We start from the raw sequence: 144,179 nt of genomic DNA on the forward strand, positions 1-144,179 counted from the left end.
GATCAGGAAAGGGCAATAAGAAATTCACAAAGAAAGGATTGCTTAGAGGTCTACTATGAAAGATAATCATTTACTGGGAAAAGATAACTAACAAGGAGCATCTCCTTTTACCAAGTGTTGTATATGTCTTATCCCCTTTAACCCTCAAAGGAACAGAATGAGGTAACTTTTGTTAACCTTAATTATCAAAAATAGAAACAATGGAACCTCTCCAAGATCATGCAGTTGGGAAGTGGTAGAGCCAAGATTTGAACCCAGGTTTATATGACTCCAAAATGTATGTTCTTGTGATGGTCAAATTCTATTTCCTAATAAGACAGCATAGCTAAAGATACATGAAATTCCCTTTTTTATGGATAGCCATGGGACAAATCTCTACCTGGTGTCCAGCCAAGAATAGCTTATTGAGAACCTCTTGAGCAACTGGTATGTTTTAATTTGTGGGCTCTTCTGAGCATGTCTTCTTATTCTAGCATTTCTCTTGCAGCACTCAGCATTACATTTCTGGCTCATCTCTTACAAGGCTAAGAATCTACTCAATGAATTTTTTTGTTCAGACCTCACCCCGCCTTCATATTAATTTTTCTTTCATTCTGTGCTTTGTCCCATTTTTATGTGCAATTATTTTAGTTTAGTTTACTGCATTGTCATGAAGTAATTGCTTTAAATCCTATCTACAACAAATCATGATATAAAGAATTAAATAAAAATCCAAATATAAGATCATTCATAATTAGAACATGAACTTTAAGAATGAGGCATTAACTTAAAATTAATAAACTCATAAACTATAGAAATATATGTAACAACATAATTATATGTACTAGTTTTTCATTGTTGCTGAGATTAACCAAAGCATTTACCTGTTATGTGTAAGAAAAGGGAGAACTGTGAACGAAGATTTTGCCAATAAAGAAATGGGTATTCATTTTTTTTGATAACCAGTCATATATGCAATTTGTCAGACATTACATAAGGCCTGTGGGTAAAAAGATGAGTAAGACATATTCCCTGTAACCCCAGATATTTGGGAGGCTGAAGCATGAGAATCACCTGAATATGGGAGGAGGAGGTGGTAGTGAGCTGAGATTGCACCACTGTGCTCCGGCCTGGGTGATAGAGCGATATTGTCTCTTAAAAAACCATATTTTCATACTCCATAAATATATATGTTTTTTATTTGTCAACTATACATTGCCACAAAACAAAAATTTTAAAAATTTTAAAGCTATTTTCCCTAATATTAGTTATAGATAATTACCATCAAATGTGACTTGTGCTATAAAGGAGACATAGAAGAGACATGCTGAAATTAAGGCAGTAAAATGACTGAAAGCTGGCTCTGGCGCTGTGGCTCACACCTGTAATCCCAGCACTTTGGGAACCTGAGGCAGGCGGATCTCTTGAGGTCAGGAGTTGAAGATCAGCCTGGCCACACTGAAACCGTATCTCTACTAAAAATACAAAAATTAACTGGGAATGGTGGTGTGCACCTGTAATCCAGCTACTTGGGAGGCTATGGCAGGAGAATTGCTTGAACCTGGGAGGTGGAGGTTGCAGTAAGCTGAGATTGCATCACTGCACTTCAGCCTGGGTGACAGAGTGAGACCTTGTCTCAGAAAAAAAGAAAAAAGACTGAAAGCTTAACTTGTAAAGTGAGGCAGACCTGGATTTGAAATAAATTCCTCACTGTATTATTTTCCTAGAGCTACTGTGACAAATTACCATACTGGGTGACTTAAAACAATAGAAATTTATTTTCTCGTAGTTCTGGAGGCCAGAAATTTGAAATGAAGTTGCCAGCATGGTTGGTTCCTTCTGGAGGTTCTGAGGGAGAATCTGTTTCATGCCTCTCTCCTAATTTCTGGCAACTTTTGCAGTCCTTGATGTTCCTTGACTTGTGGCCGCATCACTCCCATCTCTGCCTCCATTGTCATATGGCCCTCTTCCCTTTGTGTCTTTGTCTTCACATAACCTTCTTACAAGGACACCAGTCATTGGACTTAGGGCCCACTCTAATTCAGCATGATTTCAGTTTAACCAGTTACAATGGCAAAGACTCTATTTCCAAATAAGGTCATATTCTGAGGTTCTAACTTGACATGAATACAGGGGCACACTATTCAACCCAGTACTTTCTCATGCTAGCTATGTGAGTTTAAACAAGAACTTCACTTCTTTGTACCTTATCTATAAAATGGAGATGATAATAGTAGCTAACATATAAGTTTTGGGAATATTTAAGTAAAACATATGTCAAATACTCAGGGTACTGCTTGGCACAGAATAATTGCTGAATAAATACTCATTATAATTATAGTTTTGAGACTAATAGTCTTCCTTGTAACAATAATACTTTATTAACCAGTACCTGGGAAGTATTTCAGTTTTATTTTCTAAAGTTTATGGTATCTATCCAGATGAATAGCCTAGGTTAATTCTGAAACTTTGCAGTGGAAAAATGTGTAGGCTAGCAATAACTCTCTGAGGACTACTGAGATGCCAAGTATTTTACAATTATAAGGATTGGATATGTGAAAGTCATGCTCCAAAAATGTGTGCCCTTAGAAACTGACCACTTAAATTTCTTTACAAGGTGTACAACTATCTTCAACTTTTCTAGTGAACTTTAATTTACTTAAGTAGTGATTCTTTTGTTCAATGTGGTGAAGTTAATTCCCTGTCTTCATGGTTCTTGCATTCTAGTGGAGAAACTAGATAACCTATGAGTAAACCCATAATATCTGGTAGTAATATGTCATGGGGGAAAAAAAGCAGGGAAGGGAATGAATATGGAGGTAGATATGCTCTTTATATTGATTAATCAGAGAGGCCTTATTGGGGGAATGTGACATTTCAGGAGTGTCAAGAATGCAAAAAGACAACTAGCCATCCAAATGTCTAGAGAAGAGCATTTCAAGAGAAGGGAGGAACAAGATCAGACACTCTAAAATGAGAATGTACTTGGAATGTTGTAGAAACATTAAGGAGCTGGAATTGAGTTATTGTGGGAAGCGTGGGACAAACTGTAGGAAATTATATCAAAAGGGTGTCTTGTCATATATGGTCATGTCTTCCAATGTCGTGCTTAGTATGATGGGAAGTGATTGGAGAGTTAAGAACAATGGAGTGATTTCACTGGACATATATTATCCATGTATTGCATTTACATTGTCAAGGAAAAATCTATGACTCTAGTATAGTGCACTATTTATGCCATAATACAAATATTATAATAAGAAGTAAAAGACTGAAAATGTGGCCATAGGTTGAACGTGTCAAGTTAAAAAAAAAAAAAGAATCAAAACACAATAAACTAGAAGTTATTTTTTGAAGTATGAGGTTCAAGTAAAAAGGAAATAAGAATTGGAAATACACTGGGTTAGGTCCAATTGGTTAGATTTTGTCTTTAGTTATCATTTAATGAACACTCATTGTGAGTTTGACAGTATGTTCACATAGCAGATATATTTAGTAAAAGAAGAATTATTGGTCCTATTTACATATATAATTAATTTCTGTAATGAGGAAGTGTCATCAGCAATTTTAAAGATGATGAAACAGCCTCAGGAAGGTAAGGAACTTGCTTTGGGGTTACACAACTATTAAGTAGCAGAACCAATATTTTAATCAAGATTTATCTGATTCCAAAGTCCATGTTCAGGATTACTATGAGTCATCTTAAAAATTTGTCTTTCTGAAGCATCTTTTCCCCATGAAGTATGTGTGGAATGCCCTGAAGATGCCATTTATCTTTGTCCCACGTATCACACCCAAGGTTCTTATCTCCCTTATGCAATTACAGTGCCCAACACTTTTGCTGCACCTATCACAGGACTTTACTGCCTTCTTTTGTGGTCCTCTCTCAGGACAGGGAGTTCAGTATCTTCTCACCATCTCCTAAGCTCTTTGAGGAAAACTTGTGATGAGGAAAATAACACTGCAGAAGAAGCTTGTCTGTAGATGGTAATGTGGTTCTAAAATCAGCAGGGAATTATTTCAGGAAGACAGGCTGATCTGAAGATCAAGGGAAGGAAAGGGGCAGGGAGGGGAGAAGAGAAGAGGGGAGGGGAGGGCAGACCCAGTTACAAGACCCAGTTACAAAACCAAGGTTCTTTTTAGAACAATCCTTTCTCAGTTGTAGTCTACACATACTCTAGCCAGTCTCGATCATTTCCCTCCTGGCTATTACCTGTCAGTCCAGATTTTCATCATTGACTTATCTGTCAGACCCTTTTTTCACCAAGGATGTTGATGCTTTTTCCCCCCACCCTTCCTTTTCATAATTTTTCAATAACTCTAATTAATTTCTAGTTTATGACACATTCAATGCTCCAGGTCCATTTTCTTGATCTACTTTACAGTAATAACCTTCACCTCTAACCCACTCACATAGCCGTCCACACCTCTAATGTCTTCAACCCTGAGATTTCTCTCTTGAACTCTCCTCTCTTCCCACCTTTTCTACTCCCTCAATTTTAATGTTTGCTTTTTGCTTTTGTTGTGACCTTATCTATTCTCCAATTTATGTATTCTTAGCTTCAAGTACACTAGTCTTAGCATCATTTTCTGCTTTTCACACCCCTTTTCAACAAGCAGGTATGACCTTATGCATTGATGCTATAAGCATGCTCCAGGTCACTTGATTGACAGCATAAATCAATCTGCTTCACTTCTCCAAATTTCTGAATTTGCCATTCATTTTTCCCTTTTTTTTTTTTTTTTTTTTTGCATTTCACTAGTCTCAGGGCTTGACTCATAGCACTGAATTGATGGTTATAACCTTATTTTTTCTTTCTGGGTAATAGACTTAGTCTGTGTTATCTATAGACATCTGGATGAATATTTTTCCTGAAATTGTTCAGTCCTGAATGCTATCCTTGCTACAGCATTTATAGGTTAAGATAGTACTAATTCTACCCACACCCTGTATAACATCTAGATAGTTATCTACCCAGGCAGAATCCCAGGGCTCATGATGTCAAGTACATACTCACCAACTTACTTCCTTCTCTCAGTCTTTTGACTACTTAGTGGAAAGTATACGCCATGAATCCATAAATCTGATTTGCATTATTAAATCCCTATTGATTTGCATTCTCTAATCCCATTCCAAAATTTCAAAATACTATGAAAGAATATTGCATAATTATGTTGGTTGGAAGCCATTAAAAATATATGTTTTCCAGGCTCAATGAGATAAGCAACTCCTTTAATCATTCTTACTCAGTTTCTAACACATTCCTTTTAGTTGCAGTTAAAAAAATAAAGCAGACAAAAGACTTAATGGTTCTTCTCAAGCCCCCAATTCTCAAAAAAGAAATGACAACCTACTTTATATATAACCTACAATTTGTATGTCTTGTAAGAACACCCTCAATATCTGTTATTTCCAACATGTTATTCCTTCATCATCTTTCTCTCTTCTGTATTAAGCTTCTTTGGCAGGGGTGACAAAAATAAACTCTTCCCCCTTTGAAAAGTTAAATTTATCAGAAGGTAATTTATCAGAAGGTCATGGTATCAACAAGAAGCCTAGAGACGTGGACTTGAAAATGTGTGGGAAGTGAGGAAGCCCCAGAGGGGATTAGAAAATAGTCTCTTTGATGACAAAAACAGCTTGGTATTGCAGGCCTGATTTCTTTGATGAATACAGCTATTTCTAGTCTCTTGTCATTCTGCTTTCTGAAAACAGAGCATCTAAGTGACTTACGTTGTGTTACAGAAGTTGCTTCTCAGCTAAGTGGAAGCAGGGCCTCCAATTATTCATCAAGCTGTAACCGAAAGAGAGGCAATACTTCCCCAAAAGGTAATGAAGAAGGACAAATTAATATTATGAAATCAAAACACAACAAAATTCCACCATACTTCCTGTCTCTGAGAAAGAATTGGTTCTATTCTTTCTCAATTTTCACACAGGTTTCTTGGTTTATCCCTCGTAAGACTTTTTTATAACCTTCCTCTGCAGTATACTCCTTCTCATAGTGGATCTTCTTTTCATCAGGTTGAAAACTATAATATCTTTTCAGGTCTCCAAATTAGAAGCCTCAGGGTCATCGTTGACTCTTTAATCTATTATCCATAGCTATTTCATTGATTTTAAAGTTTTGTTGATATTATGCAAAAAAATGTCTCTTCAATTAAGTTCCTTTCTCTTTGTCTCAGTTCAAGCTGTCCTGAACAATTACAGTAACATCCTAGATGATTTTCTTTCCCTCAAACATTCCCAATTTTTTCCAGTTGTCAAAATAGCAAAAAGCAAACAATAATCTTATCAGGTTACTTACTTACTTGAAAAGACTGTATATGGGAAGTTGTGCATAGGTTATATGCAAATACTACATCATTTTATATGAGAGATTTTAGCATCTATGGATTTTGGTATATGCGGGGCTGGGTCCTAGAACCAATCCCCCACAGATCCTGAGGGACTACCATATATATGCACTATAAATTAACACACACACACACACACGAGTCTATATACTGTTCTTTTTCACTAGAGAACTCTGGCTAATGCATACTTCATTCATTTGTCATGTATTTATTGAATACTTTGTATGTACTAGGTTCTCTTACAGGCACTGGAAAAACCAGAAATAAGCAAATAGACAAAAATCCAAGCCCTCTTAGAATTTATATTCTAGAAGGCAACACAGAAATTGAACATGAACAAAAAAGTAGGATGTGGGAGATATAAAGCGTTGTGGAGATAAATAAATCTTGGAAAGGGTGATAAGGAATGCTGGTGAGAGGTTGCAATGTAAAATTGGTGTTCAGGGAAGGTCTCACTAAGAAGACAGAATTTTCAGCAAAGACTTAAAAGAAGTAGGAAAGCAGGTGGCAATCTGGGGGGAAAGTGAGGCAGGAGTGTAGTTATCATGTTCAATATCAGTGTGTCATTGAAGAACAAGTACACCAGTGTGAAGGAACAGGGAGAACAGAGGGAAAGAATGATAGGAGAGGGGAGCAAATTAAAAACGGGGGCCATGCCAGGCCCTGTATAAATAAACAAACAAATACATATATAGTTATATATATATTTATTTATTTATAAATCAAAAAATAAAAACAGGAGCCAGATTATACAGGACTTTGTAAGCCATTGACTCTGGATAAAGAATTTGGGCAGAGAACTGACAAGATCTGACTTATTTTGTTAAAGGTTCACTCTGGTTGCTGGGCTGAGCACAGACTTTGGGGGAACTCTTATTATACTATAGTTATTAGTTGTTTATTTATCTCTAGCATCTCTCCCTCTTTGAGCACAAATCCTGCATTTTGTTTATCTTAAAGTGTTTGTTACTTGCAGGTATTTGGGAGACTTACCAAGTAATCCTGTGTTTGCTGAATTAGTTCCATTTCTTCATCAGGCATAAAAGAAATATATGTATGAAATGCAATCAGAAAAGATTACACTAAGTTTGATTCCACAGACAAGCAAAACTAAATTGATAAAGACAGTAGACTGTAGAAGGGGAAAAAGAGAAGAAAGTTAAATGAACTCGTATATAGTTAGGTAAAGAATATAGTTTTAAAATAAAGAATGGAATACAATATTGTTCCTAGAGTTCAAAAATGAATTAGGACCTAAAAGGGTACAGAATTCTAGCATAATAACAGTATAAATTAAACAAATAAAATGATGCCAACTGTACTGTAATGCAATATGTCCCCACTAAAATTAAATATGCTGCAACTCTGAAAAATTGGCATTTTTCAAATGGCTGTGTCAAACAGCTGCGTATACAAATCACCAAGTAAGTATCCCACAGTTAAATAAATGAGTATCCTGAATCTAACTCAAATTATGTGTTTGGGTCTTGTATGTTACTCCAAATACAAATTTGAAACTTCATTGATTTTTCAGACAATTCATAGGTTTCACTGAACTTATTCTTTTGCACCAATTCTCTGGCATTTGAAAGGCTGTATTCATAAGTGTAGCTAGAAAATATTTATAAGCCCTATGGTGCCAGGCATTGGCAAATGTCCTCCCCTGGACATGTACTGAAGGGAACAGGCCACACAACTCCTTTCCCTCCCACATAATCCCTATGGTTCGTTGGAATTGGATGACCTTCCTGGGAACTCTTTACTGTGGCCTCTATGGGTGCCAAAAGCCCAAGAAAGCTTGCTGAGTTGTTCTCATTCAAATACTGTGCTTGCTGGGTTCTTATTCAGGTCTCTTTAGACACACTTCCTTCTTGCTCAGCAGAACTGTTAATTGGCACAGAAAATATCCTAGCTTTGTCCATTTTCTATAGAAGTGAAAAATGCTTCTACCTGACTGTGCTGACAGAATTATATTTTCAATGGTATGAATACCCCAGACATTTCAATGACAACTTTGGGAACAAAATAATACATATAATACAATTGGTTGGTCTTAGGCAGCCTCATGCCTCAGTATAAGTGACCACAAGCAAAAATCTTCCAAAATTAGGGGCTAAGACATGAGCGTTTGGGATATAATCATTTACATTTGACAAAGGCTGCACATAGTGCCTTTCTGTTTCTGTGATTTTTACCTTAATTGGTTCATTTTCACTATTACACATTTAATCTGTTTGCCTCTAGTAATAAATAAGCAGGGCTGTTGTAATTGGTTTCCAAGAATTATTTTTCCATCAGCTCAAGAAAGCATGTTGCAATGCCAGGAGTAAAGAAAACTCTCATTGTATTTGTCGCTGGTCAGGAGCCCATGTCTCATATATGTCTTGGTGAGGGTGCTGTGGGGAGACCCTTTAATTCATATTTTTAGGTCCTGCCTGCTTCTCACAGACTTGTGTAGAGGGAAAAAGGAGCTATAATTACTTGTGAGAGTACTTGGACCAGGTGACAAAATTATTGAAAACCTTTTAAACCATGATTAGCCATTTGAATGTTTACTTATGTCCACTTCCAAGAGCTACCTTAAATTATTTGCATATGTATGTATGTATGCAACTTCCTTGAATTTATGGAGATGTATAAAGGTTTTGTTGAGTCTTCAGAAGATAGAGGATAGTGATGCTCTTTAGCTGTGATATTTTATGTTGGTCAGATATATTGATACATACTGCATTCAGAAGTATCATTAAAAACAGGAGATTATTAATATCTTACCTTGTATTTTTAATTGCATATTGTTAGGTTTTGGGCTATTTACTGACAAGATTGTTAATTCATGACATCATTGTCCTTGTTTTTAAAAGGTCATGCCAACACAATGACTAACCAGGTAGATGGTTATATACAGAAAAATCCAGCCATTGGTATTCATTTCTGTACTCCATGTATAAGAAGTTCATTTATGCTGTCCTGTTTTCAGTGCTAGAAGTTATTTGATTCAGTGAAATTCTATGTGCTCACAATATGCCCGGAACTGTGGTATAAATACTTGAATGGACAAAAAAGAAGTCCCCTAGAGAACTTTTGTTTAGATCCTGTTTGAATTGTGATTCCTAATTCTTGCCAAGTTCTTTGTTGGAATTAACTTTTAAAGAATGCTTTCAAAGGGTAATAGTTTATTCTCTCCCCAACTTCCCCCAAATTAAAGACCCATTAATGTGTGAAGCAAAACTAAAAACAATTTTCAAGAACACAGTGAGTCAAATGGATGGGTGCTTGAGGAGGAAAAAAGTGCTAGATCAAACAGAATTGACAGTTCTAGAAATAAACCCAAAATACACATGGGAATTTAGTGTGTGGCAGATCTGTTATTTCAAGTCAGTGGGTAAAGATCAATTAGTTAACAGGCATTGTTGAGATAGCTGGCTAGTCAATTGGATGAAGAGGAAGCTGCATCTATATTTTAGAACCCAAATAAATCCCTGGTAAAGCAATGATTTGAAATAATAACAACAATAATAATAATAATAATGCTAAAATGAACCATAAAATTAGAAAAAATATTATTATAAAATGAGCAAGGTCTTTTAAAAAGATATATCACCTATAGGATATAGAAAAAAGAAATGGCACAGTTGACTACAAAAATATTTTAAAAATCCATACAGAAAAATTATACAAAATACAGCTGAAAAATGTCCATATAGCAAAAATTACCAGAAAAGTGTCAAAAGAAAAATCAGAAAATATTTGGTGAGCATATAATAAGCAAAAGCAATAATTTTCTAGACATATGAAAACACTCATAGACCTGTAAAAAGATAACAGCTGAAAGAAAAATTGGCAAAAATGTAAAACAAAGAGTTCACAGAAAAAGAAACATAGTCAATAACCATTGATTTTACAAATATAACCTGAAAACCTACATATCCCAGGACTATTGAAGGTGCTTAGCATATATCAGAGAAAAAAACAGAGAAATTTCTGTGCCTCGCTACAGTCTACTATAAAGGTGATGGTGGAGAAGACAATAAATGATGTACATAATAAGTAATTAATTACACAGTATGTTAGAATCATGGTTCCCAAACTGTGTGCCAAAGCACCCCGGGATGTTACAGCAAAATTATAGGTTCACTGCAGTTTATTTACAATTTTAAGGGAAACATAGTGCTATGGTCTTAATGTTGGTGTCATCCCAAAACGTATCTTGGAATTTAATCTGCAATGTGATAGTATTAACGGGTGCAGCCTTTTGGGAACTGATAAAGTCTTAAGTGTCCTGCCCTTAAGAATGGGATTAGTACCCTTATAAAAGCAGGTGAATGTGTTTGCCCTCTTCCCTATTTCTGCCATGTGAGGACAGAGTGAGAAGACATTGTCTACTAGCTATGGGCCTTTAACAGACATCAAATCTGCTGGCATGTTGATTTTTGACTTTCCAGCCTCTAGAACAATAAGCAATGGATTTATTTTGTTTACAAGTTACTCAGTCTAATGTATTTTGTTATAGCAGCATACTAAGTCACACAGCAGGATCTGTCAGAAAATACACAAATTACTAGCTGAGAAATCTCATATTTTCAACATTAGTTTATACTAAATTTCTTTTAGTGACATCATATCTTTTCAAAACCAGCTTTTTGGTGGTTGTGACAACAAGTAAGTAACTGCACAAAAAGCAATGTGCATTGGGAGATGAGGGTGGTGTTGACTCCAAGCATTGACGAGCCATTTAGTGTTCAATAGGCATACACATCCCATTAATGAGTAATTGTTGGTATTTTCAAACAGTGTATACATATCATTTTCTTTCAATTTATGTATATTATTTTTTCAAATGACTAGTAATTTTTTAGTACATAAATACTTATTGTTTGAACCTATTTAATAAATGAAATTATTAGATGTTTCTTGGACAGAGGTGCTATTTTTTTTTTGTATTTTTAACAGGGTTTCACCATGTTAGTCAGGATGGTCTCAATCTCCTGACCTCAGGATCCGTCTGCCTTGGCCTCCCAAAGTGTTGGAATTACAGGCGTGAGCCACCGCGCCTGGCCAGGGACTGCAATTCTTAGGCAAGTCCTTGTGCCGTGCTGGGCTCTAAACCAGTGGAAATAGGGGACACACGACCTAGTGAGACATCAGCTGGGTTGGCTAAGGGGATGTTTGTGCCACCCCTCCCTCAACCCCAGGCAGTGCAGCTCACAGCAACAAAAAGAAATTCCTTCCTTCTGCTTGAGGAGAGGAGAAAGAAGAGTAAAGAGGATTTTGTCTTGCATCTTGTAGCCACAGTAAGATAGGGTACCAGGCAACATCATCAGGCCCCCATTCCAGACCGTAGCTCTTGGACAACATTTCCAGACACACCTTAGGCCCTGTGGGAATCCACTGTCTTGAAGGAAAGAACTTATTCTTGGCAGATTTTATTACCTCCTGACTAAAGAGGCTTCAAGCCCTGAATAACCAGTGGTGGTACCCAGGTAGTACGCCGTGGGCCTTGGGTAAGGCTCGGCGATATATTGGCTTCAGGTGAGATCCAGCATGTTTGCTGGGGTGATGGCTATGGTGAGAGACTCCTTCTGCTTGAGAATAGCAGAGGGAAATGAAAAAGGGACTTTGTCTTGCACCTTAGGTGTGAGCTTGGTCACAGTGGGATAAAGCACCAAGTGGGCTCTTGGGGATCCAATTTCAAGCCTTGGCTTTTGGATGGCATTTCTAGACCCACTCTGGGCCAAAGGGGACCCCATGACCCTGAAAGATGAGTCTTAGGCCTGGCAGCATTCACCACAAGCTGGTGAAGAGCCCTTGGGACTTAAGTGAACACTGACAGTAGCCTGGCAGTACTTCCCTTGGACCTTTGGTGGTGGTGGCCATGGGAAGATGCTCCTCTGTCTGTGGAAAAGGGAGGAAAAAGTGGAAAGGACTCTGCCTTGTGATTTAAGTGCCAGCTTAGCTTCAGCAGTACAGAGCACCAAGTAGATTTCTAAAGTTTTTGACTCTAGTCCGTGGCTCCGGAACAGCATCTCTGGATCAACCTGGGGCCTCAGAAAACTCACTGGCCTGAAGGAAAAGACACAAACCTGGCTGGCTTCACTACCTGCTGACTGTAGAGTCCTACCACCTTGAACAAACATAGGCAGTAGCCAGATAGTGGTTACGGTGGACCTTGGGCAAGACCCAGTGTCGTGCTGGATTCAGGTATAACCCAGTACAGTCTCTGGTGGTGAACATTGAATTGCCTGTGTTGTCCCACCCACAGTTCCAGGTGGCACAGCACAGAGAGAGAGAGACTACATTTGTTCCAGAGAAAGTGAAGAGAGTGAGAGTTTCTGCCTGGTAATTCAGAGAATTCTTATAGATTTTATCCAAGACCACAAAGGCAGTATCTTTACAAGGCTGTAAGCACAATAGCATTACTGGGGTTAGGGTAATTAGGGGTGTCCCCTAATCCAGATGCATCTTAGATCACAACACCCAAGTCCCTTCGAATACCTGGAAAGCCTTCCCAAGAGAGGCAGGTACAAACAAGCCCATACTGTGAAGACTACAATAAATACCTGACTCTTGAATACAGAGACACCAACATATATCCACAAGTATCAAGACTATCTAGGAAAACATGTCCTCACCAAATGAACTAAGCAAGGCACCAGGGAAACGCAGATATGTGACCTTTCAGACAAGAATGCAAAACAGCTGTTTTGAGGAAACCTGAAAAAATTCTAGGTAACGCAGAGAAGGAATTTAGTAATCTGTCAGATAAATTTAACAAAGAGTTTTAAATAATTCGAAAGAATCAAGTAGAAATTCTGGCGCTAAAAAATGCAATTGACGGGTTTAAGTATGCATCAAAGTTTCTTAATAGCAGAACTAATCAATCAGAAGGAAGAATTAGTGAGCTGGAAGACAGGCTATTTGAAAATACACAGTCAGAGGAGACAAAATAAAAAAGAATGAGAGAGAAAGAGAGAGAGAGGTAGAAAGTTTATTCAAAGAGGTAATAACAGAGAACTTCCCAGACATACAGAAAGCTATTAATATCCAAGTACGAGAAGGGTACTGAATACCAACCAGGTTTAACCCAAAGAAGACTTCCTAAAGGCATTTAATAATTAAACTCTCAAAGGTCAAGGATAAAGAAAGGATCCTAAAAGCAACAAGAGAAAAGAAACAAATAACAAACAATGGGGCTCCAATCTGTCTGGCAGCAGACATTTTAGTGGAAACCTTACAGGCCAGGAGAAAGTGGCATGACATATTTAAACTGCTGAAAGAAGAAAAAAAAAAAAAACTCTTACACTAGAATAGTAGTTCAGGAAAAATATCCTTCACACATGAAAAAGAAATAAAGACTTTCCCAGACAAATAAGAGTCGAGGAATTTCATCAACACCAGATCTGTCTTATAAGAAATGCTAAAGAGAATTCTTCAGTCTGAAAGAAAAGGAAGTTAATGAGCAGTAAGAAATCATCTGAAGGTATAAAATTCACTGATAATAGTAATTACACAGACAAACACAGAATATTACAACACTAATTGTGGTGTATAAAATACTCATATCTTAAGTACAAAGACACAAAAATGAACCAATCAAAAATAATAACAACTTTTCAAGAAATAGAAAGCACAATAAGATATAGAGACAACAAAAGTTGTCAGAGCTCTGAGACGAAGTTAAAATGTAGATTTTTAGTAGTTTTTTTCTTGCTTGTTTATGCGATCAGTGTTAAACTGTCATCAATTTAAAATAATGGGTTGTAAGATATTATTCGCAAGCAACATATAACATCAAATCTAAAAACATACAGTGGATACCCAAAAAATAAAAAGGAAGAAATTAAATTATACCAACAGAGAAAATCACCTTCAACAAAAGGAAGACAGAAAGGAAGGAAAGAAGTAAGAGAAGATCAGAAAACAACAAAATGACAGGAGTAAGTTCTTACTTATCAATAATAACATAGAGTGTAAATGGACTAAACTCTCCAATAATAAAAAATAGAGTGACTAAATAGATTTAAAAAAATAGAGTGGCTGAATGGATAAAAAGAAAACAGACCAAATGATCTGTTTCCTATGATAAACACGCTCCACCTATAAAGATACATATTGACTGAAATTAAAGGGATGTAAGTAGATATTCCATGACAATGGAAACCGATAAAGGGCAGAAGAAGTAGCTATACTTACATCAGACAAAATGGATTTCAAGACAACAATGGTAAGAAAAGACAAAGAAGGTCATTATAGAATAATAAAGGGGGCAATCCATCAAAGGATATGACAGTTGTAAATACATATGCACACAATACTGGAGCACCCAGATATATAAAGCAAATATTATAAGAGCTAAAGAGAGAAATAGGCTCCAATACAATAATAGGTGGAGATTTCAACATCCCCCTTTCAGCCTTGGATAGAGCTCTGAGACAGAAAATCAAGAAAATGTTGGACTTAATCTGCACTATAGAACAAATAAACCTAATAGATACTTACAGAAAATCTTATCCAATAGCTGCGGAATACATATTTTTCTTAGCACACAGATCATTCTCAAAAATACACAATATGTTAGGTCACAAAATGAGTCTTAAAAGAGTTTAAAAATTGAAATAATACCAAGCATCTTCTCTGACCACACTGGAATAAAACTACAAATCAATAACAAGAGGAATTTTGGAAACTGTACAAGCACATGGAAATTAAACAATGTGCTCCTGAATGATCAGTGGGTCAATGAAGAAATTAAGAAGTAAATAAAAAAATTTCTTGAAGCAAACGATAAAGAAACACAACATACCAAATCCTATGGGATACAGCAAAAGCAGTAGTAAGAGGGAAGTTTATAGTTATAAGTCCTTACATCAAAAAAGAAGAAAACCTTCAAATAAATAATCTAAGAATGAATCTTAAAGAATTGGAAAAGAAGAGCAAACCAAACCCAAAATAAGTAGAAGAGGACAAATCATAAAAGTAGGAGCAGAAATAAATGAAATTGAAATATCAAAAGCAATACAAAAGATCATTGAAATGAAAAGTGGGTTTTTTTGAAAAGATAAACAAAACTGACAAGTCTTTAGCCAGATTAAAAAAAGAGAGAAGACCTAAATAAATAAAATAATAGATGAAAAAGGAGATATTACAACTGATATCACAGAAATTCAAAGGATCATTAATTGCTACTGTGAGCAACTATATGCCCAAAATTGACAAATCTAGAAGAAATGGGTAAATTTCCAGACACAGTCTACTAAGATTGAACCATAAACAAATCCAAAACATGAACAGGCCAATAACATGTAACAAGATTTAAACTGTAATAAAAAAATCTCCCAGCAAGAGAAGCCTGGGACCTAATGGCTTCACTGCTGAATTCTACCAAACATTTAAAGAAGAGCTAATACCAATCCGACTCAAACTATTTTGAAAAATAGAAGAGGAGGAAATAATTCAAAACTCATTCTACAAGGCTGGTACCACCCTTATACCAAAACTAAACAAAGGCACACACACAAAAGGAAAACCATATATAGAAGAATATCCCTGATGAATGATGATGCAAAAATCCTCAACAAAATCTTGCAAACTGAATTTATCAACATATTAAAAATATCATTCATCATGACCAAGTGGGATTTATCCCAGGCATGCAAGGATGGTTCAACATACACAAATCAATCAGTGTGACACATCATATCAACAGAATGAAGGATAAAAACCATATGATCATTTCAATTGATGCTGGGAAATGCATTTGCTAAGTCAACTTCCTTTCATAACAAAATCCTCAAAAAACTGGCCTTAAAAGGAGCATGCTTCAACATATGAAAAGCCATGTATGACAGACCCACAGCTAGTATTTTACTAAATGAGGAAAAACTGAAAGCATTTCTTCTAACATATAAAACACGACAAGGATGCCCACTATCACCACTGTTACCCAACAGTACTGGAAGTCCTAGCTTGAGCAATCAGACAAAAGATGGATATAAAAGGCATCCAAATTGGAAAAGAATAAGTCAAATTATCCTTGTTTGCTGATGATATGATCTTATATTTGGAAAATCCCAAAGACTCCACAAGATAACCATTAGAACTAATAAACGAAGTCAACAAAGTTGCAGGATACAAAGTCAACATCCCAAAATCAGTGGCATTTCTATAGGCCAACAGTGAACAATCTAAAAAAGAAATTAAGAAAGTAATCCTATTCAATCCTATTTAATCTGACAACAGATAAAAATAAAATACAAATTTTAGAAATTAACTAAAGAAGTGAAAGATCTCTACGATAAAATCTACAAGAAACATTGATTCAAGAAATTGAAGAAGACACACAAAAATAATAGAAAGACATTTCATATTATGTATTGGAAGAATTGCTATTGTTAAAATGTTCATACTACCTAAAGCAAGCTACAGAGTCAATGCAATCCCTATGAAAATACCAACGACATTCTCCACAGAAGTAGAAAAAAGAATCTTAAAACTTATAGGGAACCACAAAAGACCCAGAATAGCCAAAGCTGTCACAAACAAAAAGAACAAAACTGGAGTAATCACATTACCTGGCTTCAAATTAAACTACAGAGCTATAGTAACCAAACAGCATGATACTGGCATAAAAACAGACACAAAGACCAATGGAACAGAATACAGGGCCAAGAAACAAATCCATACATTTGTAGTAAACTCATTTTTCAACAAAGCAAGAACATACATTGAGGAAAAGACAATGTCTGTAAAGGTGCTGGGAAAATGACATCTATATGGAGAACACATAGATGAAACTAGACCCCTATCTCTCATAATATACAAAAATCAAATCAAAATGGATTAAAGACAAATCTAAGACCTCAAACCATGAACCTACTTGAAGAAAATATTGGAGAAACCTTCCAGGATATTGGAGTGGGTAAAGATTTCTTGAGTAATACTCCTTAAGCACAGGAAATTGAAGCAAAAATGAACAAGTGGGATCACATCAAGTTAAAAAACTTCTGCACAGGAAAAGAAACAAGCAATCAACAAAGTGAAGAGACAATCCACAGAGTGAGAGAAAATATTTGCAAACTACTTTTCTGACAAGGGATTAAAAAACAGAATATATAAGGCACTCAACAACTCAATGGGAAAACATTTAATAATTTGATTTAAAACTGGGAAAAATATATGAATGGACATTTCTCAAAAGAGGACATACAAATGGCAAACAGGCATATGAAAAGGTGCTCAACATCATTGATCATCAGAGAAATGCAAATCGAAACTACAGTGAGATATCTATCATCTCCTCCCAGTTAAAATGGCTTGTATCCAAAAGACAGGCAATTATAAATGCTGGCGAGGTTGTGGGGAAAAAGGAACCATTGTACACTGTTGGTGGGAATGTAAATTAATAACATATATGATCTAGAAATCCCACTGCTAGGTATGTACCCAAAAGAAAGCAAATCACTATATTGAAGAGATATATGTACTCCAATGTTTATTGCAGCACTATTTGCAATAGCCAAGATTTAATAATCCATTTTAGTGGATCCAGTTTTTTGGGGGACTCAAAACTGATACGTTTAGTGGGTTATTTAAGAAAAATAATATAGATATTATGAATATAGAGGTAGGTAGGAAAATAAATATTTTAAGAAGGAAAGGATATAATAAAAACTGTGAGTTATAAGAGGTTGACAAACACAAACTTTATGATAATTTTAAAAATAGTAGTTTGATTAGTTAACTGCCAGACATATACCTATAACAATTATTTTCCCTTTTGTGATTATATACATTTTTATCACTTCTTCGTATAGAAATAAGCAAATATGTTTTATAGAAATAATTTAGCATTCCTACCACAATCACACTACCATGATTGATATGATTGATCAATTTTATTTACTTATGTTTTTACTATCAGTAATGTAGAAGGTTTCTTTCATCTTTACGGCTCATTTTGACAATATCATGTAAATTTGTAGAACTGTCAAATTTGGGGAAAACTCTGTAAAGTTTTTTTCTTATACATGAGCTCTGTAAGATTTGAGGACATTTTACATTTTTCTTTTGTTGTGGTTAATTTTAAATGTTTTAAAAATTGATGACATTCATTAACCTGTTTATGTCTGATACCCTTGTTGTGAAGATGTATTGTGTTTTAAGTTATTTTCATCAATGTAGTATTTTATATTAAATCAGCAAAAAATTAAAATCATTTGCCATTGTGTTCCAGTGACCCACTTTCTTTATTAATTTGATTGTAAAGCAATCAAAGGGCTTATTTATAACTACTATTGGAAAGTTATCTTTCCCTGTTAACAAATTACTGCTTTTGATATGATACTTTTTATTATAGTTTGCTTCTCAAAGTTAGAATAATTTAAATTTATTTTCTCAATTATTTACATTGATTTTTGTTTCATATCAGTTTATTTTGTATTTAAATATTCTCTCAGTTCTTTAACAAAATAAATACAAAGATGTCAGACAGAGATCCTTTACATTCATTTCATATGTTTGAATCAGGAGCTCATAATTTCATATTTGTTTTTATAAAACATTTTAAAGCAACTTTTAAAATTGGAGTTAAATGTACATGAATTCCACCAACCTTTTACTTCTCATGTGTTGGAGCTTTTTAAGTCTTTAAAAATATAGTTCTCGTCTAGGTGACAATGAAACCCTGTCTCTAAAAAAATAAGAAATGAAGATTAAAAGATATTTTAGAAGTAATTAGAACATTGTTAATTATGTTGCAAGGTCTTATAACGAAAGAACATTTCACTACATGAAAACTCTTAAAGATCAAAGTTTGCATGTATTTCAAATACTCCATCAAAAAGAGAAACTTGAAAAGAAAATATGATAGGTGCAAAATATCAAAGTAATCAACTTCAGGTACGGTGGAGACTGCTTTTTCTCTGTGAGATTAGGGAATAAATCAAGCAAGATATACACTCTGTTCTTAAACGTTTTAAAAAAATGCTTGCAGCTGGTCTGTGAAAAACAGGAGAATGAAAAGACAAACCGTAGACTGGAATAAAATATGTGCAAAACACATACCTACCAATGAACTTGTATAAAAATATACAAAGAACTCCTAAAACCAACAATAAGTATAAGAACAACCCAATTTAAAAATGGACAAAAGATTTGGACAGAAATCTCATCAAACAGGATACACAGATGGCAAATAAGCATATGAAAAGATGCTCAACATCATTTGTCATTAGGGACTTGCAAATTGAAACAATAATGATATAACATTACCCTCCTATTAGAATGGCTAAAATCCAAAAAACTGACAATAGCAATTGCTAGCCAAGATGAAGGACAGTGGGAACTCTCACTTATAGCTACTGGAAATGCAAAATAGTAAAGCCACTTGGGAAGACAGTTTGGTAATTTCTTATAAATCTAAACATAGTCTTACCATATAATCTGGCAATGGTGCTTTTAGGTATTATCAAAAGGAATTGAAAACATGTTCACACAAAAGGTTGCACACTAATGTTTACAGTAGCTTTATTAATAATTGTCAAAAAGTGAAAGCAATCAAGATGTCTTTTCTTTTAGGTGAATTGATAAACAAACTGTGATACATCCTTACAATGAAACATTATTCATTGACAAAAAGAAATGAGCTATCAAGGCACAAACGACATCGATGAATCTTAAATGCATGTTGTTGAATGACAGAAGCCAGCCTGAAAAGGTTCATACTGCAGGATTTTAATTATGTGACATTCTGTAAAAGGTAAAAGACAGTTAAAACATCAGTGGTTCATTGAAATTCAGGGAGAGGGGAGAATCACTGAATACATGAAGAACAAGGGATTTTTTAAAAGGGTATTTAAATAATTATGTATGATAATATAATGGAGGATACATGATATTATGCATTTGTCAAAATATGTATGTGAGGTCACATGTTTTATGCTTCCAATGTACTTTTAGGAGCATAAAACATGTGACCTGACATACATATTTTCTAGCTTTATAACTACAGCAGTTTTGTTAATTTCTATTGTGTTTCTTCATTATTAACAACAAAAAAAAGGTTTTTTATGGGTTGTTTATAATTGTATACTCTACATTACTATTTTCCTGACAGGAGAAAGTTTCCGTTTTGGTCAAGCACTAATAAAAGCTGAGTTCCTACTTAGAATTTCACCCATCAGGGGACTGTTATGATTGTGAGAATTTTCCGCAGTGGGCTGCTGGGTCCATTCATTTCAAACCTTGTTTCTCCTCCATTACACACATACTTTTGGTGCCAGGTCTATAGGACATGTTGACATCATGATACAGCCTCTGGCCACACACCTTTGGGTCATGATGCCCTGGTGAGCTGGTGCCATGATTAGTAGAAGTGTCGCTGAAAGCCACTCCCACACCAGAACAGCCACTGATAAATGAAAGTCGCTGCAAATTTTACAAAAACATATCACGATGTGAACACATTCCTAGGCCCCCTCCTGGAAGTTATAAATAACTTGGATAGGTTAGAGTTTTTGAAATGTAAGCTTCAGAAAATCAGCCTCTAGCTTCTAGGAGTCTTTGAAAGTTATCTTTTTTTTTCTTCAATATTCAAGTTGCCGTAGCAGTCAAGATAAGCTACGAGTGAGAATGGGGAACAAGGTGAGTGTTTTGGAAGAGAAAATAATGTATTAAATAGTCTGTTTTGAGAATAGAAAAGCAAATGGTCTAGGGAAATAGAGTGCCTGCTTGAAGTTCATGGGAAGGAATTTACAGAGAGACCGGTAGACCTGAAGGTGCATTGTGCTCTAGCCATGTTAGCCATAAAAGTATAGACAAAGGGTGAGTAGAGAATGGGATTTGAGCCAGGCTGTGGTTTACCAAACAAATATTAGAAAGTGAGAGGGACCAACGGTGAAGAAGGTGTATGCAGGAGGACAATGATAATGCTGGACCACAGATTTTAATAACTACCTAGAAAGAGAAGAGAGGGCATCAGAGGTTGACAGTAGTAAAAAAAAAAAAAAAAAAAAAAAAAAATGGTAGAATCAATAGGTTGACAGGTCCAGTGAGTTAAAGGATTGTTAAGATTGGGGTATATGAGGGAGTAAACTGGAAAGATACAAAGTCGTGCTCAGAGATGGAATGAATGCAGTTGATATAAAAATGGGATGCAGTCAATGGCAACAACAAGGTGTATAGGAAGACCATGAGACTGATCGGTTAGAATAGTGTTGAAGGCACGTTTCCCGGGAGGACAGAAGTTCAATAACCTGAAAGTGCAGGATGTTTAAAGGCCCATTTATGGTTATATTAAAATCCTCAATAATTAAAAGAATAGTATTATACAAATGAATCCAGTGACAATGATCCATCCAGGTGCTAAACCCATCAAGAAACCAGGTGTAAAAACCTGGGAGTTACTACATGAAAGCAAAAATGAGTGGCAGTTGGTATATAATATGATAGCAGGAGATTCTAATCTACAAGGGTCTAAAGATGAGAAAAGAATGACCCAGAAGCTGCAGTGAGGAGCAGGGAACCCACCTCCAGATCCAGTAACACCTGTAGGAAGAACAGAGCCACCAATTGAGAGTGCTTCTGAGGCTGATATGTCCTTGAAAGAGAGCTTCATTTTAATTTTGAGTTAGGCAATTAAAAAAAAAGTTCTGATAGTATGTTAGATTTTGCTGAGTACTGAAATTCCAAAGGGCACACATTATATTACAATCATAATGCCTATCTATAATTTCCTGGTTATTAGGGTGCAGTGGGTAAAGATTTATCTAGGCTAATGTAGTGTTCCACGTTCTCCTAATAAATGAGAGATAAGGTTAGAGACTAGTATTGCATATAGATACATACATAGTTTGTACATGCCAAAAAATTCCAGAAGTTAATGAGGAATAATTAGCAGTATTTATCTCCAGGGAAACTAACTTTAATGTTCAAGGGGGACTTTTAACTGTATTTTATACCCTACTCTAGTGCAATACTGCAGTGTACAGTATGAGAAAGTTAAAATATAAATACTTTTTGGCTCTTTAATATTAAGAAATTATTAATAACTTTTCTTAGGTATAACAAGGGTACCAGGGTTATGCTTTCTAAAAGTTAACAATTAGAGATATACATAGAAATATTTCCAGATCAAATACATTTAAGTACTTTCCTGAAAATGATATGAAACGGGGAGTGGATAGGGAGTTTAGATAAAACAAGATTATTTAGGAGTTGAGTAAGGTTGAAGTAGGGTTATGGTTATATGAATTTATTAGACTATCTTGCCGACTTTTGCATGTATTTCAAATTGTCTATAATTGTCCATAATAATAATCTTAAAAAATAACTTCTCAGTGCAGTAGGTGATAGCCATTTAGATCACATTTTGTTTCAATTCCACTAATTATCATTTGCACTACATTTGAGGACTGCAATTATATCAGTATTTATGGACCCAACCTTCATGTTGTTTATGGATTAAAGACAACAACGAGCAATCAAAAAAAAAAAAAAAAAAAAAAAGATGAGGTGGCTCAGGTAGAGCCTTGTAGGCCATGTTGAAGAGTTTGGGTTTTATCTCAAAAATAGTGAGAAGCCATCCAAGCGTTTTAGCCAGAAACACACACATACACACACACACACACACACCACACACAAACACACACACCGCCCCCCCCCAACCAGATGTCTCCCTATTATTCACTATAATGTGATGAACTGGTTGAAAAAGGGTGAAAGTAGAATCATGTGATCAGTTAGGAGGCTATTCTAATCATCTAGTCATATATTGGTCGAAGTTGGCAATATAAAATGTAAACAGAGGAGAGAGAATCAGCAAATTCTGAAAAGAAATGGTGGGTGATAAGTGTGGTGTCATATAGCAGGGGTATGTGCTTGAGAGTCAAATAGCACGCAGTGGTTAAGCAGGATTATCTACTGCCTAAATCACAGAAGCTGTAGTGGGTTTTGATCTTGTCATTCCTCTTCTCAGAAAAAAGCAAAGGAGTCTAGGCTTCTCAGGGACCCTAAGAATAGTGTCTGCACTCCCTGTTGTTACACTGAAGGCTCTGGTCTTATCTCTGCATATGTCTTTTTATACGGTGTGTGTTAAGGACATACCTGTTTGATTTGATAAAATAATATTAGAAATTTTATAACTTCTTTCTATGGAAAATGCTGCCCTGACTGGGCATAATTCTCACTATAAAAATTTGTCTTATCCTTCTAAGTACTAGTCCAAACATCAGCTCCTCCATGGTCCTCCTCATTCTGTATCCATTTTTCCTTCCTGCATGCCCTAAGCTATATCTATTATAGTGTTTTTCTATATATCTATTGCATTTCTTTTCCCCAACCAAGTTATAAACCTCTTGAAAGCAAACATCGTGTTAATTCATTTTTTATTTTCCTTGATTACTTATCTTAGTAATCAATAAATATTTATTGAATTTAAATGATTTCATATCTCCTTGTGTCCATATTTCAACAAAATCTAGATTAATGACAAAAGTTTCCATAGAAAATTTTGACTGTAGTTTAATAAATGCTCAATCATGTTGTAAACATATGTGATAAACTTAAGATATAAAATGACAGGGCAAATTTATGAGAGTGCATAAAATTCTTTATTTAGAACAATAAAGTATATGTATATATAATGTAAATTTAAATTCAAACCTGTATAAAAAAGGGTTGGGACATACACCTATTTTAAAAAGTACACATACAGTATATACACATACACATCACATTTTACAATCTTTTTTATTTAATTAAATTTCAGTCATAATAAAACTATTTAGAATAGTGTTGACATACATTTACATTATTATATGCAAACTCCAATCTATGACTGAACTAAGGGTATATCTGTGCATCCATCTAAATTAATACTTTTCAAGTCCATTGATTAAAAAAATGGTGGCAAGTGGACACTATAATCACATATTAATCCTTAAAATATAGGAGAATAAAATATTTTGATTGGAAAATTGTATTTGGCGAGTCTTGTAGCTCAGAGATCAAGTACTGGAAAATGGTGTGGTTTTTAATTTAAACAATTGTTTTAATTTTATTGTTAAAAACATCATAAGGATGTAGTTGGAGATGGCAGTTATAAATAAATTTACAATGCTTAGTAAACATTTCAGGATCACGAATATCCATTTTAGCATGGATTATTTCTTAAAAAAAAACACCTTGTTATAAAATGAAAGTACCATTATTTTATTTTTACAAACAAAGGCATTTCAAGACTAGTTAATGGAAAGCAGCAACACTATGAATTGTGTGATCAAATTCCACAAATGAACTAATTAGAATTTCAACCTGAATGGTTTTATTTTAAAGCCAATTTCAAAATAATATTGTTTCAAAGATAAGCTGGTTTCCTTTAGAATTCTTATCCCACTTTCCAATTTTAAAGTGTAATTAATGAATTACCCCGTTATAAATTGGTTCTAAAATATCTTTTGGCATTCAAAAACTTCATGAGCATTTCACATTTTCTGCTCTTAGTTTTCAATAAAGTGAAAAGACTTAAACGCTCACTTTGGTGCATTTCCAAATGTTACACACATCTTACAGTTTCTCATCCTGACTAATATGACTAAAATGTACTACTGGTTTTCATTCTTTGGAGGTGATCCAAAATGTTTATTTAAGCAAAGGAAAAAGCCATCTCTTGTGTAAATGGTGATCCAATTCATCCTACTTGAGACTGAATTTCACTTTTACTAATGGACACTATTTACATTAGAAACAAGAACAGCAATGACTTTTTATGGTCAAGATACTTATTCACAGAGTCCAGAATTGAATATATTCTATGGGTTAGTTTCAATGCTATTTTATCTTCTTTGTCAGTCATATTGCAACAGGACTCACCCCTAAGGAGTGATCTCTGAGTTTACCATATAGATAAATAAAAAATTGAGATCCAAAGAGGAGAGGTGATTTACCGTATCAGTTAATGACACACTGGAGGCTCTGGATGATCTTTTGCAACATCCATCCCACCAGGCCAAAATGCATTTTTGAAGAATATGCTTTTTAAATATATAGAATGCTTAAAAGCTCCAAACTGGAATTACATTTTGAAATGAAAACTTGGCTGCAGTAAAACATTTTTAAATATCCATGATTTCTGAATGAATTTTTCTCTTTATTTATAACTTCAGTTGAATTAGAGTAGCAAAACGGGACCCAAAGTTTCTCCAAAGTACTTTAAAGTTCAATGAAATGTATTTATTTCTTACTAAAACCAATACTTCATTAGGTATGCATAATTTTTCATAATTTTCATTTCTTCACATTCTTTTTAAGAGAATAGGCTACTTGTTCTATTACTGTATTGAAGAAAAATCAATTTGTCTCTGACTCATTAAAGGGTGGCAGTGTGGTAAGCGTATTAAATTACAACACAATATCCAGCAACACTTCATTATCACTCAGGAGGCACCATTTATCATAAAGCCGTTTTTAAAACAGACTTGGTTTCTACCAAAGAGGTGCAAAGCTTTCAGTATCATTGAGAATCTGCAGACTTCTGAGATCATTTTAAAAGGTAATTTTGAAACCTTGTAAGATGGAACTATCAGATACATGGCACCAACTGAAAAGGCGATTTCATGGTTTACTATGTCAGCAGTGAGTTTTCCATGATTTATGAAGAAGGATATTCAGAACACATCTGGGATAAAATAAGCAAAGATAAATATATATTTTTATCTCAAAGCAGAAATGACATAGTTAATGTCCAAGCAGCTAGCATCCAAAATAACGTTCAGCATTTTTCTATTGTTCATGCATTTTATTCAACTTTAGTGTTTTAAAAATTGGCAATCCATGTAACTTTCAATGGACCAATACATTTAATAAGCAGGACACATCTCCCCTCTCCTACCATGTCAGATTTAATAACTTGCTGAATTTGTTTATTTAACTCCATTGATTAAGACCATGTCCATGAGTGTTAAAATCCAGCTACTAGGTTTGAGGACAAAAGTACATTTATTATACTCTTAAGCACATTAAGCGGCATTTTCATATGCTCAAGCAAACTGAAACCACTGGTTAAATAAATCAAACTACTAGATTGAGAAGTATCTATCTTCTCAATCTATACACGACCTACACACATAACTCATATTAATCTCTATCTATTTTCCTGAAAACAATCAATGCCACACACTGAGACAGGACCTATCAGCAATTAAATTGATCTCTGGTTTTATTACTAATCAAGTGTACCATGGGATATCTGAGGGCCTGAACACCTTAATGCAGCTTCTCAAAGCACCTGGTTACATCTTAGAGGAATTACTCATATTTAAGGAACCACAGCATGTTAGAGAAGAAAGGGACTGTAAGAATCATCTGGGCTCTTTGGTACAAAAAAGAGCAAAGGCCACTTACTGGAGTTGCATCTGGATTAGCTTTGAACAGAAGCTAAAATCTAAATATACTAGAATTCTTGGACTTTTGAAATGAAAGGAAAGCTAGCAGTTAAGTTTTCATGCCCTTTTGTGTCACTACATTGAAAACTGTCATCTTATGGTTGTAGAACATGGCAATAATGTTATCACAAAGATTAAGTTAGAATGGAAAGCTTTGGATTCCTTTATGTGTACATTCAAGACATGTTAAAAGAACTTTCATCAAAATAAACCATAAGAAATCGTTCTTTAACTTTACTCGGACGTTTTCTTGATTATTAAAAAAAACTGGCAAGGGATATTCACATAATGTCTTACAAGTTCTAGTTTAAAAGCACAATGTCCATCTTGGGAATTCCTGCCAAATTCACTCTCAATATGACAAACACTGTCACACATTTTAAATAGCAAACTGACATGCATAACTACATAAAGCTTTCTTTCTATTTTTAATTCAAAAAGCTTAATGAATATAGAGTGCCTGATTTTAAATAAATGGATCCTTTAAAATGATAATGGTGATTATACTATAAATAACTAAAGTTTCCTGATTCCTTGCATTCCAAGTAACCTAGTTTTCAACACCCATATTAGCATGTGGGCTTGGTTTTCTAATGTTAGATACTAAATGTCATAATTTATTTTTATTCTCTCCCATAGTGGAAATTGAAATGGGACCATCTTACATTCAGCATTTTCTCCTAAGTCCCTTTACATAGCTCTGTAATAGTTTTAGAGTATAAACACATCATAACATATTTTGCAAACACGATTTATACACCCCATAGTGGTCAAGGGAAAAAGCAGACTTTCCCAGGATGCCGATGTCCTCCTCAGCAGACTGTTCTGATGTTCAGTGTTCTTAACTTCTTCCTGCGATGACTCTTTCGGAGAGTCTCCCCTTTGCCAAGGCATAATTCAGTACTGGCTCCCTTGCATAAATGGAACCGGGCAACCATTTGCATTTGTTTAGTGGGATATGGGTGAGCATGGTTTATATCAGGAAGAGATCAAAATCAGACCCATATCACTAATCAGTAACTATAAAAGCTGACATGCTGCCAACTCCAATCACAGTTCCCACTGCTTTCTACACTGTACAGTGGCTGACACTAGTGAGTTTTAAACATTTTTTTCTAGATCCCTTTGAGAAAAATTGTTACCCCTACTATCCAAGCTGAAATCTACTTGCGAAGACCAGGATGACTACAGGCTGCAGTTTGTATCTGAAGAATAAAGCTAGGTTTTTGTCAGCATTTAGACATTTCTGGAGCCATGCAAATGGTGCATGCAGTCTGAGACACGTGCTTTCTCTTCCAACATCAGCTGCAAGTTCTAAATGAGACCCAAGTCCTGCAGGTCCTTAAAATAGAGTCCTGCTCCATGCAAGTTCTTCTTTATAGATGATTAATTCAGTGCCAGTTTCACAGTAACACATTCTGTTCCAATTTCTGAATCATCCATATAAAGTCATGGGTAGCAAGAACAGATAAAGATGTGGTCTGTCACTCCAGACAGAATATGAATTTGTTTAAAGCTGCTTCATTTATGAAGCAAACATGAACTGTTACCAGCCTAGAAAGGAAGGAAACAAAAAGAGAGATTATGGTGTATCTGCCTTCTGCCTTTTTAAAAATCTCAGTAGCTGAAATCATATATGACCACAGAATGAGTAACAGATTTACAATGTATGTTTCACTTACATAGCATAAAAGAACTTGATAAATCTTTTCTTAGATGCAGTGATCAGTCATTTTCTATGATCTCCCTGGTAACACATTATATGGAACAATCTTACTTATTGTTTATTATCTATGTCCTCCCATTAAAATGTAAGCTCCATGAGGGCAGGGAGCTTCTCCATCTCTTTTACCGCTGTACCTCCACTGTTGTAACAATGCCTGGCACTTAACAGATACTCAATAAATATTTCACTCTGTAACTTTCATACCTCCTGACATTCTACCAATGATCTCAGTTTGTGATAATACAATTATCAACCTAGTTAGCTTTGAATTTCTCCAGAAAGATTATAAAAGGTAGTAGATGGGGGTGAAGGGAGAAGGACTGATGAACAAAGAAGTGTCTGGAGAGTGGAGACCAGAGAAGTGGAGATAGAAAGAGATCCCTAGGACAGGTGGAGAAGCTGGTCAGTGGCCACCAACAAGTAATAGCCTCACATGGCCACTGAGCCACTCTAGTATCTTGACTATCTAGTTAGGTTCTAGCAATCATTTCTCCCAGCTGAGGAAATAGCAGCAGAAAGACTTCATCCAACACTTCCAGCCAAAAAAAGAAAGACTGAAATCTTGGCACCACATCCCAACAAAGCTTCTGTGGAAGGTTCATTTGGCCTCAGTGTAGCTTATTGTACTTGTTGAAGCATGAAAGCCATATTTTGTTTTAGTTCTTCAGTACTTGTGTTAATCTACTAGGTTTCAGATGTTTCAACTTTCCAGTAAAGTATATGTATTTCTTCTCTACTTAAAAAAATATATTTAGATGGTATCATCATCCCATCTTCAATCACAGTCTCTAAATAATGTGTTTTGCATTTCTCATCTTCTCTGCTCAATCTCTTTCACTACTTTTGTCCTTGTTTATCAACCCAGCGTCACAGATCACTGTTTTTAAAGTATTGAGATCATTACACAGACTAGCCATAAAATTCCATAGTGTGAGTAATAAGAATTGCAATATTTTCCCAGTCTGCCTAATTGTAATATATTAAAAACTGTCTTATACAACAATTTAACAAACAGAGAACTCTAGAAGCTAGACAACCTGTATTTAGGAAATCAGAATTAAATCTAGAACAAAAATTAACAGAAACTAAGATAAAACTTCAGAAATCCAAAATATATAGAAAATATTTTAAAAGCATGGTTAGAAAGCACAAGGGAATCACAAAAAGCAAAAGAATGTATTTTTTAAAGGTATAAATAATTTCAAACGCAAAGCTGAATGTAGAGAATTAAATGTAGGACGGGCATGGTGGCTCATGCCTGTAATCCCAGCACTTTGGGAGGCTGAGGTAGGCAGATCACCTGAAGTCAGGAGTTTGAGCCCAGCCTGGCCAACATGGTGAAACCCTGTCTCTATTAAAAATACAAAAATTAGCTGGGTGTGGTAGTGCACACCTGTAGTCCCAGGTACTTGGGGGACTGAGGCACAAAAACCCCTTCAACTCAGGAGGCGGAGGTTACAGTGAGCTGAGATCACACCACTGCACTCCAGCCTAGACTACAGAGCAAGACTCTCTCTCAAAAAAAAAAAAAAAAAAAAAAAAAAAGAGCGAGAGCAAGATAATTATATGTAGACTGGAAATCTATTTTTGATTTTGTTCCTGGGTCACTTAGCAAAGAAAATAAACTTAAAGACTGACACCTGTTTTCGCATAGAACAAAACTATAATTTTTATAATGACAACCTGGGTCTTGCAAGAACCCTTGTGAAATAAGAAGAGTAAATTTATCATTAACCCTCATTACACATGAAAAACCAAGGTTTAAAAGACATGAACTGGTAACTGATATAAACTCATCTAGTATTATACACCAAAGAGTCAAGGCTTGAACCCAAGTCTAATCCCTTCTAATCATCTGCTTTACAATCTATCTACAGAAACCAAACTTCCAAAGCTTTGCAAAAGTCTTAGGAAATATCTGGCAAAGAATCACAGATCTTGCCATTTGGTAACCAACCATTCCCAAGCCTTGAGGCCTAAATTTCCAAGCTTGACTTGAAATTGTCCTTTATTCCAATTCTAAGATTTATTTTCTTCCCCCTTAGCTCAGATATACAGGAAATTTTGTTTGTATTTCTTTGGTGAACCTCTCCACAATCAAACCCATGCTATTTACTATCAACCACACTAGGCCATTTCTGTGACGAAGCAATTTTTCTTTCAAGGTCTCAAACAAAATTCTTTGCAGATAACTCTCAAATTGCAAATCTATTCTTTCCAGGCCTGACTGTTATCTGAAGTTCCAGTCTAACATATTTGGCCACTGGTCAGTTTCAATAATATTTACCAACAGCTTCTTCACCTGATTTCACATTTCCTGTTAATAACAGAGTGGGACACACTCTGGTAAGTCCCATAGTCTCCAAACCATTCTTGAGTTCTGCCTGTGATGACAAGTCTCACATCCCATTAGTAACTAGGATTTGTTGATTCTTTTACTGCAATGTCTTCAAATGGTCTCTGCTTTCTTATTTCCTGGCCCTGATGCTAATTCTGTTGTCATTCTCTCTCACATCTTATTTGAAGACTGGCCTGGTAAATGGACTCCATTTCTCTAGTTAACCATTCCCATACATCTTGCCATACCAACACCAAATTAGTTTTCCCACACCTCTGCTTTGATTGTCACCCACATCTTTCTTACAGCATTTTATCCCAATAGCTCCTTATGTGATACAAGCTTATATTTTAAGCTCCATTCCTGGAATTCAAACCCTTTCTCAAACTGATGCTCACCCTTTCTTCTCAGCATGTTAACTCTTTATATGTGACTTCCACTGGAATCCAACTGTCCAAACTGACCCTTGAACATAGTTTCTACTTTGGGACTTTCCTGACTTAGTTTACGCTGTGTGCTCTGTACAGATGCTACCTCCATCACTTACAAAGTGAAGCTCTTCTCCTATTGTTAGTGATTTCTCTCTCCTTTCAAAAATAGGTAATTGTAGTTGGGTGTGCTCAATTCTAAGATGTCATCCATGCCAGTATCTAGAACTGTGTCACAACTTGTAGGACCATATGCAGAGTATTATGTATATGTCTGATTTCCTTTTGTAGGCTATAAACAATCTGAGGACACAACGAAGTTATATTAAGCTTTGCATCTATCAATGCACCTACTAGAGTTTGTTGGAATCACATTTGTGGGAAGAGTAAAGAGCAAAAGTTTCCTGTAATGTATTAACCTAAATAAAGCTTTTAATGTAATGTATCTGTTTTATTTATCTATCTTAATCTTTGCTATACACAACACAATATGAAAAAGGTTTTTGTAGGATGCTACTATGGATACTTGGCATAACCTATGTGACCAAGTAAATTTTTAACTTTTCACATAGCTATTCTCATGCATAGTGTCAAATAAACACAACTTCAGTTAATTTTTTATTTTTATATTTTGAGACCAGGCCTTGCTCCATCACCCAGGTTGGAATGCTGTGATTTGATCATGGCTTACTACAGCCTCAAACTCTCGGGCTTAGGCAATCCTCCTGCCTCAACCTCCTGAGTAGCTGAGACCACAGGTGCACACCACCATGCCCACCCAATTTTTAAATTATTTGTAGAGATGGGGTCTTCCTATGTTACCCAGGCTGGTCTCAAACTCCTGGGCTCAAGTGATCCTCCCACCTCAGCCCCCGAGGTACTGGGATAAAAGGCATGAGCCACCACTCTTGGCATATTTTTTCCTAGGTGCAACTTTCTTTGTTGTTGTTTCTAGTTCAATACATTCCTTCCACGTTTGTTCCTTGTATTTAAGATATTAAACCCTCCTTCTTTTCATTTCCCAATTATAGGTTATTTCCTTCAGAGAACTAGCCCATATGTTCTCTATTCTAGTGTTCCAATATTTTTCTTTATTTAATTTGTTTTAGTTGGTGAAACTTCCATTTCAGGGAGAAATCCTTGCCATAAACCTGAGTCATTCCTTGTATTTTCCCCTTCCTTGCTAACCAAGAAAATGATTATAATTCAAATTATATATATTTTTAAACGTATAATTGCAACTCCACATTTTATTTCTATCTTGGTATTTTTTACTACAGTTATTCTTATTTTTTAGAATATTTTATCTCCTACCACATCATTGTTTGGTCTCCCAGACTTTCCCTCTACTACACACCTATCTAGGAACTAGACTTGAGTTCCTTGGAGGGTTTTCCATCTCTGTTAGTATGAGGCCAAATGTAAGGGTTTACTTCATATAATGGGTAGTCAATAGATGATTACAAATGATATATACTCATTTTTACTTTGGGGTTTTCAGATTCTTGATGATGAACTGGCCCTTTTCTCCCTCTTTCCCTACTTTTCCCTCAGCATTTGAATTCTTATGTACTCACACACACATACAAGTTTATTTCTGTTTTTATCTTCATAAATTTTATTCTTATGTTATTGTAATTCTGAGATATTCATTCATCTTTCCATTAATTTATTCAACAAATAGTTATTCATCATTTATATGTGCACAGTATAAGTGACATTGTTTAGTGGGGCTCCAAAATTAAACTAAGAAAAAAAAAATCCTGCCCCCTAAGAGCTTATGGTTTTGAAAAGGGCACAAAATGTTCATTTAAGTGACTGTGATGTCCTACCAAGGATCGTATGAAATCTATTTAGAGGGCCACAAATAGAGATTATTTTCATTTGGGAAGTCAGCTTTTTGTAGGTGGTAGTATGTGACCTGAGCCTTGGCAGAGCTTTGCAGAGATGATGAGTAAGGCACTTTATGAAGGAGAATGAGTCACGTTTTCATTCATTCTGTGATCTATTTCCCACTGACTACTCAATAAGTGAGCTGGGTTTTTTTTTTTTTTTTTTCTGGATAATTCTGGCTTCTTTAACCTGGCTAATGTGATTCATTTTATACATGAGTAATAATTCATACCTTAAGAAAAATAATTTATTAATTTCCTATGTGATTATATTCCCTCTTCATATGCATACCTTGCTGTCTCATTAATCCAAGCCAATAAATTAAACACACACATTCACACAAAAGATAAAAACAAACCCTACTTCAGAAGAACAATCTTCTTTGCCATTTGCTTAAACTTTCATTTAGGGCTGAGTCACTCAGTCTCTCATTCAACAAACATTTATAGAGAGCCAACAGTGCACAGGTAGCATGTTAGGTGTTGAGGGTACAGCAAGAAACAGAAAGACCCAGCTCTTGTCTCGTAATGCTAACTGAGTATTCAAACATCCATAAGTTGTTTGACTATGGTTGCTTTAAAATACCATCTTTTTTCCTCCTAAACAAGTGGCCTGGGTTTCCGTATCCTAATCCACTCCCAAATGTCATGGGACAAATGTCATAATTAAAACCACATGATTAAAGACCTGTGTGCCAAAACAGGATCCCAGCAATGCAATCCCAAACCAAACAACAGAGGACATCACATGAGCATTTAAGACTCAATTAACCATTTAATGTGTGGTTTGTGAATGCTGCTTGAGAGAACTGAAATGGTTGTCAAGAAGAAGAAGAAAAGGAAGGAAAAAAACAAAAAGAAAACAGTGAATCTCATCTTACGGTTCAAAGGCAAAAAAATGAATTTTTAGGAAAAAGCATCGTTTCAGCTTGGGTAATATTGCTCCAGAAAATAAAAAGTGTTAAGCATAACACTTAATGTTATGTTAAATGTTCTATCCATTTACATTATTTGACAGGAAGAATGAGCCTAGAAAGAAGTGGGAATGGGCAGCAGAAAACAGAGGGTGCTATTCATGGTATGGACATGTTAATCAAGAGTATGATTGAAGGTAAAAATGACAGAGTATGTAGAATAAAGTATTACAGTGTTAGAGAAATGTGCAACATAATTATATCATGTTATCTTGAGTTGTTAAAAAAATGTCATACAACCATAAAATTTACAGGAGGCCAGATACTTTATGACTCAGCTCCACCGAAGAAGATTCAGCGTAGAGATAAATCTCTGAAGCTGGGACAGGGGTTAAAGCTGGAAGGGCAGTGACTTGCAGGGTAAAGAAGGAACTCACCACAGACTATCTAGGTAATAAAGAGGAGAGTAAATAATCCTTTGACAATGAGGGAATGCACAGAAGAAATGAGGAATTAGAAAGAGAAGAGAATATTCGCATGCCACTGTGGTAAATGCACTCAGGATTCCATGACAGTAACCAAAATAACAGCCAATTAGCAGAAGCAAAAGTGAGGGACAGCATGAATCAATACTGATTAAGTTAATGCAGCTGTGGGTCTTCCCGCAACAGTATCTGCAGCAAGGGAGCAGAGAAAGTAGACAGGACAGGAGATAATGATCACCAGTAACTTCTAGCCACATCTTACTCTCCTTTCTCCCACAATCCTTCCACAGACCCATACAATCCCAGCATGTGTCTGCCATGCGTTTATGCTCAGTGTATCCTGGGCTCTGAACTATTATAATGCATAATTATTACTAGTCATGTGGAAAGTGGCAATTGACCTTGAAAATCTTACTCTATTGACTGTAAGATATTTGGATGTTTTCTCTTTTTCCTTAAAATGGCAGGGAAACATTCTGGTTTTCTCTTGTTTCAGCATCTAACACATGGGACACCATCATGTTATGGTGGTCACACCTAAATAAAATTGATTCCATATGTTTTTATTCTATTAGTAATACTTAATTTTAGTCCCAATTTGCTATATTCCCCTTGTCTAATTAATTTTCTGTCCTCAAAAACAGTCCAAGTAAACATACAACTGTTAATTTTTTTTTTTTTTTTTTTTGAGACAGAGTCTCGCTCTGTCGCCCAGGCTGGAGTGCAGTGGTGCAATCTCGGCTCACTGCAAGCTCCGCCTCCCGGGTTCACGCCATTCTCCTGCCTCAGCCTCCCAGGTAGCTGGGACTACAGGCGCCCGCCACTGCGCCCGGCTAATTTTTTTTTTCTATTTTTTAGTAGAGACAGGGTTTCACCATGGTCTCGATCTCCTGACCTTGTGATCCGCCCGCCTCGGCCTCCCAAAGTGCTGGGATTACAGGCGTGAGCCACTGCGCCCGGCCTACAACTGTTAATTTTTTTGTGCATCTCCCATACAAGATGAATCCACTAGTCAGGACAAACACTGCTTACCTTTCAAAACTGGAAAATACACAATGAATTAGATATGCACATTTCAATTATGTAACAACTTCAGCCAACATACTGACATCTGCTTGATAGACCACTTACTAATGAAGTTTGTTTATAAATTTTGGCATCTCATATGCTGTATAGTTCTTGCTAAATACTTCAGTTTGAATTAAAATGTTTACAATCTACCCATCTGACAAAGGGCTAATATCCAGAATCTACAAAGAATTTAAACAAATTTACAAGAAAAAAATCAAACAACCCCATCAAAAAGTGGGCAAAGGATATGAACAGATACTTCTCAAAAGAAAATATTTATGCAACCAACAGACACATGAAAAAATGCTCATCATCACTGGCCATCAGAGAAATGCAAACAAATCAAAACCACAATGAGATACCATCTCATACCAGTTAGAACGGTGATCATTAAAAGTCAGGAAACAACAGGTGCTAGAGAGGATGTGGAGAAATAGGAACACTTTCACACTGTTGGTGGGACTGTAAACTAGTCCAACCATTGTGGGAGACAGTGTGGCAATTTCTCAAGGATCTAGAACTAGAAATACCATTTGACTCAGCCATTCCATTTCTGGGTATATACCCAAAGGATTATAAATCATGCTGCTATAAAGACACATGCACACATATGCTTACTGTGGCACTATTAACAATAGCAAAGACTTGGAACCAACCCAAAGGTCCATCAATAATACACTGGTTAAAGCAAATGTGGCACATATACACCATGGAATACTATGCAGCTGTAAAAAAGGATGAGTTCATGTCCTTTATAGCAACATGGATGAAGCTGGAAACCATCATTCTGAGCAAACTATCTCAAGGACAGAAAACCAAACATTGCATGTTCTTACTCATAGGTGGGAATTGAACAATGAGAACACTTGGACACAGGGCGGGGAACATCACACCCTGGGGTCTGTCATGGTGTGGTGGGGAGGGGGGCGGGATAGCATTAGGAGATATACCTAATGTAAATGACAAGTTAATAGGTGCAGCACACCAACATGGCACATGTATACATATGTAACAAACCTGCACTTTGTGCACATGTACCCTAGAACTTAAAGAATTAAAAAAAAAAAAAGAAAAAAAAAGGAAAGAAAAAAAACTTACCAATATACGAAAGTAACAGTGTTGATATAAGCCACAGTTACACTTCTTGAAACTCTCTCTCTTTCTCTTGCAACATACTGAAAAACAATAAAAAATAAAAAATTTAAAAAAATTTTAAAAATCATGCGTATTTTCTCTTAGTCAGAGATTCTGAGGTACACCATGACCTGGGCATTGTAAAAGGCAGCTTTTCTGTAAATACAGTAGTAGAAGATTGCAAAATTTAATGGGGAGCTACCTTCTTATTACTATAGGGAAGAGGGAAGACTTCATTTGTCTTAAGGTAGTCTTTCAAAGTAGTTAAAACATTTCTTTCTCTGTATATGCATATACACACACCAAACATGCCTATATGCATTTCATATGTGTCTGCGTATACAATAGGCATGGCATGAGAGAATGCAACACACCAAATGAAAATTATAATCAAAGGTAAGGGAACATATGAGCACTGGGCAGTATAGGGTAAGGTGAAAGAGTAACAAGAGCCAGCTACAGAGAACGGAAAGTCATCTTACACCAAATTTTGCATTTGGCTTTACAGAAAACGACGAGCATGCTGAGAAAAGTTAAGGGCTCTGAAAGCCAGAGTAAAATAAAAGATATATTAAATATACAAGAGAAAATCACTGAACGTATTTCAAATAAGAAGTCACACTATGAACCAGTGTTTACAGAAGAGTGTGACTAAAGGTTGAGTTTCGAAGGGCAAAAGAAAAGATCAGTGGCAGCAACTCATGAGATCATAAAGATGTCAGTGATGATAATGCTTCCTACCAAAAGAACTAAGCTTAGGAAGAGGCTCTGAGAGCTGAATCAGTATGTTTTGATAAAAGTGTGGAAAAGAAAGAACATGAGCAAATATGCCTCCAGAGTTCCACAACTAGGAGTCTGAGAAGATTCTGCTGCCTTACTTAAATAAGAAAGCAGAGGTAATCCCTTTATAAACCCTAAGAAGGGTCATGAAAACAATTATGTGAAAGTATTCTACAGGTAAATGGAGATGCAGCATTGAAGAGAGAGTGAGACATCAGAAAGATGGATAAAGAGTTGGGACTCACTGGTTAGGAGCTACTGTCATGAATTAAGGACTTCTTAAAGACATTATGGGCATGTACACAGTGTGTGAAATGGCAATGCCATGCTTGATTAGGCACACATTTAGCAAAACAAAATACCTTATCTCATTATCGTCTTCATTAATTTGTATATTTTCAACTGCCCTTGTAAGACTTGGCTGTCTCTTCTGGAAAAGGAAGAAACACACATGCTGTAAAACGATCAATGAATGGTCTAATATTTAAGAGGTAAGTGCACTCCACTTTTATCTTTTATGTCAATAACTCCAATAACAGTTTTTTTCAGCATGTAGCATGCAAAATGTTTTTGTAATAAAAAATTATGAAAGTTGCATGGTACCATCAACTCAACATTTTTAGGATGTTGGGGGAGAAAGAGTAATAAAGAAGTTGACATTTAATCAAATTCAAAAGATATTTCAAGAAGCTGAATCACAATGATTTTTGCACATTTTTAAATTTTAGACAGGCTTCAATAAGAAGAGAACAAAAGAGTAGAAATCCAAAAATAGCAGATAATACAAATGACATTTCTATTTATCTTTTAAGTATATCATATGATTTTTGGCAGATCTTCCTTTTCATATTTAGTTCAGGTTATTAACACTAGTTCCTAATTCTTAAGTGTGAATAATCAGCTAGAGGGATTGTCCCCAGACGTAATGAGAAATGGGAAACTTTCTAAAATTTAAATTTTGTTTAGATTATAAACTAAGGTAGAATTCACTGTTTTCGTAATGGATCATTTCTTGAGGAAAAAAGATTAATAATTTATGTAAACATAGCATATTAAAAAAAAGGAATGGCAACACTTACCTTCCAGTATAAGGCTCCAAAAGCAAAGCCAATTATAAGAGAAAAGAATGCTGGCAATGCCATGGCTGCCCAGTGTAGGCTGGAGTCTCCAGGGGGATTTTTGGCCTTCCCTATAATTTAAAGAACACAGTGATGAATACAGTATATTCATCCTAGAAGTTTTGCTCTTATGCTGTGGTTGTTTTTAACTGTTTCCGTAACACATTCTGGACCTGTATCTGTTTAAAGTATTCAAAAGATTGATTTTTCTGCTGAATATTGCTTTTGCAAGGCAATATAAGTCCATGTAGTCTCCAAAAGACGAATGCATTAAAAAAGAAAGAAATCACAGAGACAGAAAGAAATCTGGCTTGGGTAATTCTGCCACATATGGAACACAGACTTAATATATTTCTGGGGGGGAAATGACTTACACTATCAAACAAATCTATCTCTCATGCCTTTATCTTGGTATTTGGCTACGTTGGGTCAGCCAGATGTCCCAGAATCAAGGTAGCCAAACACCATGTTCTTCCTGTTCTATAAAAATACCAAACCTAAGTCTTGAAATTCACCACTCAGACCAAAGAAAAGACCAGACTCAAAAGCAAAAAGCAGCTTACTAAAGAGGGAGATATTCTGGAATTTGCTACCTAAAACCTTTCTCAGGCAGAAGGATAGCATCTAAGGAGGGGGCTTCAAACAAAGCTGTGTGGGAGACCTCACTAAGGAAAGCAGACCTGCTCTCTGAGAATGCGGTGACTACCATGTTGACAGTTCCATCCCTAAGACTATGAGCCAAGATGCAATCCTGGAATCTGACTAAGACACAGCAGCAATCTTCCTGCAGGAGAGAGGGAGGGACAAAAACAGCAAAGACTAGGTGGTGGGGTGGCAGTGCGGGGGAGGGTTGGGGGAAGCGCCCATAGATTACTGAGCTTCACATCCTATAGAGGTCAATGTTACCTCACTATTTTTATTTCACTTGTTCATGCGTGGGGCTTAAGAACCAGGTCTTCGGTCCATCAGGGATACTACTGTCCCTCTTGCAGGCAGACAAAAAGAACTTTATCAGAAGAGATTTGTTTAGACCTCCAGGGAATGACTTTCAATACTTTCCACTGCAGCTATCCAGTAGGAATCAATGAGATTTGAATTGTATGCCTCAAGGCCCAAATGAAGGGTATTTGGGGACAAAGCTTAAGCTGACAACAAAGTTTTGATTTTATGCAAAGATAGTCTGCAGAGAATTTGTGTGGAGAGGAAGCTCATCTGGGCAGGATTTGAGTAATCCCAAATTCCTGGGTTATTACCATATTAATTATATCTCCTTATTACCAAAACTATCCACTGTCCAGAAATCTTGGAAACTGACTTGTTTCATTTGACTAATAATAACCAACATCTGTAGACATGTAGAACACAAAGAATTGTGCTATAATTTTGCTGAACTTCTTTTTAGAGTGCGCATTTTTAGGAGCACCATGCCTGTGACATGGTTATCTTGGTGTTTATGAAACAAGCAAATGAATATTCTTCCTTGATTCAGATCTGGAGCTCACTAAAGGTTCAACATAATTACTGATCCAAAGTCTTATTGAATCTCATTATTCTAGTACTTAATGATGAACTCTTACAAGACATCAGGTATGTCTCCAAGCACACGTGTACTAACTCACTTAAAACTCACAGAAACTCTGTGTGAAGGAGGTATTTTGATCTTTCATTTGACCGAAGAGTAAACAGAGTTTAACATGACTGGTATATGAGTCCAGGAAGGTTGAGTCAAGACTATTTCTAGAAGATGTATAAGGTAATGACAAAGTTAGGATTTCTTTCTCTATCATTTAGGTACTGTCTGTAAGGATCTCAAACATAAACATCTTTTAAATATTCTCTTTAGTTATCATAAAGGATATTACTGTTATACTATAAACATAATTTCCTTTGGATAACTAGTAGGTTTGTATGTTATTCCATTATCCCATGACTTTTCCTTACACACTCACATCTCTGTAATAATTTTTCATATGCCCTGGTACTCTGACATGGCCAACTTTTGAGTTATTCCTGAAAACTAGCATGCTTTCTTCAAATTTCCCTAACCCTTCTCCCAAAAAACAAGTCTTAACCCCTTTGTGCTACAACTAAAAACATTTGCATAATTCTATTATGATACATATTATGTACTGTACTATGAGTATTTACATCTGTTTCTCTTAGAATGTGAGCACCACAAAATCTTGTCTTGTGCATAGGTATCTAAGTGGCATATTCATGAGTGACATCACCTAGCTAAAAGTTGCTGACAATGCAAGACTCAAAATTTTTTAAAAAGAAAGAAAAAGGAAACAGTGAACAAAAAAGAAGCTTGTCCATTCATCTTGCAATTTAAAAAGTAATCTCTAATTCAGAGGCATGGGATTAAATAGGTATTTTATATTTAATTTGTCTTCTAAAATCAGTAGGAAAGACTTTTGTTTCCAAACACAATGGTAGCAGACTAGCCTTTCCAACCTAAGTAATTATAATTCTGGACAAATTATGAGGCAACTCTTTTCAGAAATTAGGGAACAGCAGCACAAATGTATAATTCATGAGACAGGGAATCCACACTAAGTGAGGCTCAGGTTTGCCCTGGCTTTCGGCTTTCAGCTCTCCTGTCTGGGGTGCACTTTCAGACTGAGGTGTGGAAGACAGAGTCCAGGCAAGGATCAATGGCCTCACTAAGGCAGGGAGTCAAAGATTGAAATTCAGGGCTGCTGATGCGGCTGGGGTTTCTAGATCTAGGTTATTTCAAAGAAGGGAGCTGTGAAAAGAAGGAGCATCAGAAATCTCTAGATGAATCTCCTTAAGTTACTGGTCCAATAATAAGCTTTATATGCACCAGTAGAGAAGTCACAAAACCTGACTAAAAAATAAAATAACAACAACAAAAGAAAACAAAAACCAAACCTTTGGGAAGCTATAATATTAATAGAGACCTTAGCAGTCACAGAACAATGGTGGACAAAGTTCTTATGACAAGCAATATTGGAGAGATTTTCTGAGTACTTTAGAGGTGTCTCAGATATTCCGTGCCTTAGGAATAAGGCTACTTTCGTTTGTACCCAAGAAAGTTTAAAAACAAGGCTGAGAGAAAAGATAAATCTCATCTGCTAGTATTCGAACCTCTTACCAAAACACAATTCAATAGCCTCTAAAGAAATGCTATAGAACTGAAAGATATTCAACAGTATAGAATTCATAATATCCAGCATTTAAACAATCACTAACGATTTAAAAGGAAATGTAACCCCTAATCAAGGAGGAAGAAGTCAATAGACATTAACTCTGGGATGACCTGCGTGTTGAAATTTGGAGACAAGAACTTTAGAGCAGCTATGATCATTATGCTTAAGTGATAAAAAAGAATTTTTTTCATAATGAGTATGCAGATGGAAAATTCCAGCAGACAAACATAAAACACATTAAAAAATTAACTGGACATTCTAGAAGACAAAATATAAATTTATAAATAAAATAATTCACTGGATGAAAAATTCAGCAGATCAGAGATGGTAGAAGAAAAGGTCAATGAACTTGAAAGCAGACAAGTAGAAATTACTCAGAAGAACAGAGAGAAAAGAGGATAAATAAATGAATAAAACTTCTGTGACCGATGACACACTAGCAAACTGCTAACATACATGCAAGTAGTATCTCAGAAAGAGAGAAGAGATAAAATGGATTAAAAAAAATTGAAAAAATTATGGCTATTTTTTCATCAAATTTCAGGGAAAACAAATTTATGTATCCAAAAGCTTGACAAATCTCAAGAAAGATAAATACAAAGAAAACCACTCGTTGGCATATTCTAGTTTAACTGTTAAAAAGGAGAACACTTTGAAAGAAGGCAGAGGAAGAAACGACCCATTACATGCAGGGAAAAAAATAAGACAAATGGTGGCTACTTTTTTTTTTTTCCAGAAACAGTATCTGCAGGAACCCAATAGAGTAATATTTTTAAAAGACTAAAAGAAAAAAAAAAAAATTCTGTTCACCCAGACTTCAATATCTAGTAAAAAGTACCTGCTACATGGAAGACAAAAAAAAGATATTTTTCCAATTAAAAAGAAAAAAGAATTTGCTGCCAGCAGATCTGTATTATAAGAGATGCCAATGAATGTTTTTCAGCTTGAAGGAAATTAATACCAAATGGAAACTTGGACTGACAAGAGGGAATGAAGGGTACAGGAAATAACAAATATGCGGGTTAATATAAAAGACAATATATTTCTTCTTCTCTTACTTTAAAATACATATGACAGTTCAAAGCAATAATTGAACTGCATTGTGTATTGTAGACCGTACTGTGAAATTTATAACTGATGTAGATATGTTAATATATGTCAATGATGACACAAAAGATGGGTATGGGTAAGTAAAACTATCCTGTTTCGAGGTTCTTGTATTTTTTCTCAAGTGCTACAACAGTAACTCTAAGTAGAAGATTACAAGTTAAAGTGTATACTTTAATTCCCCAAATAATCACAACATAATGCAAAAGGGTACTGTTGAAAAGCCGACAGTAATTAAAATTAAACACCAGAAAAAAATTAAGTAGCCCAAAAAAAGGGTGAGAAATAAGGAACAGAAGATCAATACACAAATGAGACAGATAAAAAACAAATAAGAAAATAGTGAATTAAAATCCAACTATACCGATGATGTATTACATAGAAATGGATGAAACACTCTAATTAACAATCAGAGACACACTAAATAAAATAGTGAAACCCAAGTGTATGTTGTCCACCAGAAATGTACTTTAAAAATAAAGACAATAGACTGAAAATAAAGGAAAATCAAACATATACCATGAAAACAGTAAGCATAAGAAAGACTTGCTCTACTAATATCAGATAAAACACACTTCAAGCCAAAGAACACTATCAGAGATAGAGGGATATTTCAGTAACATTAAAAGGTCAATTAAACAGGGAAGATCTAACAACAACGTATAAGCCCATAATAATAAAGCTTCAAAATATATGAAGCGAAAAACCCAAAACCAAAAGGAAAATTAGACAAATCCGTAATCAAAAGTAAACATTTTCAATTCCCCTTTCTCAATAATTAATAAAAATTAGATACAATGTTTAACAAGGAAGAGAAGATATAAACAACACTATCAACCATTTTGGCCAAATTTGAGTGCTGCATTCAATAGTTAAATAATATACATAAAATAGTTTCAGTAGATTTCAAAAAAAAATATAGAGTATGTTTTCTGACAACAGAATTCATAAACCAGTAACAACAAGATATATAGGAAAACTTCAAACTTTTTGACATCGAACAACTCACTTTTATATTATCTGTGAATCAAAGAAGAAATCACAATTAACAAATATTTAGAAAAATAATAAAATCACAATATGAAAAGGTGTGAGGTGCAGCTAAAGCAGTGTATATAAGAAAATTTATACATTTAAGTGCTTGTAATTAGCAAAAATAGTTTAAAATCAATGATCTAATTTTTCCACTTTGAAAGGCTAGAAAAAGCGGAGTAAATGAAACACAAAGCAAATGGAAGGAAATAATAAAGATTGGAAATCAATGAAATATAAGCAGAGAATTTAAGAAGACAGAGTTGCTTCTTTGAAAATTTAATAAAATCCCTAATTAATAAGAAAGCCCTTAATTGACTAACACACAAAGAGGGCTGAAGTCCCTTTTTGACACTTTCAGAACTGATATGCAATTTAGAATTTTAGGTTTTAGAAGATTCTGTCCTGCAAATAATGTATAACGTATACTGTCCCCAGTGAATCCTGGGTAGCATCCTGTAATCAAATACATTAATATTTCATTAGTAAAATATATATTCACTTTTGGAAAGATAAATAAATACTATAAATAGCCAAAAATCACGTCAGGTCAGGTTTTGGTGGCAACGAATTCCAAAATAAGTAAATTGCAATTTAGAGGTTTTTTTTTTTTTTTAAATTTTGCATTGTAACAAGCAATTATGAATTAGTAATAAATTGCTACTTAGTTTCATAGACAGGTCTTCTAAGTCCCTGAACAAAAGACAGTGCCCCATTTGTAAGTCTTAAGGGATGACCTTTTTAGCTTAGATCACAAGATGATTGTTTTTCTTCCCTCACTTTCCATGAGGCCAGAGAGTATTTAGTAAATACAATAACCTTTATAATGACCTTTGCCTGCATTTTAAAAGAAAACTGGGTTCTTGGCCAAAGAGGACAGACATTTCAGAAGAATAAGTCTATTCTCGTCAAACATGTAATTCTGTAGTAAAATAACAGAATCATCAAATTTCAAAATGCACAAGAGTAAATACTGATATACACAAAACTGAAAATATCTTTGGAATTCTATACAACCGGCATTTATACACTCAATTTTAAACTTCGGTTTTTGTCAGGCGCATTCCACACAGAATATATTTTAATGATTCAACAAAAAGCAAAAATCATATTTCTAAAATTAATTTTATGTCTTATTTAAAATAACCTTAGCAGAAAATTTATTGGCCTAATTCTCTAAACATTATCTCCAACTCTAGGGAAATTCAATTCTACAAACTTAAGTCTCAGGAAGACTGTAAAAGGAATAACAGTAACAGAACAGTATCAATAGTAATAAGTGTAGAAGTTTCCTTGAAAGCCCATGCAATACTCCTATAGGTGCTAATTGGAGCCATGCATGCATTAAATCAGATATATGTACTTACTATTACTGCTACTGCTGTCATTCCTAAGGGAGCTGGCTGCAACAGGGGGTAACATAAATGGTTTTGTGACACTGACTCTGGAATCTAAATAGAAAGCAATAATGTGTCAGTGTTATATGGTGATTTGTATGACTTATAGAGTCCCTGAAAGGTGAAGTGTAATACCAGATTACTTGCCAGGTCTGCTTCCCGAATCTAGAGTATTCAGCTCTTATTTATTTCATACTGGGTCCTGCTATTCTATTTTACTAAGAAAGTCACCATTGTCACCTTGTAGAACAAATACTTATTGAATAAATATGTTAATAAATACAAATAATGACACATTGATGATAATTTCTTATTAAAAAAGAAAGCCATGAATCCAGGTTTGTATTACAGAGACCCAGTGAAGGGAAAAGAGAGTCTCAATACAGAATAACTGGGGAGGATCAGAATTTGTGACTTCAGAATTAGATCCTTAAGAAAAAAAATTGAGAAGGAACATTAAGTAGACTGGAGGTACAGAATAATGTAATTGTAATTACTGGCAAATATTAGATGAGAAAAGGTATGAGTGGCCATCTCATATACTGTTTACTCACAAACAGCTCACTGATTTGAAATTGATGAATATTGCTTTGGCTTGGAAACCAAGAAATCTACAATCATTAGTTTCTTCTGTGCTATTGATATTTGCTTTTTTATCAGACATACATGCACATTGTCTTGCTACAGCTAAACACAGAGGTAGATTCTTACTATATAGGGAAGATTTAAGTTTGTTGTTTACATTTGAACTGGAAATGCTTACATGTCTTACCTTTCTCAGGACTTAATGTCGAAGAAACCACACAATCACTAGTTTCAGATGCCACTACAAAGTCCTTGAAGGCATCAATGGATCTATTAAAAATTCTAAAGAATTCTTCAGGAGTAAAGAGCCTGGGTTCTGGGCTCTTGAATGATTTTTTTAGATCCTAGAACAACAAAAAAAATAGGATTACATTTTTTAAATAGTCTTTAGACTTAACTGAGGTCAAGATAATGGACTATAAATATGTCCCTCAAAGATTAAAGTATTTGGACTCTTACAACTAGCACTTTTAGATGGCTGTTTCAATGTATGCAATTCAAATTGGTAATGTGGGGTAGTGATCTCAGTGGGATCACAAGTTGAATCTGGGGCAGTGAACACAATGTCATGGCACATAATAATAATAATAATAATAATAATAACTTTAAAAACAAACTGGGGATTTTTTCTTTAGAGATGCTTATTAAAAACATGAGGGTTTATTCTTAAAAGACCCCTCCATTACAAGAAATTCTAGTCTTTAGAAAAAAAAAGACCTCTCCATAATGCATGCTCTAATATCCAAAAATTAGAAAGTCAGATGATACTAAACATTGGCAAGGGAACTATTATATACTGCTGAGATAATGTAAATTGGTACATTTGATATTATCCAGTAAAGTTAGACATGTGCCCCTCCTGTGACTCAGAAATTCCATTCTCAGGTAAATACCCTGGTGAAACTATTGCACATACATACCATCAGACATATAAAAAGGTTTTTTGCAGCAATATCTGTATCAGTTATGTCAATCAAAAGAGAGTGGCTTAATAACTAGTGATACATTGAATTAGTGGAGTTCAGTTCAGGAGAAGGTTAACTACAGCTACATGCTTTAGAGTGGATACATCTTCTAAACCTAAAGCTGAGTGAAAGAAGCAAGTCCCAAAATAATAAAAATGGTATGATTAATTGATATAAAATTAATATAAAATTCCCCAAAGCAAATCAAAGCTATGTTGTAGGGATACATAATGGATTATAAAGAAAAGTAGGTAACTGAAATAAACAACTATCTGTCACTTACTATGGACTATTCTAAATGCACTATATAGATTAACTCAATCTCCAAAACAACTGCGAAATATCATCGGTAATCTCCTGGGTTCCCACCAAAGTGTCATGATTAGTAAATGCACATTCTTTGTTGTTTGCAGTGCTCCTCCCAACATCACCATTGACTTAATTCATTTACCTAACTTATCTTTAAGGCTCTAATGCATATGTTATTTCCTTTGTGACACCTTGTGTGATATATTCTTTTTGTGACCTCTACTTCTTTTGAATGCTGTCAGCATACTATATGCAGTAGTAATATGAAAGAGTGGTTAACACTACATTCTGACTTTGGAAATTAGAAAACAAAACAATAGAAAGATTAAAGGTAGTGATTGGATTATTAGTATGGTAAGAATTATAAGATTGGAGAGCACAAATAGGATTGAAGTTGGGTCTTACAGAGTAGCTGGAATTTAGATGGGACACAGGAAAAAGAATTTAGGTATTAAGGTACAGAATCCTGTTTAAAACTTTGAATTTAAACTTATAGAAGTCTCCTAAGCTAATCTTTGGCCATTTGAACTGTATACCAAATCAGGTCTGCTAAGCATGATTCTGCTATAGACACAGTGTGATGAAAAAATGTAAAATTTTATTAATATTTATTTTGCTGGGTATGGTGTTAAAGTACTCATGACAAATCACCTAATGTCAACCCTGTTAGATGAATTCTGGCATTGTCCCCACTTTAAATATAAAGAAAGTGAGGTACAAAGAAGTTATGCTCACAGAACTCATTAGTGACAGAGCCAGAATTTAAACTCCAATATCCCACTCTCATTTTCTGGAGTACACTGCCTATTCCATGTGTCGTGCCCATATCCTGAAGTTGGGGATGATCAGTTATCCAGTGACTCTGGGGAGCCAAAATGTATTTCTTTGTTGTGACCTATGGGGTGATTATATTATGGATAAAAGGACGGGGATATGTGTCTATTACAGACAATTTTCCATTTAAATGAACACTTGTAACTTAACAGGAAGATTTTGAGGACTTCACTTACGAAAAATGAAGACAAAGGCAGGACTGATTTTGCATTGTAATGTAAATAAGTTTTATTTTTATATTAGATGACAATATTTAAGTATGAATGCACACTTCAGTATTGCACTATAACTGCAAATATTTGTTTTCTTTGCTCATCTGAACAAGATTTTTAAATTTGAAGTTTATGCAATCAAAATATCATAAAGGTGCCTCATTCTCCCCAGCAGCACCAAGAAGCATAGGTTTTTAAAGAACAGTAATGAAAAATAATCCCAATGAACACAAAGTTACCTTAGATGAGTTTTCTTTCACGCACTCCACAAGGTCATCCACTATATTGACAAGTTTGTCTATGATGGAATAATTACTCAAGCCTTCAGAAATGTTTGAAAACTTGTCCAGAAGATCAGTCAAGCTGTCTGACAATTGTACTACCATCTCGCTTATCCAACAATGACTTGGCTGCAAGATATGAAAAAGGAGAAAAAGCAGCTATTTTAATAAGTGCCATAAAACTCGGAGTACTCTTCAAAGCTATCATTTTAGTCACTCAAGTGATTCTCCTTCCTCAGCCTCTTGAGTAGCTCGGATGACAGGTGCCCGCCACCACGCCTGGCTACTTTTTTATTTTTAGTAGAGAGAAGCTTTCAACATGTTGGCCAGGCTGTCTCAAACTCCTGCCCTCAAATGATCCGCCTGTCTCAGCCTCCCAACGTGCTGGGATTACAGGCATGAACCACTGTGCCTGGCCAGATTTTTAAAATTAATATACATTACTTAAAATGTTGTAAAAGGAGGAGAGAGGCTATTGTAACAGGAAGAGAAGGGACTAGTGTGACAGGAGGAGGAGGGACTATTGTAATAGGAGGAGAGACTCTTGTAACAGGAGGAGGAGGTTGTAAGTTGCATACTTTATATGATTTTAACGTGTTATCTTTTCTTGTATAAATATCTTTTAAGTGGAAACTCTGATGTATTTTGAACTCTGATGAAATGCTGCAGTGACAAAAATAAGATTATTATTAGGAATAGCTAACATTGAATTGGCTCATTAAAAGCATAAATAATTTAATAGAACTTGTAACAAAAATACTGTACTCAGAGTAATTGATGTCATGCAAAATAAATCACACTAAGCTTTATTTCTCTATTTACTAGCAGAATATCTCTGTGGGAAAAGTCAAGTCTTTTATTTATTTATTTATTTATACTTTAATTTTTTACAGAGACAGGCTCTCTCTCTGAGTCCTGGGCTGCAGTGTGGGGGTGCAATCATGGTTCATGTTTCACTGCAACGTTGAATTCCTGGGCCCAAGTGATCTTCCCACTTCAGCCTCCCAAGTAGCTGGCACTACAAGACGCATGCTACCAAATCTGCTAATTTTTAAATTTTTCTATATAAATGGGGGTCTTGCTTTGTCGCCCAGGCTGAACTCTTGGCCTCAAGCAATGCTCCCTCTTCAGCATTCCAAAGTGCTGGGATTATAGGCGTGAGTCACTGCAGCTGGCTCAAGTCATTTATTTATTCTAAAGTATAGAAGGGACCACTTTACATTCATTTAACAGAACAGTTTTACTTAATATAATACAGCCAAAAAGGAAACAGGTTTATCTGCAGATAGGTAAGCCCCAATTCCTGGAACCATTAAATGTCATTCAAAACTTTTAGGATTGTTGGCTCTGGCTTCAGATAAGAAGGGTAAACAAATCTCAACATGGGAATTTAGTTCGAGTGGCCATTTCAACTCGTCAAAACCAAGTTCTCAAAGAATATGTGTTTCCAAAGTATATGTAGAATAGAGTCTTTGTTTTGTTAAATCAATGCTTATTTCAAGCACATGCAAGTTCCTACTTGCATCATTATCAGGTCTCTTTCAAAGCTGTCAGTCTTTCCTTGGATGCTGAATTGCTCTGCAAGTTTCTCTCCTTTTAGAGAGGGATAATTCCTTATAGACAGTCAGCCCTATCAACAATGAACAGATTTCCTAGGATACGGAGCACAGCATACAGTATAAATGCCATTTGAATAGTATTTATGTGATAGAGTCGCTTTCACCAATTCATTCTGCTGAAATTGTGCAAATTTTTCTAACAATGGAATTCCAGGTATTAATCTCTTAGGACTCTATTTCCTCACTTTATGAATATGCTTGCCTAGGATCTCTGGCAAGTAAGAACCAAAATGAAATTCCCTTGTTTTGAATTAAGACATTCCTTTAGTTTCTGTGGTAGTTGTCTTATATGAATGGGTACTTTGTTCATTTTGCCTTTTTTTTGTGTATGTGGTTAAAGTAGAGAAGATTTTGTTGATTTGTTTCTTATTTTTAAGCTGGGGAATTCTGGGGTACTTACTGCCCCTTCTGTTGATCACTATTTTCAACTGAACTCTATGTTTACATTTTATATTCTAAGTTCCTGTTTAGCTATTACCCTACCTCCTCCCATTTTCACATACCTAAATCAACAGTGTAAACAATCAACTCTTTCCAGTAAAATTTCCAACCCCAATCCTGTGCTTTCTGAGAGTTAAACCATGGAAATTCCACAATCTAATCCTACTGTAATGTTTGCCCTTCTAAAGTCATGAACAATTTGTTGATAGCTGATAAAAACTACGTGCCTACGCAGCTGAAAAATCGTATATTTCTAAAACCCTCGCCATAACATTTCATTCATTTTTTATTTTTGCTTGTGCTATTATTTCTTTGGAAAAGGCTAAATCATAAATTCAAAGTTCTATTTTTCAGTAATTTGTTTAACCAGGTATATATTGGCTTTTTAAGATTCTTGAGTTTATCAAAGATAAAATGAAGGTAAACAAATAATATTAAATGTCAGTTTTGATCTGTCTGCTTGTAAGAAAGGAAACTAGTTTTGACTGGAATGTCTAACAGTTTTGTAATTTTTAATTAAATATCATCAATGATTTGCAAGGAGAATAAAACACACTGAACTAAGTATTTCATTTGTGAGGTGACAGCAGGTCTTTCTGTTTTTCAATTCCTCCAAGATTATGATTATGAAAGAAATGATTAAAGGTTGTCAAATTTACAAATGTACTTTTCCCTTTGCCTTAGTAAACAACATTATCACTGTTTCTTATTTTTCAGGGACATTTTAAACTTAAATATTTTTATATAAATATTTACTCAATGATATTCATTAGAAGAAAGTAGGATATAATGTTCTCTCTTTCACTGGAAAATATAAAGGATTAAGAAAATTGGCGGTCATACAGGATGTCAAAGGTGACACAAATAATAGCTTTTAAATTCCTGAAGTGCATGTACAGTAATTTGATGCTTTATTCATCTGTATGTGTAGTTGCCAAATGAAGAAATATATAGATTCTGCTATGAGTGTAAAAACCTTTTTCTTGACTCCATGCTCTCAATTTCTTACCTCCTTTCTTGATAGCTTCTGTCTTATGTTTTCCTCATTTATTATAGCAGCTCTAGCTAGGACTACTAAAAACATGTGCTTTCTATCCCCGTGTACTTATAACATATATGATTCTAGAATCCAAACTGACTCAATGATATTGAATCAATATGCTTGAGCTGCTAGCATGTCACTCCCACTGACAATTCAGTTAAAAACTGTGAACTTCCTTAGGAATTTTAAAGTACCATGAACACCAAATCAATGATCTCACTAAATGATTAAATGAAATGTATCATTTAAAATGAATAACATTAAAAGTATTCTAAACATAACAAGAAATATGACTGTTTCCAAAGACCAACAACAGAAATGCATGCACATTCTAAAACTAAGCATAAATTTTTAAAAGGTAATATATTAATTCCACAAAATATGTGACACAGAATCTCTGTAGTTCCAGAACCAGTAAATTTGAGAAACTGGCTGAAATAAATCATGTGTTTTAAAATCACCCTGGGGACTTGCTAATTCTGGCATGCTTGCTCCTCTCCATCTCCTGCCTCATTCAGGAAGCTGTACTGGTTTATTAGGTGAAATAATTTGACACATTATTCCACATTGGTATTAGATGCACAGACAGTCTGTTTTTTTTTTTGTTGTTGTTGTTGTTATTTTTTGTTTTGTTTTGTTTTTTTCCTGAGAGATAGTCTTGCTCTTGTCGCCCAGACTGGAGTGCAATGGCGTGATTTCAGCTCACTGCAACTTCCACCTCCTGGGTTCAAGCAATTCTCCTGCCTCAGCCTCCTGAGTAGTTGGGATTACAGGTACCCGCCATCACTCCCAGCTAACTTTCGGTATTTTTAGTAGAGATGGGATTTCACCATGTTGGCTAGGCTGATCTTGAAGTCCTGACCCCAGGTGATCCACTCACCTCGGTCTCCCAAAGTGTTGGGATTACAGGCGTGAGCCACTGTGCCCAGCCCAAAGACAGTCTTTAAGAACAGTCACAGTAAGATTTATGGAATAAGAAGCTGAAAGTAGACAAAACATACTATAACACTTCTTCATTGATGCACTTTACACTACTTTCCATTTGGTAGCTGTTCACAGAGAGATATCTATGTGCTTTCTTATAGGGCCTAAAGCTGGTATCTACCCAGAGAGAGCGTTCTTTTCACAGGAGTTGGTGAAATACCAATTAGCGATTCTCAGAGAGAAAAGCCTGGCTCATAAACTATGAGGTTTCTAAGAATATTTACAAGGAGTATTCACCCAACCCTCTAATCCGATTAATCTAATTACCAGCATTACTGCCCAATTTGTTTTTATTTTACTTTCTTTAATTTGTGTCAAACTTCAGTCTTGCTGGAATTAGACATAAGCATGCCTAGGGCACAAAGCATGCCTTTCTGTTTGTGCTTTCGGCATCTACCTCTGGGATGAGTAATCAAAATTTAGAGCCATGTCATCAGAATCACCAGAATTTCAGACCTAGAAGGAATATTGAGGACCAGTCTCACCAACTGCATAAGTGGGAAAATCAAGGCCTAGAGTAGTGAAGTGTCTCGTTCCAGGTTACATAACAAATTTACACAGAAACATGAGAAACCAGGACTCTTGATCACTCATTTTGTTCTAGTAGCCATGAGAATAGTGAAAGCACATACAACTGACGTGTTTTATTCTGCTGAAGTCATATGACTCATGTGGTCTCACGTCTGGACCAGACACAATGATTCTTAGGCTCAATTAATAAATCTCTTGGGAATAGAAATGGTTCTTTCTGTTTCATTTCAATTAATCCAGAGTCATACCAATGAAGGTAAATTTGTCTGAGGAATCCTGACAATTGCCATTTGTAGACTTTATTTACTGTTCTTTTGGTTTTTATCCTTGTGGCTAGAAAGCTGACATTCTACTCTCAAATATTCCATGGGCAGGCAAATTTAAAACTTTCCTATAAAAGCACTTTGCAAAATATTGCATGTTCATGTTGCCAGTGTAGTCTCTGAAATCTTAACTTCTCTTTGGATAAGCTGGGTTTTGTAATGATTTCTTTTAGTCCTCTCCCTAAACTAATTTGGGTCTTCAGTGTTCACTTTAGGCATCCTGTTTGAATTAAAGTGACGTAGAAACCTCAATCTGATTAAGATGGAAATCAACCAAAGCACTCTAAATACGTGTTATTTCCCAGGGCAGACCTATAAATGGCCCCTAGGCCAGACTTAAAATAGAAAAGGGAAGGGACAGCACAGGGGTTTGGGGATTGAGGGCAGCAACGAGGAACCAGAGGCCCAGTTTTTAGTCCCAACTCTGTCAATTCACTTTGTGATTTCAGGAAAGTCATTTAACCTATTCAGGACTTCAGTTTCTCCATCTGTAAAACAAAGGGGCCTGTCTAATTGGTGCTGGCCAATATGGGAATCCCACTATCCATCTACAGCTCCTCTCACTCAAAATGCATCGAATGTGACTGCAGAGCTAAAATTTTCATTTTACTTAACTATAATTTCTTTAAATTGAAAAGTCAATAATATCACCCTATTAGAGGCTGGAAAACTTTTAAGTATGTTTGGAGAAAACAGAAATATGACTATCTTTTCAATGGTAAATTTTATTTAAAAAAATCTAAATATGGAATAACTATTTCTAATGAAAATTTAGTGTATGAACTATAATATGTTGCTGGTGTAAAACACACTGTGGATTTTGAATAATATGAAAAATATAAAACATTCCATTAATAATTTTTATATTGATTTTAAAGTGAAATGACAATATTTCAGATACATGGGGCTAAATACATTTCATTATACTTAATTTCAGCTGCTCATTTTTATTTATTTATTTTTTTAGTGTGGCTACCAGACAATTAAGATTATGAATGTGGCTTCCATTGTATTTCTATCAGACAATAATGGCCTAGATAATCTGAAGAGCATCTTAATATAATCACTTATTAATTAGGAAGACGGCCCCCTGTACTGTAGTAGAATATACAAAAGAACTACTTAAAATAGCATTTAATGTCATATTTTATTCATTCAATTAACATTTTATGCTTATTCCTTTTAAATAAATATTTTCTTATTACATGGAAGATCGAGGCAGATAAATAGTTGAGTACAAGTGTCTATTTGGCTGACGTCTTATTTTCACAGGGAGAATGCCACATCATAGGAGTGGAGCCTCAGAATCCATGCTTACAAACAGTGAACTTTCCCTGTAGCCACAGTTGATGGGATGATGGTAGACACCTGTCTTGGATGGACCAATCAGAAAGTTCCTCCCCAAAATTGGTATTGATCATTAGAAACTGATAATTAGTCTCTGAGTAGGGCTGAAATTGGAATATGTAAATCTGGCAGCTCTTGGGCAGTTACATTCTACCAAGTGATTGGAACAAAGGAGAAAAAAATCTGCACAAAAAGAATGAGGCAGAGACACAGAGGTTCAGAGAAGGAGAAGGAAAAACTCATAGTTCCCAATCCTGGTTCCAGTCTTTTCATGAGGCCTGTTGCATCCATGCCCTTAGGTGACATGCTATTCTTTACTGTCCTTATAATGGGACTTTTACTATTAGTGAAAACCACAGGAGTCTAAACTAATAAGATGGGCTCCTTCAAGATTTGGAAAACTAGCATTTTTGCCAAGAGTTAAATGTTTATTCATAACTATTTTCTGAGGAGCGACTATATGCATTGGATTGTCTAAAGAATGGTGAGGAGATACACAGGAGTAAAAGAGTTCAACCTTGCTCCATAGATAGTCAAAATATAGTAAAAAGAGAACACAACAACAAAATAATAATGATGATATCTGACAATTATTATATGCACACCACAACTCATATTTTTTGTATTTTGATTATTTCTCACAATAATACTTTGAGACAATTATATAACACTTAAAATATTAAGCTCTATGTAAGCAATATATGATCATGTACCCAAGATGAATAGCTTCTGGACAAATTCCATAGAAGTCACAAGATAATAAACTATAAGACAGGGTCCACGTAGCAGGTGCAATGTTAGTGTTGCTGACCACCAAGCCCCAGCATCAAGCAAAACACTCAGCACAGAGTAGATGTGATGCCAATTTCACCTGATCAAATGATACAGGGGAGAGAAAGTGTGGTCTGAAAGAGCAGAAAATGACCTTGTGTGAAAGAGAAATCTTAAACTGACCTCGGAGGAGATGACCACTAAGATGGTTTAAGCCCCAAGATACTGCATAATTCTGTGGGTAGAATTTGGGTAAGTGGATGGGAGAAAAAAGGGCATCCTGAGAACAGGCACGGCGATTTTAGGAGGCCGTAGTGCATGTGGCTGAGGTTGGAAGTTTGTGTTGGGGAATAATGGGTATTCAGACGAGCTGGTTAGGGTAGGGCAGGATTACGAAGAGTCATGAACATCAGGTTCAGGAATTTGGCTCTTAGCCTTTAGTAAATGGGAACAATAAGCAGGTTCTTGAATACAAAAATGACCAATTAAAGCAGTAGAACAGAAGGCTTAAAGAAGCTGTGATTCCCCAAAATTGCATAATACAATTCTTACACCTAAAATCTTTCAAAAAATGCACACTCATCTAAAAGAAGGTAATGTTGCAGTACAGAAACTGTGTGATGAGTTATAGGCACTCACCACATCATCATAACCTTGTGAACTATACTCAGTTCAAATCTGTGCCTCAAGAAAATTATAAATGATTATATACTAGGGAACTTTTCTCCTTCTTTCCTTTCTTCACTTTCTTTCAGCAAATATTCATTAAATGCCTATGAGCATCCATGAGGCACTGAGAATCTAATGCAGAGCCAAAAGAATATAGTTCCTACCTTTGTGAAGTTTACAGGTTGGTGGAAGATTATCCATTAAATCATCCCACAAATCTATCCAAAACTGCTACTCTGAGGAGTGCTATGAATAGTTTCCAATAGAACAATTTGGTTTCATCAAAAATCAAAACTGAAATCTAAAAGAATCAGGTGTTACTTAGACACAAGAACCAATGAGGATTCCAGGCACAGAGAAAGCCAGGCAAGAAGATATGTGGCAGCAAGGAACTGGTAATGATAAAGGAAGAAAAAGGATATGGAAAGGTAAGTTGCCAGATCAGTATAGTCTTTTTTTTTTTTTCAGATGGAGTCTTGCTCTGTCGCCCAGGCAGGATTGCAGTGGCCCGATCTCGGCTCACTGCAAGCTCTGCCTCCCGGGTTCATGCCATTCTCCCGCCTCAGTCTCCTGAGTAGCTGGGACTACAGGTGCCCCACCACCACTCCTGGCTAATATAGCCAGGATGGTCTCGATCTCCTGACCTCAAGATCCGCCTGTCTTGACCTCCCAAAATTCTGGGATTACAGGTGTGAGCCACCTCGCCCAGCTAGATCACTATAGTCTTGGAGGCCTTGTTGAAGTAGCTCCTTTTCCTGTTTCCTAAGAGCAACAAAAAGCCACTCAATGAATATAAAGAAGGAGGAATGAAATGATTGGATGTATTTCTTTTTAAATCACTCTGTCTATTCAGGAAGAACCAAAACATCAAATAATAAATCCTGAGGTATCAAAGAAAATGGAAAGAGCCCAGAGGTAAGTAACAGGGCCAGGTAAAAGAAGATGAGAATAGCCAAGAAGTGAAATTGTGCATACCTGAGGAAGGGTACTGAAGAGGGAAGAAGGCTGGAAGGCTTACTGTTAGAGTAGTATCACATACTGCCAATCTCTTCCACATTTAGCTGTGCCTTTAAAAACTCTGAATGAAAAACTGACAATGATAGCAAAGATTGGTTCAAGTAAGTATAATCAATAGATGCTAAATCTGTGGGAGAAACTTTGATAAGGAGAAGGATTGCTTACATGGCCTTAAAGTGTCTCTCCAAAATTGTGAATGAGTAAATATACATAAATAGTTGAACACCTTAACCAGATGATCAAAATAAACAGCACTACAAGAAGAAGATGGACTTTGTGTGCCTCTGGATGTGGTAACCTGAGCACAAATCATCACTTATGTAGCGTTGTCACTTGAATTGCATAAGCGCCACAGAAGCATTAAGAAACATCAATCAAATGTTGCAAAGAGAAACATTTTTCTTAAAGGGGAGGACTGTCTCATTCAAAAATATCAGTGCCATAAAGACAAAGAAAGCCTGAGGAACTCTTAACGGAGACTAGAGAGACAGGATGTAGTAGCTTCTCATTGCTGCTATAACAAAGTACTACAAACTTGGTGGCTTAAAGCAGCACAAATTTGTTATTTTACAGTTCTGGAGGTCAGAAGTTTAAAATAGGTCTGAATAGGCTAATATCAAGGTGTTCATTAGGGCTGTGTTTCTTTTGGATGCTCTAAAGGAAAAATCATTTTCTTTGCCTTTTCCAGCTTCCAGAGGCAACACGCATTCCTTGACTTGTGAATCCCTCTTCCATCTTTGAAGCCAGCAGTGTAATATTTTCAAATCTCCCTCTCTGGCTCTGAAACGCTTGCCTCCCTTTTATAAGGACTCATGTAAATCAGAGTGGGACCACCCAGATAATCCAAAATAACTTTTCCAGCTATAAATCCTTAATTTAATTATATCTGCAAAGTCCTTTTTGCCACATCAGGTAATTTATTCCCAAAACAAGGCATCTTTAGAAGTCATTATTTACATGGTATCAAAATGAAAATTACGATCCTAGATAGGATCTTATACTGAAGGAAAAGAAATGAAAAAAAAAAAAAAGGCTAAATTGAAATACAGACCTAGATTTAAGTACTATAATTATTGTAAAATTTATTGAAGCTGCAAATGTACTGTGTTTAGGTAAGAAAACATCCCTACATAGGAAATACACACTGAAGTATTTAAGAGTAAATGGCCATGTATGTCAGTATACAACTTATTCAAGAAGTTCAGAAACATAATAAAACACACATGTATACATAGAAAGAAAGCAACTGATAAAGCAAATGAGGCAGAATGTTAAAAATAGGTGAAATTGGTAAATCTGAATTAAAGGACACAGGGGTGTTCTTTAAATATTCTTGCAACTTTTTGTAAATTTAAAATTATTTGCAAATAAAAAACTAAAAACTGATGAATATATACTTTAAGTAAAAATTGAAGAAGGAATAAGATATAGCATTCGGTAGCAAAATAGGTGATACAGTTAATAAAAATGTCTGTTTCAAAATAACTAAAAGAGTGGAATTGGAATGTTCCTAACACAAAGAAATGATAAAGTTGAGCTGATGAATATTCCAGTTACTCTGATTTGATCATTACACATTCTATGCTTGTATCAAAATATCATGTGTACCCCATAAATATATACAATTCTGAAGTTTGTATGTAATAGACTGAGAAAGTAATGTTTTTATGATAACATTACTAGTAAATGTAAAAGAACAGAAATATCTATGTATTCTTGAAGGTTAGGAAGTTAAAGGAAATTTTAACAGTCCAGCAATATAATAGTTTCAAAGAGTTTAAAATAGCATTGGTGATTACCGTTGGAGTTAAACACTAAGTGGCTGATCACACCCTGCTATTTGTGAGAGAGAATCTGCTAGGTAATTTTCTAAGAAGGACCTTGGAAAAGTGAACTCCCTTTTCCAGGAGAATTTAGCTGATTTTTTTTTTTTAAACAAAAGCAAAATAAAAATAAAAGTATATTCTATTCTAGAGCTTTCTTCTGCCCAGTGCCCATTGGCAGAATTTTATTGCTTTGGCCCGAGAGAGAATCTTTTTGGCACCCATTCCCACTCCACCCTCTATTGTTTAAAGACAAAAGATAAGGCAGCTGGGACTCCGACCACTCGCAAATAATCAGAGGCCTCCCCACTGGGAAACTCCTCTGGTCTTGGCAGAAACGAACATTTCAAAATGAAGGTAAAACAAAGGGTGAGACCCCTGGTTCTGCCCAATGCGCTAAGCATGGCCTTGTTTTTCTTGCCCACAGTGGTGGCCAAGAAGAACAGTGTTTCTCCAGTTGTGCCAGGACAGCATGCCAGAATCAAATAATAGAAGACTTTTCTCAATTACAGAAACAAGCACAAAATATGTGGCAGTGAATCAGCTTTATTTTCACAAGCTTGTCTCTTGCTATCACTAGCTGACATTGAAATCTATGATTTAGCACATTCTATGATTATACCAGCACAAAATATTTTATTTAGTTGTTTTCAGTTTAACATTTGTTTTTCAAAGAGCAGCAGGTTATCTTTGAGTGCTTGGCAATCACAATCCTAAATGCTGCTGCAGTCAGGAAGGATCTGGGGTGGGTCTTTATTACCAGAGGCTTCCCTTCAAACACTTTCCCTAAGTATTGAAATTATTTAGATTCTCACTTTCTGTAACCCAGGGTTAACCTAGGGGTTTCTTTTTAAGACTCTTGTTACTTTCTAATTGTATAACCTTGGGCAAAATACTTTTGAGCTGTAAAGCTCAATATATCATTTGTAAAATAGGAATCATGTCTTCCTCAGAGTTTTTCTAATCAGCCAAGAAAATTAATATGTGAAATCATTTTGCAAATGGAAACGATTTATAAAAATGCCACATAATACCCCCTTCCTGCCTTCCCAATTACTAAACTTTTTGAACATAAGATCATCGCCTAATTGATGTGTGTTTGTTTCTTAAAGTGTCTGGTAAAGTGCTGGCTCCTGGTTAGTTTTTCCTAACTAAATACTTGCCGACTAAGTAATCAAATAATAAAATTAATTAACTTCCAGGCTGCTAATAATTTTCCATTTCTATTTCCAGAGAACTCCCCCTAACTCAACAGGATAGACATTGACCTAGGCTTGAGGATAAATGGTTCAACATGAAGATACATGTTCTAAGGAGTTCTAAAAAAGCTTTAGGTAGTTCACGCTAAAATGCTTATGAATAAAAAGAAATGTAGCTTTGACATTCTCTTGAAATGACAGCCTTGTAGTCTTTGAAATGCATTTTAAGCACAGGCACATAATGATATGCTTAAATTGGTAACAACTTTGATGGACTGATCCACAAAAATTGGTCAAAACCTAAAACAACTTGCACAAAGTGGATGTATATAATAAGTTTTGGTAGATAATGGAAAGATGAGAGCTGTAGAGAAGAGAGTAACTCGAATGGTTTTAAATTTACTCAACAAACAGTACAGTAGTTGAAATGAGTCAACATAAAATAACTTGTCAAAGCATGTTGAAAGATATAAGCAAACTTCAAAGTATAGAAGATTAACATAAAATTATTAAGTATTCAAAAAGTTCCATGTCTTATGTATGGGTGCATACACTGCAGTAAACATATAAGAGAATGCTTCTCCTGCTCTACGTAACACCAGGGAATGCTGTCCACATTACAAGCCCTGAAAGCACACATTGGAATGAAAAAGTCCAGCTCAGAATAAGTGTTACCACTAAGAGACAAAGTGGGGATTAATGAAGATCGAGAAGGAGCATACATAGGGCATTAGTTACATTTGTAATGTTTCATTATTAAAAAATATACTTGAAGCAAATATTGCACAATGGTAAGGTTTGATAAGCTCTGTGATGGGTATACAGATATTACATTATTCTCTATGCTTGAAATATTTCTTAATGTATGAATTCTGATACTGTGTAACAAGAAAAATCATTAAAATTTCCTGGTTTCAGCAATAGAGTAGTATTTATAACAGTAAACACATATACTTGTTGTAAGGTTCTAAGAATCTATTGCACTGCTAGTAAATTCAGAGATAAAATATTTCACGTTTTCAAATTAAACAAGTGAGATAGGTCAGCTATACATAAACTCACACTCAAGTCCTTTTGGGGGGGATGCTTAAGGAAAATGAGAAAATCTGTGGCTAGGCCTATAGAAGATAATTATATTTACTTTGGAAGTACAGATGGCCCTCTGTATCCATGGATTCAACCAACCAAAGATGGAAAATATTCAAACAACAAGAAAACGTAAAATAAATTTTAAAAGCAGAGTATAACAATTATTTATGCAATATATGCATTATATTAGGTATTAGAATTAATTTAGAACTCATTTAAAGCACATGGGAGTTCCAGTGTGCCTTCCATGGTGAAAAATAAAAATTTGAAAATAAAGTATACAGAAGAATGTGCACAGGTTATATGCAAATACTATGCCATTTCATAGAAAGGACTTGAGCATCCTAGGATTTTGGTGTCCTGACGGCGGAGTCCTGACAGGAGGATGGAGGGTTGGAAGGTGTCCTGGAACCAATCCCCTAAGGATAGTGAAGAACAACTATACAGGTTTAGGACATATGTGCTGAAATGATCACTGATAAAGTTTAACAGTTGCTTAAGTTGGGGCGGAAACCCCTGCAAGTCAAATTCCAAAGATAAATTCTTCAAATCCTGACAATAAGCAAGCTCCTACATAGCAGCTAGTGTACTATCTCAATATGAATTATCCCATTTCTTCTTTATTCATCCTAGATGAATAACTTAGCCAATGACTGACTGAGCCCATTGGGTATTACGATAACATATGTTCAAAAGTAGTTTTGCATAATTCTTCTATGAGCTACTAAATTGAAACTCAGAAATGTAGTTTACATACCAAAACATCCATCCCGGGGACATATTTGAGGGTTATCATATAGTCTTTCGGAAGATTTGCCACCTACAGAGACAAAAAAAAAAAAAAAAAAAAAAGAATCTCATAAGAAAATTCTTATACATCAATTAATCATATTTGTAGTGCTTTGGAGAAAAGCATACAAAACTGTTGTGCTTTTTAAAGTTACCAATGAGTTTCAATATTTACATGTATATTGATTTTTAATCCTTGATTTCCCTCTGTAATGAAAGGCACCCTTCAAAATAAAAAAGTGATAATGCTAATTTTTTGGACTCCAAATTCAGTTATGGCTGGCAAGGTATAACCTACTGAGTTTTGGAAACATGATCTGAATTTCAGCTTCCACCTGTGATCTTGGAATTCTCCTCCAGGACTATTTTCCTACTTGTTCCTCCACAGAATTAATCATAAAATATATGCTTTTTATGTCAGTGGTTCTCAAAATGTGGACTTCAAAGTGACGTGCCAGCAACAGGGAACCTGTCAGAAACGCAAATTCTCAGGCCATACCAGACCTACAGAATCTTACGTAGCAAGTCCTCCAGGTGATTCTGATGTGCGCCCGAATTTGAGAACTACTATTTTATGTTGAACCTAAAAAATGACCAGTGAAACTTCAAAAGAACAATGCTACTTACAAGATGCAAATGCTTTACAACAAATAATTTAGAAAGACTCAGTTTGTGATGTAACTTAATTCTCTTGCCTTGGGCTGAACATTTGAGAAGTCTCAAATATTTGCCTAGGTTCTTTTGAAGGCTTTAAACAATGTCTGACTTATTTACATCAGTCATTCTGGCACAAGTGAATAAGCAACAGATTTGGGACAAGGGAATCTGGGACAAATCTAAACTCTGTACGTTGGTTCCTCTCATTTATAAAATAAAGATCAAGATACCTATGTCAAATGGTCATTTAGAATTAAGATAGATGAATGTGCCAAACACATTATAAACACTCAATTCATGTTCTTTACTGAGAGCTATATTGGCAACTGACTTTGGAGGCATATAACGCTAGTAAGTTACAGAGTTCTAGGTTCTCTTCCTTCCTACACATTGTACTAACTTTGCTGTCCCCACCCTTCTCTTATATCACCATTAAAATTCCCAGATGAATAATTTAGCCAACAACTGACTGAGCACATTGAGTATTAAGATAACATACATTAAAAAGTAGTTTTGCACCATTACATCTTCAAGGGTCTATCTTGCTTTGTAGACTTATTCTTTCCTTCATCTTGTCTCTAAATCTTTATCTTCCTTACAGAAAGCTAAGATCATGTGCATGTTTGCTCGACTAGGTCATCTCACACAAGTTTACCGTAACATTTTCTGTAGTATTCTGCTTGATCTTGTCAATAGCTTCTAGAATCTGAGAACAATTTATTGATAAATGAATTTAGGCATGGGCATAAGTAGTCAGATGGGAGTTAAGGCAGTAACTGATCTCATGGTGCTTACTACCATCCTACTTCCAGTAATGCCACCTGACACTCATTTCAGCTCTGAACTGAGGCACTTGGTATGGTTCCTCTTCCCTAAGTTCACACAATCATAAAATAGTAACAGTGTCTAACACTTACCAAATATCTACTATGTGCCAGGCACTGTGCTTACTATGGGCTTAGGCTACATTGTTACCATTTATCCTCAGATCCCTCTGACATATTATCTCTATTTAACAGATGAAGAAACTGAGGCTTGAAGAGGTCAAGTGCCTTGACTAAAGTCACACAGCCATCACATGTTAAGTGTAGACTAGAACCCAGGTCCCCCGAGAGCAGAGCCTTCCTTGTCTCAGCTCCACTACATATGTTCACACTCTACACCCTCTAGGCACTTGTTCTGAGTATTTTCCACTTGTGAATCTTCACCATCAATCCTCTTCATGCCACCCTAAATAAAATATTAGAATCACTGCTGCTTTTTTTATTCTTTTTGGGGGACAAGGTCTCACTTTGTCACCTAGGCTGGAGTGCAGTAGCACGATCTTGGCTCACTGCAACCTCCACTTCCTCCTGGGCTTAAGGAATCCTCCCTTATGTCAGCCTCTGGGATTACAGGCACGCACCACTACACCTGGCTGATGTTTGTATTTTTAGCAGAGAAGGGGTTTTGCCATGTTGGCCAGTCTGGTCTCAAACTCCTGGCCTCAAGTGATCTGCCTGTCTGGGCTTCCCAAAATGCTGGCATTACAGGCATGAGCCACTGTGTCCCTTCCATTGCTGCTAATTGAAAACACATCCGAGCTGCCAGACACGATGGTATTTTTTTTTTTTTTCATTTATTTTTGGAGTTAACTCCCTCATTCTTTACACTTAACTTTCTTCCTCTCAAACTTTCCACCAGGCTTCCATAATTTCTTTTTTCTTCTTAATCTTCATCCTTATCTTTGAAAAACAAAAGGGTCTAGTCATTTTATGTAAACCCTAGTGACAAAGACAAAGCAGACCTGTTGCAAGTGTGAAAGCAACAACTGAGCAGCGATAGTCTATCTTATCTTGAATAAACCAGGTAAATTAAAGGCATTCCACACAGAAAAGTGCAGCAAGAAGTGGCAGGTATATCTGAACGCAAGCTGCTTGAAAATCCAGCCCTTTCTTAAGCATAATTTATATTATTTTAAAAATACAAAAATACAATCAACTAGATTAGTATTTAGAAAGTGTGGGGATCTGAGTATATGTCTAAAAAGCAAAGAAAATGTAAAGAGTATGCTGACCAATTCCATTTCATGAATAATTTATATACAAATATTGGTTCAAATAAGGCTTATAGGAAGTTCCCTGACAAAAACACTGGAATCTACACTCTACCACTGGCGGTGGGACACTGTGTAATAATAAAGTAATTTCTTTGTTAACCTGATTTGTTGATACTCAGTTTCTGGTGAGATTGAAAAATAATATTGTTTTTGAAACGTGCTTTAAAATTTAAAACAAGTTTCCATATACAGTCTCTACCACAATCCCATGAGAGATCATATTAACCTTATTTTACGAATGAGGTCATAGAAACTCAGGTTAACTGGTATCCCCAAGGTCACAGGCATTAGGAGTAACTGGTGCAGGTAGGATGCAAACCCTGGCTTTCTGTGCTGGGGCTCAGCACACCTACCTATAGCGCTGTCTCCCCGTTATTACTTTCTTGGTTTTCATTGGTTTCTTTCTAATTACATTTGGAAGAGAACTTAGAAAGTCAAGTTGTAGATATTTGTGTTCACTTAATAAATTATTGTATTAATATTACTTTCTAAGCATTTATACAGGTTCAGCATCTCTAATCTGAAATCTAAAATAAAGCTGCATACATACAAGCCATGTGATCTTTGACAAAGTCAACAAACATACACAATGGGGAAAGGACTCCCTATTCAATAAATGATGCCGGGATAACTGGCTAGCTAGATGTAGAAGAATGGAACTAGACCCCTACTATTCACCACATACAAAAATTAACTCAAAAGGAATTAAAGATGTAAATGTAAAGCCCCACACTGTAAAAATCCTGGAAGAAAACTTAGTAAACACCATTCTGGACACTGGCCTTGGGGAATAATTTATGACTAAGACCTCAAAAGCAATTCTAACAGAAACAAAAAGTGACATTTGGGAGCTAATTAAACTAAAAAGCTTGTACACAGCAAAAGAAACTATTAACAGAGTAAACAGACAATCTACAGAATGGGGGAAAATATTTGTAAACTATGCATCCAACAATGATCTAATATCCAGAATCTAAAAGGAACTTAATTCAACAATCAAAAAATAACCCCATAAACAAAAAGTATGCAAAAGACATAGATATTTCTCAAAAGAAGATATGCAAGGGGCCAAGAAATACATGAAAAATTGCTCAACATCACTAATCAATAGAGAAATACAAATGAAAACCACAATGAGATACCATCTCATATGGGTTAAAATGGCTGTCATGTTGGTGGGAGTGTAAATTAGTTCAACCATTGTGGAAGACAGTGTGGTGATTCCTTAAGGATCTAGAACTAGAAATTCCATTTGACCCAGCAATCCCATTACTGGGTATATACCTAAAGGATTATAAATCATGCCATTATAAAGACACATGTACACGTATGTTTATTGTAGAACTATTCACAATAGCAAAGACTTAGAACCAACCCAAATGTCCATCAGTGATAGACTGGATAAAGAAAATGTGGCACATATACAGCATGGAATAATATGCAGCCATAAAAAACGATGAGTTCATGTCCTTTGCAGGGACATGGTTGAAGCTGGAAACAATCATTCTCAGCAAACTATCACAAAAGCAGAAAACCAAACACCACGTTCTCACTCATAAGTGGGAGTTGAACAATGAGAACACATGGACACAGGGAGGGAAATATCACACATCAGGGCCTGTTGGGTACTGAGGGACTAGGGGAAGGATAGCACTAGGAGAAATACCTAATGTAGGTGATGGGTTGACGGCTGCAGCAAACCACCATGGCACATGTATACCTATGTAACAAACTGCACGTTCTGCACATGTACTCCAGAACTTAAAATATAATTTTTAAAAATGGCAAAAAACGACAGATGCTGGTGAAGCTGCAGAGAAAAGGGAATGCATATACACTGTTCAGCCACTTCGGAAAGAAGTTGGGGGATTTCTCAAAGAACTCAGAACTACCATTCAACCCAGCAATCCCATTGTTGGGTGTATATCCAAAAGAAGTCCTTCTACCAAATAAACCCATGCATTTGTACGTTCATCACAGTACTATTGACAATAGAAAGTCATGGAATCAACCTATGTGCCTATCATGAACTGAATAAAGACAAAGTGATACATATACACCATGGAATACTATGCAGCCACAGAAAAAGAATAAAATCATGTCCTTCGCAGGAATATGGATGCAGCTGGAGGCCATCATTGTTAGTGAATTAACACAGGAATGGAAAATCAAATATTGCATGCTCTCACTTAGAAGTGGGAACTAAACACTGCATACTCATGGAAATAAAGATGGCAACAATAGATACCAGGGACAACTAGACAGGAAGAAGGAAGACAGGGTTAAAAAAATTACCTATTAGGTACCATGTTCACTACCCAGGTGATGAGATCAATCATACCCCAAACCTCCATATCACACAATATACCCAAGTAATAAACCTTCAAATGTAGCCCCTGAATCAAAAATAATAGTTGAAAGTATATTAAAAAGAAAAAACCACAAATATTCTAAAATCTGAAAAATAAATATGAAATCTGAAACCACTTTTGGTCCCAAGCATTTTGGGGAGGAAATATTCAACCCCGTAGTATACTGACTCACCTTCCAGAAAGCACAGACAACCATGCAATAAATTCTGCTTCTCTGATATATATCACAGAGCGAGCCTATGGCCTGGAACTTGGAAAATATTCCTTAGAGGCAGTGAATTTAATGTATGGATTAATAGCACAGGTTCTGGGGACAGACCACTCAGGTTGGATCCTGGCGCTGCAACCTGCTAACTCAGAAGTCTTAGGCAAGTCACTTCATCTACTTTAACCTAATTTTTCACGTGAGTCACATGGGAATCATGTAGAATCTAGCTGACAGATTTATAAGGATTAAATAACTCATGTAAAATACTAAGTGCTTAGTTAGGCCTGGTATGTGAATGAGTATGAATTTCTATTAATACTAAATGCAAGGGAGTGGGACATTCTAGATAGAGGAAGGGTCCTGTGCAAAGGCAAAGAAATGGGAAAACTCATAATGTGTTAGGGAGACCAGATAAGAGATAAGAAATACTCCAGGAAAACTGCATTTGAGAGAGACCCTCCAAATGTTGAGCTAAGGAGGTCAAATGGGAGGTAGTAAAGTACAGCAGGAACAGTTCTACCACCAGAACTCTACAGCAAATCACTTCTGCTTAGACACATAGCATCATCTCTGTGGAAGTTCTACTCCCTTTCTGTAAAATAAAGAGGGAAAACTAGATAATTTCTATAAATTCAGTCTGGTTTGACTTCCTTATGTAAGAGGTGATGCAACACTGAACGTGTTTCAGCAAAGGAATATGGTAGTAAAATAGCAAGATTAGTATGGTAAGACAGTTTGGCGCAAAGAGAAAATAGAGACAGACAAAAGATTAGAAGACCACTAGGAATCTGAATATACATTAAATATTTACATGTAAACTAGAAACTAGAAAAGCAGGAGCCAGGTCTAGAGTCCAGGGAGGTATTCCCTGTTGGTAGAGTTAAATGGATAAGTAACCCAGGCTACATATTTTTAAAAACAAATCTGTTCTACTAAAAGAAATTCATGGAAAAGAAAAAAAAATTAATTGACGGAAAATTTTACCAAAGGCTAACTCATTGTAATGAGCTTTGGTTTGGAGTGCAAGGATGTCAATACGATGCCAGATTGTAAAATAAGAAACTGCAAAAACAAGTCACTGGATGATGAGCTAACTGTGCTGGTGGGCCCTATTTACTGTCTTCTTTGGATATCCTAAGGATTGACCATGTCCAGTGACACTGGAAAAATATCCACGGGAGAACAGCATTCGGAAATGCTGGAGACTCGGCCAAGAAAAAGTCTTTGCAAGCCAAACTGGCACTGGCTGCATACCACACCCTGCAGGTATTTGGACTCAGAAGAAAAATAATTCTAAATCAGAACACTTAACTTCCTCTCTAGATCACTGATCTAAAAACCTTTGAATTTCATGGTTCAAATGTCACTGAGGTCCCTAAATCTCATGAGATCAGCGGCCACTTGGACATTTTGCAAGACCCTTACTTGTTTCGGCTGTCTCTCCCAAGTCCAAGGCAGGAATCAAAATTCAGTAGTGATCTATGACTCCCTTGACACTTTAATAAAATGCTGTGCATATGTCAACTGTTCTGGGGAAAGAGTCCATGATTTTCAGACCTAGCACTGTTTAATAATCATGGCTGTAGAGGAGAAAAGCTATACACTTCTATTTAAATGTCATCGTTCACTCATATACAGTAGCTTACTATAATATTAGTTGTTCAGCCTTCAGAAATAACACCCCCCAAAAAAGCTTTTTACTGTTTTGTTTCTCCTAAAAATTTATCTACTACTAATATTGACTAAAAATCTAACCAACCATGTGTATTACCACACCTGTATAGTTTTCGAGTGTAATTGGACTTTTTAAAAATGGTAACTCAATTCATGATTTTACAAAATTGGCAGGGCACAGTGGTTCATGCCTGTAATCCTACTGCTTTAAGAAGCCAAGGTGACAGGATCGCTCAAAGTCAGCAGTTTGAGACCAGACTTGGCAACAAAGTGAGAGTCCATCTCAAGACAAAAATTTTAAAAATTAGTCAGGTGTGGTGGCAACTACTTGGGAGTCTCAGCTACTAGAGAGGCTGAGGCAGGAGAATCACTTGAGCCCAGGAGTTTGAGGCTCCAGTGAGCCATGACTGCACCATTGTACCCCAGACTGGATGACAGACATCCTGTCTCATAAAAAAAAAAAAAAAAAATTAAGATGACAATTTTAAGAGGCTTTTCAAGGTCATCTTTCCTCAGTAAAGAATATCTAAATAAAGACAGATAACCATTTTTCCTTTCAAATGGAAGAGATTATAAACTATAATACTTAGGGAGTGTATAATACCTCATGATGATGACATACCTTATGATGATGACCTATCATATGATGACATACCTTATGATGATTATTTCAATTAAGTAGTACTAACTGAGCTTCTACAGTATGATAGCTTCCTAATCACAGTAAGATAAGGTGACTACTATTCAGGAAAAAAATTTCAGTAGGTTACAATGATAATTCATTAATTGTGGTTGAAATTTACATCTGAAACTACTGGGAATGCATTATAAATTATGAACTGCATTACTGTGCTGCAATGATATGTAGTTAGGGGGTCAAACCTCTACTCAACTATTTCCCAAGTGATAATGATCAGGTTACTAAATACCACTAGATCTCAGCTTTCTAACCAATGTACTGGGCCTAAAAACAGTTACCTCATAAGGTTATGAAAAGTAAAGGAGACAATCCATGCAAAGTGTTTCTGCATGGTGTCTATGTACTCGTAACTATTGTTTTAAAAAACCAAGGAGCAGGCTGCGCATGGTGGCTGACACCTATAATCCCAGAACTTCAGGAGGCAGAAGTGGGAGGATCTCTTGAGACCAGGAGTTTGAGACCAGCCTGGGCAACACAAAAGGACCCACATCTCCACAAAAGATAAACATAAAAATTCAAGGAGCAGAAGACCCATTATCTAAGTAATTTATTCTATAAAGGAAGAACAATGTTTTCCTAACAATAAGACTGATACTCTTAATAATATAGCAATCTATCTAGAGAGTTTTAATAAATATTATTTCTAATAGTCCTTTTTTTAAAAAAATACAAAATGTCCTTAAATTTTAGCTTTAAATAGAGAATGAATTTTTTGCTGACCACAGGAGCAGAAGTTAAAATGCTAAATATTGCAACCTAATAAAATAAAATTTGAAAACTATCTTTCAAACTATTATTTTTCAAAGGTCAAACAAAATTATGTGAAATCTTCACTATTAATGATATACATAGGTCATTTGAAGAAAACAATTCATCCAGAAATGGGGACATTCAGGGACTCCAATTCTTCACTTTAATGCAGTAGTAATTATATTTGAGGAATATAATATTTGAAGAGAAAAATAATCAGAATTAATCAAGACTATCTATTCAAAGTGTGAAAATGTGTTATCTGAGGATATTTTTATAATCTCTTATTATGTTAATCTCCATGAATCATGTATAAATATAGCCAACTTGAATTAACTGCCCACCACAAGACCAGGAAAACAATAGGTTCCTTTGTTCTAATGCTATCTTACTAATTTGTAGACTGACCTTGAGAAGACAGAATAATTCCACCTTTATGAGATGGGGATGGGACCTTAAGAAACGTTTTGAGGAAGACAAGTCATTACCCGATAGAAAGTTAAAGACAAAAACATTTTTCTCTTTAGCAGCAAAATCATATTGAGTTAAACTGCCTCAAATGAAGAAACAACATCATCACAAACAAAGAGAAGAGGAGGGAGAATACACAGAGAAAACTAGTTTGAACTCTTTCAATATTTGAATTTCCTTCTTATATGAACAATTACAACTACTAAAAGCTGCAACCTAACTATCCCATAGATACAAGTTATGAAAGCTTGATTCATCCTCTTCCCAGATACTTGACCCTTTCTTTAGGTAAGTCTGAGTTTGCCATTTAAAACAAGTCTTGCAACACTTTTTAAAGAAACAAAGCAAAATGTTCTGTAAATAGATGAACTATTATGCTTAGTAAACATGCCAGAAACATTTCAAATGAAAACCATGGGGATTGTAGGGGCAGTATAAAGTGTTCAAGAAGAAATTTAAAACAATTGACATTAAACTCATAAATCATGTGCTTCTGTGACATGAGAATCACTTCAAGTAAATAAAGTGTATGGGCACAGTGCAGGTTGCCACCTAATGCAAAGACGGAACTGGTAGGGGCTGCAAAGGAATGATTTCCATTGAAGGAATAACTGTGAGCACAGGCAAAAATCAACTGTCAGGCCACTTCCTTTCCCTCACATAAAATGTAGCAAGGTTATGTCTGCAAAGCAAGTTCCTCTCATCCTATATAACCTCCTTTAGTCGAGTCATTATTGAATTATTCCAAGAGACGCAACCTGAAAAAAAAAATCATTATGAAATAAAATAATCTCAAAGCTGAAAAGGGCCTCCAAATTTCTCTAATTTAGTAGTTCTCATCTTCTTTGGGGCCATAGATTTATCTGAGAAATGATAAAACCTACACACACTCTCAGAAATGAACATAAGGCATACAAAGGCAGCACAATTCTGAGCTTCATGTGTAAGCATTTGAAGTTTATCAGTCTTAGATTAAGACCTATTGATCATGTCCATGTTCCTCACTTGAAAAACTAGGAAATTGAATGCCAGAAAGATTCAGTGATTTGTCCAAGGCCGCATAGCCAAGTAATAGCGGAGCTGGCATTAAAACAACCCAGTAATCCCGACTTCCATCAAGATGCTCTGCCCCAGCATTCTTTAGAGAAAGGCTGTGATTATCTACATCCATAAATCTCAACAGTCACTCATGGTGCTGCTTGAATAAATGAAATTAATAAGTTAGGATAGGAACACTCCACTTCAAACATTAAAACACACACACACACACACACACACACACACACACTATAAGCATTATTGCCTAAGCAGTCTTGATACTTCTACATAAATAACTTTTATGTAGATGCTCGTTGGAAACATTAGGGTTCTTACACCCCATCTCCACAAGTTGAGATTCAGAATAGTGATGCTCTTAGAGCTGTACCTTAAATAACTCCCTGAGAGACTGTGATCTGCTGGTTCTAAAGTAATGACCTACTTTAAACATATTTTGAAGATTTGTATTAATCTGGCATCCTTATAAATCTATACAACACAGATAACTAGTCATAATAGGAGTTGAGATTAAATAAGAGTCAAGACATTTTCGTTTCTAAATAATGACAGAAGAGACCATCTAGAGCAATTGCTCTTAAGCCTCCTTTCAGAAATTTGTTAAAAACATAGATGTTTGGATCCCTTTCTCAGACTTATCAAAGCAGTTTCTTGCTGTAGGTCCAGGCACTTGCAATTTTTAAATTATTATTATACTTTAAGGTCTAGGGTACATGTGCACAACGTGCAGGTTTGTTACGGAGGTATAACCATGCCAGGTTGGTTTGCTGCACCCATCCACTCGTCATTCACATTAGGTATTTCTCCTAACGCTTTCCCCGCCCCAGCGCCCCACTCCCCAACAGGTCACATCAGTGCGTGATGTTTCCCTCCCTGTGTCCATGTGTTCTCATTGTTCAATTCTCACTTATGAGTGAGAACACGTGGTGGTTGGTTTACTGTTCTTATGATATTTTGCTGAGATTAATTGTTTCCAGCTTCATCCATGTCCCTGCAAAGGACATGAACTCATCCTTTTTATGGCTGCATAGTATTCCATCATGTATATGGGCCACATTTTCTTTACCCAGTCTATTACTGATGGACATTTGGGTTGGTTCCAAGTCTTTGCTATTGTGAATACAGGCATAATTTTCATCAGCATGACAGGTGATTGTGATGCTCATTAAAGTGGAGCACATCATTTCTTCTTCTTCACTTACGCAGCAAACATTTAATGAACACCTTCTACTTTGCTGTCCCCACCCTTCTCTTATATCACCATTAAAAGTCCCAGATGAATAATTTAGCCAACAACTGACTGAGCCCATTGGGTATTAAGATAACATACATTAAAAAGTAGTTTTGCACCATTACATCTACAAGGGTCTGTCTTGCTTTGTAGACTTATTCTTTCCTTCATCTTGTCTCTAAATCTTTATCTTCCTTACAGAAAGCTAAGATCATGTGCATGTTTGCTCGACTCGGTCATCTCACACAAGTTTACCGTAACATTTTCTGTAGTATTCTGCTTGATCTTGTCAATAGCTTCTAGAATCTGAGAACAATTTATTGATAAATGAATTTAGGCATGGGCATAAGTAGTCAGATGGGAGTTAAGGCAGTAACTGATCTCATGGTGCTTACTACCATCCTACTTCCAGTAATGCCACCTGACACTCATTTCAGCTCTAAACTGAGGCACTTGGTATGGTTCCTCTTCCCTAAGTTCACATAATCATAAAATAGTAACAGTGTCTAACACTTACCAAATATCTACTATGTGCCAGGCACTGTGCTCACTATGGGCTTAGGCTACATTGTTACCATTTATCCTCAGATCCCTCTGACATATTATCTCTATTTAACAGATGAAGAAACTGAGGCTTGAAGAGGTCAAGTGCCTTGACTAAAGTCACATAGCCATCACATGTTAAGTCTAGACTAGAACCCAGGTCATGCACAAAAGTTAAATTTTAAACACATACTGTCCTTTTAGTGTTGTTTCTTGGGTCACAAACTAACAAGCAACTCAAGGAAAAAAACATGATCTGTTTTTAAACAGTATGGTTTTTTTAAAAAAATATGCCCCCCTCACCCCCACCCTATACACAATAGCTACCCGGGTATATATCAGGCAACTCTTGCATGGCTTTGCTCACAGTTCCCTCAAGTAAGACATACTGATACATCTGCTGCTGCTGTATGGGAGAATGCTTTTAAACCTTAACTCTCTAGGTCCTAAGGAATTTGTATAAACTGTGTCTGTAGGTTTCTACTTCTATATTGAGGCTAAGCTAGCAAGACTTCAACAGTGGCCTTAAACTTCTGTTTTGAAGTTCTATTATAAACCCAAAATAAAACATACACACCGGAAAATATGTATCAAGAAGAGGGAAGATAAATAGAGTCCCTTCTACTCCTTATCCTATTACCCCAACAAATAAACTTTTCATCCCTTTCTCTACATCACAACCCTCATTTCTTACCTATTCTCACATCACCTCGGTTCTCCAGTCAGTATTTAAATAACCAGGAATTTTAAAAAATTGCTTCTCAAGCTTTGTTCATCCTGAAATCATACATGGTTCAAACAAGCATGTAAGATCTCTCCTAGATTGTGAGGGTTGGGAAGGATGCATTCCAGATGTGTTATGCCCTCTCTGTGGCTTGATCTTGAGAGAAAGCACCTGGAAAAGCATAGCATGGAGCTGGCAGTGACTTAGGGGCAGCAATGCAAATGGCTTTCGTTGAGGGAAGAGTTCAGTGTCACAAACCAGGGAGATGAGTCCCTTCAGCATGTGGGCAATCGATCACCTCTCTACATTCCCTGAAGAAGCAAACGCCCACTGACACGTGACAGGGTCTTCATACTGATGGAATGGGGAGAATAGCCATTTCAGATTTCCTTTCGTTAGGCTTTTTAGAGAAGAGTAGGAAGACAAGTGAAGGGGAAATAGAACATGCTGGGGAACCCACTGGAGAGATTATGGGGAACAAGCCGGGGCAAGCCCATCAGCACACAGCGAACTCTCCAAGGTCCTCCTTCACTGCCTATGAAGGAGGGCGAGAAGACCAGCAAAGAAGCAGTCACAACAGCGGTGTGCAACTAGCCAGTTTTACCAACAAATTATCCATGACCTTATATATCTCACTACCTGCTTTCTATAAACCCTTTATAGTAACCCAATGATTCCTTTCCCCACCTTAGGAAAACAGTACTTTGGGGCAAGAAAAATCTAAATCTTTGATCAACAAGCACAGGAAAAAGAGCCACAGCTCTTTTTTACACGGCACTTTAAAGCATTCCTTACTCACCAATTTAGTGACGTCTTTTACATTATTAGTCACACGATTCCTGCAGATCCCTTCAGTTTTGACGAGAGGATTAAATAGGAGCAGTTGGAGATAAATGCAAGTGAGAATCCAAGTCTAAATGAAAACAGAAAAATTGTTTGGTGATCATCAGTTAAAATCTGTAATCATTCAAACTTTTAACATCTAATGCCTTGATGCACAAAAAGGCCAGTCTAATATATATATATATATATATATATATATATATATATATGTTATTGGCTTAAATGCAATTAAATATTACACATTCAAGCTATGTTCACCAAAGTTTTAAAAAGCTTTTAGTTAAAATCCATTTTGAATTATTCTCTCAATGACAATATTGTTAACTTTTGTCAAAAACTTTCTTCAGCCAATTTCCCAATGGCAATTAGGAATAAACTTGTAACAGCATGTTAAAGACTTAGCCTTTAGGGTGTCTTCTAAAAGCTAGAGAATGCATAAAATGTATACCTTATGGCACCAAAAGAAACATCTTATTTCTACTTTAAATGTAGACCCTTGGCAAGTAGCAGTATAACCCCTGAGCAGTGCTTTAATTCAATAATCTACAAGAGTACACCAAGTTAAAGTGACAGAGATGTGTATTTTTAGACCTAAGACAGAATTCCACTTAATTTGTGAGTCATCAAAAGAATATTTTGAAACACAGCTTTTTGGTCACTTAAGGAAAATATTTCCTTAGCCAATAGGAAGGCATTCTTGAACCCTAGCAGAAAGTAATCTGTCTTCTCTCTCTCTCTCAAACACACATAACCTACACATCGGCTTGAAAACAACATTTTCTATCATGTATTATAGTTGTTTTAATGCATGACTTATTATTCCTTATTACACTATAGAGTTTCAAGGACTTGTGCATCTGATTTATCTTTGTAGTATCTTCACAACACATAACACAGTATCTTGCATATAAAAAGCCCTTAATAAATATTTGCTGGGTGAATCAGTGGTCAAGGTAAAAATATATTCTGATGCTCAAATTCAATAACCATTTATTGAACATGTATTATGCTACAGAAACAGTGCCAGTCACTAGGGTAACAAAGATGATGAAGATGCCCTTGAAACTCAGAGGCAGGTAAATAAGTAACACCCACACCTTGTGATAAACACTTTGGGAACACAGAGGAGGAAGCAATTAATCAATTAACCTTAAGGGGGAGAACCAGTTGCAGGAAGACAGTGCCAAGAAAAGCCAGAGAGAAAATGTGACTGTGCCCGGATTTAGGAGGACAAGGAAGATTTGCAAGGGCTGACAAAAAAAAAAAAAGATGAGCGTTCCAGGAAAAATAAACAACATGACAAAACCATGCAGATGTGAAGACATCTTAAAATATGTGTGAATTCTTTTATGAGATACCATTCTTCTGTAAAATCTTAAAATTACACAAGAGTCCAGATGCACATGGCTAGAAATATTCTCTATTTACATAGCTAGCCATATTTAAAAGGAACTGGATTATTATTTTCAATTAATATCTGCATGCTAACTAGATATTATACTAGAACAAATAATGATTCTTATTTGCTAAAATTTCTAAAACTACAATGCTAATTACATGGATAAAGTGGTTTGTATTCAAAATTAAAATCCTTTTATTCCCTTACCACCATGGTCTATTTTAGCAGTAATCCTGCATAATTTAATTTAAGGCTACTTTGAGCACTGTGAGGTCACACTCTTCATAGTATCATCTTTCTTCACCACAGTGAAGACTAAGTTGTAAAAATTATTTCTGTCTGAGGATTCTTCTTTTTGGACAGACAACCCCTACATACAAACGCTCCGTTAATAACACAATCTTCCTTCACATGTGTAAATATAATTTAATAAACTCAGCTTTCTTTTATATTGTCATTGCTAAGACATAACCTCCCTGGAAATAAACTTCTCTAAGCCCCTCTTTCCTGATGTGATTTGGGAACTTTCTCTAAGACATCTCTGTAATGGACCAATCTCAGAAATGACCATAATCACATCCTTGGCTCAAAGAAATTTAACGGCAGAAATTCTGTTACTGGTCTTCACAATCCTTTACTCCTGGCCTTGAATAAATACTAAAGAAACATTTGTTCATTCATTCATCTAACAAGTATTTATTGAGTATCTGGTATATACCAGGCATTGTTCTAGGTGCTAGGCCTATATAATGAACAAAAAAATCCTGCCCTCATAAGGCTTAATCAACAAACATTAGTAACTAGGTTATACAGTATGTCAAAAGGTGTCAAAAGCTATGGGAAAAAACAAAAGATTAGAGCAAGGTTAAGGGGATTGGAATCATAATGTCTACTCCGCCTTACTGGTGATCTTGGGTTCAGAGTGACAATCACAGTCATGAGTCACAGGAGGCTTTGCTCAGCACCATGTGTACTACTGAGTTTTAAGAAAGGTTAGGTCGGCCGGTTGTGGTGGCTCATGACTATAATCCCAGCACTTTAGGAGGCCGAGGTGGGTGGATCACGAGGTCAGGAGATCGAGACCAGCCTGACCAACATGGTGAATCCCCATCCCTACTAAAAATACAAAAATTAGCTCGGTGTGGCAGTGCACGCCTGTAATCCCAGCTACTGGGGAGGCTGAGGCAGCAGAATCATTTTAACCCATGAGGCAGAGGTTGCAATGAGCCAAGATCGTGCCACTGCACTCCAGCCTGGAGACAAAAGCTAGACTCCATTTCAGAGAAAGGAAAGAGAAAGAGAGAAAGAGAGAAAGAAAGTAAAGAAAGAAGGCAGGAAGGAAGGCAGGCACGCAGGCAGGAAGGAAGGAAGGAAGGAATAAAATATTAATACATATCAGTGCATGATATATGCTTGTAATAAAGCACACATCAGTGTTTGCTACCTAGTAACTTCAGCTGAGTTCTCTTGGAGGAAGTATAGATGAACACCTAAAAGTTTCTTGAGTCCTTGTTGAAAGAAGACTTATAGGGAGGGTCAAATCACCAGGCATTTCTGAGTCTAGAGAAGAGCCACAGAACTAACTGTACTCTTTTCTTTCCAAAGATTGCAGTATGTATGGAAACAGCTTGGAATTTTTAACAGGGTAATATTGACAAGTGTCTCATTAAGAAGACAACATTTCATCAAAGATTGGACAAAGCTAAGGCAGTGGTCCACGCAGACATCTGTGGGAAGAGTACGGCATACAGAGAGAAAAGCTGGTGCCAAGGTCCTAAGGTCTGTTTAAGACATCTGTTATTTAAGACATAGCAAGAGTAAATCAGGGAGCAGTAGAGGATGATGATGTCAGACAGACAATGGAGAGGCCAGCTTATGTAGGGCTTATTGAAGCCCATTGCCCAGACATTGACTCTTACTTGAATAAAATAGGATTCATTGCAAGAATTTGAGCAGAGGCGGAATATAAATATACTTCAGAATAAAAATAAATTAATTAAATAAGATCAGTCTGATTGCTATAATAAAAATAGACTTTAGGGTGACAACAGGTAGAAAATGAAACAGACACGTTGGGAGGTTGTTGCTGTAACCCAATCAAGAAAGGGTTATAGTAATACATTGACTGAAAGTGGTTAGATTCTGGACATCTTCCTAAGGCTGAACCATGAGAATTTCCTGACAGAGTAAGATTTGAGAGAAAGAGTCAAAGATGACTATAAGAATTTTGGTATGAACTACTGGAAAGATGTTGTTGCCATCAACTGATATGGGGAAGACTGGGGATAGAGAAGGTTTGGGGGGCAGATCAGGAGTTAAATTTTGAGTATGTTAAGTTTAAGATGTCTTTGAAGTATTCTAGTGATAATGCCAGGTCAAGATATTTAAATCTGGACTTAGGAGGGAAGCCTGGGCTGCAGATATAAATATGATAGCCTTCCATATATAAATGGGGTGTTAAGCAAATGAGTGGATGAGATCACCAAGGGAGTGAGTAAAAGTACAAAAAAGAACAAAGAACTGAGCATGCTATGGTGTTCTAACCTTAAGGGATCTGACAGAAGAGTTAGAAGCCACAAAAGAGTCCAAGAGAGCAAAGCAAAAAGATCATGGAAGAAAGTCAAGACTTTAAAAAAGTACTTTAAGGAAAAGAAGGTCAAACTATGTCAAATGCTGGTTATAGGTCGAGTAAGACAAGGACTGAGAACTGACTACTGGTTTGGCAACATTAAGGTCACTGGTGATATTAACAAGAGCACTTTTACTGAAGTGGTACGGGAAAAAGCCAGTCTACGGTGGGTTTAAGCAAGCAAGAGACAAGACTAACCAGAAACAATGAGTATGAACAGTTGTTTTGAAGTTTTCCTTCAAAGGAGAGCAACTGGATAAACAAACACATAAATAAAACCAAGATGGGGAAGTAGCTGGCAAGAAATTGGGGGTGAAGAGAGTTTTCTTTGTAAGAAGGTTGAAACATCAGAATGTGTCTATGCCTATGGGAATGATCCAATAGGAGGAAGCAATTGGCAATATAGGTCAGAAGAGAGGGGACTGCTTGGGCTACAGCCTTGAGCAGGAAAGAAGGGGTGAGATTCAGTTCTCAAGTAGAAAGTGTGGCTTTAAATAGGAGTATAAGTAGTTCAATTCTATCAGGCAGAGTGCTGGAATGTAAATGCAGATGCTGGTGGTGTTTTGAGCTAAAAGTTACTGAACATTTACTATATACCAAGCATCTTAGATATTTAATAACGAAAAAACAATAACTTTCATATGTCCTAATTTTAAAGATGAAGGAGTTGAGGTATAGGGACATTTGGTGACTTCTGAGTGGTGAAATCAGTAAGCCCAGATCTGTCCAATTCTAACTCCTGTCCTTTTAGCCCCTCTACACTGTCCCAGAACTCCCGCAAATCTGTTAGGTGATTTGTGAGAACTGTGATGTGATAGCAAATCTCTAAAACTTTAATAATTTTGCAAATATCAAGCATATGGAGACAAGTCTGTTCCACATTCCATGCCCCAGCTGAATATTCTACATTATTCAAACCATCATTTTTAATATATGTCATTGGATAGTTCCTTAAAATATATCAACACAGACTGCTATAATAAATGAAGAATGATTTGATCAGGGCAATATATTTTTTTGTATCAGTTAAATTGAAATAGCTTACAAAGATATGGTTTTGTTCATTTTACAAAAATCTACTGGGTAAATGCTAAAATTAAATCTATGTTGGCTTATGAACATTCAAATATCTCTGAAAAACCTATATTTCTTAAAGCCCTTTATTTTAAAGCCATTATAAATAAATTCATATTGTAATTTAATTTTTCAGATACTTTGCTACCATTTAAACTACCTACCTTTCATAAAATTAAAGAATTCATTCTGGCATAGCTAAACATTAGGACAGGGGGATAATCAAGTTAGAAATACTGAGGTTTTTGCGAAGCGGTGATGACACCTCTTTCATCAGTATACTCAGGAGAGAGCTGAACTGCAGAGCTTACTTCTTTATATAAAACAGAAATTTTTCAGTATTAACTTTTCTACACAGAAGTCTTTCTAATATTGTACACACACTTTGATTTCTTAAACAGTGAATTGAAATATTAAATTTTGCTTTTCTTTGACGGTTCAGGGTCATCAAATAAAAGGAAGACTTTCAAAGTATCTCACTTATGTAGTTGTAACTTCCCTTCTCCAAGAGGTTCCAAATTACTGTACTTGTTTGTATAACTTTTAAACATTTAGGTTTCACTTGTTTGTTCCTTAGTTTTCCTGTTTCCCCCAGATTGTCATGTCATTACTTGCAACATATTTTTACCACTAACATGCCGATTTCCAGTCTCCTGCACTCTTGATGATGAGCACAACACATGTCCCATATGGGAGCTTACAGCAGGAAGTATAATGGTCCCAAAGATGTCCATGTTCTAATTCTTGGAACTTGTGAATATATCATCACATATGGCAAAATGGACTTTCCAGACATGATTACGTTAAGAACTAGAGATGAAGAGACTATACTAGATTCCCTGGGTCTAATCTAATCCCCATGGTCCTTAAAAATGGAGACTATTTTCCAGCTCTGTTCAGAGACAGGCGCAATGATGGAAGAACAGTCAGTAAATGTGACATGAAAAGGACTCAACACGTCCTTGCTGGCATTGAAAATAGAGAGAAGGGACCAGGAGTCAAGGAATGTAGGAAGCTTCTAGAAGCTGGAAAAGAGAAAGAAACAGATTCTCCCCTGGAGTCTTTGGAAAGCAACACACAGTCCAATTGATACTTTGATTTAAGTGAGCCCTATTTTGAACATTTGATCTTCAAAATTATTTTATATATATATATATATTTTGATGGAGTCTCTCTCTCTCTGTTGCCCAGGCTGGAGTGCAGTGATGCGGTCTCGGTTCACTGCAACCTCCGCTTCCGAGGTTCAAGTGATTCTCCTGCCTCAGCCTCCCGAGTAGCTGGGATTAAAGGTGCCTGCCACCACGGCCGGCCTTTTTTTTTTTTTTTTTTTTTTTTTTTTTTTTTTTTTTTTTTTTGTATTTTTGGTAGAGACGGAGTTTCACCACGTTGGCCAGGCTGGTCTTGAACTCCCGAGCTCAGGTAATCTACTTGCTTTAGCCTCCCAAAGTGTTGGGATTACAGGCGTGAGCCACTACACCCAGTCAGTCAATAAATTTGTGGCAATTTATTACAGCAGCAACAGAAAAATAAAACACAGCTCAATTGAAATACTTTTGGAATGAATGAATGAATGAATGAGTGAATGAATGAATGGTGTAGTGTAGTGATAGTCAAGCTATTCCAGATGAGGAAAGTGAACTGCCTCTGCCAGAATTCTTGGCCCCCTTTATTTTAAGCAGAGCAGCTCAGCTTTTTTTTTTTTTTTTTAATTTGTTCATGCCTCTTAGAAAGATCCTGTTTAAACAAAGGTTTCCAAGGACTAAGAAGAAATTAGGAAAAAAAACAAAACAAAACAAAACAAAACAAAAAAACGCTTTTGGAAACCATGGGCAGAATATGGATCCAGAAAACCTCTCAGTCCCTTCCCATGTGACTTCAAACAAGTCAGTTAATCCCCCTGAGTATCCATTTATCAGCCTGTAAAACGAGAGTAAAAATAATTTTTGTCTTACCCATTTCATGAACTAGTAGTAAGAATCAAATGAGAAACTATTTAAACTGCGGATGCTATGCAATTATTTGTTGTGTGGTTTATGGGCTTTGCATTGGCTAGGAAACCAGGAAACAAGTACTTCAAAAATGTTTGAGTAAAACTTTCTGAGAAAAGACTTTATAGAGTAAATCTCCCATGAACAAAGAGTATGACCTTTAGCACATGAATATTTTCACACTGACTTTGAGTTCACACACCTTTTTCATTTATTTATTAGTTCTGAACTGTGTTTAGAGTAGCTTCAGTTACCAGACAATTGACTTCCAATTAAATGAGGTGTTCTAATATATCAACAAAATATTTATCTTTGTTTTCTCTTCCTCTTATTCCAATTTCTGGAAACTCTGAGGGGATAGGGTACCTAAATGTGTGGGTGTGCACACACGCTCACACACCCCCTAATGGAGATATACTCCTGAAGCAAAATGTCCCTGTGTTTGTGACTTCTGCTCTAAAATGTATCTTTTCAGTTTGGGTAATCATCTGTTGTTTTTTGTTTTTTGTTTTTTTCCTGTTAACATTCTCTGCAGCTGTATATGACATTTTTCTTTGCTACTTTGTTTAATCATTGTACAACTTTTCTCTCTAGGTCAAGCTCATTGTGTGATAACCTCTCATTTCTGGATAGTCTTTCATTGTATAGACACATATTGTCGTGGGTAGTTCTCGTTTTTTTTTAGAAACATGCATCAAAATTGTCCCCCGTGTATTCCCCCACAACACACAAAATTCCAATAATCTTTTCATTGCTAAATGTTGCCTTCAAATTATTTACATGATTAGGAAAAAAAATAACGAGAAATCTGTGTGCACTGTTACAACTAAGGCATGCAGTAGAAACAGTTCTGGTAGAGGGAAGTAATACTGACTAAAATTTATGTTAACATCAGTGACAGATGTGGCAGGTCCTCTTCTGGGAGTAGGTTTTAACAGTAGCAGATAGTACTAGAAAAGCACTTTAAAGAAGTCTAGGGTGGGAGGAATTTACAAGAAGATGAGGCTTAAGATCTCAAAGGCAAAGGTCTTGCTCAATTTTCATTTTCGTTGAGAACAAACATCAGCAGACTCCAGTGGGCTATTCACCCAATAACCAATCCCTCCTGAACACAGAGCTTTCCTTACAGTAAAAAGCCATATGCCAGGAAAAGAAGCTACAAAATCCCCAAACGAAACCATGGACTTAATCTGAACGTGTGTTGCAACACATAAGTCACACTGCAGATTCATTTTCTTCAGTAGAAATTAAAATGCATGCAGCCTAAGAACATCAGGAGGACATATGCTGTTCAAGAAACCAGAAGATACCAATCTTCTAAACTTGGGGAAAAAAAAAATACAGGAAAAAAAGCCTTTCTTTCTCTAAGAATATGAGAAGTGATTTTAAAATATGCATTGTCAGGGTCCACATTACAGACTTCACAAAGTCAAAAAGAGAGTGAAGTGTTTGTGTAGCTCATTTTCTTTATGCACAGACCTAAGAAATGGTATTAGAGCTGCCCTGAACAAAACAGCAGCTGCTGCCAAAAACAACATTCATCTTCTCTTTAATCTTGCATACCAGCTATTGAAGCAGGCAGTTCCCTTGTAGCCCAAATGTATTTTGGAAGACAGCCAATTGGCTCAACTACCCAAAGACAGGAAAGCCAGTTACCAAGATACAGGTATGGTAATTAGTCCTGAGTTCAGGTCTTCTTAACTCATATGAACCATATCTTCCAAAAATAATCTATGTAAACCAACAACAGGAGCCTCATTTGGTGAATAATCATTCAGTTCTATATGACATCTTTTTTCAGATCCTTTTAATTGCTTAAAGATTTATCATTAAATATTATAAGGAAAATACCTAATCATCTTATATTGACTGAAATTCTTCTCTAAGCACTGTTCAGTAATCTCAAAGGGACAAATGAAACATTTAGTAGATTTTTCAGTTTCTGAAACTTAACTACTATCAATAAAGCAGATGTTACCAGAGTAACTAATTGAAACTCAGACCAGCTTGGAACCAAATTGGTGGGTGCCAAAATCTTTTAAAGATACTCTTCTAACTTCCCTCCACAAAAATCCTTTTGTGAAGTAAACTAAAAATGTTTTAAAATATGGGTGATCACTAAAATATGTAATGAATACGCTCTTATAACAAAAAACTGAACATCCTAGAAAGAAATTGCTTAATATAAAAAGGCAGATGATGTAATATAATAAGGCAATTTAATGTAATAAGGGAATTTAAAGATTTCAAGGTACTCAATATATGAGAAAAATTTGGGGAAATTCACCCTTTAATAATCAGTCCTTGTTCTATATGTAAATGCCACTTAAAGGGGAAATAACTCAAAATATATGGACTCATAAGGGCTGCACATAGGACAAGCAGTTTGCAGATATTATTTCCTATAATCCTCCCATCAACGAGGTAGATATTATTACCCTATTCTGCAGGTGAGCAAAACACAATTTGGAGAGATTAGGTAACTTCCTCATGGCCACTTTGCTAGGAAATTGCTGGACTGGATATAAACCAAAACCGACACTAGATATGCTGGAAAGAAAAATACTGGGCCGGTTAGATAATAAAACTGACTTCATTTATATTTAATGAACAACTAAATTTTATTTAAAAGGGTCATATTGCAGAAGGCATATACGTCTCTTTAACTCAATCAGTTTCAAACTGAAACTACATGTCAAGTTGTTACTAGGTTGAATAAAGTCAGCAGGTAAATCAAGTTACACTTATTTATAGCTTAAACAAAACTTTACATAGCTAGAGGGAGGGGAGTAACCCAAAAAATAAAGCGATAAGTTGTTTCTTCTTATAAAAACAAAATTGGGTGCTTTCAGACTTCTAGTAACATTATCCCAGGAGCCACTTATTCATTCAACAGACATGTCCAGAGTATCTAATAAATACATAAGCTTAAGACAGAAAGACTATGGTCATCCACCTCAGGAAGCTCAAGTTACTGGAGAACACAGCACAGAGGTGGGCGTCAGTGAGAAAAGGCCCAGCCACTCCCTCAACCATCCCCTGCCCCAAGTACAGCTAAACCCGACTTGGGGAGGGGAGCATTTGAGGGAGGGGCTGAGAGATAGTTTCTGGGGGGAGAAGCTTCTCCAAAGGTGATTGGGGGCAGCCAACTCAAAGACAGTGAGGGAGAAGACCCCTGACAGAGGCAGTAGCAGGTGCCCACAGAAGTGTGGAAACAAGGCATGTTCTTAGAATTCTGTGACTTTTTACTCCATTGAAAAATGAGAATAAGCAAAAAAAAAAAAAAAAAAAAATACAAGGCTACAGAGAGAGATATAGAGGCCCTCCTAATTTTGCTAATTGATTTAGTTTCCATTTTAAAAGCACTGGGGAGACCCAGAATGATTTTAAGCAGGGGAGTGTCAAGATCTGATTTATTGTTAAAAGGTTTATCAGGCATCAGAATGAAGGATGGACTGGAGGAGGGAGGGCAACAAGCCTGGGGGCATGAGGCCCATTAGGAAGTCACTGAAGTAATCCAAAATCGAGATGATGAGGGCCGTAACTAGGGCAGTGGCATTGAGAATGGAGAAAAATGAACACGTTCAACAGGATATGGAAGTAGAACGGAAGAAGTTGGTGACTAATGCAAAGAGGGTAGGGTCAAAAGGGGAAGAGGCACAAATGACTTCCAGGTTCCAGTTTGGGTGAATGTGTAAAAAGTGATGCTATTTGCTGATCCAGATATGTAGGAAGAGAACAGGCAGCAGGAGTCTGGGAGTTTATCACCAAAAACCTTAGAGAATACTTCCATACAAGGAGGACATTCTATCATGAACTATCTGCGTAGGAGATGAGAGAATGCAAAGCCAAATACATGAGAGGGAAATCAGTTGATTGTGGGGGTACTGCAGCCAATGGAGGAAAAAAAAAAAAAGGGAGAGGGCAATGAATAAAACCAGCACTAAAAGGTGTCAATATGATGTTTACTAAAGAGTACTTAATGGAGCTGACCTTAATGAGGGCAGTTGCCATTGAGTTGATGGAACTAAAAGTCAACCTCAGTGGATGGACTACAGGACTGAATGAATATGAGGGAATTTCAAAAGTATATTACTACAGTTTGCCAAAAAAGAAAGAAGAGAGTGAGTGATCATAGAAAGGGCTAGAAAGTTCACTTCTGTCTTGGTAGAAGGGATCAGACAGCCCCGAAAGAGTGGGACTAAAATAATCAACTCAGCATTTCCCCTTTTTAAATGGCCTAGGAATAGGGAACAACTCACCTGAGGTTAACAAAGCCGGGTGAGGTCAGCAGTTTTGACCCTGTGTAACAATCCCTGATAAAAGACTGATACCTCAGGTAAGAATATAGGGCCTGAGTATTCAGGTTTTCACTGTTATTAATTTTAATACAGATGTACATAATAGAGTAAGTATTTGTGACAGCAGTATAGATTATTCAATTAGTAACAAAGGTTTAAAAAGTAGATCATTAGCTATTCATAAATAAAGCTCTTTAGCAGTTATACAAAGCAGAGGGAAAAAAAACCCCTACACAGTATAATCCACTGAATTTTAAGGAGATCTGAGCTAATGACTAATTCTAATTTCTATGAGGATAATGATATGTAACAGACTGAACTAGTCTAGAAAACTAATGGGTACCAGTTTAATTCCAACTATCATGTCTAGAAAGCTAAAAACTCCATTTCTCAGATGCCCTTTAAGTTAGCTAGATTTATATATCTACTGCCAACTCTTTGCAATAAGTGTATATTGTCAAAGAAATAAGACGAACAGACCTCCCCCAACACCGGATAAAGTATGGAAACATAATTTTAAAAATTCATGAAAGTTCTGAAATCTGTATCTTCAGCACTCCATGGACACTGGCACCGTTCATTCTTATGCCAATTAGCTGCTCTTAAAATTGAACTACCCTGATATACAAGAATCTGAGGGTTGTAGCTCTCCAAAAACAGCTACAGAAACATAAATCATAATTTATACTCTTTCAAATACGTGACTTGCTTCTGAAAGTGAGATCCCATGTAAATCAAAAATTATGTAATTCTTTAAAATCTCTAAAATATCTTGAACTCCAGACAATTTAGTGGTGTGAAAAGAGCATAGGCTTCAGTTGCCATCTGATCCCAAGTGCCCAATCTGAGACTGAATGAATTTCCTAGGACCTTTTGTGTTTTATTTTTCCACTATTGACGCAGTTAAATTTGCTCATATGCATTTTCACATCCGCTACTGAAAGTCTGACAAGTTTAGTCTCACAGGACCTTTTGATTAAAATAAATAAATAAATAAAAATCTGAGGAAGCAGCTCAGAAAATTTTCAACGAAGTTCCCCCCTCACCCGCCTCACCACCAACCTGGATCTTTTACGACATGAGAATAAACTAAATCTTTATACTCTTCTTTAACTGCTTCCAAATATCATCAAAATGAGTAGAACTAGAAGCATGAGGTCAAAGAACATTCACAGTCTTGATCGTTTTCTCCATCACATCAGATGACAAGCTTGATTGGCAAAGGCCACAAACTAGCTTTCCGAATTATGCAATGCGTGCAAGACATACCAACTGCCTTTTTAGTGGGATGGAATAAACTGTTGAAATGTTCCTTCTTTCACTGAAGGTGTTCCAACTGAAACCAAGGGAGTCAGCTGTGTTATGTTTAGATAACATGTAATCATCTGGGGTGTTTACTTAAAATACAGATTCCTGAATGTCAGAGGGAGTCCAAATTTCTGAGGGTGCATCTCAGGAAAGCACATCTTTTAATAAGCTCTCTATGTGATTATTATGTACCCTATAAAGTCTGAGATATAATATTTTAGATAGTTCATGAGTGCTATATTGGTTAAAGAAAACAAAACAAAAATGTCTTAAAAGGTATACAAGGTGGTATTTGATTGAAGCGCTATATACTAGATGCTCTTGTTTTACAGTAACTTGAGGGGGTGAGGGATAAAAGACGACAAATTGGGTGCAGTGTATACTGCTTGGGTGATTGGTGCACCAAAATCTCACAAACCACCACTAAAGAACTTACTCATTTAACCAAACACTCCCTGTTCCCCAATAACCTATGGAAATTAAAAAAAAAAAAAAGATAGGAAAAGTTAAGTGTATTGAGTGCAGAGAATACTGTTGATTGGCTCTTTCAATTGCCATTCCAATATTCTCCTAGCATATCCCTCTAAACTGTCATGGCTAGAAAGCTAAAAATTCCATTTCTCAGATGCCCTTTAAGTTAGCCAGGAATGTAGATGGGACTTCGGTTCGGCAAATTACGTATGACTACAAGATCTGATATGGGAAGGAAATACTTGAGAAGACGGGCTGGCTCCTGGGCATGCATTTTGTTGGTTTAGTTCGTACTGCAGGCAGCAAGACCCTCCAGTCAGCAGCAGTAACAGCTTTCTGCACTGGCTGCAACATATTTACAGACTGCAGTGGACTTAAGTTCTGAGTGCTGGGAATTGCTCTGGAAGCTCAGCTTGCAGTATGCTCCTCCGGCCTTTCCAAAAATTCCACAGACTATCAAATGCACTTCAATATACTCTTTGAAGTGTCTTCCAGGTTTCAACCATGCAGAGTGGATTATATTGTCCAAAATTAAATCCTAAGCAAAACAAGGGGAAAAAGCCAAGTAATTAAGCATTTATTTCTCCTAAGGGTGGTCAAAACTCTTCTTAGAAATTTCCCATTCGTATTTCACAATTCAAGTTGTAAAATAAGGATTATTTTAAATTTTAAAAAAGACTAATTTTTGATAGGCAATCCATGAGAGTTTAATACAATTCTACCAGCTGAAACACAGCAAAGCATTTACAGTTGGCATGCCTGGGACAAGTTCCTCTGGTAACAATAAACTTCAATTGCAGATTCATTGACATGCCCGAGACACGTCTCTGGTAACAATACTCCACAACCGCAGGTTCGATAGCATGCCCAGGACTTGTTCTTCTGATAACAATATATGTCAATTGCAGGTTCACTGCTTATGAAGGTGATATTTAAAACAAGAACGTTATCCAAGTAAGACATGAATTCAAATCTTGGAGCTGTCACTTAATTGTAATCCACAGCAAATTATGTAACCTCTCTGAGACTCAGTTTTCTTGTGATAACGTTTTTGCAGTTTTGAAAAGATTACATAAGACAATGTTATGTAAAGCACTCACAACTCAATTGGCAGATCTAGGAGATCATTACATGACTATTAATGCTCTAATAATTATTTTGTTAATTATAGCTAATAGTTAACAACAGCTGGTTCAGTTAGCTACAGTTAAACCATAGTTGATGTTACAGTTATTTTATGTTTATTAATCCCTTAAACACTGAATTCTAAAAGTTGAGCTAACAGTAAATTACTATAGAATAATTCACAGTGCAATCCATTTTTTAAAAATGCATTTTCTTTTTAATTGCACATAATAATTGTAGACAATCTCATTTATGCTCTGCATCCCCATAGATTAAAGATTGGTCACGGAAAGTGAAATAAAGAGGTTGTGAAACTGCCCCTGAGCTTGGATTTGGATTCGCTCTTCCAAGCAGGCAGGCTCTTTTCTACCTACTATAAAAGTGAGGCAAAAATTGTTTGGGCAACAGATGAATGTTAACCTAAATAGCAAAGTTTCAAAAGTCAACTTTAGCTTCACTAATATATCCAAAACAGCTTTAGAAAAGAGTGTGTTGGCTGGGCGCCGTGGCTCACGCCTGTAATCCCAGCACTTTGGGAGGCCGAGGCGGGCAGATCACGAGGTAAGGAGTTCAAGACCAGCCTTGACAACATAGTGAAACCCCGTCTCTACTAAAAATACAAAAACTAGCTGGGCATGGTGGCACGAACCTGTAGTCCCAGCTACTAGGGGTGCTGAGGCAGGAGAATCGCTTGAACCTGGGAGGCGGAGGTTGCGGTGAGCCGAGATCGCACCACTGCACTCCAGTCTGGGTAACAAAGCAAGACTCTGTCCCCCCCCCACCCAAAAAAAAAAAAAAAAGAAAAAGAAAAAGAAAACAGTGTATTTACTCATGCACAGAGAAGTAAATGGCATAGAGTAGGGGGTTGGAAAACATTAACCTTAGAATCAGACTGCCCATATTTTAATTTCTACTTTGACAGAACCCTTATGGCCTTTGGAAAGTTAAATTTTATCATTCTGGACCTCAGTTTCCTCATCTGTAAATGGGCATAATAACAGAATTTATGGGTTTACTGAAGATTAAATATAATTATGTAAGTAGGCATTTAGTAAACCTAATCTCAAAACTAATTTCTCTCCATTTCATCTTGTACAACTTTATCTTGTGCTAAGCTCTTAGCACACACTTACTGGAAGATTACAGGGATCCTCTAAATAGCCTTCTTTGCTTTCAGACTTAATTACTCAGAATAGTATCTTCTTCTGGGAATATATAAAACATGGTCACTACCTGGTTAAAATCTCCCAATGTCTTCCCATTACATTTACAGTAAGACTTGAACTCCTAATCAAGGCCTACAGAGACCTTCAGAACAGACTTGTCCAACTCCACATTTACGTCTTAGTAACCTTTATCTTCCCACCATGCTCTAGCTACACTGGCTTCCTTTATGTTCCTGAAATACCTGGAAGGTAATTCCTGCCTCAAGTCCTTTGCTGCCAGCTTTGTCTTTTTCAGGCTTTGCCAATGGCAAGTTGTTCTCATCATTCAGGACTCAGTTCAATTACTGAGAGACATGACTAGCTGGATTTCCTAGGCCGACTAAGAATCCCTAAGCCTAGCTGGGAAGGTGACTGCATCCACCTTTAAACAAGGGGCTTGCAACTTAGCCCACACCTGACCAATCAGAGAGCTCACTAAAATGCTAATTAGGCAAAAACAGAAGGTAAAGAAACAGCCAATCATCTATTGCCTGAGAGCACAGCGAGAGGGACAAGGATCAGGATATAAACTCAGGCATTCAAGCCAGCAATGGCAACCCCCTTTGGATCCCCTCCCCTTATGTGGGAGCTCTGTCTTCACTCTATTTCACTCTATTAAATTTTGCAACTGCACTCTTCTGGTCTGTGTTTTGTTACAGCTCCAGCTGAGCTTTCCCTCGCCACCCACCAATGCTGTTTGCGCTGTCGCAGACCCGTGGCTGACTTCCATCTCTCCAGATCGGGCAGGGTGGCTGATGTGCTCCTGATCCAGTGAGGCGCCCATTGCCGCTCCCCATCAGGCTAAAGGTTTGCCATTGTTCCTGCATGGCTAAGTGCCTGGGTTCGTCCTAATCGAGCTGAACACTAGTCACTGGGTTCCACGTTCTCTTCCGTGACCCATGGCTTCTAATAGAGCTATAACACTCACCTCATGGCCCAAGATTCCATTCCTTGGAATCTGTGAGGCCAAGAACCCCAGGTCAGAGAACACGAGGCTTGCCACCATCTTGGAAGTGGCTGCCGCCATCTTGGGAGCTCTGGGAGCAAGGACCTCCTGGTAACAATACCATCTTCTCAGAGAAGGCTTCCCAGGTAACCTGTCTTAAGGAGCACCTCATATCACATCGCATCACAGTTTTACTTTCCCTTAAGCACTTTTCATTCTCAGAAATTATCTTGATAACCCAATTCGTTTACTCTTATCATTTGTCCCTCCCAACAAGAATATACATGGTATAAGAATGAGGATTATATTCTTCTTATCCGTCATTCTTACCTCGAGCACCCTGATTTGGTCCCTTCTCACAGTACATAATCCTCCATATTTGTGGACTGCATGTATTGCTAACTGCTACTGAATTGCTCATAAAAGTGCTCCTTCAATAAAATTCTCTTTTATATGGTACAGACCAAGGTAGTGGCAATATCTAAATTGTGTGACTAGAGAATAAAACCAGGTACATATGATGGGGCAGAGATGAAGGCTGGCCAATGTACGATTCACTCCTCAGCAGGTGGTTTCCATATTTACACAATGGAATTGCAACATCGCCAACCAGTTTTGCTTATTATTTGTTTCTTGCACTTGACTGTGAGCACCATAAGGTGCCATATGAACTTTCAGTCCCTCCCTGTTTTGTCGGAGTGACTAAGGCAATGCTGGGTGTGAAGAAGCCCCTCGTAAATATATTTAGAATGAATGAGTGAAGGATAAACAGAGGGCTTTGCTCATCAGTTGGATATAAACCACTGTCATCCTTCTCACTCTTACGCTCAATAACTGCTAAATTCAAACAGTGACAATTAGCTAAATGCTTCTCAGTTTGAACTTTTAACCATTTTCTTTGTACCTTTAATCCTTCTCTAGGTCCATGTAAGTGGAAAACCAGGCTATAAAACCAGGAGTAGACTATAAAATCCAGGAAGGGCAGCGACAACTTAACTGTTTTGCTTACTACTGTATCTCCGGCCTCTAGCACAGTGGTAGTAAATGCTACATAGACAATTTTAATGAATGAACAATCATTGAAAAATGCCTCTCCTGGTAGATGTGGCCCAAAATCAAAGTGCTGACCTGGCTATAAAATCCCCAGAGTTCCCTTTCTGAAGAAACTACCTAAGTATAAAGTGGACTCATTTTCCTTTATTGACAAAAAGGGGCATATAAAAAAGCAAAAACACTAAAAATATCCCACAGAGCTGAAATGTAGACATTGTCCTGCAGTAAGTTCACTGGAAGTCTCTGAGAAGTCAATGATTCCATAGTGCTTTATTTAGAATTTATTATAATACGCAACTATAAATTTCTTCTTATTTCTCCAATGAGTTGCAATCATCAACATTTCTAAAGTAGCCATTCATAAAAATTATTCATGGTGATTCTGCATTCAAAATGCATGCAAAGAATAAGATTTCACTTGGGGCAGACATACCCAGAAGTGATGACATGGGCTAAGCTTTTAAATGCTAATCTTATCTGTTCCCAAAGCATTGGTTGACTCTTATCTGTCATCTTTTCTAAAGCAGGCAAAACAATGCTCATAAAACTGAATCCATTTCCAGACCTATTCCTACTTTGACCAAAACAAAACCAGCTACCTTTTCTTCAGGGTCACAGTGGCATAGTGTTGATGTTCCCCTATCATGCAACTTGTTTGCAGGAAACAGAAAGTCATGCCAGACTACTCATGAGCTAATTCAATGAAACTTTATCCCTCCCCTAAAACAGGCTGCATCATCACATTTTCATGCTAATAATCATGACTAAGTGGCAAGCTCTTTCATTCCAATTGTTTATCATGAGATTCACGGAATTATACTTAGCATTCTCTCTAGTACCATTATGATATAGGAGGAGACTCTAAATTCACTAAGAAAGGAAGATGTAAAGGAAGATGCGACCGGACGTGGTGGCTCACGCCTGTAATCCCAGCACTTTGGGAGACCAAGGTGGGCAGATCACCTAAAGTCAGGAGTTCGAGACCAGCTTGGCCAACATGGTGAAACCCCATCTCTACTAAAAATACAAAAAAATTAGCGTAGTGGCGGGCACTTGTAATCCCAGCTACTAGGGAGGCTGAGGCAGGAGAATTGCTTGAACCCGGGAGGCAGAGGTTACAGTGAGCCAAGACAGCCCCATTGCAATCCAGCCGGGGCAACAACAGCAAAACTCCATTTCAAAAAAAAAAAAAAAAGAAAAGAAAAGAAAAGAAAAAGGATGTAGGACAGAAGCAAAGAAGGAGATAATTTTTTACAATGTATCAGGATAGGAGTTCTGGCATCACACATCACACTTGTTATCTTAAAAGATTCTGAACTAACAATTTTCTCGGTACATGTAAGTTATTGTGCATTCTGAAATTCATCCTCACGGTAGACTTGGGAAGATTATTTTGCTTTCAAGTTTAAAACAAAAGAAGAATATAGAAAATGTACCTTAAGACCTCAAGTCTTGACTCTTAATAATGCTGGGAAAATACAGAAAGAAACTTTCTTCTTGGGGCAGGAAAGAGGGAGAGTAGGTAACCATTTCAAGATAATCCTTTGAGCTGCTTTTCAAAGCAGCTGCTTTGCTGAGGAATCAGAAGGGGATGGAAGAACTAATGTAAACAGGGAAACTGTTTGGATAGCAAAGAGATTTTCTCACCATATGTGCGAGAATAGGGATCTACTTCCTCAGAAAATAAAGAGAGGGCCTCGTGAGCAGTATATTCGCTAAATGAAATTTAAGATGTACTTCAGCTGCTGTATGTTTTAAGTGCCAAATCTGCACAAACCATTTTGTACATCTACTTCATTGCTCACTATTTGTATGTTATCTCCTCCTCTTTATGGTCCTTTTTGGAGCTTTTCTTTGCAAATTAAGGCAGAATTTAGACTTTGTTCTTTGTGATATAATTATATAAAACTGGAAACATTTTATTGGTTTAAGAAATGTTAACTTTTCAGATCTACACCCAAAACCAAGAAGCTTATCTGATTTAAAAAAAAAAAAAAAGATCATGCTCCAAGGTTGCATCATTTTAAACACTTTAGAATTTTTAAAACTTGGCATCAAAGAGTATCCCCAAAATGATATATGTTTTTTAAAGTATACACAATCTCTGTAACATTATTTTAGAGCACTATATTGTAAAGCAGTAGTATTACTGCCTTGAGTCACTAAGATAATGGCTTCTAACCACACATGAAATTTGAAAACATCACTTCTTGTTAATCCTTCTCCAACTTTCTTCCTCCACACTTAATCTCCGATCTTATGTATTGAAACGTTATTTTTGCTAAACTCCTTAACCATATTTGTCTTAAATACATAAATATCCTTCTAATAGAATCATCTGAACCCTCTCATATTGTCATATTTTTGTCTTTCAACCCCTTTTAGACAGACTATACACCTCAGTATCCAAAACTACACAACATCCTTTACTTGTGTATTGCACTGACTACCTATTAACCAGCACAAATTGTTAACAGAATTTTAAAGGAAGCATCTTGAGTGTGGGTGAGCTGGGAAGGAAGAATCCATTTACTATATTTGTAATAGTCTCATGAATTATTATGCATCAAAAAAAAAATCTTGGCCGGGCACGCTGGCTCAGGCCTGTAATCCCAGCACTCTGGGAGGTTGAGGCGGGCAGATCACGAGATCAAAAGATCGAGACCATCCTGGCCAACATGATGAAACCTCATCCCTACTGAAAATACAAAAATTAGTCGGGTGTGGTGGCACGTGCCTGTAATCCCAGCTACTCAGGAGGCTGAGGCAGAAGAATCGCTTAAACCCGGGAGGCAGAGGTTGCAGTGAGCTGAGATCGCACCACTGCACTCCAGCCTGGCGACAGAGCGAGACTCCATCTTAAAAAAAAAAAAAAAAAATCTCTAGGTAAGAAAAGAAAATGACAACAGTACTAATACTAAGCAAGAAATTAGGAACAAACAGATCAGGTTTGATGACTGAGAGTTGTAAGATGCTGAGCAATTTGCTCAACCTCTGTGAGCTCACATTCCTCCTCTTCTATTAAATGGAATAGTCACACTACCACCACCCTCACAGGTGGGGAGAATCAGGAGACATGAAGTATGTAACAGATTTAGCTCAGGATCTGGCACAGGGAATAAACATTGGAAAGCAATATTTTTCATACTTATCATCATCAACAATATTCTGCCCTAAAATCCTTTCTGGTTCTTAAGTCTTCATATATCAGGCATTAGCGAGTTTCAACTGGTCCTTGTCATTCAGCCTATTGTGTTATTTCCTTAAGAATGGCAAGCCATTGCCTCACCTTCTCCTTTATTTATTTATTTATTTTTAATGTACCGTCTCCATTCTCTTCTACCACCCCAAGTGGCTCATTTATCATTTCTCTTTCTGAGGAAAATTATGTTGGAACAATGTATGTATGTTTATCCAGGACAGTGTTACATGCACAGTGTCATGTGTCAGCTGAGGTCAGCGGGCACAAAATTGTCAAATGTCTGGATCCATTCTTAGAATGTTGATAGGTGGATGCTGTCCCTTAAAGAGACATCTGGCATTAAATTCATAGTTTAGTTCAGAAAACCTTTATCAGTATTTTGGCACTGTGCCACTAGCTAGGGATACCAGTGTTAGACAACTTAACAAGGTAAGTAAAAAAATAACTTTAATATAATGTGATAAGTGATATGATTTTTTTTTTTTTTAAAACGCTATAAGAGCTCAGGGTAAGAACAACATAGTAGGGAGTGGGGCTGGGGAAGAAAAGCAAACAAAAGTCAGGGAGGACTTCCTGTAGGAGAGACCATCAAAGCTACCCAAATGAGAGGCCCTCAGGACCTTGGAGACCAAGTGCAGCAATATAGGTATGTCATTGTACATAGTTAGGTGGAATGAAACTTACCACTCAGGGAGTGGTGGAGATAAGCAACAGCCAAACCACAGAGGCCCTTGTATAGTGTGCTGAGGGTTTGGACTTTATCCTGAGGGTAATGTAAAGTCGGTAGAGGATTTTAGCCAGGGTAATGACACAGTCAGACTTCTGTTAATAACTCTAGATTGTGTGCATTACAGAGAACCTTTAAAATTATAGGATCTACCCCCACATTTTGATGGCTAACAAAATGGACATCCTGAAAGCCTCATAGAAATACAGTACCACATACATGAATTTAGGATATGGATCTCCTGTGCTGTCAGCAAGTTCTTCTGACTTTCCTGTATTACCCCTCAAATGCTAGGACACAAATCATCAGGGAAAAGTGCAAAAAGAATTCCTTTTTAAATCTAATTCTGTTTCTAAGCAATTCACAAAAATAACACTTGTCAATGTTTCTACTACATTTTCCTTTGGGCCTTAAAAGCAGGGACTTTAATATATATATATATATTTTTTATATATATGTTATATATATATATATACACACACACACACACACTTTTTTTTCTTTTTCAATATCTAACAGAGATTTTTGCATTTTAGTCTTGGTTCAAACTGTTGTGTTAGATCCCACTGTGAACGAAACCCAAAATTACTTTCCACATTTCTGGCTCGGTAAATTAATCACTGTGGTATCCATAATCAAAGATTCAATCAATAAACTTCCAGAAAACCTTTGGAAACAAACTTTGGATTACAAAAGAGTTAGAAAACAGGAGCTGTTTTCTCTCTTTCACAAGTGTTTTGAACAAATCAGCACTCCATCAAAAAGAACGTAACAGTTTAATGTTCTGTCAAAGAATGGAATGCTTGTTTACCTGAAGTAATGGGCTGATAAAAGTAACTTGCGTCTGTCTTGATTGATACAAAACTTACTCAAAGATGCATCTGGACAACCAAGCCCTTAAACTAAACAGAACCACTGACAAGAAAATAAAACCTGAATTCATAAAGGAAACATTTCCAAACTGTTGATTCTATACAGTTATTAAATTCAACACATGCAAAATAAAATAAAATAAAATAAAAACAACAAATAAACAACCTTCGAATGCAAAACTGCATGTTATCTGAAAGGAGTTAACATTTACCGAGGTTTTCTGGTACCTGTCCTGGTGCCCTTCTTACACATTAGCTCATTTAATCCTCACAGACACCTTAGGAGTTAGACATTATTATAAACCTCATTTTACAAGTGAGAAAATCAGAATGTTATCAGGAGACTCAAGTGACTCAAAGTCATACAGTTTGAAGAGATGATTCCAGATTTATGAGTCTCCAAAGCTATTCATGATCATACTATACAAAAAGTAATTTGAGGCTCATTTTAGAAGCCATTAATAAACTAAAGTTTTCGTGTATTTGGAAACTTGAAATTTTTTATTGCTCAAGGCTGAGAAAAATACAACAACACTAGGCCTCTCAATGGACAGTATAGTATATAGAACACTACTCTTAATTACTCTCAATTAGCTTTCACAAGTTGTGAGGTCACCAACATGTTAACATCCTTACAGACACAGAGCAGACAGTCTAATACACACTGATGTGTCTGCTGGCATAATCCATTCCCTAAAGCTTACAGATATAATTTATTGAGTATCACTTCTGGGTCAAACAATTTCCACATATTATCTCATTCATTTATTTATTTTTATTTTTTTTATTTGTAATTTATTTTTTTTGAGACAAGGTCTCACTATGTTGCCCAGGCTATTCTTGAATTCCTGGGCTCAAGCAATCCTCCTGCCTCCGTCTTCCAAAGTGTTTGGATTGCAGGCATATGCCACCATGCCCAGACTACAATCTAATTTAATTATTGTGTTCTTCCAACTATGTACTATTACCGCTAAGACCGCATTACACCAATGAGGATATTGGGGACTAGGGGAAGGAAATAAATATCATGCTGTAATCATAATAGTAGAGCTAAGATTTAAACTTCATTCTGTCTAACTCCAAACCCCATGCTTCTTCCAGTCTACACAAGGCCAATGAGCCAAACACTTTGAGAAATGTAATTTAGTGCTTAAAAGTAGAGCAGGAAAAAGTGTTAATTCTGAAAAACATTGTTTTCTAATAGTACAATTATTGGAGTGATTGTGATTTGTGATTACAAATTAGGTATATAACATTATTTCTAGGTTTTAAAAAAAAGGAAGGAAAAGAACAAGGAAAGAAGGGAGAAAAAAAAGAGGAAGCAATAGAAGGAAGCTGCAAAGTACTATTCTTCCATTTTACAGAAGGTTAAGAGAAGGTTAAGGAAAGATAAATAAATAGCCTAAGATCCCATGTCAAGCTAGAGTCAAGAGCCAGAGGTAAAATCTATGCGCTTTTCACACAAAAGCCATGTTATTTCCATTGTCTTTTGACAAGTGGTTATATTTTTATGGATGCTGAAAATGACCTCACTCATATAGGGAAAAGTAGGAAATCACTCACTTATTCAAAATAGCAATGACTCATGTTCTGTTCCCCTAATTCCAGGTAAAGCAAAGAGCTTGGGAATGCGAGTTCTGAATCCAAATCTGGTTCATAAGCCAGCCACCACATATTGGTGCTGTGATCTTGGGCACATGATAGAAAGAAGTAACTTTGGTCTAGGGAAACTCTTTTGTGATTCTAACTATATGCATTTTTTCTTTTTCAGTTTTTGTTTTTAAAAAAGAATAAAAACAGCTACGTTACTCAGGACAAAAGTGAATTTGAGGCTGGAGTTACTTGGATAAATTGCTTCAACTTTCCCTTTCACTCTAGTAGTGGAGATTTTGCAGTTAAGGTCACTTTCTTGAAGAAAGGAGTCATCACTGTTGATAAGCATTACATTACCATTTGTTTAATGGTAATAGCAAGAGTAAATGTTTATTTAGTATTTTCTTGGTGTCCAGCACTGGACTAAGTGCTTTTTTGTGGATTATTTCATTTTATCCTTATAACCACCTATGAGAAATATACCATTGCTCATTCTGTTTGACAGATGGAGAAATTGAGGCTGAGAGGTTTTCGTTCTTAGGCAACCAAAGCAGACCATCTGACTGCAGAGTTTGGTTAAGTACATCTCTGTTCTGTGGTCTCCTTCACCTGCATTGAGATGATGCCAGGACTTTTTAGCCAACACTTTCATTTGTACTAAACTGCTATTGAGTAAGTTACAAGGTGATGCTGCTGATAAGGATGTGCTGACAATCACCCAAACCTGTGATATTAATGCAGAAAATAATTTTTTGTACTATTAATGCAGTTGGATTGATAAGAAATGAACAAAACAAAGGCCACAATCTAAAAGGCTGGTAGCTTTAAAACCCAGACATAAGCAACATTATTATCAAATAGTTTTCTAATATGATCGCAGACATTTAAAACCATCTTCCAAAACAGCATGTAAAGAGGGTCAGAGCAAATTGATAAAAGTAATTTCTGAAGTAGCTTTCCATTCCAAGAAGTTATTTTGAAACACAACTTTAAAATATTTTAAAATCTGCCCTCTGCCAACAAAGTACGACTTTATTTGAAAGACAGCAAGCTTTCTGGCAATGAAGTAATTCCTAATTCCATAAAGTAAGAGGACATCTTTAGAGTTTACAATGAGCTTCCCTCACAACAGTCAGATGAGTCAGGCAAGGGGTTTCCTTTGACTGCTGGGGAGATGGGTGGGAGAGCCTGATGAGGAAACCCAAGCTCCCTGACTTGTGGGAGTGTTGCTCATATACAACCATTTACACTTCTTGTAAGTACTGAGGAGTGTGGGGTCAGAAGCAACACATCACTCAACCAGAGGACTCGGCTTTGCCTGCTCTCAGTCTTTCTGGTGTAAGGTTACAATGCATCTTCATCTCCACACATAAATTTGAAAAAACAAAAACACAAAGAAGTTCAAGCCTTACAGTTTGTATGTGTATGCATGAGTGTCTATATTGGTGCATTATATTGTAGTGATTAGAAGGAATCTGGCCTTTAGATTTAAATAGGCTCGGCTTCAAATCCAAGCTCTTCCACTTACTTGCACTTTTTAAATTCTCATTTTGGGCAAGTTTTCGTAATCTCTCTGAACTTCAGGGTTTTTTTTTTTTTTTTCTTTGTTAAAAAAATGATGCCAAATAATAATATGTACTTTACAACATTTTGCTACAATCAAATGAGATACACTTGTGCAGTTTGTGGCATGGTGCTTCACCCATGGGGAGTAATTCACAGTTATTAATTATTAATTTGTCATAATATTTCCTTATTTGGTAAGCTCTTCTTTTACTTCTTAAACAGCTTGTCTTTGGCCTACTTTGTATAGCTATTTCCTTTGAACAGAAAGGGAAGAAAAGTAAAGGAGATAAAATTGGGAAAACTTTTAAAAATTTGCTAAGGGTGTTTATGAGTGTTAAATAAGATAGATAATGTATAAAAAAGAGAGTTAAACTATTAGTCTCTAAGGATTGGTTTTAATTTTTTTTATTTATGAAAGTCCTATAGCCAAAGCCAGGAATTACTAACACCGAAGTTATTTTTTACGGCATACAGATTTGTATAATGCTCTGTGTGATTTACTATTCTTTTAGAGAAGGAAACGATGGCCTATTAAGTAAGTGCCAGTTGCTGTGATGTTAGTCCATCTCTTTTAATTATCACATCAATACTACTCCTAGGTGGTTACTTCTGTGCCCATTTTTTTTTTTTTTTTTTTTTTGAGACGGAGTCTAGCTCTGTCGCCCAGGCTGGAGTGCAGTGGCCAGATCTCAGCTGACTGCAAGCTCCGCCTCCCGGGTTCACGCCATTCTCCTGCCTCAGCCTCCCGAGTAGCTGGGACTACAGGCGCCCACCACCTCGCCCGGCTAGTTTTTTGTATTTTTTTTAGTAGAGATGGGGTTTCACCGTGTTAGCCAGGATGGTCTCGATCTCCTGACCTCGTGATCCACCCGTCTCCGCCTCCCAAAGTGCTGGGATTACAGGCTTGAGCCACCGCGCCCGGCCTCTGTGCCCATTTTAAATACTGAGAAAGTGAAGTTCAAAGAGAAAAACTTACTGGGGTTGGTAACTGGCAGAACCAATACTACATTTGATCTATACCCATTCAAACCTTTGCTATTCTCTCACATCGGCTCCAGTTTCACTAAGTAAATGATGTTACACATTCACTGAAAATTAATGCTGTAAAACAGCGAACAAAGTAGCTTTGCCAGCCATGCACCAAACACATTTGTGTGTATAATAGACCTAGCACACTTGTTAGAATTTTGCCATAAAAAAAAAAAAGGCTTATAAAAAATGTATCAGTATCTAACAACCTGAATTAGGTCTCCATTCATTTCACAACATTCCAAGTGTATTTACTGAGCAGCTGGCAGGAGCCACTCTTTGAGGCAACTGCAATCATGAAATTTTTGTTGTCCAAATGCTATTAGTGGCAGCCGTTTTGAATATCTGAGTTGCATTTGTTTTTGATTCAATGTTCATATAAACAGAATACGTATCTTTGAGGTATTAAATAAGCTACACTAATGTGCTGTGGTTAATGCCAGCTGAGTCTCTTTTGCAATAAACACCTGGGACTGGCAGGAGAAAGACCTTGTCTTAGTTTCCCTATCTGTGAAATGGGGTTTTAAAAAATAATAACTACCTCTCACCGGAAAAGTGCTATGAATTAATTAATCTTGGAACTGTTTTCTATTAAGTGCCATTTTGGCATGATCTATCATCAGGATGGTTTGATTTTATAACACAATGATAGAAGCTATTTAAAATGGCTACACATTTAAATGCCAAACACTTGACACATAGTACAGTAAATTTCATCTCTTCAAGTTGAATCATTATGTGTGACATTTGTACAGAAGTGCAAACAATAAATGGTCAAATCAGTCTTGGATTTAAAAGTCTAATTAGTGAAAAATATAAATAAATAAATGCAAAGTACTTAGAACAGGTCCTTACACTGTGAGCATTATATAAAGATTTGCTAGTATTATTAGAAGCTACTTATAATTTTAAATTAAAATTCTCTACAGTCAAATGTGTATCTGTATATGAAATAAATCAAGCAAGCTTAATGCCTCTATATATATTCTTTTCTTAAACACTCTAGTTTCAAATAAAAAAAAAAAGGTACATTATTTTTCAAGTATTATTAAAGCATAGAGTACTGTGGCTTCAGTACATTACAAACAGGAATTAAAGTTTTTAAAACACTTTTCTGGGCAGGGGCTAAGAATAAATATAAACACGTACATATATATATACACATATATAATTTGTTACAAAGATAGTGGAAGAATTATGTAAGCCCTATTTTGTAGTTCAGTGATTTTCTACATAGAATTAATGTCATCCAAATAGTAAAAACATTATGCTAATAACTTCCTCTGCATTTTTCATGAATGTTGCCTAATCCCTTTATTATCCCCTCATTTTGTTTAGTTTCCACTTTGGACCACCTGGAAGTAGAAAGCACCAGCCATTCTCCTGTACTGTGATAATGTATCTTTCAAACAGCAGAATGACATATGTGTTAAGGTCAGTCCTCTGACTAACACAGCACATCAAAGATTTCTGACTAGGGCCCACTGAATACAGCAGTTTTCTAAAGTTGCCAGAAATCCAAACGGAAGCAATCACAGAGCTTTTGGTTGTTCATCAAAAAAGGAAATCCCTAATGTGTTTACTGTTTCAGAAGCATTAAATTGTACGTTTACACGAAACATAAATAATGATGTATGACTGCTGAGGTCTGTTTTGCAATCCTTGGGTTTTCTAGATCATGTTAGAAACAATTTTATATGAAAACATCTCTACCCTCCCTTCTCCCCACTCCTCCATCTCAAGTTCTGCAGTGAATATAAATTTCAACAGCCAGTACATCCATATGGATACCACATCCCAGGAGGGTGACAAGGCCTTTATAACAAAGCACACTTCCTCTGTCACACTCTTCTTGGAAGTCAAGGAATCTGTGTGTTTTCCCAAGGCAGTTGTTTGGTAGGGCACTGAGAAAGGAACTCCAAGTAAACAGTAGAAAACTCAGCACTATAGGGCCCTAAGAGGTTCCTTCACAACAGACCACCGCTATTCAGTTGTATTCCTCAGAGGCAACCTGGTTCACTGCCACTCAAATACTCACATTTAGGTGAAACAAGCCAATAATGAGATGCGATTCAGCCCTGGAGCAGAGGGAAGACACTGAAAGGTCCTCTGCTTTAGGGATTTTATGTCAAGGTGAAAAAGAGGGAAAAGTTCTAAGCACTCACCGGGCTTATGTTCAGCAGATGAACTTTTGCTCCTGAAAAAGCAACACATATGAGCATACAAGACAAACACAACACCCCCGCTCCAAGCTGTGCTCTTTCCTCCCAGGTTTGCACAGGGATGCAGTTATGCAGTGGGGATGCCCTTTCTGCAAAGGTGAACAAGGCTTGCTTTTTCGAGTGAGCACTGATGAGTTTGCAGTGGTCCTTTCATGTCCTTTTACATGGTCACCCTAAAGAGCAAAGGCATTCTTTGTGAGCAACAGACAAATTTTGAGCTGCTGTCTGTGTACCTGGAACACAGAAAAGGCTACCTAATTGCCCTGCTCCCTCCCAATTTACCATGTTCTAATCAGCAGCACTCAAGAGCTCCAGGACAACAGCTACAGGCACAAAGTCAAGTGCTGAATTCCTGCATCCAAATATCCTAATGATAGCCATTGCTCCTTTTTGTTGTTGTTGTTAATTTTCTAGACTCTTGCCTCAATTCTAAACTTCGTTTTAGTGAATAGCTCAGTGGGTAATACCAGTGATTAGAGAGGAGCATTATCTTCATTGTTATGGCCCTGTTTTCTGAGAAATGTGTGTTCTCCTAGCCGGAGGAGGGTCCAGCTGATCTCGGAATATTCTCACGTCAACAAGAAAAGACTGCTATAGCTTCTGACTCCAAAAAACAAAAGGCTGCTGTTGCTGCTAGCTACTGGGTTTGCTCCAGCTCAGGTAAGCAAGCAAGGATGGTACTGGACCCAGACAAAAGCCAGCTAGGGAGAGACTTGGCATAGTATCATCTGCAGGAACCGCCTTTCCCTGAGGCTCCCTCCTCTTTCCACCTCTGTGTCTCCAGTTGCAGCCTCTCATCTTCACTATCTTCTCAGGATTAACTCTTGGGCGTGATTCAGAGATGCTAAGACTGGGAGACTAGCCCAAGGTCACACACCTTGAGGCAGAGCAAAGGGTAGGAACAGTTCCTCTGATTCTCCCCTCAGGGCTCTTTCTATTACATCATCAGATCCCTTCTTGGTTTTCTTTCTCCATTTCAACTCCATGCACGTAGGTACTGGAAGTTAAATGGACAGAAAAAACAGGCAAATACAGGGAAGCATTCCCCTTTGTAAGCTTATTTCCTCTGGTTAGCTGACTTTGTCTTAGAATTCCTTTTCATAGAACTTAAGAATTTAGAATAGAGAAAGTAAAGATCCTCTTTAACTATGGATTTTGCTAAAACAGGAAAGTGTAAATACCATTCTTTCCATACAGAAATATCAAGTAGAAGGTGAAATGTATAAAAGTAGAACAGTCTAAATTTAAATCTCCTTCATTTCTCTCCATTGGCTTATTCATAATCATAAAACAATGGTTATAATGTGTATTCACACTGAAGCAATGGCTACATAAATCTGAGAACTGAAGGAAGCTTAAATGCCATCTGGTTCAAATCTCTATTTTACTAGTACTTTAGAAATAGAGAATTTTAGAACCAGAAGGCACTTAGAAATCACCTAGTCTCACTCATTTTACAGTTGAGCAAACTAAGATCTGGAGTTCAAATAATTTCCCAAATTACTACTACTTAGTATCCAGGTTAATAAAAGAAATCAGTCTCCTAATACCCAAGCCAAAGGGGCAGCCTAGAAAAATAGTAAAATGTAGCCAAAGGACAAAGACAGGTAATAAAGAACAGTCTTCCTTTAGATGGCACACATTATTTTAAAGAAAGAACCATGAGCCTCAACTATGAGAAAATCACTCCCTCACCTCTTTTTTCTATAGAGAAAGAAATAGGTAGAGATGGGATCATGACAATTCTCTTAAACTCCTGGCCCCTGTAAATAGTTTTTAGTATACTCGTAATTAAGTGAAAAGGCAAACACATCTTGCTGCATCTATAAATCACAAAGACTACAGTCAATGGTTTCTACAAAACAGAGCCTATAAAAAAAACAACCCTGAGAGTAGCATATATTATAAAAATATCTTGGTGTTCCCTCAATTTGTTTTGTAAATTGTTCTGGCTACACATATGACTAAGACCAAGAACAGTCTCTTGCAGCTGCTCATGATTTATGTGCTAGAAAGAAAGATAAAAGATCACTCCTCAGAGATTTATATCCAAATGTCTTGCCCTAATTTACAAAAGGGAACATTAAGATAATCCAGAAAAGAAAAAATAAATGTCCCAAACTAGCATAATGAAAAAAAAAGTCACTGCACGTTGCCTGGTAAAGACAACAAAGACACCCCACAGAAACGAATGCATGGTCTCACTCAGAAAAGCAAGTGCGAGAACATTAGGGATGGGAAACTGACCAAGTCTCTTTGTCCAAAATAAAATAAAATAAAACAAAATAATTCCTTAGAATCATAGAAGGAGAACTTAGAAAGCAAGAATGTGGAAACATGAAACTGAGTCAGCGATAATGATAATATTTCCATTTTCCATTTCTATTTTCTATTCTAATTATCTCATTCATTTGCACTTTAAAAGAAAAACCTTCAAAAACGTAGCACCTCTTATGCCCACATATCACCTTTGTCTTCACATATTCCTGGATTGATGTGTGTTAAGTACAGTCTATAATTAAGATATTGGCCTATTAATATAGATATTAGTCTATCATGGGAGTCACCAAATCGACAGATGTAGATTTAGGAAAACTTGGTCTCTGTGCTTGGTTCATTAGGCATCATTTAACTACAATAAGTCAGTTTTTCTCTCGCTTGTAAAAGTAGGCCAGCAGGCACTCTCTTCTCAGGAACAGTAAATTCAAACTGTACATATAGTAAGCTACCATGCTGGTATAAAGACACATATAAAATTTCATTTAGTCCATAAAGCCATCATGTGAGAAAAATCTTTATAACTTTTATTATCATCACACAGATTACAAAAAACAAAAGTCCCAAAAAGTTTAACAAACATTTGCCTAAGGTCATTTGTCTCATAAGTAGTAAAACAGGAATTAGAATCTAAGTCTTCAGAAGCTAGAGCCTAGAATCCTTCCATCAACCATATTGTAGGTGTTTCTCAGACATGGAAAGCGAAGGCCACATGTAGTGGGATTTGCCAATCCATGTAAAAAACCTCCAATATCCAGACTTGCTATTTGAGTGGGAAACTTTTATGTGATTTATGGTGATAGAAACATTTCAATCACCTATTATTAAAGAACAAATGTGACCCAGAATTTGCTCTCTTCAAATTAGCAGTTTGATGTAAATAAAATTTAGCAATTTTAATTGGTTTGGCCCAGACTTTCAGATTTCCATATGGTTATTTTCCTTGTTTTATGTTAAATGTAATCAACTTAGCACTTAGGTTTTAAAGTCTTGGCAGAATGTATCAATTAAAAGCTACATAAATTAGAATTATTCAAAGCATACATTCCAAATTGAGTGATCTTAAGGACAAGACTAAAAAAATGCTCTTTTCATAAATATGTTAATTTTCTTCTACAAAGTAAACTTGCATCGTCACCCACATGACAAACTTCATACAGACATAAAAGAGATATTTTCTTTGGAGTAGTGAAAACTAGCATTCTATTTGCTTATTCTCTGAGAGTTAGTATGCCTAAAATGGCCTTTTTACATTGTTTGCAAGATCAATCTTTCTTATCTCAGTATTTCTGAAATTGACAGCAGTTATGACACTTCTTACAAACCATCCCCAAACTAAAACGTAAGCAGAACATTGATAAATGTAACACCAGGTACATTAAGCTGATGGTACTTTTAAGCAAATCTTAATCAGTGTTGCAAAATATGGTGCCTTGATTGTAGTCTAAAATGGTGTATCAGAATATTATGTTTAAAAAATAGTCACACATTGAAAGAGGCATTTTTCTAAACCCAAGCCACAATTACCTCTAGAAACTGTAAAACTACACAACCTGAATAAAATAAAATCAAACAGAAATCTGAAAAACTCAAAAGACATTCATTTCTGTAGAACTGTGATTAAATGTATTGTCACAATTGCTCCTCATGGCTATTGCCTGTGTCATTATATTCAAAATACTGAAGTGTACCACACATGCTAAATGAATGAATCATTCATCAAACCCCAAGTGGTTGTTGATGGAATTTTCACACTTATTTAGCTTGACTGAAAGGCCAGAATACCTGGAGCCTCCATGATTCTTGCAGAGCTGTGTGATTCAAATTAAAGTCCATTTTAAAATATTCAGTTTTTTTTTTTATATGTAGGAGAGTACAGAACCAGCTGCTTTATAATAGAACCATGGTATTGATGCCATGTTTATAAATGACTATTTAATGCATACTCTTCCCTGGTGAGGATAACATTAGATTCAGAACAATCGATCCTACTTCTTAGTTTACAATTTACGTAGGCTACTTTCTATCCATGCAGCACTGCACAGAAAATGTCTTTTTAACTTTGGATTAGAAAATTTAACAATATGAAAGAAGATCTAATCCCCCCGCCATGTCTGCAGATTATTTTATTGATTTGGGGCTATTTCCAGTGTCCCCTTTTTCAGTGACTGTGGAATTGCTAGAAGTATTCTTAAAGAAAACCTTGAAGGTCATTAGATCCTAGGCAATGAATGCCTTCATTCAACAAGGGCACTGCCCTCCTTTGCCTGCAAGGCGTTTAACATCAGTAAGTTCCCCCAAAGGGCCTGCACTTTAACTTGTGTGATGTGTGACCGAACAGGTCACATATCTAAAATACTTAGCTTTCTCAAATGTCTCTGGTCGGCAGCACTGAGTCACTTAATGCCACAGTCACAATGTTTCAGACTAGATTGACTTCTTTCTAGTTTTCAATGGAATTATTCCATGTAATCCGATTTACACAGCCATTTAATCAAAGCGAGAAAGGAGATTACAGAGCTCACATTTGTTTTGCAAAGCAGGGGTGCAAGGATCTTCAATCCTACTGCCTCTCAGAGTGTCTTGATAGTACATCCCCTGGCTTTGGAGTGTTGGACATTAACCTTATCTGTCTCTTGTGTTCTTCTTTAAATAGGAAGGTTTAGGCTCTTTTCCTGAACTAGGAGGTAGCAGCTTCTTCCCCCAGATCTCACCACTACCATTCATGGGAGCAGATGCTACTACAAAAAGGAATAGGTCTCTACCCTTCTTGTAATTCCGCAGAAAGCTCGTCTAAATCAAGAGATTACAATAAAACTTTTCTTTTGTTGCAAGCATCTGTAACATTTGCATTTCGACAGCACACTGTGGTGGTTCCAGGTGTGGTGCTCAATGCCTTGCCTGAAAGCTAACCAGCTTGCAAGAGAGGGGAGAGGCACATCGCTTCTTTTCTCTTAGAGAGTGCTCTAGAGACTACGCAAGCCTCTTTCAGCCAGGCAATGTCCCTTTTCCCTGCCTTTTACCACACCGGTACAAGGGACTAGAGTCTTGCAACTTTCTTCCCAACGTGTACATTTGCAGGCCTAGATACCTGTTTAAAACATGATGCTAAGCAGGCCATTTGATAAAGCATTTTGAGCACATTGATGCCTTCATTCTAAACCAACGATGTGTACAAACACCCCGATTTCCTTTTTCCCCACCATTTCCACCCCTTCCACACATTTCAGGAACTGCAATCTCCGACAGAACCTCTGGGGGGTGAAAGGGCAACCCTTACCCAACCCGCGGCAGACAACACATAACAATTTCTAAGGGGGAGAAGTGAGAGGAGGTAAGAATCAACAATGGTGAAGAGAACTGTGGATAGGGGCACCGTGGCGGCCCTTTCTAAACGACGAACCAGGTATTTTCTTCAAAAAAAAAAAAAAAAAAAAAACCACTAAAAAAAATCTAATTGTCCCCCTGGGCAGCGCTTTACCCACAGTGCTTTATGTATAATGCAGAATTTAGCAGCACTAGGAATTATCTCAATCACTATCATTTAGAGGTGCCTATTTTATAAAAAGCCTTTATCCCTGCTGAAATGGGAAAAGGTGCATGCATTGTGGAGGTACTACAGCTCTTTAGAGCCCATACAGAGCCGCAAACTAGGCAGACACCGCCGAGAGCCAAGTTTCCCGGGCGGGCCGGGCAGGTTCCCGCCCCGCCGAGAGCTGCCGCTTAGGAGCTCCGCGTTGGCTTCGCTCCCCCGGCTGCACCCGCGTCCGCGCCTCTCCCGGTGCCCGGCGCCCACCTCGGGGCTACGCAAATAAATCTGAGAGAGAGAGCCAGCGAGGGTGGCGCGTGGGGTGCTGTTTCATAATCTCCCAGAATCCACGGGAAAACCGTCTCCTATGCAAAGACATGCTTTCCCGTGATAACTTAAAATTCCACGGCCCAAAAGCCAATCTTTCCACCAGATGGGAATTGCGGTTTCCGACTGACAGCTCAAAACTTAACTGCAGAATCTCCAAACTTGACACCGGCTCCCTCTCAGCACTCCCAATGCTTTTCTCCCTGGCTTAGCGGGCTCGGGATCGTACACCACGCCGACCTCCCCCTCACCCTCTTGGCTCGCCCGGCAGGTACAGCCCTGCACGCCCCAGCTGCAGGTCTCAAGGCGCGCCGGCTTCCCCGGGGCACCGGGCACGATTTTTCTTGGCGAGCCTGGGAGCTCCCGGGCGCGCCCTACTCACTTGTGTCTTCTTCATAAGGAAAGGCAGCGCTGCGATCCAGCACAAGCAGTGGTGTGGCGACTCCGTTTAGCTGTTCTGGAGCTCCAGCATATTGCACGAACAGCGGCGGCAGATAGTCCACGCATTGGGTAGCCCGAGCGCAGCGCCCTCTCCACTGTCCGTGCTTCTTGCGGCGCTTCTAGTCTCGGCGCGAGGCGGCGAGCGAAGCCCGGCTGCTGAGCCGCCGGCGCTTTTATACGGTTCCCGCCCGCCTGCTCCGGACACGCCTCCTTCCCTTCCGGAGCCCCGGGTAGGCGAGAAGCAGGCAAGGGCGCGGAGGGAAGAATCGGGAAGGCGGCCAGAGCACGGTAAATGGCCCAGAAGTTGGGCAGATTAGGCCAACCTCGTCCCCTCGCCTGGGGGCCCCGGACCTGTACCGGCGGGAGGCCGCGAAGGCGCGGGGACGCAGAGGTCGAAGCTTGGTACCCTGCAGCTACTGCTCGCAATGAGTCCCAGCTCACCCTCCCGGATCCGACGGGGCTCACCTGGCACGCCTGGGGACAGACGAAATAACCTCATGCGCCAGAGAAGGCTCGGAGCTCCCTCTTTTATAGAGTCGGAGAGGGAGAGGAGTCAGGGAGGTTCAGAGCAAAGAATTCACCCTGCCTGCCTTAGAGAAATAAAGTTTAATTGCGATCTGTAGTTAGACCATTGTCCTATCACCTCTATTTAAAAAAAAAAAAAAAACAATTACTTTAGTAAATGAATATTTAATAATTACAAGAATTGTCGACTCACGGTTAAGTTTTGCAAGGGGAGATGCTTCATTCGGAATGGTTTGTTACTATGTCTTTGGAAATTAAGATTGAAAGAAAAGCTATAGATTATTAAACTACAGGTCACTAACACAGCAAAGCCTTGAAAGTTGTACTTTTTTGAACGGAAAGATAATGCCACCACAGTAATAATAGCTAACATCATTATGGGATGCACTTATTCATGTACCAGGTGCCAGACTAAGAACTTCGCATAGATTATCTCATTAAATTCTTTCATCAAATCTATTAGTATAGATCTTATTATTTTATTCCCATTTTATGGACGATTAAATACAAGGTTAATTTTCTTGACCAACCATATCTAGTTAATGGCAGAGCTCTAATTTAAACCTGGAGCTCCAGCTGTACAGTCTTAAAAAATACTTAAAACAAATATTTTATTGATTTTCCAAAATGTGTCTGTTTTTGTTTGTATAACTGGAGTACATTCCAAAGCATGTCATTAATTTTTTAAAAGAAAATATTAGCTGAACATTAACATCAGTGATCTTTAAAAGAAAGAATGATGTATGAGTTTAGGAATTAGTTATTTTAATAATAGAGTAGGATTCTAAATTTGCTTTAATTAGTTCAGGTGCATTTGTTAAACACGAATATGGCAAACCTGTAATCAGGGCGAAGCTTATTTATTTCACTCCGGATGTGCTGACCTCTGTGATTTCCCCAAATGTGGGAAACTTGACAGCATAATTTAGTGGGGGACTGCGTTCGCACTTTCTCAGCTGAGAAAAAATATGTATAGACAGCACATCAATCATGATTCCAAGTTGATAGTTGCTTAGAAAGATTTTTATACATTAGGTACTCTTAGTACAAATACATCAAATATCAAATATCAAAATGAGCTGCTTAATTTGGATACTGAAGGCATTGCAAATGATTGTTTTCTTTCTCTTTAAGATTTTTTTTTATTTTGTATTTTTTAGATGGAGTCTCTCTCTGTCTCCCAGACTGAAGTGCAATGACACAATCTTGGCTCACTGCAACCTTTGCCTCCCGGGTTCAAGTGATTCTCCGCCTTAGCCCCTCAAGTAGCTGGGATCACAGGCGCCCACCACCACGCCCAGGTAATTTTTTTGTAATTGTTTTTAGTAGAGATGGGGTTTCACCATGTTGGCCAGGCTGGTCTCGAACTCCTGACCTCAGGTGATCCGCCTGCCTCGGCCTTCCAAAATGCTGGGATTACAGGCATGAGCCACCGCGCCTGGTCTCTTTAAGATTATTTTAAAGTGTAGCATTTTATTTTTTTCTGCAGCTTTATTAAGTTATATTTGACAAAAATAGTATCTATTCACCATGTACAATGTGATGTTCTGCTTATGTATACATTGTGAAATTATTAAATCAGGCTAAATAACATATCCATCACCTCACATACTCATCATTTTTGGGAGATGAGAATATTTAACATCTACTCTTTGTAGTTTTGAAGTACCTCAGTATATTCAGGGGATTGATTCCTAGACCTTTCAGGTATACCAAAATCTGCATGTACTCAAGACCCACAGTCAGCCCTGCAGAACCTGCCGATACAAAAGTCAGCCCTCCTTATACATGGATTTTACATCTCTAGAATCCTGTATTTTCTATCTGAGTTTGAAAAAAAAAAATTGCATATAAGTAGGCCCACACAATTCAAACCTGTGTTGTTCAAGGGTTAACTGTATACAGTACATTAACTGTAGTTATCATTGCTGTACAATAAATCTCCAAAACCTACTCATCCTGTCTAACTAAAACTGTGTACCCTTTTACCACCATTTTCCCCCCAAGAAAAAAAAAAATTTAGTGTCAATATAAACTCACTTTAATGCATAACATTAAGTAAATAACAAGTAGTACTAGAGGAGGACAGATATGACAAAAATAATCAAAATTGTATGAGAGTTACTGAAGCCTGTGAATCGTAGATCTAACCATATGGCTTTTATGAGACCAATAAGAAGGAATGGACTGATTCGTTGGACCAGGTTTAAAGAAACCAGGCAGTGTTCCTAACAGAAATTCAGTTCAATTTCTTTTCATTCAGCTCAGTAATACATGCTACGTTCATCTCCTGCAATGCATTCTCATTCTCCTCTCTATTCCTCCCTCTTTCCGTTCTTTTCCCTCTCAGTTCTCTCTGCCTCCTCCCACCTCCACCATTCCCTAGTTCTAGCTTCATTGATATCACTGACTTTCTCATCCATAACTGTATCTTCTGCTTCCCTCATACTGCTGCATTACAATTTTGTTGTGTAGTAATGTTACTTGAAATTAAATCAAGAGAATGTCAAAGCAAATATCCAAGGGATTAGAAAGAGCTAATATGCAAATGAAAGATTTTGGGTAGGCTTATATGGAAGTCACAAATGGGTCAGAATGACTGAGATCTCTCCTTAAGACTGGCTTTTGATAGGGGATGCAGGCCAGCATTCAGTTGATTGGCAGAAGAAAAACCAGGGAGTTACTTTAAACTGAACAAGAGGCAGGGCTATGTTCCAGGTAGATAGGAGGCATGAGGTATGTTTTCTTATGGAAATAGCAGGCTACCATTGTACAGCTCAGGGAGTTCAACATTTAACGCACTGGGTAGAAAGGTATTTCATAATTATCTAATTTTTGCTTGAATACTTTCAATACTCTTCGTCAGTCATGCTATTATTGATTAATCCAATTTTGAAAAGCTTTTTTCCTGAGCTTTATCATTTTTGTTGTTAAGAGGCAGGTGTAATTTACCAAATAAGTCTTATCTTGCTTTGTGCATATGAAATATCTCTTGTTCATTCACTATTTTGTGGATATCATCTTTTAGACATACATATTGTTGTCAATATTTTTCTTTTAAAAAATGGCTCTCACAAACTGAAACTTATTGCCTGACCACGCCAGACCAGAGGCTGGCTCTCTGTATCTGTCTTTGGGTGACTAGAGGAGGGGGAAAAGGAGAAGAATGCTTTCTCTTTGATTATGAAATTTCCTCTGCTGAAAGCTCTTTGGTGGCTTGCCATTGCTCTTGGAATAAAGAAGTTAGCACCTTACCAAACCCTTCAAGGCCTCCAGGATCTTGCCTCTCCCTCCCTCTCCAAGGTCAATTCATTATGTGATCCCCTTTTTCCAGGGTCAAGGCTCTTCTGTCCTCATATTTCTCACCTCAGACCATTTGCAAATACCCTTCTTTCTGCCTCCATTTGGACCACTTTGTTTCACCCTATCATTTCGCCTAGTAAGTACGCACTTGTCATTTAGGTCTCAACTCGGTATTCCCTATGTTTCCTTCCTCAGGGAGTCTTTCCCTGATCTCTTGGCTTTGGTCAATTCTCCTCTTATAAAGTCAAGCATGAACTACCTATTTTTTACAAAACAACTGTAGTTTTATATTTGTTTGACTATTTGGTTAAAGTCATTATGACTGTCCTTGCTCATTATTTTATTGTCAATATCTTTCACAGGGAAAAGAACAGAGTGAATCCCTTAAATATTGGTCAATTAGGTTGCTGTTGCCACATATAAGCCAGGAATTGGTCTAAGCCCTTAGTTTATATTCTGTCAATAACTTCTTATGACAATCACATAAGACAGGTAATTTTAAACTTTTCTACTTGATAAATAAGGAAACAGGATCAAGGAAGTACAGTGATTTGCTCAAGATCCCTCAGTTGATAAGTGGGAAAACCATTATCTAACCTAGACATATGGACTATGGTTAGAAATTTTTTTGCGGGGGGAGTGGAGGAGGACAGAGTCTCACTCTTGTTGCCCAGTCAGGAGTGCAATGGCATGATCTTGGCTCACGCAACCTCCACCTCCCAGGTTCAAGTGATTCTCCTGCCTCAGCCTCCCAAGTAGCTGGGATTACAGGCATGTGCCACCATGCCCAACTAATTTTTGTATTTTTAGTAGAGACGGGGTTTCTCCATGTTGGTCAGACTGGTCTCGAACTCCTGACCTCAGGTGATCCACCCACCTCAGCCTCCCAAAGTGCTGAGATTACATGCGTGAGCCACCGTGCCTGGCTTGGACTTTTTTTTTTTTTTTTAATTTCTTAGCACACTTTTCTGTCATTCTTCTTTCATTATTAGTACTCATTTTCCTTAGAGAATTCAGACTATTCCGTATCTTTCAGGAGAGAGTGTCATTCACATGGTTCTGTTTTCCCACCTCCCTCCAATATAGGAGATAGGCTTAGTTCCCTGATCTGTCCAGTCCTGATTGGTTGAGGAATGGGTACATCACATGAGGTGGGCCAATCAGAATCCACTGTGGGACTTTTCTGCTAGAGCTAATGGGGAACGCTATTTCCTTCCTATGGAGTTTCCAAACTATAAGAATGTAAAGTTCTCTTTGCCTATGTGAAGACGTGTGATTTTACCAGCCTTGAAAATGATGAAATACATAATAAGTTCACAGAGTATTCTTTGAATAATATATTTTTTCCTAGTATTCAGAAAACAACATCAAACTCATTTGTCTAGTTCAGGGTTGTTCTTGATTATGTAATAAGGATTAGCAGTATTGCCAAGGATAGTGTATTAGTTCATTTCCATTAATATAAAGAAATGCCTAAGACTGGGTAATTTTTAAAGAAAAGAGGTTTATTTGGTTCACAGTTCTGCGGGATGTACAGGAAGGATGGTGCTGACATTTGCTTCTGGTGAGGCCTTAGGAAGCTTACAATCCTGGAGGAGGGTAAAGCGGAAGCAGGTGTGTCAGGTGGCAGGGGACAGCACAACAGAGTGAGTGGGGGAGAAAGTCTCAGATCTGAAACAACCAGATCTTTCATGAACTAACTGAGCAAGAACTCACTCATTACCAAAGACATGGTGCTAAACTATTCATGGGGGGTCCACCCCCATGATCTAATCACCTCCTATCAAGTCCCACCTCCAACAATGGGAATTACATTTCAACATGAGATTTGGGGGGAGATTATGAGAAACCATACAGTTCTGCTTTCAGCCGCCCAAATCTCATGTTCTTCTCTCATTTCTAAACACAAACATGCTTTCACAATAGTCCCCCAAAGTGTAAACTCATAAGTTCTAAGTCCCAAGTCCAAAGTCTCATCTGGAGATGAGTTCCTTCCACCTATCAGCCTATAAGATAAAAAATAAGTAATTTACTCCCAAGATACAACAATAAATAATACAGGTATTGGGCATATGTTACCATTCCAACAGGGAGAAATTGGCCAAAAGAAAGGAGCTACAGGTCCAATGCAAGGCCCAGCAGAGCAGTAATTCAATCTGAATTAATCCACATCCATGGATTAGTTGTATGATCAATTTAAAAATCAACAGTAAATAATTACATTCCTGAAAAAAGTTGAGCTTGTATAATAACACATCTTAGAAATTTTTATTTACCTCTCTTGTGAAACTCTAGAAATATTCATATTAACTCAGAATGTTCTGTTTAGTCTTATCAATAAACATTGATTACATATTAAATGGAATTTCTTTGACAAAAAATAAAAAAAGCATGAGTGTCCCTGGAGATAATTATTATATGGATAAGCAATTATACTCCATATGTATCAAATAATCAAGAAGCAAGCTCAGCTGCTCACTGCTTGTAACAAGAACGAAGTGCAGTGAAAGGAAAATTACTTTATTCCAGAGCTTGCAGTGAGGAAATGGCCAAGGCTAGTGCCTTAAAACCATTTCAAACTTTAGGCTGGGGAGAGGGGCTTAAAAAGGGAACTTTGAATGGGAGGCATGCTTGAGTGGCACTGGGTACAAGGTCTGTGTGTCTTGTACCAGTGGCTATCTTGAGTTATGGTTAGCCTAGAGTGTGGGCTGGCATCATCTAAACAAGGTTGTTGACTAACTACCTTGAGGTAATCTCTGGAATTTTGTGTCTGGGTCTTCATGCCTGGTCTGTCTCAAAATTAGCTTCTGGAACTTCTAAGAAAGCACAACTTGTAAGTGTGCATGGAGTAAGTTTAACAAGTACACAGTTAGATAAATGTTCATAGTATCAAGGAAGTGTGTGGTGAGAGAGGGACATAGTGTTCCAAAGAAGACTTCAAGGCTATATTTTAAAACTAAGGAGAAAAAAAGAAGGTTTCTGCAGTATGCTTCAAGGTTACATGTGGAGCCTAGGGGGAAAGGAGAAAAAGGAAAGAAGAAAAAGACAGTTCTCAAAAGAAGAGATACAACTTGCCAACAAACATATGAAAAATGTTCAACATCACTAATTAACATGAAAATGAAAATTAAAGCCATGAGATACCACCTTTCTCCTGCAAGAATGGCCATAGCTAAAATAATCAAAACATAATAGATGTTGGTGTGGATATCATGAAAAGGGAACACTACACTGCCGGTGGAAGTGTAAAGTAGTACAACAGCTATGGAAGACACTATGGAGTTTCCTTAAAGAATGAAGAGCAAAATAACCATCTGATCCAGCAATCTCACTACTGGGTATCTACTCACAGGACATTTGCATATGCATGTTTATAGCAACACAATTAGCAATTGCAAAAGTATGGAACCAGCCTAAATGCCCATCAACCAATGAGCAGATAAAGAAAATGTGTTATATGTACATCATGGAATACTGCTCAGGCCTAAAAAATGAAATAATGGCATTTGCAGCAACCTGGATAGAGTTGGAGACCATTATTCTAAGTGAAATAACTCAAGAATGGAAAACCAAGTATTGTATGTTCTCATTTACAAGTGGGGTCTAAGCTACGAGAATGCAAAGCCATAGAATGATGTAATAAACTTTAGGGACTTGGAGACAAGAGTGGATGAGGGGTGAGAAATAAAAGACTACACATTGGGTACAGAGTACACTGCTCCAGGGTAGGTGCACCAAAATCTCAGAAATTACCACCAAAGAACTTACCCATGTAACCAAAAAACATTTATTCCCCTAAAACTTTTGAAATTAGAAAAGAAAAGAAAATGTTTAATGTATTTTGAAGCTAAAATGCTCATTACAGTATTGGCTATCATGATCCAATGAGAAAATGAGATTACCAAGAACATCTAAAGGGATAAACTTATTTACATATTCTAGTAGCAACCTGAGGGAAAATAAATCCAGTAGATCTTAGAGATAGGATTTCTGGTATATTTCAAAAGTACAAATTCAGCTTTGCAGAGAGAACTTCAATTATTTATTCATTAATCCCCTTGCTCCGTAAATATTTGTTAATACTTCCAGATGACACTATTTCCTTCAAAGCACATGATTAATAATTAATATTTAAATAATAACCGACTTTCTCTAACTTACTATTTTAGTGTTTAATAATTTCCTCCAAAACATATTATTCATTTCCTTTGTCACTGCCCTACTTGAGAGCCTCCTGAATCTCACGTAAACTATTCACCAGTGGTCTTCCTATCCTTGGTCTTCTATTACTAAAGTCCATTTCAACATTGCTGTCAAAGTTACAGCTGCACATGTAAAAATCTGGTCATGCCACTTTTCTGTCTGTCATGGTATTATTACCCTTCGTACCTAGAGAATAAAATCCAGGGTTCCTTACAATTTGGCCACAATATTTATAGTTCTCTATGTTCAACTGTTATCCACCTCCTTCCAAATAACCATATTGAACTTCTCAACATTTTCTCCTTTTTTTTTTTTTTGTGTGCAAATCTTTCATTGGACATATAGTTATCCATTTCTTTTGGGTAAATATATAAGAATGAGATGTCTAGGTTGTATATTATATCTATATTTAATTTTTTTAGTATATTTTATGTTCTCGGGTACATGTGCACAACGTGCAGGTTTGTTACATATGTATACATGTGCCATGTTTGTGTGCTGCACCCATTAACTTGTCATTTACATTAGGTATATTTCCTAATGCTATCCCTCCCTACTCCCCCCACCCCACAACAGGCCCCGGTGTATGATGTTCCCCTTCCTCTGTCCAAGTGTTCTCATTGTTCAATTCCCACCTATGAGTGAGAACATGTGGTGTTTGGTTTTCTGTTCTTGTGATAGTTTGCTGAGAATGATGGTTTCCAGCTGCATCCATATGCCTACAAAGGATATGAACTCATCTTTTTTATGGCTGCATAGTATTCCATAGTGTATATGTGCCACATTTTCTTAATCCAGTCTGTCATTGAAGGACATCTGGGTTGCTTCCAAGTCTTTACTATTGTGAATAGTGCCACAATAAACATACGTGTGCATGTGTCTTTATAGCAGCATGATTTATAATCCTTTGGGTGTATATCCAGAAATGGGATGGCTAGGTCAAATGGTGTTTCTAGTTCGATATCCTTGAGGAATCACCACACTGTCTTCAACAATGGTTGAACTAGTTTACAGTCCCACCAACAGTGTAAAAGTGTTCCTATTTCTCCACATCCTCTCTAGCACCTCCATCGTCTCAGCCCAAAATCTCCTTAAGCTGATAAGCAACTTCAGCAAAGTCTCAGGATATAAAATCAATGTGCAAAAATCACAAGCATTCTTATACACCAATAATAGAGAGCCAAATCATGAGTGAACTCCCATTCACGATTGCTTCAAAGAGAATAAAATACCTAGGAATCCAACTTACAGGGGATGTGAAGGACCTCTTCAAGGAGAACTACAAACCACTGCTCAATGAAATAAAAGAGGACACAAACAGATGGAAGAACATTCCATGTTCATGGATAGGAAGAATCAGTTTTGTGAAAATGGCCATTCTGCCCAAGGTAATTTATAGATTCAATGCCATCCCCATTAAGCTACCAATGACTTTCTTCACAGAATTGGAAAAAACTACTTTAAAGTTCATATGGAACCAAAAAAAGCACCCACATTGCCAAGACAATCCTAAGCCAAAAGAGCAAAGCTGGAGACATCATGCTACCTGACTTCAAACTATACTACAAGGCAACAGTAACCAAAACAGCATGATACTGGTACCAAAACATATATACATATATAGACCAATGGAACACAACGGAGCCCTCAGAAATAATACCACACATCTACAACCATCTGATCTTTGACAAACCTGACAAAAACAAGAAATGGGGAAATGATTCCCTATTTAATAAATCGTGCTGGGAAAACTGGCTAGCCATATGTAGAAAGCTGAAACTGGATCCCTTCCTTACACCTTATACAAAAATTAATTCGAAATGGATTAGAGACTTAAATGTTAAACCTAAAACCATAAAAACCCTAGAAGAAAACCTAGGCAATACCCTTCAGGACATAGGCATGGGCAAGGACTTCATGTTTAAAACACCAAAAGCAATGGCAACAAAAGCCCAAATTGACCAATGGGATCTAATTAAAGAGCTTCTGCACAGCAAAATAAACTACCATCAGAGTGAACAGACAACCTTCAGAATGGGAGAAAATTTTTGTGATCTACTCATCTGACAAAGGCCTTATATCTAGAACCTACAAAGAACTCAAACATATTTACCAGAAAAAAAAAAAAAAACAACCCCATCAAAAAGTGGGCAAAGGATATGAACAGACACTTCTCAAAAGAAGACGTTTATGCAGCCAACAGACACGTGAAAAAATGCTCATCATCACTTGCCATCAGATAAATGCAAATCAAAACCACAATGAGCTACCATCTCACACCAGTTAGAATGGCAATCATTAAAAATTCAGGAAACAACATTTTCTCTCTGACACCTTTGTGCCTCTGCTCACATTGTTCCTTTAACATGGAGTAGCTTTTCCTCCATTTTTTGCCTGAAATCTCCTTTTCATCATTCAAAGCCTGGTTCAAATATCACTTTCTCTTTGAAGCAGAGTGGTTGCTCATTCTTTACAACCTTAGGTTTACTGTTAACGGGAAAATTAATTTGTAGTACATGAGCCTCCACTCAGCGAAGGAGAGGCTGTTGCTCAAAATGTGTTGAGTGAAATAGTAAAACGAGTTGTAGAAATGTGATGGGAACATTCTAGAGAACATTTATCAAGTCTTGATAAAAGTCCTATATGTGTATTCTTTTTTTGGAATTAAAAGTTTTATTAATATAAATATTTGTGACTCAAAATTTAGAAACTAGAGAAAATTTAGAGATTTTTAGGAACTATGAGTTTGTGAGTTATTTCATGAACATAGGTTATAAAACTAAAAGAAAATTTTGCTAAAATGTAATTTACACAGTTAATCTGCAGGTGATGAAATTGAGGTTACAGAGGGGCTAATTTATGATAGAATGAGGAGTAGAACCCACATCTTCAGACTTGACTTATGCAAAACCTTCTGGTTAGTCCGGAAGCACTACTTCCAAGGAATCAAGATGAAAGAGTAAATATTCTAGTGTTGTTTATAGTAGAGTGACTCATTGTTAAGGAGGCAATGATTTTAAGATTATTCAGAAAGGAATTTCTAGAGAAAAAGAAAAGGTAGAATTGATTTTCTAAGTGATGTGTATTTCTATGAATATACTTTTTTATATTCTATATTCCCAGAATATAGGAGGCTGTTGAATGCATACATTTTAGATGCTCAAATATAATGTAATACCACAATTTTAATAAATTTTACCATAGGTCCCTCTTCTTCATAAACACTTAAAAATCTATCATGTAACTGTACATTTTGGCATCATTTTAGTTTGTGACTTTTTCTATGTCTAATAACCTTTATTTGTACTAGATAAATTAGTTTGGGTTGGTGGTTTTGGTAGCAATGTTATTCTTTTTGGTTGTTTGATTTTTAAAAAGATTTGTGGCTTCACCTGTGGCAATGTTGTTTTTCATATTCTACTTTTGAAACATGTGTCCTCTAGTGAATCATTTTAATGAGAAGTTCCTGGAGTATGGCTTATTTCTTAATTTACAAGTTTGTTTTACATCACTCTTGGAACGACAAAGTTAATAAAGGGTGAGGTATATAGACAAAAGTAATGTTTTGGAAAGTTCTGTCACAAGATGCAATGCAACTCCCATGGTGTCTTTTCCTATGAAAACTATAAACAGGGAATACTGAGAAGCTATCAGACATTAGGGACTTTCTTTCTTCTTTCTGCCTTTTTGGGGGTTGGGGTGGATAAGGAATGAATTTGACATTAAGGCAATTAGGGAACAGATAACTTTTACCATTTTGGGTTCCACAGTCCGAAACAGGCATTGTAATATTTCTTTTCTTTTCTTTTTGGGTGGGGGGGGGTGACGTACAACTTAGACAAGTTGTAGATTTTTTCGTGTCTCCTTTCAACGTCATCAGACCACTTATCAAGTTTGCATAAAATACATTTGTTAACAATGTACATTGTTGTCTGAGTTTTCTCTCAGCTAGAAACTGACTGTTTGCAATGACCCCCCATCTTCACAGGTTATGGGGATCTTAATCAGTTTTCAACCTATTTTCCAGAGGCCTTGAGGGTAGAGATGGCTTTTGGAATTTAGATATCCAAACTTAGACTGGTTAGTAAGTCCCAGGCATTGTCATCCTTGGCCACATACACTACTCGCCCTCACCTACCTGTTTTTTTTTTTATTATTATTTTTGTTGGCAAATGCCAGACACTAACTTTCTTATTCTGAAAACTATACCCAAGGTGAGACACAGGTTAAACAAGACGTTCATTGTCATAACCTCTGAATTTTTAAATATGCTTCCTTTATAGTTTATTTAAAAATGCATTCTTCGCCAGGCACAGTGGCTCATGCCTCTAATCCCAGCACTTTGGGAGGCCGAGGCAGGTGGATCACGAGGTCAGGAGATCGAGACCATCCTGGCTAACATGGTGAAACACCATCTCTACTAAAAATACAAAAAAAAAAAAAAAAAAAAATCAACCGAGTATGGTGGCATGCACCTGTAGTCCCAGCTTCTTGGGAGGCTGAGGCAGGAAAATTGCTTGAACCTGGGAGGTGGAGGTTGCAGTGAGCCGAGACTGTGCCACTGCACTATAGCCTTGGTGACAGAGCAAGACTCCATCTAAAAAAAAAAAAAAGAGCAAAAATGCATTCTTAAATTGGATTGATTAATGTCATGATAGCTTTCATTTACCTTAAAATATGCAGTGTGGTATTGTGTGTTTGCTATTTGAGTGAGGCCTACATCCCACATGCTAAGAGCGTTCTATTCAAGAATTTCAGTCCACAGCTGACAAGCAGGCTTTCTAATGAGAGTTCCATACTTGATATGGTTTGACTGTGTTCCCACCAAAATCTCATCTTGAATTGTAGTCCCCATAATCCTCACGTGTTGTGGGAGGGACCCAATGGGAGGTAATAGAGCCATGGGGTCAGTTACCCCCATGCTGCTATTATCGTGATAGTGAGATCTCACGAGATCTGATGGTTTTATTAGGGGCTTTTTCCTGTTGCTGGGCACTTTTCTTTCCTGCCATCGTGTGAAGAATGACATGTTTGCTTTCCCTTCCACCATGATTGTAAGTTTCCTGAAGCCTCCCAGCCATGCTGAATTGTGAGTCAATTAAACCTCTTTCCTTTATAAATTGCCAGTCTCGGGTATGTCTTTATTAGCAGCATAAGAACGTATTAATACAATGCTTTAGCAGGTACTAATGCAAGCACTTATATTACCCATATGTAGCTTATCCACAGATGTTGGAAATATGTTCAAAATAAGAATGTTATTAATAGATATTATTCATGAATAGCATACTATATGGGAAAATGGTTTTTTAGAGGTGAAAATAGTGACTGACTGATCAGCATCATTAATGTAAAAAGAGAGCTCTAATTGGTAAGATTAAAGTTCTTAAGAATATGTGGATTAGTTAAACTTCTTTTAGAGACATAAACATGACCAGGGTATAAGAATCCAGGGAGGCCTGAAGCTTGTAGCAATAAAAGTGATGCTAAGGACATGAGCTCTAAACAAACTGGTTCTAGCCATTGACTGAGAGAAACTCTAAGGATATGTTTGTGTTGAGTGAATTTTTCACTTCAGATGTTAAAGGGAGCACTTAACTGTACCAAGAACTGGGACTTACTCAAGCTTTAAATAATATTTTGTATGACCTAACTTGTGTCCACTTGTCAATGTATTGGTTAGTCATGTCTACATTTGTGAGAGAATTTGATCTATGATTTGCTTTCTCTATGGTCTGGTAGCCAAATAATACACTGTAAATAACCTAAGAATTATGCACAGTAAATAGACTTAAGATCAGTTCATAATTGTTTAGGGAGCATTTACCAAGCACTAAGTACTTTCCATTCATTGTTGAATCTTCAGCTTCCAATGTCTGCACCGAAAAGGTGTGCTCTACAATAGTCCTCACAACACTGCTAAGAATGCTGTTGGTGTTTGTTTTGGTTTTGATTTTGGTAAGCTCACTGTGAATAATGTGGTACTTATCATTGTCATTATTTAGAGAAAAGGAAATAAGATGATCAAATCCATCTATGAGATGGGTAAAATTACCCTGTTTTGCAGATGAGGAAACTAAGTCACAAGGGTACTTAAGTGACTACTCTAAGTCACAGAACTAGAAAGTGGCCAATTTGGGATTCAGTTGGTATTTGAGTGACTCTAAAAATCCATTCTTTTAACCATAATATTTTAGTGTATCTCTTAATAGTACTTTGTTGTTAAATGGGAACATTTATGGGCTAGGAAGTCAGTTAAACATTTCTGATAATACAGCATAGTATTTACATTGCAGAGTTTCCTTATGTAGTCAAAAGGTAAAAAAGTAACTTGTCTCATCCTAGGGCATGCTGGATAGCTACCCAGACTACAGGATAATTAGACACCTTTCAAAGAAGTACTTACAGCATGGAAAATGTCCTTAGGGACTTTGATTCAATGACTGATTTCATGACAATGAAGGGCTCCGAAAGCAGAACGAGGTTCCTTTATGTAGAATAAAGGAAATAGTTAGGCTAGCACTGGACCTTTTTGGTGCAGACATTGGAAGCTGAAGATTATCTGTACTGATTTTCCCCCTAATCCCCGTTATTGGGTTACTGGTTACCGACCTTAGTACAACTTGAACAATATCATCTCTGTAACCTTTGTGTTGGCTTATCTTGATCAACTATCAGTGCAAAGTGAGAAGCTGCCTTTCATCTGATTTCCAATGGTGTTAACTAGAAAAAGAGAAACTAAAAAGTTTGCGCTGAGCAGAAATAGGTAGTCAAGGTATTAAAGCACTAACAGTGAACCTAAAAAAGGTATTTGAAGAAAGAAGGATTCCTGGAGAGAAGGTTCACTAAAAAATAGCCTACACTGTAGGACATTGTGAACAAAGAGAGTTGGCTAAAATCTGGATTATTTGCTATGGTACAAAGTTTTTCTGTTTGAACTTCAATGAAAAGTTTTTCGTCAATTTATCCTTGCACTGAAACTTTCCTCTTAAATCTAATGCATCAAAGATCTAGCATTGTTAAGGAAGAAATCCTTGAACTCTAAGCAGGGCTGGAAAAAAAAAAAAAAGATAATGGTACATAAATCTTCCTCTCTGGAAAAAATAAATAAATAAAGCCAGTTTGACTTTTGGAGACCAGTTAAATCAGTTAGAAGAAGAGAGAAAGAGCTTTCTAGCCAAGGAGGGAGGACAAAGTGAACAAGGAAGTTGTAAAACACAATACGATTATTTTACAATGGCTTATTAAATGAAAGGAGGTAGCACTTTGCTTGTCTAACATAGATCGTTTTACACTGTGCCACAGTAGAAATAACATCAGCTTTGTGATACACAGACCTCAGTTTAAGGCCTGGCTCTACCACTTTCTACCTGGGAAATTCATGGCAGCTTCTTAACTCCCAGTACTTGCCTCACAGTAGTATTGGGGCCTCTGTGTGACAGTAACCTTGTGTTTGACTTTGGCCAGCTTAACCCCTATGTCTCAGAGGCTTCATCTCTTAAATGGAAATAATAATGCTTCATTGCTCCATTCTAGAACATTTTTCTGCACGTGGGGACAAAACATACAGAACTAATGTTCCTAGTGGTTTTTGTTCTCTCAAATGAAGATAACAATGACCACTTATAGTGGTGGCATTTCGAAGATTAAGTGTTAATATATTTAAGGTCCCTAATTCTTAAGCAGACAATAAATGCTACATAATAAGCATGCAGTAAATATTAGAGCTAATTATTAAATTCATGCAAGATCTATTGGTGGCATAACTTAGTACTTACTTTTATAGAGAAAAATATATGCCACGACAGACAACATACAGGAATATCATCTCATATATGAATTGTGCTTGTGATTTTTCAAAGCATAATCACATTTTAATGGATAAGGGCATGCATACATCATAATTCTCATCTTCCAGAAAAGGAGGATGAGATCCAAAGAACTTTAGTGATATTAACCAGAGATGATGTAATTTTAAATAGGGAAGTCAGGGCTGGAATCTGAATTCCTGAATCCTATCCTAGTGATCTTCCCATTACACCTTTTTCTTGTTTTTGTTTGTTTGTTTGTTTTTAGGTTTTTGGTTTTTTTGCTGTTCTATAGGTCTGGCATACTTTTCCAGAAATCCTGTGTTAGAGTAAACTATAAGAAGAAGAAATATGCGATCAAATGATATTTTGAAAATCTTATGAGTTTATGATGCGTTCTTATCCTGAGTTTATTGTTGCAGTTTTTTGAACGTGAAAAAAGATAAATTATCTGTAACATTCAGAGAGGAACAGAGAGAACACACTTGTGCTAAATTGAGTGAACTCGTGCCACTATCAGTATTGAGCTTTGAACTGATTTCAGACCCATGAAAGTTGAAAATTAACAAAATGCTTTGCTTTTTTCAAAAAAAAACTGAAATTTTTTAAAATCACAAATCAAATTTATCCTCTCTAAATAACTATGGAAAGATAAATATTTTGATCAACAAAACAAATTGGAATATAAAAAAAATTATTAAATTTTCTGTGAAACATATCTATTTAGAATAGAGTAATTGGTTACTGACTCTATATTGTTTAAAAGTGTTGGGATTATAGAATTAAGCCTGAACTGACTTTGATTCCTCAATATAGTTTGTTTCACCTACCCAGTTAAATACCTTAATATTTGATAATATTTTTTCTTTGCAATATCAAAATACTTTTAAAAAGTAACAGAAATTTACAGCATTGTGTAAATATAATATTTATCTATTTTAGTTCAGTCCAGCTGAATTTAACCTACACTATCATTAAGAGTCTGCAATGCCAGGCATGATGCTTTCCCCAGATAACTACAGTCTCTGCCTTTGAAGAATCCAATGTCTGAGCTTTATGGCAATAAAAGCTCAAAGTTGCTATCATTCATTGACCTCTTGCAATGTATAAGCCATTCTGCCAAGAGTTTTGAACATGTTTTCTGATTTAATCCCATTGTCCAAGGTTTTGGAAACAGTGTTTTATTAGCCCAGTTTATAGATGAGGGAACAGTGGCTTAGAATAAGGAACTTATACTGAGATACTAACCTCATAAGTGGTTTAATCTGTCTGATATGGTTTGACTGTGTCTCCACCCAAATCTCAACTTGAATTGTATCTCTCAGAATTCCCACATGTTGTTGAGAGGGACCCAGGTGAAGGTAATTGAATCATGGGGGCTGGTCTTTCCCATGCTATTCTTGTGATAGTGAACAAGTCTCATGAGATCTGATGGGCTTATCAGGGGTTTCTGCTTTTGCTTCCTCGTTTTCTCATGCTGCCACCATGTAAGAAGTGCATTTCGCCTCTCGCCATGATTCTGAGACCTCCCCAGCCATGTGAAACTGTAAGTCCAATTAAACCTCTTTTTCTTCCCAGTATCAGGTATGTCTTTATCAGCAGCATGAAAACGTATGAATACACTATTCTTAATTGATATGCCAACACAAATATAGAGACACATATCAACATATATACACAAAATGCAAAAAAAATTGCTTGCAGCTCTGAGCAGATATAAGTATACTTTTCCTTCTTCAGTGGAAACAAAGGTATCGTAATTGTTTCTGCCTACAGGTTATGCTTCAACATTGATTATGTGATAGTAGCATCACCGTTGTGCAGAGAAGGCAATGCATTAGTAATCATAGAGGGGTGCAAAAATCCATCATGGCTAGTAACTCAAATCTCAAATGCTCTGACCTTGACCCTATCGCCTTGATTTTTATTAAAAGAAAGATTATAACCAAAATTATAGTTAAACTTTAGGTTGACTTAAAGGTCTTTAATTATTTTTAATGATTTAAGATCATTAAAGATCTTTAAATCAATCTAAAGTTTGTTAAAGATAATGAAACTTCTCATCTTAACTCTATCTTGTGCTTTTACTAGGAAACCAAAGTAATAAGAAATGTTTCGAATATACTCAGAACTGTATTTTATAAAAGGATCACAAACACACAGTGCCAGAAGACCTTAGACAAGAGTGTATGAAGGGCACAAAGGTAGGAGAGAAATTAGTGAAGACATAGTACTCGAAAAATAATAGACTTTCCCCTCTTTTATTTCAGTTTTTGAGAGCGAAAACTTGTGACAGAATATTTAGAAACATATTAGAGATACATAATTTCATATTTATTTATTTATTTATTTTTGGAAACAAAGTCTTGCCCTGTCGCCCAGGCTGGAGTGCAATGGCCTGATCATGGCTCACTGCAACCTCTACATCCTGGTCTCAAATTATTCTCATGCTTCAACCTCCCAAGTAGCTGGGACTACAGGCATGTGCCACCATGTCTGGCTAACTTTTTATTTCTTTGTAGAGATGGGATTTTGCCATGTTGTCCAGGCTGGTCTCAAGCTCCTGGACTCAAATGACCTGCCTGCCTCAGCCTCCCAAACTGAGATTACAGGTGAAAGCCACCATGCTAGGCCTCATTCATGCATTTAAATAGTAAAGTGAGTGATTGTATTCTAAATTTGCTAGGGCTTCTGTAACAAAGTAATGCAGACTGGGTGGCTTAAGTAACAGAAGTTTATTTTCTCACATTCTGGAGGATGGTAGTTCAAGATCAAAGTGCCAGCCGAGTAGCTTTGTCTTCCTTGGTTTGTACATGGCCATCCTCTTGCTGCCTCATCACAGTGTGTCTGTGCACAGCTGGTGGCTCTCCGTGTATCTAAATTTCCAGTTCTTATAAGAAAACCAATCAGAATGGAATAAAGTCTTCCTTAGTGACCTCATTTTAACTCATTACCTCATACCCTATCTCCAAATACAGTCACATTCTGAGTTACTGGGTGTTAGGGTTTAAAGATATTAATCTGGATGAGGGGACACAATTCATCCTATAGAAGTGACTTTAACTGCAAAGAGCGTAGTTTCTTTAAATCTAGAATCTAGTGCAACTTCTTCAAAATTTTCACTCTATATAAATTAACCATGATCTAATTTGCTAATAAAATGCATTTATTTATTAAAAATGACATTCCTGAATTAGCTTAAAAGGACAATATACACATATATGTGTACATATTTGAGTACATATAATGCATACATACACTAAACATATGTTAGAGTGTTGGAGAGACAGCAAGGCAGGTATGGTTATAGCTACCTGTTATTCACCCACATGTTTACAGCCAAAAGTATACGTTTATTTATTGACCAATTAGATGTGGCCAAATGAATAACCAAAATAGTACATTTTCATCATGCTGAAATATTTCCTTTTAAAAATGTACTTGACTAAGTTTCGCTTTCAGATTAACCTACAGTTTTATTTCTACATTCAACTTCATTTTTGGAAACATTTAAATAGACTAAAATAAATTATTTGCAGTTGTACTGTGAGTTCAAAGTAATCTCAAGTACGTTAATTAAGACATCCCGTTGTTGTGGATAGTATTTTCCAAAAATGACTATAACAATATTCCCAGTCCGATAGACCCTTGTAACTTTCCAGCCAAGAGGTAGTTTATCACTCCTCTAGACACAGATTTTAAAACTTGATGGGCCTTTGTGAATGCTTGAACAAAGAGAATGCAGCAGAATTGATACTATGGGACTTTGGAGAACATGTCATAAAAAATATATAGTCTCTCTCTCTCTCTCTGTCTCTCTCTCTCTCTGTCTGTCTCTCTCCTCTCTTTCTTTTTCTCTATTTCTCATTCTGGAACCCTGAGCAACTATGTAAGAAGTCTGGCTGCCATGATGCCGCCATGTTGGAGGGACCACATGGACATACCATGAAGATATATAGAGAAATGCTCTAGGAACCTCAGCTGTTCCATCTTTCAGCTATTTGAGTCTTCCTAGGCCAAGGGCCAGATATATAAACAAAGAAGACTTGATGATGACTCCAGCCTTAGTCAACGTCTAACTGCAAGCACATGAAAGACTTTCAACCAGAACTATGCAGTGGAGCTGCTCCTGAACTCCTGACCTGTAGAAACCATGAAAGATAATAAATGATTGCTTTTTTCCCTAAATGTGTGGTAGCATTTCTCAGTGAAACCATCTGTGCCTAGTATTTTCTTTCTGGAAATGTTTCAAGCTCTAAATTCAATCCTTAATTGAATTTTATATCTATGTATCTATAGACATATACAATTATCTATATATATGCAAGATAATTCAGGTTATCTCCTTCTTTTAAAATATGCATTGGCAGTTTGTGTTTGTTAAGGAACGTGTCTAATTCATTCAAATTATCGAATTTATAGGCATAAGCTTCTTCTCAATATTTCTTCACTAGTCTCTAGATATTGACAAGATCTGTAGTGATGTTACTACTCTCATTCCTGATACTAGTAATGTGTGTCTTCTCTTTTCTCTTGGTAACTCTGGGTGGTGGTTTATTAATTTTACTGATCTTTTCAAAGAATCCAGATTTTGATGTTAATGATTTTTTTTCTACTATTGTTTGTTTTATTTTTCATTGATGTCTGTTCTTGTCTTTATTACTTCCTTTTTTAGCTTTCTTTGGGTTTAGTTTTTTTTAATGTTTACTGTTTCTTAAGGTAGAAATAGATAATCAATCTGAGATATTTCTTCTTTTCTAGTGTGAACATTCAATGCTACAGTTTATCTTCTAAGTACTGCTTCCACTGCCTCCTACATATTTCGGTATGCTATGTTTTTATATTTATTTACTTCAAAATATGTACTAACTTCCCTTTTGACTTCCTTTTCAACATAGGGGATATTAAGAAGTGTGCATTTTGACCAGAAATATCTGGGAGTTCCTGTTGCTTTGCATCAGTGTTAGCCATACGAAGCATTAACACTTGGCATTGTATTTTTCTCTTAGCCATTCTAATAGTCGTCCAATGGCATCTCAATATGATTTTAGTTACATTTCATAAGGGATTAACGTAATGGCTAATTTTATGTATCAGCATTACTAGGCTATAGTACCCAGTTTCCTGATCAAACATTTCCTAACCCAGCCGTGCCACATCTTCATGTTTATTCTAGAGAAATACAAACTCCTGTTTCCCAGTTACTCTTTATTTCCTTACCTTCTTAATTTTTTCAAGATCTTTTTTATTGTTAATTTAACTGTATTAGTTATTTACTTATTTACTTTTTCTGATGATGATATATACAGTTTAGAAACTTCTGCTTGTCCATGGCCCTACCTCTAGCATCCAGAGGAGTGCAGAGCACATGGTGGATATGGCATGAAATGTATTGCTTTATAGATGAACAATAACAATGGACATTGTTTGGGAAGAGATAAGGATTAAGAGTATGTAGGATGACTAGGACAAGAATAAATGGCATGTGATAGTAAATGCAGAATGTCTTTGCCTTTACAAAACTGCAATATTGTCTGTACTTAGACTAAGATGCTGGGATGGAGAGTGGGGGCTGCCCAGACAGAGCTATAATCAGGGAATTCAAGGCCTGCCACTGTCAGTGACTTACTTTGTTTCCCTGGAGTTTTTTCACCCTAACCTGTATTCTGTTTTTCACAAATAAATTCAAGTTTATGTTATCATTTAAAAAAACCCAAGGCATACAAGTATTTTTGGATAAAATGAATATATCTATGAATCTATTGAGAATAAAGGTAGCATGTTAAAACTCCCATCAACATTCTGTTTCTTCCCACTTCTATTTTAACAGTTTTTATTGCACATACATATACAGATACAATCAGCTTTATTGAAGCATAATTTATGTATAAAAATTTACCAGTTTTAAGTACATGCTTCAGTGGATTTTGAAAAAATGTATAATTTAACCACAACCTCCGAACCTGACCAAAACATTTTCGTTACCTGAGAAAGTTTTATTATGTCCCCTTGCAGTCAGTCTCCTCTCCTAACCCTTAGGACCTGTTAACTGTAGTTTTCTATCACGATAACTTTACTTTTTTCTATAATTTTATGTAAATTGATTTATATGATTATATATAGTGTTTGTGTGTGGTTTCTTTCACTTATGTTTTCAAGATTCATTTAATTTGTTTCATGAATCAATTTATTGCCTTTTATTTATCATTTCCTTTCCATAAATCAGTTTTATTCCTTTTTATTGCAGAGTAGTTACAGTGGACTGAATGTTCATGTTCTCCAAAATTTGTATGTTGAAATTCTAACCCCCAATGTGATGGTATTGTGAGGTGGGAAAGTTGGAAGGTAATTAATTTGAGGCTGGAACCCTCATGAATGGGACGAGCACTCTTCTAAAAGGGATGCCAGAGAGCTCTGTTGCTGTCTTTCAACCACTTGAGAATACAATAAGAAGATGGTAGTCTGCCACTGAGAAGAAGGCCCTCACTGGAACCTGACTATGCTGACACTCTGATTTTGAACTTCCAGCTTCTAGACTGAAATAAATAAATTTCTGTTGTTTATAAGCCACTCAGGCTGTGATAAATTGTTATAGGAGCCCAAATTAAGACCATAATATTCATTATACATATATACAACAATTTCTTTATTCATTTACAAGTGGATGGACATTTGAGTTGTTTCCACACCTTTTCTTTTTATTATTATACTTTAAGTTCCAGGGTACATGTGCACAACGTGCAGGTTTGTTAACATATGTATACATGTGCCATGTTGGTGTGGAACACCCATTAACTGATCATTTACATTAGGTATATCTCCTAATGCTATCCCTCCCCCACTCCCCCATCCCGTGACCAGCCCCAGTGTGTGATGTTCCCCACTCTGTATCCAAGTGTTCTCATTGTTCAATTCCCATGTATGAGTGAGAACATGTGGTGTTTGGTTTTCTGTCCTTGAGATAGTTTGCTCAGAATGATGGTTTCCAGAGTCATCCATGTCCCTACAAAGGACATGAACTCATCCTTTTTTATGGCTGCATAGTATTCCATGGTGTATATGTGACACATTTTCTTAATCCAGTCTATCATTGATGGACATTTGGGTTGGTTCCAAGTCTTTGCTATTGTGAATAGTGCCGCAATAAACATACGTGTGCATGTGTCTTTATAGCAGCATGATTTATAATCCTTTGGGTATATACCCAGTAATGGGATGGCTGGGTCAAATGGTATTTCTAGCTCTAGATCCTTGAGGAATTGCCACACTGTCTTTCACAATGGTTGAACTAGTTTACAGTCCCACCAACAATGTAAAAGTGTTCCTATTTCTCCACATCCTCTCAGCACCTGTTGTTTCCTGACTTTTTAATGATTGCCATTCTAACTGGTGTGAAATGGTATCTCATTGTAGTTTTGATTTGCATTTCTCTGATGGCCAGTGATGATGAGCATTTTTTCATGTGTCTGTTGGCTGCATAAATGTGTTCTTTTGAGAAGTGTCTGTTCATATCCTTTGCCCACTTTTTGATGGGGTTGTTTGATTTTTTCCTGTAAGTTTGTTTGAGTTATTTGTAGATTCTGGATATTAGACCTTTGTCAGATGAGTAGATTGCAAAAATTTTCTTCCATTCTGTAGGTTACCTGTTCATTCTGACGGTAGAATCTTTTGCTGTGCAGAAGCTCTTTAGTTTAATTAGATCCCATTTATCAATTTTGGCTTTTATTTCTATTGCTTTTAGTGTTTTAGACATGAAATCCTTGCCCATGCCTGTGTCCTGAATGGTATTGCCTAGGTTTTCTTTTAGGGTTTTTATGGTTTTAGGTCTAACATTTAAGTCTTTAATCCATCTTGAATTAATTTTTGTATAAGGTGTAAGGAAGGGATTCAGTTTCAGCTTTCTACATATGGCTAGCCAGTTTTCCCAGCACATTTATTAAATAGGGAATGCAATTTCCTTCTCAGTAATCTGCTATTTTACTTACTGTTTCTTCTTAGACCCAGTAGCTATTCAGGAGAAGTTGTATGTTAGTTTGTTTGTTTTTTCTTCTAAGTATTTTAGAGTAGGAGTGGACTTAGTTACTTTGAAAATGAGGAGAGAAAAGAATCAGAGAATTAAAATCAGTTACATATCTGAGCCAATGGAGTCAGTATGAAAAAAATCTGAGAATAATAGCTGATCTGAGAGGAATAATTTGCACCAGGAGTTAAACTTACTGAGGAAAATTTTAAAAGATGTTGCTGTATACTACATATTTCTACATCTTCTGATATGGAAGCACTTGGTAGTTCGTGTGAGGACCAATATAATAATATAAGGTTAAAAACATTTATTACATAAAATAACTTTATTTTATAATCTTATTGTAGTATTATATGACTTCATGCACTTATAGAGTAGAAAACATTTGTATAGTTATTTTTCTTTTGCTTAGTTGACTAATTTTAGGTATGTTCTACAAACATATCTTACCTTTATGCTGTCTGTAGTTTATAATTTTACTTCCTGAAAATGATACACGCAATAAATATTTGGTATTCTCATGCAATACATCTGTTTGCCATTCTGTAAAGAATAGCCATCTGTTATTTTTGTGAAGATGATATCTCACAAATCTTAAACTGCTCTATTTTCTTGAACTATAGCAGAAGCCAACATAATATAGTGAAAAGTTTATTAACAGTTTCTGTTTTAGTCACCTGTATTTCACTCCTAGATAAATTTCCTTATTTTTTTTAACAAAAAGAAGAGGTTATTCCAAGTCACATTTTCCAGACTAAGTGGTCATGAAATTACCTAAAACAGTATGTTGTAATGCTTTAAGTTGGTCTTTGTGGAGATCCTGAATCAGTAGGTTTGGAGAAGTGCTCAGGAGTCTTTTTCATCTTTGTTTTTTTAATGAATCTGATAGGACTCCTACAGTTAAGCAAGTTTTGGAGTAATTTATTGTGCAATTGTTTAAAACTGGAAGATTACAGACTAAGAATTACAGTTAATTCTGAACCATCATCAATAATGAAAACAGGATGTTAACTCAAAAAATGAATAAATCCCAGATGTTATATTTTTGGATTCCAAATGGATTTTACTGTTCCAAATTAGAAAACAAATAATCATTTTTCATGCAGATATAATAATTAGATTTAATTACAAAATCTTTATCAATTATATACAGTTATACCATTACCCTTGGTGCTGTAATTAAGCAGGGGTCGACAGACGCCTCGTACAGGAGAGCTCCAGCTGGCATTTGGTGGGTGCCCCTGTGGGATGAAGTTTCCAGAGGAAGAAACAGGCAGCAATTTTTACTGATCTGCAGCTTCCGCTGATGATACTCAGGCAAATGGGGTCTGGAGTGGACCTCCAGCAAAATCCAGCAGACCAGCGGCAGAGGTGCCTGACTGTTAGAAGGAAAACTAATAAACAGAAAGGAATAGCATCAACATCAACAACAAGGATGTCCACATGGAATCCCCATCCAAAGGTCACCAACAGCAAAGAACAAAGGTACATAAATGCACGAAGATGAGGAAAAACCAGTGCAAAAAGGCTGAACAATTCAAAAACCAGAAGGCTTCTTCTCCTCCAAAGGATCGTGACTCCTCTCCAGCACAGGAACAAAACTGGAGGAAGAATGAGTTAGATGAATTGACAGAAGTAGACATCAGAAGGCGGATAATAACAAACTCCTCTGAGCTAAAGAAGCATGTTCTAACCCAATGCAAGGAAGCTAAGAACCTTGAAGAAAGGTTAGAGGAATTGCTAACTAGAATAACCATTACAGAGAAGAACATAAATGACCTGACAGAGCTGAAAAACACAGCATGAGAACTTCTTGAAGCATAAACAAGTATCAGTAGTTGAATTGATCAAGCAGAAGAAAGTATATCAGAGATTGAAGATTAACTTAATGAAATAAAGAGTGAAAACAAGATTAGAGAAAAAAGAGTGAAGAGGAAAGAACAAAGCCTCCAAGAAATATGGGATTATATGAAAAGACCAAACCTATGTTTGATTGGGGTACCTGAAAGTGACAGGAAGAATGGAACCAAGTTGGAAAACACTCTTCAGGATATTATCCAGGAGAACGTCTCAAACCTAGCAAGACAGGCCAACATTCAAATTCAGGAAACACAGAGAACATCACAAAGATACTCTCTGACAAGAGCAACCTGAAGATACATAATTGTCAAATTCACCATGGTTGAAATGAAGGGAAAAATGTTAAGGGCAGCCAGAGAGAAAGGTCTGGTTACCCCCAAAGGGAAGCCTGTGAGGCTAACTGCAGATTTATCTGCAGAAACCCTACAGGCCAGAAGAGAGTTGGTGCAAATATTCAACATTCTTAAAAAAAAAAGAATTTCAACCCAGAATTTCATATCCAGCCAAACTAAGCTTCATAAGTGAAGGAGAAATAAAATCCTTTACAGATAAGCAAATGCTGAGAGAATTTTGTCACCACCAGGCCTGCCTTACAAGACCTCCTGAAGGAAGCACTAAACATGGAAAGGAACAACCAGTACCAGCCACTGCAAAAGCATACCAAATTGTAAAGACTATCGATGCTATGAAGAAACTGCATCAACTAACGGGCAAAATAACCAGCTAGCATCATAACGACAGGATCAAATTCACACATAACAATATTAACCTTAAATGTAAATGAACTAAATGCCCCAATTAAAAGACACAGACTGGCAAGTTGGATAGAGTCAAGACCCATCAGTGTGCTGTATTCAGGAGACCCATCTCACATGCAAAGACACACATAGGCTCAAAATAAAGGGATGGAGGAATATTTACCAAGCAAATGGAAAGCACACACACACACACAAAAAGCAAGGTTGCAATCCTAGTCTCTGATAAAACAGACTTTAAACCATCAAAAATAAAAAAAGACAAGGGCTTTACATAATGGTAAAGGAATCAATGCAACAAGAAGAGCTAAATATCCTAAATATATATGCACCCAATACGGGAGCACTCAGATTCATAAAGCAAGTTCTTAGACACCTACAAAGAGACTTAGACTCCCACATAATAATAGTGGGAAACTTTAACGCCCCACTGTCAATAGTAGACAGATCACTGGACAGAAAATTAACAAGGATATTCAGGGCTTGAACTCAGCTCTGGAGTAAGCTGACTTAATAAACATCTACAGAACCCTCCACCCCAAATCAACAGAATATACACTCTTCTCAGCACCAATTCACACTTATTCTAAAATTGACTACATAATTGGATGTAAAACACTCCTCAGCAAATGTAAAAGAACAGAAATCAAAACAAACAGTCTCTCAGACCACAGTATAATCAAATTACAAGTCAGGATTAAGAAGCTCACTGAAAACCACATAACTACATGGAAACTGAACAACCTGCTCCAGAATGACTATTGGGTAAATAACGAAATTAAGGCAGAAATAAATAAGTTAATTGAAAACAATGAGAGCAAGGACACAATGTACCAGAATCTCTGGGACATAGCTAAAGCCATGTTTAGAGGGAAATTTATAGCACTAAATGCCCACAGGAGAAAGCAGGAAATATCTAAAATTGATACCTTGACATCACAATTAAAAGAACTAGAGAAGCAGGAGCAAACAAATTAAAAAACTAGAAGACGACAAGAAATAGCTAAGTTCAGAGCGGAACTGAAGGAGATAGAGACATGAAAATCCTTTCAAAAAATTAACGAATCTAAGAGCTGTTTTTTTCCGAAAAGATTAACAAAATAGATCAACTGCTAGTGAGACTAATGAAGAAAAAAATAGAGAAGAATCAGTGAAAAATGATAAAAGGGGGCCGGGCGCGGTGGCTCAAGCTTGTAATCCCAGCACTTTGGGAGGCCGAGACGGGCGGATCACGAGGTCAGGAGATCGAGACCATCCTGGCTAACACGGTGAAACCCCGTCTCTACTAAAAAATACAAAAAACTAGCCGGGCAAGGTGGCGGGCGCCTGTAGTCCCAGCTACTCAGGAGGCTGAGGCAGGAGAATGGCGTGAACCCGGGAGGCGGAGCTTACAGTGAGCTGAGATCCGGCCACAGCACTCCAGCCTGGGCGACAGAGCGAGACTCCGTCTCAAAAAAAAAAAAAAAAAAAAAAAGAAAAATGATAAAAGGGATATCACCACTGATCCAACAGAAATACAGTCTACCATCAGAGAATACTGTAAACACCTCATGCAAATAAACTAGAAAATCTAGAATAAATGAACAAATTCCTGGACACATACACCCTCCCAAGACTAAACCAGGAAGAAGTCGAATCCTCGAATAGACCAATAACAGGTTCTGAAATTGAGGAAAGAATTAATAGCCTACCAACCAAAATAAGCCCAGGGCCAGACGGATTCACAGCCAAATTCTACCAGAGGTACAAAGAGGAGCTGGTACCATTCCTTCTGAAACTATTGCAAGCAATAAAACGGAGGGACTCCTCCCAAGCTCATTTTATGAGGCCAGCATCATCCTGATACCAAAACCTGACAGAGACACAACAAGAAAAGAAAATATCAGGCCAATATCCCTGATGAATATCAATACAAAAACCTTCAATAAAACATTGGCAACCGAACACAGTAGAATATCAAAAAGCTTATCCAGCACAACCAAGTCGGCTTCATCCCTGAGATGCAAGGCTGGTTCAACATACTCAAATCAATAAACATAATCTGTCACATAAACAGTACCAATGACAAAAACCACATGATTATCTCAACAGATGCAGAAAAGGCTTTCAACAAAATTCAACACGCCTTCATGCTAAAAACTTTCAATAAACTAGGTATTGATAGAATGTATCTCAAAATAATAAGAGCTATTTATGACAAACGCACAGGCAATATTATACTGAATAGGCAAAAGCTGGAAGCATTCCCTTTGAAAACCAGCCAAGACAATGATGCCCTCTCATACCTCTCCTATTCAACATAGTATTGGAAATTCTGGCTGGGGCAATCAGGCAAGAGAAAGAAACATAGGATATTCAAATAGGAAGAAAGGAAGTCAAATTGTCTCTGTTTGTAGATGACATGATTGTATATTTAGGAAACCCACTGTCTCAGCCCAAAATATCCTTAAGCTGATAAGCAGCTTCAGCAAAGTCTCAGGATAAAAAGTCAATGTGCAAAAATTACAAGCATTCCTATATACCAATCATAGACAAACAGCCAAATCATGAGTGAACTCTCATTCACAACTGCTACAAAAATAATAAAATATCTAGGAATACAACTTACAAAGCATGTAAGGACCTCTTCAAGGAGAACTACAAACCACTGCTCAGGGAAATAAGAGAGGACACAAACGATGGAAAAACATTTTATGCTCATGGATAGGAAGAATCAGTATCATGAACATGGCCATACTGCCCAATGTACTTTATAGATTCAATGCTATCTCCATCAATGATTGTTGACTTTCTTCACAGAATTAGAAAAAACAACTTTAAATTTCGTATGGAACCAAAAAAAGAGCCCATATAGCCAAGATAATCCTAAGCAAAAAAACAAAGCTGGAGGCATCATGCTACCTTACTTCAAACTATACTACAAGGCTACAGTAACCAAAACAACATGATACTGCTACCAAAACAGATATATAGACCAATGGAACAGAACAGTGGGCTCAGAAATCACACCACACATCTACAATCATCTGATCTTTGACAAACCTGACAAAAACAAGCAATGGGGTAAGGGTTCCCTATTTAATAAATGGTATTGGGAAAACTGGCTAGGCATATGCAGAAAACTGAAATTGGACCCCTTCCTTACACTTTATACAAAAATTAACTCGATGAATTAAAGACTTTAACATAATACCTAAAACCATAAAAACCCTAGAAGAAAATCTAAGCAATACCATTCAGGACATAGGCATGGACAAAGACTTCATAACTAAAACACCAAAAGCACTGGCAACGAAAGCCAAAATTGACAAATAGAATCTAATTAAACTAAAGAGCCTCTGCACAGCAAAAGTAGTCATCAGAGTCAACAGGCAACCTACCAAATGGGAGAAAAATTTTTCAATCTATCAATCTGACAAAGGACTAATATCCAGAATCTACAAGGAACTTAAACAAATTTACAAGAAAAAAACAAACAACCTCATCAAAAAATAGGCAAAGGATATGAACAGGCACGTCTCAAAAGGAGACATTTATGTGGCCAACAAACATATGAAAAAAAAGCTCATTATTACTGGTCATTAGAGAAATGGGATTCAAAAGCACAATGAACTACCACCTCAGGCCAGTTAGAATGGTGATGAGTAAAAAGTCAGGAAACAACAGAAGCTGGACAGGATGTGGGGAAATAGGAATGGTTTTACACCGTTGGTGGGAGTGTAAATTAGTTCAACTATTGTGAAAGACAATGTGGCGATTCCTCAAGGATCTAGAACTAGAAATACCATTTGACTCAGCAATCCCATTACTGGATGTATACCCAAAGGATTATAAATTATTCTACTATGAAGACACATGTGCATGTATGTTTATTGCAGCACTGTTCACAATAGCAAAGACTTGAAACCAACCCAAATGCCCATTCATGATAGACTGCATAAAGAAAACGTGGTACATACACACCATGGAATACTATGCAGTCATAAAAAAGGATGAGTTTATGACCTTTGTTGGGACATGGATGAAGCTGGAAACCATATTCTCAGCAAACTAATACGGGAACAGAAAACCAAACACTGCATGTTCTCACTCATCAGTGGGAGTTGAGCAATGAGAACATATGGACATAGGGAAGGGAACATCACACCCAAGGCCTGTCAAGTGTTGGGGGGCTATAAGAGGGATAGCATTAGGAGAAGTATCCAATGTAGATGATGGGTTGATGGTTACAGCAAACCACCATGGAACGTGTATACCTACGGAACAAACCTTCACATTCTGCACATGTATCCCAGAACTTAAAGTATAATAATAATAATATATTCCTAGGATAAAAAATTTTAAAAAAGAAAAAAAATGAGTGTGACATCCCCACCCCCTCTGTCTCTTGTTCCTGTTCATGCTATGTAAACGGGAACTTGCTTGTTCCCACTTTGCCTTCCTGCATGAGTAAAAGCTCTTGAGGCCTCCCCAGAAGCAGATGCTGCCATGCTTTCTTTATAGCCCACAGAGGCCAATTAAGCCTATTTTCTTTATAAACTACCTAGTCTCAGGTATTTCTTTATAACAATGCAAGAATGAACTAATACAATACATCTGTACAATGTAATACTACTGTACAATGTAATACTACTCAGCAACCAACAGAAAGCAATTAGTGATACTCAGAAACATAAACAAATCTCAAATTACTGTTTATGGAATTTAAAAAGCCATACAAAAACGGGTACATGCTATCTGATTCCATTTATTTAAAATTCTAACAAATGCAAACTAATCTATAGTGATAAAAACGAGATCAGTCATGGTCTGGGGACACAGATGGTAAGTAAAATGGAGGAATACAAAAGTAGATGAGAACGTTTTGATGTAATAAACACGTTCATTATCTTGGTTACACTGATTGGTTAAGTACATAAATAGATACTTATCCAATTATATCTCAAAAAAGTTTTAAAAATAATATAAACACTTTTAAAAACACCAAAAAGTGTATAAGAGCTATGCAATGAAAATGTTAAGACTTTTTTAAAAGATGTAGTAATCTGTGAGGCTTTTTATTAAATTCTAGGCAGAGTGTTTATGGTTTTATTGAATGTGATGCTAGATATCTGAGTTTCCAAATTTTTTATCTAATTTTTTAAAATGTTAGATTCTAGGGTGTATTACATAATAATGGGGATTGGGCTTCTAATGTACTCATCACGCAAATATTCAACATTGTACCCAGTAGGTAATTTTCAACCTTCACCACCTCTTCCACCATCTCCCCTTTTGTAGCACCCAGGATATTAGTTCAATTTTTATGTCTGTGTGTACGCATTATTTAGCTTCCACCTACAAGCGAGAATATGTAGTATTTGATTTTCTGTTTCTGAGTGAGTTCACTTAGGATAATGGCCTCCAGCTCCATCCATGTTGCTGTAAAGAACATGATTTCATTCTTTTCATGGTTGCATAATATTCTGTGGTGTATGTATACCACATTTTCTTTGTCCAGTCAACAGTTAATGAACGCTTAGGTTTCTTCTACAACTTTGTTGTTGTTAATAGTGTTGCAACAAACATACAAGTGCAGGTGTCTTTTTGACAAAATTATTTCTTTTCCTTTAGATAGATATACAGTAGTAGGATTGTTGGCTTAAATGGTAGTTGTATTTTTAGTTCTTTGAGATATTTCCATACTGTTACACAGAGAATGAACTAATTTACATTCCCACCAACAGTGTATAAGCGTTTCCTTTTCTCCATATCCACTCTAGTATAGGTTATTCTATATTTTACATTTTAGTAATAGCCATTCTGACTGGTGTAAGATGATATATCACTGTTGTTTCAATTTACATTTCTTTGATGATTAGTGATATGAACATTTTTTCGTATGTTCATTAGTTGCTTGTATTTTTTCTTTTGTGAAGTGATTGTTCATGTCCCTTGTTCAGTTTTTAATGAGGTTTTGTTTTTTCTCATTGAGTTGTGTGAGTTCCTTGTAGATTCTGGATATTAGTTCTTTGTTGGAGGTATAATTTGAAAATATTTTCTCCTATTCTGTAGGTTTTCTGTTTACTCTGTTAACTTTTTTTTCTCTCTGTGTGTAATTCATACCAGAGTACACAATAGGAGTCCCTGCTTTAGCTCCTAGGCTCTGAGCAAGACCATACCCAACTCCACCTAACATGAGAGTTATCTCATCAATCTCATCATACAGATTTTCAAGGGAAAGGATTCAATATCATGTTAACTTTTTGTTTTTTTGTTTTTGTTTTTTTAATTATACTTTAAGTTCTGGGATACATGTGCAGAACGTGCAGGTTTGTTACACAGGTATACATATGCAATGGTGGTTGCTGCACCCATCAACCTATCGTCGTCATTAAGTATTTCTCCTAATGCTATCCCTCCCCTAGCCCTCCACCCCCACGACAGGCCCCAGTGTGTGATCTTCCCCTCTCTGTGTCCATGTGTTCTCATTGTTTAACTCCCATTTATGAGTGAGAACATGTGGCGTTTGGTTCTCTATTCTTGTGTTAGTTTGCTGATGGTTTCCAGCTTCATCTGTGTCCCTGCAAAGGACATGAACTCATCCATTTTTTTTATGCTTGAAGTTCTAGGGTACATATGCACAACGTGCAGGTTTGTTACATAGGTATACATGTGCCATGTTGGTTTGCTGCACCCATCAACTCTTCATTTACATTAAGTATTTCTCCTAATGCTATCCCTCCCTCAGCCCTCCACCTCCTGACAGGCCCTGGTGTGTGATGTTCCCCTCCCTGTGTCCCAGCATTTTCATTGTTCAGTTCCCACCTATGAGTGAGAACAGGTGGTGTTTGGTTTTCTGTCCTTGTGATAGTCATCTTTTTTATGGATGCATAGTATTCCATGGTATATATGT

General features: G+C 36.6%; 1 protein-coding gene across 2 annotated transcripts; it reads right to left on the reverse strand.

Annotated features, from left to right (window-relative positions):
- Window positions 1–26,809: 26,809 nt before the first annotated feature.
- KITLG (KIT ligand) lies at window positions 26,810–110,957 on the reverse strand. 2 transcript variants are annotated; one of them, XM_008004210.3, is made up of 10 exons: window positions 110,749–110,957; window positions 75,480–75,593; window positions 62,165–62,227; window positions 48,511–48,681; window positions 46,139–46,295; window positions 45,337–45,420; window positions 38,619–38,728; window positions 37,902–37,969; window positions 36,724–36,800; window positions 26,810–28,325 (listed from the first exon to the last, which is right to left on the reverse strand). In XM_008004210.3, the coding sequence occupies exons 1-9, from the start codon at window positions 110,761–110,763 to the stop codon at window positions 36,761–36,763; spliced, it is 822 nt and encodes a 273-aa protein (XP_008002401.1). In that variant the 5' UTR covers window positions 110,764–110,957; the 3' UTR covers window positions 26,810–28,325; window positions 36,724–36,760. The 2 variants fall into 2 exon arrangements, with proteins under 2 accessions (XP_008002401.1, XP_008002402.1); XM_008004211.3 differs by lacking the exon at window positions 45,337–45,420.
- Between the last annotated feature and the right edge of the window lie 33,222 nt (window positions 110,958–144,179).

This window comes from Chlorocebus sabaeus, chromosome 11, assembly GCF_047675955.1.
Source record: "Chlorocebus sabaeus isolate Y175 chromosome 11, mChlSab1.0.hap1, whole genome shotgun sequence".
NCBI lineage: Eukaryota > Metazoa > Chordata > Mammalia > Primates > Cercopithecidae > Chlorocebus > Chlorocebus sabaeus.

Excerpts from the sequence above, each read along its gene's own strand:
- KITLG (XM_008004210.3), bottom strand. Across the intron at positions 48,682-62,164 it reads TCCCCGGGATGGATGTTTTG|CCAAGTCATTGTTGGATAAG; the intron begins GTATGTAAACTA and ends CATATCTTGCAG. Across the intron at positions 37,970-38,618 it reads TTGGAGCCTTATACTGGAAG|AAGAGACAGCCAAGTCTTAC; the intron begins GTAAGTGTTGCC and ends TTCCTTTTCCAG.